The sequence below is a fragment of the Kogia breviceps genome, chromosome 3, assembly GCF_026419965.1.
Source record: "Kogia breviceps isolate mKogBre1 chromosome 3, mKogBre1 haplotype 1, whole genome shotgun sequence".
NCBI lineage: Eukaryota > Metazoa > Chordata > Mammalia > Artiodactyla > Physeteridae > Kogia > Kogia breviceps.
The window spans coordinates 43950916-44095094 of record NC_081312.1 but is presented as its reverse complement, the minus strand read 5'-3'; the positions used below and the strand labels follow the sequence as shown (position 1 = coordinate 44095094).

General features: G+C 37.0%; 2 protein-coding genes and 1 pseudogene across 7 annotated transcripts; 1 reads left to right on the top strand and 2 right to left on the bottom strand.

Annotated features, from left to right (window-relative positions):
* Positions 1–20650: 20650 nt before the first annotated feature.
* On the bottom strand, positions 20651–21682 carry LOC131753778 (FUN14 domain-containing protein 2 pseudogene; annotated as a pseudogene).
* Positions 21683–36619: 14937 nt separating this feature from the next.
* On the bottom strand, positions 36620–96513 carry EXOC5 (exocyst complex component 5). Of its 5 annotated transcripts, XR_010839542.1 has the most exons (20): positions 96145–96422; positions 79680–79774; positions 78917–79064; positions 77741–77935; positions 74048–74112; positions 71759–71787; positions 68279–68388; positions 67732–67776; positions 67482–67622; positions 66426–66508; positions 64803–65012; positions 63354–63501; positions 52798–52906; positions 49162–49282; positions 47898–47984; positions 45555–45663; positions 45142–45357; positions 42883–44493; positions 39491–39542; positions 37812–38695 (listed from the first exon to the last, which is right to left on the bottom strand). XR_010839542.1 is itself a non-coding variant. In XM_067028426.1 (19 exons), exons 1-19 carry the CDS (start codon positions 96169–96171, stop codon positions 38586–38588), a joined length of 2100 nt encoding a protein of 699 aa, XP_066884527.1. In that variant the 5' UTR covers positions 96172–96422; the 3' UTR covers positions 37806–38585. The 5 variants fall into 5 exon arrangements, 3 of the variants coding, with proteins under 3 accessions (XP_066884527.1, XP_058915476.1, XP_058915477.1); XR_010839543.1 differs by lacking the exon at positions 42883–44493 and having other exon boundaries at positions 36620–38695; positions 39382–39542; XM_067028426.1 differs by lacking the exon at positions 42883–44493 and having other exon boundaries at positions 37806–38695.
* AP5M1 (adaptor related protein complex 5 subunit mu 1) lies at positions 95791–123444 on the top strand. Of its 2 annotated transcripts, none has more exons than XM_059059499.2 (8): positions 95791–96925; positions 103610–104255; positions 108449–108676; positions 109250–109389; positions 110106–110191; positions 110283–110401; positions 113233–113329; positions 118192–123444. In XM_059059499.2, exons 1-8 carry the CDS (start codon positions 96852–96854, stop codon positions 118272–118274), a joined length of 1473 nt encoding a protein of 490 aa, XP_058915482.1. In that variant the 5' UTR covers positions 95791–96851; the 3' UTR covers positions 118275–123444. The 2 variants fall into 2 exon arrangements, with proteins under 2 accessions (XP_058915482.1, XP_066884529.1); XM_067028428.1 differs by having other exon boundaries at positions 113233–113359; positions 118192–119784.
* Positions 123445–144179: the final 20735 nt, after the last annotated feature.

Sequence of the window (144179 nt, the reverse complement as noted above, 5' to 3'; positions counted from 1 at the left end):
CAGTTGGGACTTTATATTCATATAATATTCATTATATGCAGCTTTTAAAGAATGAGACAGTCTGATGGGCTGACATGGAATGTCATCTGTGATATAGTGTTATGCAAATAAAGAAAATCATAAAAGAGAATATTTAAGATAATTACTACCTTCTTTGCTTTTACAAAAGGTGTATACAAAAATGTTTGTAAACATTTGTATACATGAAAAAGTCTGAAACAACAAACTAAATTATTATTATTATTTTTTGCGGTACGCGGGCCTCTCACTGTTGTGGCCTCTCCCGTTGCAGAGCACAGGCTCCGGCCGCGCAGACTCAGCGGCCATGGCTCACGGGCCCAGCCGCTCCGCAGCATGTGGGATCTTCCCGGACCGGGGCACGAATCCGTGTCCCCTACATCGGCAGGCAGACTCTCAACCACTGTGCCACCAGGGAAGCCCAAACTAAATTATTGATAGGGCTTTCTCCAGGGGAATGAGAGTGGAAGTAATGAAGAGAATGACATTTTCCTTAATATACTTCTAAATTTTTATTTAAAACATAAATATCTATTCTCGTAATTGAAAATATGATTATAGCCTTAAAAGAACAAAGAAGAATAAAATTACCCTACTTTTATACAACTAATACTTAGGAAGACAAAATATAATCCAGCTGGAAAAAATCCATAAGCCACCTAACAGAAGCTGATGTATATAAGCCAAAAGATGTTTGCTATTACCTTAGTCAAGGTTATATGGATAAAAAAAAGTGGGGATGCTTGTGAGCAAAGTTACTCAACAAAGAATGAGAACTACAAGTTTAGGGGGTATAAGAGAGCAAACGGTATTTATCAGTAAACAGAGGAAATTAATTTGATGAGGTGAGATAGTCTTAATATTTAGGATTTGATTCAGTAGGCATCAGGTAACTACTGTAAGTTCTAAGGCAAGAAATGACATGGTAGGTCACAGAATTTAACAAAAATTCATCTTACAGATGATGTAGATGACGTGGCAGGAGAAAAATTCATAGGTGGTTAGAGCTACTTCAATATCAAGATACAAGATAACTAGAACCAGGACTAAGAAATGGAGGGGAAGAGACACATCAGGACAGTTCCATCCTTAGACCCAGGCAAAACGGCTGGGATTCCAAGCTTTAGAGGGTTCTACGTATCACAAAACTCAAAAAAATAAACTTAGTGAAAAGCACATAGACATGTCTTTCTGGATCCAATGCTCTGCACCAGCATGGCACAACCCATAGCTCTAAATATTCACACTGCCAACTAACACCGCTTAGGCCCCAGGGAAATGCTTTTCCACCTTTCTTGCCCTATACCCTTAAAACAGAATGCAGTGGTGTTCAGGCACCTGTGTCCAGTACCATGAGGGTGGTCGGCTGTGCAGCTTAGGTCGCCCTGATAGAGACAGACACTGCTTTGGAGCCCAGGAGGGCTTCAGCAGCAGGACTGCTTAGATTCAAGAGAAGACAATAACTTACAAAGCCTTCCTCCCAGCATGAATGCCACAGATTCTTACATAGAGAAATATCTTTTCCTAGTAGAGTTGAGCATCCATTTTCTTGCCTCTCTTTGTGTCCCTGTTTGTGGTTTCAGAGTCCTCGTAAATTAGTATATATTGAAAACAATTGCACATGGAAGCTGACGAACATTTTTCTATATTCAACAATTCACTTACTCTTAAATTTGAGGATCTAAATACAACACATTCGTAAAAAAGATCTTTCACTGTTGCTAATAGTTTCATTTTGACAAGCACAGTTAATGAAATTGAATTCATTTTTTAAAATTAAATTTAAAAGGTTAGCTTTACCTAAATAATTTTGCTGTAAAATATGGAAATTCATTACTATTTGTATTTTATCTTTTAAACTTTAATACATAAATTTAAATATTTTACAAGAAAATAACTCTTTGGAAGACCTATTAAAACAATTTCAATTTTTCAAACTAACTTAAATGTTTCAATGCTTATTTTTAAGTTATATTTTTGCTGAAAACATATTCAAAATTTGTACCCTTGAATGCATTTTATTTTTCAGTCCTTTAGATCATCCCTGTTAATAGAAAACAAATTATGTGAAAATCTTCATTATAACAACATAATTGGTGATTTTGCTGAAAAGACAAAAATTTTAATAAATATATACATAATTTATGAAATATGTGTATCTTTATTACTCACCTAAACATTGCCAGCCCATCAACAATACACCCAGATATGTGTAATTATAATTAATGCACAAAAGCAATGTCAGTTTCTTTTGACATTTTGCCAAGTTTCAGTCACATATAAACCATAGCTTCACTCACACTTTTCTATTGTGTCATTAATTAATAAGGTATTATTTGTCCAGGCAAGAGAACATTTTGTTCAATAGTTTGTGAGCTCAATTTTTTATAACTTTCAAGTATTTAGACACAGGGTATATGGGCCACTATTATTTTACTCTTGCTCTGGGTCCCTCAAATGATAGATGCAGTCCTGGATTCCAGAGACGTTGAAAAGAAAGATATGGGGGAGCATATAGGATACAGGGTACAGGGAGCAAAAAGATTATGAGGAGGGTGGGGTGGAGGGTGGGATGAGTTGGGAGATTGGGATTCACATATATACACTACTATGTATAAAACAGATAACTAATAAGAACCTGCTGTATAGCACAGGGAACTCCACTTTGCTGTACAGTAGAAACTAATACAACATTGTAAAACAACTATACCCCAACTTAAAAAAAAAAATCAAAACTCATTCTTTCAGAAACTTCTTTAGAGAGAGTAGCATTTTGAATATATGCATAGTGCCTTTAAATAGTATTATATAGATTTCATGTAGTTTTCTCCATATCTGTAGGTTAAGAAAATGATTAGTGGGACTTCCCTGGTGGTGCAGTGGTTAAGAATCTGCCTGCCAATGCAGGGGACACCGGTTTGATCCCGGGTCTGGTAAGATCCCACATGCCACGGAGCAGCGAAGCCTGTGTGCCACAACTACTGAGCCTGCACTCTAGAGCCTGTGAGCCACAGCTACAGAGCCCACATGCCACAACAACTGAAGCCCGCGTGCCTAGAGCTCATGCTCCACAACGAGAAGCCACCAAAATGAGAAGTCCACACACCACAACAAAGAGCAGCCCCAGCTCACCACAATTAAAGAAAGCCCACGCACAGCAACAAAGACCCAACGCAGCCAAAAATAAAATAAATAATTTTTTTTAATGATTAGTATATTTGCCATGCCTTGCTACTGTTCAATAATATTAAAAAATAATCATGTTGACCTTAAAAAAAAAAAAAGAAAGATTATGAATCTGGTGGTCCCACTGACAAGAAGAGGGAAGTTGAAGAGAATCTTATCTGTCCTGTCATACAGCCTGGTGAGTTTGGGTAGTTGCAATCAGTCATCAACTTGAAGTCATAAACAGAGGAGCTACAAAATCAGAATCAGTACCATTATCAGGACTAGGAGAAGGATATCCTCGGGCATCGGCCCCATCAGGACACCACTAGTATAGCAGCCCAATGGTCAATGACTAGGACGAACAGATGTCTGTTGGGTGGAATTAGATTTAGGTATTTCTACTATGGATAATTCCAGAGTAGTTCTTTAATAGAAATTTCAGAAATGTGGGCATTGTCTCAGAATTTCTGAATCACACCAGGGGGTTTTTAGAAGCAAATTTTTACTACATAAAACATCTAGGACTTCCCTGGTGGCACAGTGGTTGAGAGTCCGCCTGCTGATACAGGGGACGCGGGTTCGTGTCCCGGCCCGGGAAGATCCCACATGACGCGGAGAGGCTGGGCCAGTGAGCCATGGCCGCTGAGCCTGCGCATCTGTAGCCTGTGCTCCACAACGGGAGAGGCCACAACAGTGAGAGGCCCGCATACCGCAAAAAAAAAAAAAAAAAATCTAGATCTTTCTTGCTACTGTACTCTGAAAATCACTTCTTTTTCTCTTAAGTAGCCTATGCATCTGTGCATTGTCTTACATTATGTGGGCTCTGTTGCCCTCATCTTCATGTTTCTACATTTTATATTGAAGATAAATTTTTCTCTAAGGTTGTCGAACCCTTTAGAAAAAGGAACTAAGCACCATTTACTTGGCTGCAGGTCTAGGACTTGACTGGTCACTTTTTGTTTCTCATCACATTGGCCCACCACCCAGGTGGTCACAGCCAGTGGCTGGGTGGCCGCACACTGACCATTTTACTTTCATGGCCTCAGTCCTGCTGGTCTAATTGATCTCAGTCTCCTCCAGCTTTGCCCTACATGAGGCAGCTCTGGATATGGTCCCTGTAGATTTCAGCAGAGGAAAAAAGAAGATCTCAGCAAAGAACCTTGAGGAAGACTACCCCCACCCAAGCATATAACTTAGCCTTTTCCTTCCTTTTCACTTCCATCTCTCCCCATTCCACCCCTAACCACCACCACCCAAGTCTTCAGGAATCTCCCAGGGTCAAAGCAGTGCTTTTGGCAACTCTGACCCACATCAGGCAGTCTTTCAATACTTTTAACCCTTTAATAGACTGTCCTACTCATTTTTTGAGGTTAAGATGTAGCATCCCTAACCCCTACCCACGTTCAATTTATGTTGTTTTTTTAAAAATTCAGCTCAATTAATCATTTCTGGGATAAGCCTTATTAACATGAGTATTCCCAGTCTCCACCCACACTCTCCCACCCATGTACACACACACACACACACACACACACACACACACACACACACAAACACACACACACACACACACATCACCCCTACCAGCTGAAAGAATGTAGTCTACTTCTCCCCACTCTCTCATTCTCTAAGCATATTCCGGCATTTGCCAAACCAGTCTGGGCTCTTTGAGAGAATTTGAGGAATGAGTAGACAGAAAAAGGACCCAAAAGAAAGAGGAAAATGGGGAAGAATCTTGCTAGTAGGGCCACCTCCATTGCTCTCCTTTGTTGTAAAAAATCTAGGGGATGGGAAAAGCAGAAAGGAATTTTTTTTAAAAAAGAAGCATGAACAGTTTAATTGGTCTACACAATAAAGAAGAGAGGAAAGGAGGAGGTACAGAAAGAGAAAATACCACAGTTTGTAGCATCTAGAAATTATTTCTGGGGTAGGGTTGGTAAGTGAGAGTCTTTATTTTTTTATTTTTAATATTTATTTATTTATTTATTTTTATGTGGTACGTGGGCCTCTCACTGCTATGGCCTCTCCTGTTGCGGAGCACAGGCTCCGGACGCGCAGGCTCAGCGGCCATGGCTCATGGGCCCAGCCGCTCCATGGCATGTGGGATCTTCCCGGACCCAGGCACGAACCCGTGTCTCCTGCATCAGCAGGCGGATTCTCAACCACTGTGCCACCAGGGAAGCCCAGTGAGAGTCTTTAGAACTGCTGTGGGGTATGGAAGAAGAGAGAAAGGGAGAAGAGATTTTTGTCACTGTGGGATATGAAATATATCCCCTAAAATGCTCTTTAAGTGATTTAGTTAAGAATTAGAATTCTTTTAATTTCTTGTGGTTGCTGGGCTTCCCAGAATATAACGCCTCACAGAGACTAGGTTAATTGGGCCTTAGTTAATATTTAAGTTACATAATTATAAGCCTCTGGTTAGAAAGGTATTATCAACACCTTTTTACAGTCCACAGGGTGAAGGCTCTCCACACAGAAGGAAGAACAGGAGTAAAGCCACATAAATATGTTCAGGCAACAAGGAAAGTTCTAGCTGGCACAGAGATGAACTCAGCATTTCCCACTGGCATTCTTTCCTTTCTTTCTCCCGTTAGGAATCTTTCAAAAACCAGGTTCAAATGTTTCTTACTTTTCCAGGAAGAAAGATAGAATTTCAAAATGATGACCTTTTTCTACCTGAGAAAATTTACTATAGGAAGGCTTGCCCCATTCTATTCCTTGGCCTGGTGGTGGATCATTGGGCTAAACATTATTTATTTTCTGGTGTGTGTGTGTGTGTGTGTGTGTGTGTGTGTGTGTGTGTGTGTGTGTGTGTGTGTGTGTGTGTGTGTGTGTGTGTGTGTGTGTGTGTGTGTGTGTATTTCACAACAAAAAGGCTAAAAATTATTAAAAGCATTTCTTACCACTGTGTTGGTCACTAATAATTGAAACAACTCAAAATGCTGGGGAAAATGAAAAGGCACTTTTATTCTCTTTGATAATCTGAGAGTTGGGGAAACCACTCTTAAATTTGGAAACACCTAGATTTTCACTTTCGCTGTTCCTCTCTCACCCAGTTGAGAACACCAGAAAAAGACTGACTCATTTTAAAACTACTCTTAACACATTTAAAATTGAAAAGGACTTCCCTGGCAGTCCGTGGTTAGTACTCTGCGTTTCCACTGCAGGGGGGACGCGTTTGAACCCTGGTCACCCTGGTCGGGAATTAAGATCCTGCATGCCGCATGACCAAAAAAAATTTTTAATTAAAATATAATAAAATTAAATTGAAGAAAATCCTGGAAATCCTTACCAAATACTACCCAGCCCCATTACTGTCACTTCACTATTGAAATGCATGCATTTTTTTACCTTAATAAGGTGATCTAGATATTTGCTTATAACTCTCCCATGTTTACTATTTCAAGAAGTGTGGATTTCCATCTGTCAGAGTTTGAAGTCAGATTCCAAAACAGGCCTAACTGAACAAGAACCCATGGAAATTGTTAAGACCCATTTTTCCATAAGGATATAATCCAGCTCTAGAAGCAGCCACAGTCTAAGTCTGCCAGATATGGGGATAAAATCCCTTTTGGTCTGTGAAGAGGGTTAAATTTTAATCAACTATTTTCTAGCTCATAGAATCCCATATGGTGTTGGGTCATTTTGACCTTGGGAATACTTTGACGCTGCATGTCACTTTTGTTTCTCCCCCTACAGGAAAGCCATAACACCCTCCTTTATGTGAGGAGCTGCACTGGGTGGAAGCTACTCCCAAGAGCCTGTTGTTATCTGCTGGCAAAGCTACCTGAGCAAGTCAGGCGTGAGTAGTTTCCTTGCTAATGGTTTGGCTTGTCATGGTTATGCACTGCTAAGTCTTTGTCAGGAACGGACCTGTTGACAGTGTTTGTTGTTCATGGCTGTTGTTATTAATTTTCTTTCTTCCCCTCCCCTACAGCAATCACACTCTGTTGTAAATGGAAAGAACAAGGAAGCTGAAGGTTGCTCTCCTTCCACTGGTTTGCAAGAGCAAAGGAAGATGAGATGCAGGAGAGAGGAGAGAGAGGAGTGTATCAAACAACCTCAAGAAAGGAAGTTTCACTGGTACGAATTCCTTACTCTAAAGCAGTTGTATTCTACCTTCGCTGCACATTGTAATCACTGGGGGAGATTTGAAAAGACTGATGCCTGGACCCCTTCCCCATGATTTCATGTGTCTGGGAATAGACCTAAGTATTAGAAGTTTTTTTTAAGTTCACGAGATGATGCTGATGTGAAGTCAAGATTATGAATCATTCTTCTAGACTCGGTGAGTCATCACAGTGATGATCACTCTTGAATCATTCCTATCTTCCACTCAGACTCATTAAATTGTACCCTCTCCATCATAATGGGAACATGTTACATTACAGCCATACAGAACCTGCAAGATCAGCTAGTCCTGCCCGCTTTTGAGGCAGCTGTGATGTGACAGAAAGAGCACTGGATCTAGGTCAAGGGATTAGACCCTTCTGTTCATAGTTAAATGAACTAGACAAATCTTGAACAAGACACTGCATCTCTCCGTGTTTCCTTTTTCTAAGAAACTGGACTTTGGGAAATTCAGTGACCATTATGAATATACCTAACTCAGTTTCAGGCAAATGGTAATGTACAGTTGCTCAGTAAATATTTTTGTCTTTGTTTCTGTTTTTATAGAGGAAGGCACTGCACCCCAGAGGGATAAATTGCCCAGAGCTCTTTCTATTATATCTAAGGCCATCAGCAGTTTTCTTGTTTGGATGTATTTTTTATTTAATTGGACCAGTTAAAAATGTATCATTTAACTCTTCCCATTGGTCACCCCTTCCCCCCTCCCCCTATCAACATACAAACATATATACTCACAAATGTGGTTCAAGAGGATCTACAGTCCAGGGGCAAACAGATAATTTAAAGCTGCCTCGGGATTTCTAGGGCTTGGACTGCTCACCAAATCCCAGCTCTGAAAACATTCCACTTTGAAGTCCCAGACAATCTATCTATATCTCCTCCATCTACAAAATGGAAAAATTCCACCAGAGATTAATTCTTGCCTGCATAGCACTTTAAAGATTAAAATGCACTTCATAAAAAAAGCAAAGCATTAACCATAGGGCAGAATAGGAAAATTACCAAGGGAAGAGGTAATGGCAAGTGAATCAACCAGAAGGTAAGCCTTTGCTAAGAATGAGCTACACAATTGATATAAACTTAAATTTCCTATCTTGATCCCTGGAGTATCTGTAGTTTGCCTGATTGAGACTTAACTAAAATCAAATTTCCAGGCAAGGCTGTTGTGTTTATATAAAGGGCATGCCCATTTTTTAAGTTAGAAAAATGCAGGGTAACTTAATTCTTAATTCTTAGGTGAACATTGAAGCACATTTTCTTTCTCTCCATCTCTCTCTCTCTCTCTCTCTCTCATGTGTTGATCTTTACATTCAAACATGTCACGGTTGATGGTGTTTTAAGTAATGCATTAGTATAGCTAAATATCTCTCTGCGAAAAAGGCCCTTTTCTCTAGTGCCAAAAGTGCTTAGGGGCGGGAATTCCCTGGCAGTCCAGTGGTTAGGACTCTGTGCTTCCACTGCAGCGGGCACGGGTTCAATCCTTGGTGGGGAACTAAGATCCCACAGGCTGTGCGTGTGGCCAAAAAAAGAAAAAAAAAAAAGTGCTTAGGGGCCATCAAATATTTTGAAAACAGCAAGCACCATCAGGTACCAATACAGACTCTTGTCCCTTACTATCACCCCAAAGACCCCAAAGTTCCCAAAATGTATCTTATTTGGTCAAATACATTCTAAATCCGGTACATGTTTTCCAGAAAACTGCAAAATCAGCTAGGTGAATATTCTTTACTTGATATTGTAAAGTTTGCCTTTCCCCACTAACTATATTTCACATTTCCACAAAAAGTGCAAGGCTAACTTCTTTCAAGAAACCTTTGCTGCTACAACATACATTGGAACAACTACTCTCCAAGTTTGTGAAATAAAAAAATAACAAAAAATTTTAAAGAACAGTAAAAGGTAAATTTGAATATGACAAAAGTAATGATTGGCTGCCGTTGCCTGCCCAGCCCTGTTCTCAAAGATGCTGGAGGGTAGGAAGACAGGCTGCTTGGAAGGAAAATAGGAACTATGCAGGTAACCCCATCAGGAAGCAGGGAAGCCAAGGTGGTCACCACGCCCCCAATTTCCCTGGATTGAGCTAATGAAACGGATGCCAACTTTCTGGGAGATTCCTGGAATTGCTGCCTCTTTTCTGGAAGTCCCATCAACCACAGGCCCCAGAATCATTCCAGATATATTTAAACTGAAGTGGACAACTGCCACCAGGTGGCACCAAACTGCGGCCAGGACCAGGGCAGACTTAGATGGCAAAGACCCCTGTAACTCCCAGATGGCTATTTGGGCAACCTTACTCTGGTCATTTCATTAATCTTGCAATATGACACCAGGTTTTAAGCAAATGAATTTGTTGGAACATGCTTCTCTCATCACGAAGAGAGTTTTACTCTACTTATTATTGTACTCAATTTTATTATCCAGTTATCTTTGAGTTTGTGTATTTGAACCCCCAGCCAAACTGCAAGCTCACTGAGAAAAGGAATCATGTTTTCTATCACTCTTATATACGCCACAGTTCTACTGTGGTACAGATGAGGGTTAGATATTGAACAACTGCCAGTTTTATTACATTGCTGAAGCTTTAATACAGTATAAACTATCTCAATATAGATTTCTTACTTGTCTACCATAGATACTCTTCCTGCAAATACATCCCTACATACATAGGAGGCCCTGGCACTTAACTCTATCATTGGCCAGACTTTCAGGATACAAGCAGCTCATTCCTTTATCAGAGAAGTAAACAAAGGAATGAAGTATCTTTATTCAAAATATGTTTGGATTCCGGTGTTCAGTTATAAACACAACTTTCTACTTTTTCTGGTTTTGCACATAGCTACTTATCAAATGGCTATTTAATTTTTCCTATTTTTGCTTAGTGATCAAGGAAAATAGAACACACACAACCACAGACACACATAGTGTCCTTCTCGGAAGGAGTCACCAGCACAAAAGTCTGGAATGTGCTTGGCTTTGCACCCATCACAGCAAGGCATTAGAAATATTGGATTTAGTGTTGTGTATCCACAGATATAAAATTAGGCCGACAGAAGTCTGGATCTGGGCCTCACTCCATACTGCTAACTTGTAGAGCACTGGTAGCCAAAAAGGTTTGGAACGGTTGTCTCTCTACAGATGCTGCCATTCACTTCTGTGGGAACAGGACCATTTACATCTAATTACAGTTTCTGCTTAAATTAACAGGACAGATATGACAGCAAAAACTTCTTCAGACTAACTAGTAGGGAGATCTTTAGCTGACACAGCTTATGAAGTAGTTGGCTTGCAGCAAAGTAATGTCAATTTTAAAAAGTAATTTAGAATTCATATGATTCCATTCAACAATTTGCAGCAGCCCGAGAAAAATATGGGGGAGGGGGCAGCTGAGGAAGCAGGCAGGAGCTCCCACCATTTCAGAAAGAAAAATAGATTATCTTACAGAGTCAACAATTTTAGACAGATTAGGTTATTTTACACAGCACCATTATCAGCTAATAAGTGGTGAAGCTGATGTTGAAACCTGACAGTTGAACTTCAGAGCCCTTGTTTTTAACCTTGACTGCCTCCAAGGATATCTAAAGCCCTAACTCATGTTGAAAATGCCACTAACAATGAAAGGGGATTCTGTGTCTAATACTGGTTTGATGACAGTTTTACTGGTCTTCTTTCTGACTAGTCAACTTTATGCTGTGGGATCCAAGATGAATTGACCCTTCAGAACTCTACAAATCCCTAGAAGGGGTCACTAAGTAGCCTACAGAGTTCATTCACTGTTAAAATTGGCCTCCAGCCAACAAAAGGTAGGCTGCCCTAGAGAAGGGACATCCCAGCAGATGCCCAGGGTTCATAGAATTTGCCTCCAAAGTGCCTTCTTGCCTGTTTTATACTTGAGAGCACTTTCAGTGCTCTAGACCTATCCTATCTACCTAACCTGCAAATTCCAACCTTTGTCTTTGCAACCTGGGCTCTGATTACCATCTCTCTTTACCTTGATCAAACAACCTGGCAAACAGTGACTTTGGCACAGGGCAGCCCGAGAGCCATACACTGCCCCATGGACAGCTTTCACCTGGAACAGACCAACCCTGCAATTACTAACAGACATATGGTGGATTGGGATGCTTGTTTCACTTGGAGTCTAGAGAATGACAAGGAGGGACCCAGTCTTGTTCTTTGTGAAAGTACCTACTAAAAATAAAGTTTGAAAAAGGTGTTGTAGGGTTTCACAGCATGCTAGATATAAGTATAGATATATAAGATACGTAGATGCAATATATGGATATATATGCAAACATGCATATATATTTCCATGAGGAATATACCTCATTTAAAAATTGTATTTTAAAATGAAGCAATTAAATTAAGTTCTTAATTGCTCAGCCTAATTCCTGATGTGAGGACAGGAAGTCCCTCATTTAAAGGTATAATTCTGGAGCCTAAATCATAAGAGTCAGAATCATAAAGCTTCTTGTCTACAACTAACTGACCTTTTTATTTTTTATCTGACATAATCTTCTACAGTTCAGAATAAAAAATTTATTCCAAGAAGCCTCTAGATCAGAGGTCAGCAAACCACAGCCCATGGGCCAAATTCTAGCCCATTGCCTGTTTTTGTAAATAAAGTTTTATTGGAACACAGCCACACTTATTTGTTTACATACTGTCTACAGCTACTTTCACTCTACAGTGGCTGAGTTAAGTACTTGTGACAGAAATTACACGACCAGCTAAGGGAAAAACTCTGTTTCCCTTTTCTACTCATAACACTTCTGACACCACTTCCCCACACCAACCAGTTCTCCAACTCTCCAAACACCAACTGGGTGTACCACAATTCAGTTCTATCACTAACTACCCAGAGTTAGTGCAGACCCCTGGGTTAAGGGCCCAGTCTCAGGAGACTTCCATCACTTCAGATGTCAATCACAAGTCTCAGGTTCTTGCCTATGCTTCTGACCAACAGGTTATAAATTGGGGGTTCCTGCAAACCCTTCCTCAAGTTTGACAACTTGCTATAATGGCTCATAGAACTCAGAGAAACACTTAGATCTATTAGTTTATTATATAATAAAGGATACAGATAACAGCTAGATAAAGAGGTATATAGGGTGAGGTCTGAAAGGTCTCAAGCGCAGGAGCTTCTGTCTTCATGAAGTTGAGGCGTAACACCCTCCCAGCTTGTGGGTGTGTTCACCAACACGGAAACTCTCCAAATCCTGTAGTTTAGAGATTTTTATGGAGTTTTCATCGTTTAGGTGTGATCGAGTATTAACTCCATTTCCAGCCCCAGAGGATGGAGGGTGGGGCTGAAAGTTCCAAGCTTCTAATCATGGCTTGGTCTTTCTGGTGATCAGCCCCTATCCTGAAGCTATCTAGAGGCACACAGCCACTGGCTAACTCATTAGCATACAAAAAGACACTCTTACCACTCCAGGGATTCCAAGGATCTTCGAAGCTCTTGTATCAGGAACTTGAGTCAAAGACCAAATATTAGAACAAAGGATGCTCCTAGCACCTCTATCATTCAGGAAATTACAAAGGTTGTAGGAGCTCTCTGCCAGGAAATGGTACAAAGACCAAATATATTTCTTATCATACCACACCCGCAAGACCTGAGATATATGCTTTATGACCCTTCTGACCCTTTACAGAAAGAGTTTGATGACCCCCTGGCCTAGATGAATAACAAAAGACAGCTTATATGAATAGTTCTGCAACAACAAAAACATAGCCTCTTGATAGGTCCACTCTAAGACTAACAATAACACCATTACTGATGTCTGAATTCAGGACAGAGTGTTCCAAAGAGCTAATTTTTTAATTCATACACTTCACATTCAAATCATTAAAAACCCAACCTTGAACTTAAATACCAAGACATTTTTGCCAGTTACTTTCTCCAGGGGGTACTCAAGTTATAAAATAAAATCATCATTCTTTATTCACACAATCTCAGACTAGAATGAGTACATATTTGCCTGGTTGACTTAAATAATGAAGAATAACTGAAAAAAGTGCAACTCACAGGATTAATATAAGATCTCCATTTCTTTGGATGTAAAGAAAAAAGAGTTGGGGAAACAGTGATAAAGTTTTATTTCTCGTTAGAGGGAAAAAAATACTGCTTCCAACTAATTTAAATAATTATTTAAATAGCATTTGACTGTGTAATAATGAGATAGGTCTGTAAGTTAGTGGTTTCTAACCTTCTAAAATCTCTTCTAAACACAAAAAATAATTGTAAAACATGCACAATGAACCAAATAAACACACTTTTACCTGTGAACTTAAGGAGGACGTAAAGGGAGCTTCCCAAGCTCACACTGTACCAGAGGTGAAGCAGCAGAGCAAGGGAAGTTAATAAAGTATGTGCTGGATTCATGACTATATATAAAAAACCATCTCCAAAACCTTGGGCACATGTATTAAAACTGTTCTCTTCTGATGAAAAAAACCCCAAAAACAGTTGTCCTTTTTGAGTCTGGTTCTCATTTTGTTCATTTTAGTCACTTTTCAAAAGGTGTTTGTTTTATTGATGCTAGACTATTGTTTGGATTACTCTTTTGGTTGAGGGGAAGGAGAACAAAGTTTGCAGCATCTCAGGTATATAACTGCCACACTAACACTCATTGTTTCAAGGGAGGTAGAAAAGGGTTTGGGCTGGACATCTCAAGAACTGACCTGAGTCTCATCCCCACTTCTGTCAAAGCTGTGTGATTTTAGACCTGCCTACTCTGAAAAATGTAGATCATGAAAAGAAGTCCCAACCTATCAGAATGCAAAACTGCAGGAATAAAATGAGGTAGAAGATAAAGAATAACTCTTAAAACATTAAAGATTTAATAAACATTAACTTTTTCTCCCAGGGGTATACTATCTGTATTTTCAATTCAAGTCATCAAACATAAATTGAACATCTTCTTACCTCAAGTGTACCAATCTTAATATAGAAAGCCCCAATTAGTTTGGATGTATCAAGATATGCAATTGACTCCTGTTTTCTCCCAGTCCTCATTCTCAAATAGGGCTGGTTAAAGTTCTAACCTTCTGTGGGGAGAGGCTGAGGCTTCAGGGGAAAACACTGGGAAGCTGGGAAGCAGAGAGTGGGACCTCATAACCGTATATCCTCCCAGCCCAATCTCCCACCATTGGGTCAATTCAAGGAAAGGTAATTATCTGGAAAATTTTTGGAATTGTTATCATAGTCTTGTTAGTCCCAGAGAGCTACAAGACCCAGAATTATCCCAATTGATATATAAGCCAGAGTGAAATATCGCCACAGGTGGTGCCAACCAAAGTTGGGAAAGGGATGGATTTGGATGGTTCATTTTTACCCAGAACCCAGCAGCTAGTTGAACAAGCTTGCCCTGGCCATTTCCTTGGAACACTGTGACTCACATCTCAGCCAGTTTATTTTTTCAGTCCTCATTTGTCACTTTATGATGAGTAATGATGACAAAAATTAGCTTAATAAAATGGGAGTGAAAGTCAAAGATCACTGGCTCTCCCCTGAAGTATTTGGTGGTGAGAAAAATGAAAGAATCTAGCATATTGGTTTTAATGGTAAAGCTTTGGTGAAGGGCTCATTGCTACACAGTAGAATCTTGAATTTGTGACCAAATGAAGAGGGGATCTTATTTAATATGGACCTATCTCAGTGAATCCTAGAGTTGAATAACAGAAACCACCATTAAATTTGTAGGTCTTGAATGAGGCTTTTCAATTAGAACCTTCTGAGAAACAAACTTTTAGGGCTCAAGACCAAAAACAAGATAAGTAAAATATTTTTCCCATGTCTCCCTAATGTTACTACTCAGATATTAAAAAACCATAGTGATCATAAGCAAAACAAGAAAATATATGATACTGGCTAGTGGTAAAAAATTTACTCAGACCTCCAGCACATTTTGAAAGCAGAAACTGACACAAAACCCTACTTAGAGAGTGAGTATGACCAACAGTCCCTCAGATAGCCACTCCAGTAGGTAAAGAAAAAAACGATAGAAATGGAAATTTTAGCCTTCAGCTCATTGGTACTATCCTCCTTCAGGCCACCAATATGTGTTATGATCAAAGGAAAGGCAATTTAAATTTGTTGGGCAGAATTTTTTTCCCCAGCCTATGGGCAAGGCTGTTTTATATGCTTGACCCTCTCTAGTCCCAAAACTATTTATGGTCAGATATCACCAAACGTGTGAAGAGCCACAGAACAAAATTACGTTTCTTTTAACCAAGGGTAGGGGAAATAAGTTAATTTCATGCTATTTCTTGAGGTCAGATAACAAAATGCACATTTACCCAGGAAGAGAAATCATACACTTTTCTTCCCAAAATTGTTCGGCCTGAAAGTAAAGGCAGCTGAATCCAGGAAGTTGATGAAGCAAAGCTCTGAGAGAGCAGTTATCCAGATGGAGAACCCAATGCCAGCCAGTCAGGCTGCTTTCAGAGCACAGGGCCATAGATAATGGCTCCTTCACTGGGTGACTACAATAAGCTACCTAAGAGAAGCACCTGAAGATCGTCATTTCTACTTCCAATGAAGTAGAACCCAGGAGAGAACACAGGTGGTCACAGCTTCCTAGGTAGCTGCCTTCTACATCAGTGGTTCTCAAACTTTAATGAATCAGAATCACCTGGAGGGCTTCTTCTAACACAGATTGCTGGGTCTCACCCCCAGAGTTTCTAATTCAGAAGATCTGGGGTGGAGCTGATGATTTATCTGCATTTTTAACAAGTTCCCCTGGTGATGCTGCTGCTGGTGGTCGGGGGATCACACAGTGAGAACCACTGTCCTAGATCAAGACAAGGACAGCCTAGAACAGGAAAGGATAAACAAGCCCCAATATTTCCTACTGAATTGTATTTGCATAGCAGATTCCATCATACGACACTGATGAACAACCACAAGTCCTATCAATAAAGTTCTTAGAGAGTGTCTTGGATTGATGTTATAGGAGATTCTCAAAACCCCAAGGAATTACAGACCACAAAGGGGCTCTTTAAAGGGCTTAGAGATTGGTGGACCCAAAGATAAAATGATAATCTTGAGAGGAAACTCTGGTCCTGTACCTTCAAAGCCACGTGGCTCACTCTGATTATCACAAACTGAAGAGCCCTACCCAAGGTCAAATCCACCAACCCAACAGTCCATACAAATCTCTCTGATGTCAGATTCTGGGGCAGAGCACCCAATGAGTGATGTGCCCAGAGGCTGGTGATGATGACTCTTGAGCCGTGGCTTCAGGAAGGCCAGAGGATGATCTCAGCACATTTTTTTCTGAAATGATCCATAGACCAAGAGCAGATGTCTTAAAAATATCCCCCAATAATCCATCCCCTTTCATCCTATCTTGAAGAGCTTTAACGGGCCCTCCCTGTGAGAGGGCCATGGAAGGGGAAAAAATCCTTTACACAGCATGTTATATAGTTTACAAAGCAATTTTCATATGTATTGTCACTCAATGCTCATAATTCTGCCAGTGTATTAGCATCGTTCCCATCTTACAGATGAGGAAAAGGAAATCAACAAGATTTGCCCAAGGTCAAAGACTTGAGATTCAAACCCAGGATGCACAACTTCAGTGCATGATACCACACTGCCTCTCAGAGGCTGTGGATTAGAGGTAATGTAGCAGCCCTGGAAAATGTTCTAAACAAAAGTCAGGAGGCTAACCAACAAAACTAATTAAAATTCTTCATGCCAAGTAAAGTGACAAGTGAACGGGTCAAGGGGCAAGCTGTTTGGCTAGCAAATGATGGAGAAGCAAACTAAAGCAAGATAAAATTGGATTGGTGTTTTAAAAAAGGACATTTACACAGTGATTTTACAATAACAAAATATGACTTATTTCTCTGAGGGCACACTTCAAGGTTCTTATATAAACTGTCTTGAGGGATCCTTAAGCAAACACCTCACTTACCACTACTCCCATAGATATTTTAATACTCAATTTTGTGCTAGTTTTTATTTTAGGATTTTCCAGGTAGAATCAGTACTACAGGAATTAAAAGTGCTTTGTTAGAGGTGGTCAATTTCCGAAACCCAGGGATGTTGAGAATGCTTGTTAAGATCGTTTTTAAATATGTATTCATGAACATGCACTTTTCTCATAAACTCACTCTCTTCCTCGCTTCTTATCTTTCTCATGTCCTGGGTCAGAGCCAGCCCTAGGCAAAATTGACAAATAGAAGTTTATTTTCAGCGCCACCTCCTCATTCCTAATCTCCATTCTCCCCATCTTCCTGTAAAAACCCCAGGTACTCTTCCTACCTCCCTTTGCCCAAGGATTCAGTTTTCTTTCCTTCCCAATCAAAATCTGCCCTCCAGAAAGGATATGATCAAATTTTTCACACTCTAGACCAGTGACTGCCAACTTTGGCTGCACATTTAAAATCACCTTTCATTTTTAAAAAACATATACTAATGCCTAGGCCTTACCCTAGACCAACTGAATCAGAATCTCTGACAATGAAGCCCTGGCTTCAGTATTTAAAAAACAAAACTAAAAAAACCTCCAAGTGATTCTAACAGACATTAATGGGGAGGCTTATTGCATTTTCTGGAGATAGTTGTATTTTATACCAAATAACAAAGCCTAAATTGTCAGATTTTCAGGCAGGCCACAAGACTGATGCAGAGTAGAGGGAGAACTGGAAAGAGAGAAGAGTCCTCTGTTGAAATTGCCCCCAGCCTCCTATGGTTCTCATCTCCGCTAGTGAGTTTCATGGAATTGGACATTGGAGGGTCCTTCGAACATGTGTATTTGGCTTAGCATTGTTCTGTCTCATGGTCTACTTCTCGGAGACATTGCCCTTTGACTGGTGTTCATGCCTGCACGTAGACCCTTCAGTTATCTCTACTTTGTCTCCAAGCTGTCAGATTATTTTTCTTCTTAGACTCAAGTCAAATACCTGCCCATGATTTCCGGCACTCGGCTAAGGGAGTAAGAGGCCCCAATGTATTCAACATGGTAAATGCTGTGGGACGGTTCCTGGGTCTTCCTGCCTGTAAAGAGACGGACTTAAAATGAAAGAGACGTCTCTTTCTGCACAAGTCTCATGGGGTGGCAATTTGGTAGGATCATCAAGGAAGCTGGGTCTGGTTCTCAGCTTGGTGGGCTCTGCACCACAGTTTTATCATTGCACCTGAGAGTGATCAGGCCTTCATGAGGTGGCTCATACACAAATCGTAATGCCAACATATTCATTTCTATTGAGATCTTTGATTGCCAGATGGACTACTCCTGTTGGCTAGCTTATACCTTAGCTTAGGAAAACTTTCTTACTGAGAATAAAGGTAGAGCAAAGGTACATAACAAAAAAGTGCCTCCACAATATGTTTCCTGAGACCCTACCTAGAAACTCTAGAAAACCAGAGACTCCTATGTTTTAGCCATACTCACTGCCTCTCCTTCTCCTTTCCTTTGAAACAGAGACCTGCTTTCTGTACATTAGATTTGGGGAGTGGCTGAACGATCAATCCAATAGAATACCCTTGTTGAGGAGATATTGCAAAGAGTCAATTACCTGACATCTGATGTAGTTTCCTCAACTAGACCAGTGGTTCTCAAACACTTCTGCACATTAGAATCACCTGCTAGCTTTAAAAAATCCTGAGACCTAGGTCAAACCTAGATCAGTGCCCCTAGGGGTGGGAGCCCATGGCATCAATATATTAGTTCTAAAAATACCACAGAAATGTGTTGCCAGTGAACTCAGGTTATTTTTTAAAACTGCCCCGGGGTGAGTGCAAAGAAAAGTCAACTTTGTGAACCACTGAACTGTATCTGTTAATCCAATTAGCACATCCACATCAGAGTCCCTTCCTCCTCAGACCTGGCTGGAAATAAATCCTTATTCCCTTTTTGTCTGCCATCCTGCTTAGGGGGGTTCAGGGTAAGGAAAGTTTATATTTATATGTCAAAGTCTTTACATACTTTGTTTCATCAGTTCTGGACATGGGCTGCACATCCCAATCCACAGTGCTGAGCCTCCTAAAAATACATATTTCAACTACAACTCTCCTTGGGTGTCCTTAATCAGAAACGCTGAGATTGGGTGCTAGGAATCCGAAGACTTTTTTTTTTTTTTTACTATTTTCTGTATTTTTATGTACGTTTGAATGTTTCCATAATAAAAAGTGAAAAAAAATTTGAGTTCTTCTACAAAAATATGGAACGACATGGCTAACACCATTATGATTTGTATATAATTCATACATGTTACAAGCAAAACAATGTTGCCTTAAAATACTACCATAAGGAGAAAAATGCAAATGGATGAATTCTAAAACATTCCACACATCCACTAGTAGCTACAATTTCCAAATTCAATACATCATTCCTAAGGTAAGTTAAAAGGCAAACACTTTAAAAGGAAGGCCTTAAAAACATACATTTTGCAAAGGATCACCTGCAAGTTTAAGAAGTTAATTCCAAGTTTTCTGAATTTTCAGAACTCATAAAGTCTCACAAATCCTGTGGCTCAGTGCCTTTTCCAGATATTTTCTATGAGCTCATTATTCATATATTCAACAGATACTGAGTTCTTATTAAGTGCTTGGCTCCATGGATATAATGGTGAAGACACAAGCCTTGCCTTCCTGCAGTGGGTCTCCTAGATGGTACAATAGAAGGCCATTACAGAAAAATGTGTTAAGTTTCTAAGCATGGGTATATCTATAAACTTTTATTTTAAAGAGAAATTCTAAGAGTTGGGGTCATCCTGAGACAGCACATTACCTTTGATGATAGAAATAATTTATTTCACATGTGCTGTTGCTACTGTTCTCAATTCTTAATGTGTGGAATGTCACCATTTGAAAACTCTGGTTCAAATGTTATATATTTCATACCAACTGGATAAATAGTAGAACTGGCACAGAGGCGCTATGGCTACCCCTGATGTTTTGACGAGGTAAAGAATATTTCACATTTCAAAGCTTAAAACCTTTCCTATTACACAAAAATCCCAGAGCTTCTTCCCTCTTCCACCTAAAGTCACTTATTTTACCATAAATAAATCCTTTAGAAACCATCATGAGATGCATTATCCTGTATGATGGAATACATCCCTAGATAATACCTGAATGCCTCTAAGTGATTCACTAAGTCTGTCCATCCTAAATGTATCTATTGGTTGGTTTCCCAAAGACCTTCCCACAATACCTTCAGCTCAGCATATGTATCTTTAGAACAAGTTCAATCCGTATGCAGATATTTCAACTGTAGCGCACATGCTGCCATTTTGTCAGGATAATTAGAGCCAGTATAAGTAGTTCTCGTTCTGTAACCTAAAATCTGCTACAAAAGTAGACACCAAGATACCAAAATCTTTCATGCTTAAAGGCAAATGTATTCAGTTCCTTTCCATGAAGAACATAGTAAGGTATCTTATACGCTTATTTCTTTTCCAAATCAAGTTTGGGACAACCTTTGAGGATCCACTCACGCTCCATGGTGAGCCACCTTGTACCATGTTCTGGTAAGTATCTTACATAGGGGGAGAAAGGAATATTCCTGCTGACCTACAGATTAGTCAAGGGGGAGTGTGCTGGGAGAAGGGTCAATGTCCACTGTCTCTTCCGTTGCCGTCAAGGTCATGGTGGGGCTGTTATCCACTTGTACCAGCAGATGCCTACAGAAGCCATTCAGATACGCCATGGCAGGAAGGAAGGCATGGGAGAAGAGGGAGAAGAGGACGAAGAGGAGAGACTTGCTATCCTATGATGGAGTGAAAGGCTGCTGGCTGGAAAAACCAGGAATAAGGAAGTGAAGTCATCCTCTTTAGGATGCCATACCAAGCAGAAAGCCTCCGAAAAATCCACCAGTCACTAGAACATTCTTCTTCACAAACGACACCACCTCCTCTGCTTTGCTTTTGACCTCCGTAGGTATCTGGTTGCTGTTGCGGATCTTCAGCTGCTCCTTGGCTTTCTTCACGTCCTTCTCTACCCGCTGCCAATCCACTTTGATGTAGCCGGTATGGTTGGCGAGCTGCAGCAGGAAAAATCCACCTCCCAGAGCTGTGGCCCCCAACCTTCCAACCTTCTGGAATATGAAACCAGTGCACCATCCAGTGACACCTCCAATTAACAGCTGGGTTGCCACGCTATACTTTTCAGCTGAAGGCCCAGATTCCTGCCCAAACAGCTTGCGCCACCACGGCTGCTTTTTAGCAAGTTCTGCAAGGTCCAGTGACTCAAAATTTCCCTCAAAGTTTCCTTGACTGGTTGCGGCCATTTCAGCGAGCTTGTCTCGCGATGACAGCCGTAGTTGCTCGGTTCGGTACGACGCGGAGTGGCGCGCCGCCGTCGGCACTAGCTGGCTTCCGGCACGGGGGGTAGATGTTTCCATTCCCACCCCGAAGACTTTTAAAACTCTTCAAATGTGTTGATTCAAAACTAACTAGGGTTGAGAATCTCTGAGCCATGGAGATCAACCTGGAACTTGTGACATCTTTTGGCACTTTTAATAGTAATATCCCTCTTTATACAGAGTCAGATTATGGAGTGGACCAACCAGACCAATGTCTGTGGTACCAATATATTAGAAGTGCTAAAAATACCATAAAATGTGTTGCCAGTGAGCTGGGGTCTCTATACATGCCTCCTAACATAAAGGGAAAAATGTAACATGGTCCCATTTTTAGAGGAAATTGAGGAATTTGAATAGAGGAATAGAGGAATTTGAAAGGGGGAAAAGGAAGCATTCTTGCCAGTGTTGACCCCTCCCCACTAAACAAATCTTGAACAAGTATATTCGACATCCACGGTGCTCACATATATCAATCCAGCCCTAATTTCAAGTCAGATTTTCACTGATGCTATTTGGGTTGTTTGCTTCCACATAGAACATATGACAAAATAAAGCCAATGGCACTGCCATTTCTTGAGCACTTACTACACACCTGATGCTAAGTCTTACTTCAACTTCTTACTTGCTTCTCACCAAAACTTCTCACATGTAAGGAGGGTACCCGTTCATTTACTCATTGATTCATTCGACAACTATTGACTGCCTGCTGCAGAAAAAGGTAGTATTTGATTTTGGTAAGTACACAGGCTTTGAAATGAGACGGCATGAATTTGAGTCCCCTCTCCGTGAGATATTGGCTGTATGCCTTTGGATAAGTGATTTATTCCTTCTAAGCCTCAGAGTTTCCTCCTCTGTAGAATAAGGATAATAATATCACCATAAAAGAGTAATTCATTAAAGGGCTGAACACAAAATCTGATAACTATTCAGTAAGAGTCATAGCATCAGAAACTATTATCACTACTATGCATGCTAACTGTGCTGCTAGGCTGGGTGCTAGACACCTTTATCTCATGAGTAAATTCACCCATCCATTTGTTTATTCATCTGTTTAGTAAGTCAATGCATCAACAAATCATTTTTTAATACTGTGCTAGGCTGTGGGAGATCACAGGTAAGGAGGAGACAGATAGTAAATAAATGGTGGAAACCGGAGGTGATGAGAGCTGTAGTGGAGGTTTGTGTGTGTGTGAAGGGCCCTGTCAGTGTGGAGGGAGGTGCCAGGAACCTTGCCAGGGGCAGGAGACAAAGGTTTCATGGCACAGGAGACATCGGAGCAGCATCTCCAAGGAAGAGTGCAGCCAGTAACGTGAGGGTGTGAGGGAGGGAGGGGAATAGCATGCCGGCGAGAGGGAAAACCATGTGACAGGATAGGTTGCTGGGATGATGGCCATCACTGACTGGAGAGGAAGGTCCTTGACTTTTCTCCAGATTTGGCATTCTGAGGGGTTGGGATTTAATTTTTGAGGCTGTAGACTTACGTCTACCTATTATACTTCTCAGAAAATCCTCATTAAGATTTGATGAGTTAACCTATGCAATTCTTATTAATAAATTGAGCAAAGCTGTAGGCAAGTAGTGTTTCCATTTTCACAATCACTCAATCATTTACTGGCAAGAAACTGAAGGTCCGAAGGCAAAAAGGAAATTTGGGTTTAATAACTGTTTGCAATGGATACTCCAATATGATTTTCATACTGTTTTTCTATTACTTGGATTTTATTAGCCTTTAAATATCAAACACATGATTCTGCAGCAAAAATGGGCATTTGAAATGTTAACAGAAAGAAGTATTATCAACATTCACTTATTAGGTTAGAATATATTCTAAACACAAAGGTTCCCATCACTGGGGTTTCTATAGGAAGAAAGCACTGCTAGCGCAGCTACAAAACACAGACCAAACCTGTAGCACTTTGTGTCACTTACCTCAGATCCAGAAGCTGCAAGCGACCCTTTCTGAACACTTCTGCATGCTCCCAGCAGCCATAATGTCTCCTGGGAGGTATATTTCATACTTAAATCTAGATTAAACCAAGATAAGGGGAAAAAACTGACTTTACAAGACAGTGATTGTCTCTGAAAATTGGAGTTGAGGGTAATATTTATTTTCTTTTTATACTTTTCTGTATTTTCCAATTTTCTGTAGTGAATGTGTTTTACTTCTTAAAAATTTCCCCCAAATTACATAATTAAAAACATCATAATGAGAACACAGGTCAAACACTAAATCACTTGGGCTTCACATATAGCTCTCTCTCTTCCCTTAAGCCCATTTTGCTTTGTTTAATTCAATTGTGACAGAGACATTAACATTAGTGATTAAGTGCCTCAATAAAAACCACAATTATTGTTACTGTTGTCAAATTCATCTGTTAAATTTCATTTCTGTTCATTTCCTTTTCTTAGCTGTATCATGTTTTGGAATTTATAACTTAATTATATTTTAGTAATGTGTGTTTTTAAATCAATTTATTATCACAAATGATAAAACAACAGGAATACAATGGCTGAACACTGATCTTTTTCTTACGAAAGTTTTCCTAGAAACCTTGTAATAGGCGCAGTAGACTTGGAGGTAATTCACTAAAATTTCTCCCAAGAACTTATAACAAACCACACAAAGCCAGTAATGACAACATTTTAATCATTTGGAAATAGCAATGGCTAATATTATACTTTAAGAATCAAATCAGGATTATAATATAATCTTATAAACTGCTTCTTTTCTCAAGAAATTAAATTATAGGGAAAAAACGTCATCTCCTGGTCATAGTCTTACATAACAAGAAACATTTTAATTGTAAATATGTCTTTTAGAGCCTTTAAATTTCAAAAAGATGATGAGGAGGATGGATCCTGTGTATTTACTAATCTGTAAATAGAGTACCAGGCCAGGAATCAATTCTGAAATGCAGCATCAATTGCATAGGCTTCCACTTAGTTTTAGTTGAATAAAAGCCCTACTAGATACGCAAATAACATCAAACTTGCCAGATTAAAGAGAGGCCCCTCATACTCTAAATCATGATTGTCAATCATCACCCAGGATTAAGGGATATATTTTAAAAACCTAAAAGCAAGCGCTTCCTTTTAACTTCTGCCTACTGCGCATTTTGGATTATCGCCCAGAAATAGTATTACTTGAAACAAGACTGCCTCCCTCCTACCATCTATGAGAAGTGCATTGTTACCATCTGCTGTTGTCTATTTGGAATAAAACTCAGCAAGGCATGCAGCTTAATGTTCAGAGCCCTTCAGCAGACTCTGCTTGTGTTTAGAACGCAGCTTCACATTTAAATGGAGCTGATTTTTGGTTTAGTCAGTGTTTTCTTCACACTGCTATCCTCCCCACGAGAAAGAAGCAAATTAGTCTAAGGACTAAGACGACCACAACGTATTCCCATTGTAAAGTGGAAACTTCCTTTAAACCCTGCAGTGACCAGTGAAGCCTTACTTGTAAACTCTCCAGGTTTATTCAGGTGAATAAGTTTTCCCATTTTGTATTTTCTCATTAGCATTATCCTCTCCAGACATATTACTTCCATTATTAGAAAATATTTTCTTTAAAAAGGCATGTGTTCTTAGAAAATAATACCCCAAAGATGTGATCATCAAAGGGCCTTGAATACAAATATAATAGGGAACTTTTAAAAAGAGTTATAATAGGTCTAACAAACAACAGATTTTGTGAATTTGTATGAAAGAGATGTGCAAATAATATCTCGAAAGTATACACAAGAAACTAGTAACAGGTTTCTTTAGTTAGGGGTAGCAGGGAGGCAGAGTCTGAAGTGGGAAAGACATTTACTTGTCTATACTATTTTGTGCTTTTTATTTTTAACACAGAAATGTATTAAATATTTTTATAAATAACCAATAATGCGGTTATTTAAAATTGTGAAAAAGAAAAAATATATACTGGTTCTTTAAATTTAAAACAAAATCACATTCCAGAACTAACCTTATCAAGAAACAACCTTTTAATAAGATTATTAAAACAAAGTGTTAATTTATGAAAAGTTCAACATTCTATTAAATTACTAACAAAACACTGAATTACAACCCAACAGTTTGCTTCATTGAATTCATTCATCTACTCCTGGCAAAGACATTCCAAATTTGAACTTAATTAATATTCCTTCTTCTGGTTTCCATAGTTTCTTTTTAAACATGAGTACCAGTAGAAACTGGCAGTAACTTCACCCATGTTCTCAGTAATAACCCCCTCTGGCTGTCAATATGTATGAAAAGGAAATTTTTTTCCATACAGAGAAGAGCCGGCATTTTCATGTCTATTGTTTAAAAATATGCTGGTAACATTTCTTTCTCCCTCTTTTTTATTTTGTGTATGCAGTTTGACATACTTAACTCTTTCCCTGCCTGTGGTTCTCACAATGCTCAGCTGAAAAATGAATGTTCAAGAGTAGTAGTGTTGCCATACTGGATCCTAATAATAGCCTCCCATTCTGCCTTCCAGGAACCTCAAAAGAGCAGTGGTCGATGAAACTGGGGTCTGACAATTAACTGTTCTGGTAGAAACCAATATCATGGCTTACTGGTTTCTAAATGTAGCTGGGTGCAAAAGACTCTTGTTTCTGTTCTGTCTTAACACCTAAATGAAGATCTCTCTTGGCCACTGTAAATGGCCTTTATCCTAAGGCCAGGTATTTTCCTATAGCCCAAAGCAAACAGAAGCTGTCTCAGACCTAGTCTGGTACCTCTTCTCTCTGCCTCATTTCATCTTGGGTCCATGCTTGTCCTTGCTGGGCTGATTGTCCTCCATGAGTCACAATGTCTCCAGCAGTATGCTGCTGGGTTCTGGCTGCATACCAAAACATCTGTGTCCACTTTAGTCTAGAATGTTCACCTCTTTCTGCCATGATGCTGTTGCTACTTTTAAGATTTTGCTCTTATTTTTCATCTAGCTGCTCCATCTCTGTGCATTTGCACATCCTACACTGCTGGTGAAAATATTTCTGATTAAACGGGTCTGCTGAGGTTTACAATAACATTTACGGCCTTCTTGATCTGGGATGAGCTTCATTTTCCTTGGTTTGCACAAATCAGGCCTGGCCACCATCACATCAGCCCCTGTGGTCCCTGCTTGTGCTGCTCTTTGCATTTAGTCCTCATTGGCCAGTGGTGTCAAAGGTACATATGTATACCCCACCCAAGAGGCCATAGGGTCACTGACCTCTCTGGCTACTTCTCTTTGGTCTTGCTGACAGCCATGGTTATCCCAACATGTAACCACACAGTGCAGTCTGTTCTCATGGCCAGTACAGGCTTTATCTTATCCACTACTACTCTAACTTTGAGACTCACTGATCCCTGTATTTTCCCCCCAAAAGGATCATTTATCCAATTTCAATGGGTCTGAAGGAGAAGAATAAACTTGCAAGCAAAGGATGGCCAGAAATACAACATGCCAAGAAACAAAAAGACTATTTCGTTCCTAGTTGTGTGTTTCTCCTGAACTTTCTCCCGTCTTCTATGATTTTAAGTCAAAAGACAAAATGCTGATTTTTAATATGAAAAAAAATGTGCCTTGCATCAAAACTGCCGTCCCCCCCAGAGAAGGCCTAGGAATAAATTAAAATAGAATTTAAATAAAAAAGAAATGTGCTGGCCCTAAATAGAAAATATCTATATATCACCAGAGGACATAAAAACAGATAGAAAAGCATATGATTTTCTTGAATGGAAAGAACTTAATAATCTAAAAATGCCAAATTAATATACCAATGTAATGCAGTTTTCAATTAGAATCTCAACAGACATGGCAGACATGCAAATTGTGCACACCTCTTCTGCTTACACACATACTCCATTGTCCCATCAGACTTCACTTAAAAACATAAGTTCAGGGGCTTTCTTGGTGACTCAGTGATTAGGAATCCGCCTGCCAATGCAGGGGACATGGGTTCGAGCCCTGGACAGTCAAGATCCCACATGCTGCGAAGAAACTAAGCCCATGCACCACAACTACTGAGCCTGAGCTCTAGAGCCTGTGAGCCATAACTACTGAGCCCACGTGCCACAACTACTGAAGCCCATGCGCCTAGAGCCCGTGCTCTGCAACAAAGAGAAGCCACCGCAACGAGAAGCCCGCATACTGCAACAAAGAGTAGCCCCCTCTCACCGCAACTAGAGAAAGCCCAAGAGCAGCAAGGAAGATCCAATGCAGCCAAAACCAAATAAATAAATTCATTTTAAAACACCCAACACTTAAGTTCAAAGACAAAATTATTAATAATTTCAAAATGATGTCAGCAGAGCATTAAACCAAGTGCAATCTCTTCTGAGTATGGGCCTTGTGTAACTGCACAGACTGCACACATATAAAGCTGATCCTACCATATTGAAAAGAGAAGCTCTTCCCTGCCAACTCTTTTTCTTTACACCCTGATCTGGTTTTTTTTTTTCCCCAAAGCACCTATCGCTTTCTAATGTACTGCAGAATTTACTTACTAATTGTATTGATTTGCTTCTGCTGCTAAAAGGTAAGCTCAACAACGTCTGGGACTTTGTTCACTGATGTATCCCATGTGCCTAGACCAATGCCTAGCACATAGGTGTTCAGTAAATATTGAATTGAGTGAATGATAAACCCTTGAGTGCTGATAGGGCCTTTATCCTAGGCTAGTAAGACTCTGTGAGGTAGAGTTGTGTGGTGATTCATTACTGGAAACATGCCACGTTGACTTCTGAACTTTGGGCACCCTTCCATGAAGAGCAAAGGAGACAGAGGCCTCTCCACTCACACACTCGTATTGCTGCTCTTTTGAAGGTTTGTAAATTGGGTCAGAGTAATCTTAAAATGAGTTCGTTTTTATTGCCCATCTTTGAACGTGCAGGCTTTGGGTCTGGCCTAGCCCAACACTTAGGCAACATTATTACTAACTGGCCTATGAATTCTCACCCACTGGCTCTAAATAACAAAGGAAAGCCTTACTCCCTAAACTCTTCATGTTGGTTCAGGTATTTTCATCCTCTGCTCGTGCTATGAAGGGTCACATCAATGTTCAACTTGCTGCATATTTAAATGTGAAAGGTATGGATTTCTTTAAGAACAAGTTTGAGAAGCTACCCAAATCAAAATTCATAACATGTCTACTAACAGAGTTGAGCACTGAGGATTCCTGGGATTTTCCACTTTTTAAATGTACTCGTTTGTTTTGTGAAATGATCTGGCTTTGGGGAGTTGCTGGATAGTTTGGGTTCCTGGTAGTAGATAAATCCATTATATTCTGAGATGTACCCTTAGTTTGGGGAAAATTAGTCAGGATAGTCTCCTGTTACATGAAAGTAATAGTTCATCAGTTAATCTTGGGGAAACATGTGAAGTCGTCAGAAGTCCAAAGCCTGATGTTATCATCTGAGCAGCTTATTTTCCAAGAAATGTAACATGGTGGTGGTTAGGAGTACAGGTACTAATTGCTGACTGCCCATGTTCAATCCTGGTTCTAACTTCCCCTACCTGGGTGAACTTGCTTTAGGTTTCTCCACGCCTCCACTCTTTTAACCATAAAATAATGACAATATTAGTATCTACCTCATAGAGTTTTTGTGTAGATTGAATATAAAGTCATTAAAATAACATCTGACATAAAGTAAATGTTCCATTGAGTGTTAGCTATCATCACAAGGAGTTCTGTTTAGCAACCAGATGTGGTGTTGGCTGTGCTGGGCTCTTGAAACAATGGAGAAATGCTTTCCTATATGTATATTTAGAAAGGACTCCCAGTGTTCCTCTGTGGTGTTATTAAAATGAACTAACTTGGGCTTTGAGAAATCCACTCTACTGTGACTTACCATCTAGTCCCTCTCTCAATCATTTTAAAGCAGAAAAATGAACGGGCCTTGGAATCAGGAGTGTGGGCATGGGGCAGACAGAGCCTCTTTGAGTCTGGATTTGGCACATGAAAGTTCTTGGAGTTTTGTTGATGGGCATTAAATTAGCCTCAACATCTGGGAGCCTGATAGGAAGTCCATGGGGTCCCTCATATTGAATTCAGGGCACATGAACCTGAGAAAAATCACTACCAATGGCAGAGTAAATCACTTTTGCTGCTGTTCTTTGGTTATCCCCCAAGCATACAGAAAAGCTTTATTAACCTCTACAACCTTAGGTTTGGGGAAATTCAAGGTGTTGGATTGGAACTCTTAGAATTTTAGTTTGTTTTTTTTGTTTGTGTGGTACGCGGGCCTCTCACTGTTGTGGCCTTTCCCGTTGTGGAGCACAGGCTCCGGACGCGCAGGCTCAGCGGCCATGGCTCACGGGCCCAGCTGCTCCGCGGCATGTGGGATCTTCCCGGACCGGGGCATGAACCGAACCCATGTCCCCTGCATCGGCAGGCGGACTCTCAACCACTGCGCCACCAGGGAAGCCCAGAATTTTAGTATTTTTTAAAAATTGACCTTTTGTAGACCAAGCCAATAATGCAGGCGTACACTACCTACATATTTCTGGTTATACTGCATTGTATATTTCTGTAATGTCTGGAGTATTTAGAGCATGTATATATTACTTTAGAATGAGAAAAGAGAAAAACTATATATACACACATGGGTTTTAACCCACCTACACAGGAATTACTCTAGTAGGTCTTATCCTCTGAGTTCATATAAATTATTCAACAAACAGCACAAGCCAGGAGGTGTATTATATCCAGAAAGTTCTAGAAAATGTGCCTTTAGATTTTACATTATTTTTAATAGCACCATTAATGGCTATGAATGCAAAACCAAAGTAGTTCTGTTTCAATTACTTGAAATAACCTCTTAATTCGAATATAACTTAAATTCAGAAAAGTGCACAAACTGTAAATGTACTTTTCTATGAATTATTACAAAGTGAACACACTCATGTAACTGTCCCCTGATCAAGAAATAAAACAATACCCCAGGACCTAAGCTCTTGAGCCACCTCCTCAGACACTACCTTTCCTTCCCTTCAAAGGAAAGAGTGGAATTGCTGTGTATGCATATGCAGTAGAAAATAGCAAATAGTTATCCAAATAGCAATATACCTGTTCCTACCAGAAATGTACACAAATCCCACTTGCCTCACATTTGCCAATACATGGAATTGTCAAGGCTTCTTAATTTTTGCCATTCTGTGGAATGTGTAATAGTATCTCATCATGGTTTTAATTTGCAATTCCCTGATAACCAATGAGGTTGAGAATCTTTATATCTATTGGGTGCTGAATATCCTCTTTTGTGTACTGTGATTCAAATCCTTTGCCAATTTTTCTATTGAAATGTCCTTTTCTTAATGATTTATAGAAGTTATTCATGTTTTGGTCACTAATCTTTTGTCAATTATGCATATTGCAAATATTTTCCCTACTCTCTTTGGTCTTTTCAACTTAACTCCCACCAACAAATTTCTTCAAGAATCTTCATGCTTTTAAATCCAGTTCCCCAATCTCTAGCCTCCAGAGATTCAGATGCTCTTTTTGTCCTGACCCTCTCACTCCTGATTGCAGTCTATTCATTTTCTGCCTTAGCATGACTGGGAGTTCCTAATTTATATGTAATTCAAGTTAGAGTTAATTCTTTCTGTCACTTGCAAAGATAGTTTTTCCTATTCTATTACAAATATATTTGCATGTTATTTTTCACAAGTTTTATTGTTTTATCTTTCACATTTGGGTGCATAAACCACCAAGAATTTATGTATGGTATTAAGCAGGGAGGAGGCATTGAGATTCATAAATATACTACTCCTCAGCACCAATTTTATCATAAATCAAGTATCCATGTATGTGTCAGTCTATTTCTGGACCCTTTATTCTGTTCTATTGGTCTATTTTTCTATCCTTTTGTCAATATCACAGTCTTAATTACTGTAACTTTTTAATAAGTGTTGGTATCTAGTGGTGAAAGTTCTCCAAATTTTTCTTCTCTAAGAATATCTTTGCTATTGTTGGACCTTTGCATTTCCATATGAATTTCAGAGTCTTGTCAAATTCCACAAAAAATGAGCTGGGATTTTGATTAGGATTTTATTAAATAGATCACTTTGTGGAGAACTGATTTATAATGTTGAGTTCTGATCAATAAACATGGCCTTTCACTCCCTTTAATTTCTCTCTATGTTTTAGAGTCTTATGCATACAGGTCTTACATGTCTTTCACTAGTTTCATTCTTAGGTATTTGATGTTTTTATAACAGATAACATTTCAAAATTATCTTCAAATTGTTTATTGGTATAAAGAATAATTTCTATAGTTAATCTGTAGTATACAGATTTTGTAACCTTGCTAAATTCACTTATGATAACTTATCTGTACTCTTTGACTTTCTATGTACGTAATCACAATATCGGCCAATAATGAGTTTTATTTCTTCCCTTCTGCCTTATACATATACATATATGTAATTATTTTTTTTGCATTACTGTATTGGCTAGGATCTCCATTATGATGTTAAACAGAAGTGGTGATAGCAAGCATCTACTGATCTCAGGAAGATAGCTTTCAAAACTATTTTACCATTACTAATCAAGGAAGTTATCTAAGCCTGCTTTCTTCACAGGAAAGTCTAATTAAAGAATAGCTATTTTTAATAGATATAGAATTGTTAATATTTTCTATTTTATCTTGTATCAGTGTTGTTTTTAAATTTTTTTGAAGGATAACCTTAATCTATTTTTTAAAGTTTATTAGTAGAGTTGGTATTATTCTTTTATTTTTTTTTTAGGTTTTTTTGGCTGCGTTGGGTCTTAGTTGCTGCACGCGGGATCTTTGTTTTGGTGTGTGGGCTTCTTTCTAGTTGTGGCGTGAGAGTTTTCTCTCTCTAGTTGTGGCATGTGGGCTCCAGGGCGTGTGGGCTCTCTAGTTGTGGCGCACAAGTTCAGTAGTTGTGCACGCGGGTTTAGTTGCCCCATGGCATGTGGGATCTTAGTTCCCCGACCAGGGATCGAACCCACATCCCCTGCATTGGAAGGTAGATTCTTTACCACAGGACCACAAGGGAAGTCCAGCTTCAGTTTTCTTTTTAATATCTGCAGAATATGTACAGAAGTTTCCCTCTTCTTTCCTGAGATAATATTCGTGCTCTTTTTTTACTTGATCAGTCTTGCAGAGGTTTGTGTTTCATTAGTCTTTACAATAAAGCCAATTTTTGTTTTTATTGATCCCGTTTTGTATTTTTTCTGTTATTTTCCTTCCTTCTTTCCTATGTGTTTAATTTGATGCTTTATTCTAACTTTTTGAAATAGATTTAAATAGTTGATTTCTTCTTTTAAATACATTCACATTTAAGGCTTTAAATGTTTCTCTATGCACTGCTTTGGCTGCATCTCACAAGTTTTGATAAGTTGTATTTTTACCAGTCAGTTCAAATATTTTCTAATTTCCAATGTAATTTTCTTTGACTCCTAAGTTTAGAAATTGTTTATTTTCTAAGTGTATGAAAATTTAGTAAACTTTTATTTCTAACTTTATTCCACTACAGTCACAAAACATACTTTAAATAATTTCAAATTTTTGAAAATTGTTAGGACATTGTAGACCTAGCACAGTCCATTTTATAAATTTCCATGTGCACTTGAAATGAATATGTATTCTGTGGTTGTGTATGACTATCATTTACTTTTTTATAATCTCCTTTACAAAAAAACAAAATATTAAAATCTATTTTAAAAACACATTTCTCTGTACTGATGAAAGTTAAATGTGCATTAAAATTAAAATATTTACTAAATATAATCACTAAATTTTAGTGAAATTTGCATCCACAATTTTCTTAGTTAACAAAAATATTCAGAGCTTCCCTGGTGGCGCAGTGGTTGAGGGTCCGCCTGCCGATACAGGGGACACAGGTTCATGCCCCGGTCTGGGAAGATCCCACATGCCGCGGAGCGGCTGGGCCCGTGAGCCATGGCCGCTGAGCCTGCACGTCCGGAGCCTGCGCTCCGCAACAGGAGAGGCCACAACAGTGAGAGGCCCGCATACCGAAAAAAAAAAAAATTCAATATTCTGTAAATGATCTCTTTTGATCAAAGCCATTAGTAATCACAATGAAAATAATTTTATTTCATTGTGTTAAAAATTGCTAAAGCAGGGCTTCCCTGGTGGCGCAGTGGTTGAGAGTCCGCCTGCCGATGCAGGGGACACGGGTTCATGCCCCGGTCTGGGAAGATTCCACATGCCGCGGAGCGGCTGGGCCCGTGAGACATGGCTGCTGAGCCTGCGCGTCCGGAGCCTGTGCTCCGCAATGGGAGAGGCCACAACAGTGAGAGGCTCGCGTAACGCAAAAAAAAAAAATTGCTAAAGCAGAGTAAAAGGCATCTGATAAAAAGGATGACAATGAGTGAGTTTTGGGTTTTTTTAAAATCAGATTCAGAAATAAATTACCTCTAAAGGATTTTGCTAATCCTTTGGTTAACTATTAGCCTGCTTAAGACAACTCAGTTATGTCAAACTTCCAAAAGTTCCAAAATATGCCTTCAAAACATGTCTGAAATCCATCAAATACAATTAATTTGTGGTATATCCATAATTTGTAATTATACTTTCCACATACTATTACCAAGGAGTCATTTGTTAACCTTAATGAGATAAACATGCTTTCTTTGGGATGACAGTTAAATATGATGGCTGAGAACTGTGTTATAGATCTGCAGTGTCTTCCCGTAAGAAGATACTTGACATCCTCAAGGTTAAAGGTTAAAATTCTGGTTCAGAATCGGGAAGCATTCCTAGCATACAAACAGTCCAACTATACTTCCCAGCTTAAATTTTCTAGAGGATTGGTGTCATTCCATTTGAGTCTACCCATTATATCCATACACTAATATGCTAGGAAGCTTTCTTTTTTGCTTTAAATAAAAAACAAAAACTCAACTATACATTATCAAAGTATTATTCAAATTTCAAAATCACTCCTCTGTTTCAAAGCCATAGAGAAAGGGATGTTTTTCTTCTCCCATTTCTAGTATTTCTGAAAAAATGATGATTAAAAAGTTTTAAAAATTTTACATGACCTTAACCAAGTTCTCTTGGTGAGAAAATAGATGTTCTTCTAGCACTCACTGACATTCCCCCTAAACCTACTTTTGCTAATGTATATAATGTAAGTAATGTTGGTATTCAAGATATGTAAGCTAAGAATCTTAGAATCATTTTTGATTCCCTCTCTTCCTTGCCCTCCACATCCAATAATCAACAATAGTTTAATCTTCCAAGTGTTTCCTGAGTCCATCACTTCCTCTTCATTCCTGTGCTACTTCCCCAGTTCAGGCCCTCAGCATCCAGATTAATGCAGTAGCCTAGCTTCTGCTCTCTTCTGCCCTCTCACCCACAGCACACATTCCTATCAGCCACCTTTTTAAAGAGTTGTTCATGTCATTCACCTACTTAATCATTAATGGTTGGTTCTCTATTATTTTTATGATAAAGCCTAAACAATTAGCATAGCATTTAAAACTCTTAATAAACTAACCCTGACCCAAATATTCCAGGCTTTACTTGCCTTTCATACAGACCACATACCCTAAGCTCTACTCACATTCAGTGAATACACCAGTGACTCATGCACCACACCTTTGCAAGTGTGAGTCATATCTACCTGGAATGCCCCTCTAACCTGTTCCATTTCCTGAAATGCTCCTTGACTTTTAAAAGTCTAGTGTGAAATCTTTTTGGAGGTAACAGAACAGAGTGTTTAAAGCACTGGCTCTGGAAGCCTGTGGTTATAGTTTGAATTCTGACTCTATTATTTCTTAGATATTTAACCTCTGTCAAGTTATCTAACTTCTCTGTGCCTCAGTTCCCTCATTTGTAAAATGGGGATAAAAACAGTACCTACCTTCCACTGTATTAAGCACAATAACAAATGTATTATTACCAAGGTGTCTGACACATAATAGGTGTTTAATAAAAGGTAACTTTAATAGTTTTAATTACCAACCCTCCCCACCAGCCCACAAATTTAGTAACAGCTCCCTGTGGACTCTCACAGTACTTGGTTCCATGCTACTGTTATCGCACTTATAGAATACTATCATTGGTTGCATACATTAACTTTCTCACTAGGCTACACTCTTGAGGGCAGGATCTTATTACTTAATCTTAATATCCCTAGCTTCTAATACGGTACTGGACAAAGGACAACATTTCAATAAATGTTGGTCAGATGAAAAATGAGCCAATGAGGTGATCCCACATAGGACTGGAAACACCTTCAAAAAGCTGATAGAAATGGTAAGGATGAAAACCACAAATGTCTTTTCTCCCCACTTTACAACACTCGCACAAGGTCACATAATTAGCAAGTGACAAAGCCAAGATGCACATCTGCCATTTGTCTGATTCAAGAGCCTTAGCTCTTAATCAAAGTGGTATACGGTCACTGCAAGCTGGCAGCACTGGAGGAGGATCTAGCTCTCAGATACTCTCAGTTGGGCTCAGACATGACTTCTTAAGCTAATCTATTTCTGACATCACTATACACTCTCAACAGAATGCCTGCATTTGGAATTACAGAATTTTAGCCTTAGCAGTGATCATAGAGCACTAACAAGGAAACTGAGGATTAAGTACTTTGCCCATATATAGACTCCTATTTCAAACGAAGTTTAAGATGTAATAAATCCAGTCTAGGTAGACTCCTTTCTCATATAAAGTTGATCTTACTTAAATATATTTTTATTTGCTGGCCTATAAAACAATTTTATGATCAATTTTTCCTTTGAATTTTATTAGTAATAAAATAACAATAACCTACTGGTATTTAGTCCTTAATGGTCATATTTCCTTTCTCAGAATCTGTTTCTCTGATGTACTTTATCATTAACTACTCATAGTAGCAAGGACACGTATTATAGAAAAACATATGATATGATTTCAAATTTAATTCCTTAAAATATAAGCCTCGTATTTTTGGCATAAACACTTTACCCTTCTCAATTCAGCTTTGTTACTTTGATCACTACAATAAAAGAAAATACACAAAAAAATAGTTGTTTCTGAATGATGAAATTATGAGTAATTTTTATTTAGAATTTTTAAATCTTTACATGTTTTCTGTAATGACTGTTTTCATTCCCCCAACCTGTCCTAAAGCCAAAGCCTCAGAAGCTGAGTGGAGTGAGGAAGTCCCCCTCCTGCATGGGGGAAGAGAGAAATACAATATGGGGTACTGGAGCTCAAATGAGGTGAAAAGGGTGTCACACAGTAAAGTGTATGTGTATGTAAATTTAAAACATATACACGTATATACACACATAAAGCCCTAGAGCACTGTCCACTGAGAAGGAGTGTGGCACCGATATCTCAATTATAAACACATCTCATGCACAAATTGTAGTTTCTAAATACCAATTTCCACTAAAAGGCAGAGAAACAGCTGATTCCAAAGACAGGGCAGGCAAGTACAAGGTAAGTTTGGAGAAACCTGTGTGCCCAAATGTAAGAAAGTACTTAAAAAATGATGGCAACTTGTCAAAGGACACAGGAGCCAACTTGAAAGGGCTCCCATTGACCAAATGTGGGATGATTTGAGATTCAAAATAAATAACAGAATATAATCCATTGACTAGAAAACCGTGAATTCATACTGATATTAATAACCTGAAATTTTGATTAGGAGCAGGATATATACATAGCTTCAAACTACCTCCTCACAAAATACTTACAAAGGGAGGAAGTAACTTTACAGTGAAGAAGCCTGATAGGTGGTACCTTAAGCAAGTGATCAAAATGAATATCATCAGAAACAGTGCACTGAAATTGTGCACTACCTAATAGGATGCAATAAGAACACAGAATTGCTTTTGTAATACCCCTGCCAAAAAAGCACAACTGGAATCTATCCACGAGGAAACAGATAAACCAAATTTAGGGATATTTTACATAATAACTGGCTTATAATCTACAAAAGTGCCAAGGGTAGTAAAAGTCAATGAAAGACTGAGGAACCATTCCAGAGTGAAAGAAACTAGAGACACTATGACCTAAGACAACACATGATTTTGAAGTGCATCCTTATAAAACATTATTGGGACAACTGGTGAAACCTGAATGGGGTCTTAAGATTAGATGGGAGTAATATATCAATGTTAATTTCCTGATTTTGATGGTTATATAGGAGAATTTCTTCTCTTTGGAAATATAGAAGTATTGCAGGGTGATGGGGCATCATGACAGCAACTTACTCTCAAAGTGGAAAATTTTTATTTGTACCATATTTACAACCTTTCTGTAAGTTAGAGATTGTTTTGAAAATTTTTCTTTAAAAAGCAGAAAGCAAAAAAATGAACCAATAGATTCTTATTATTCTTAAAGAGCTGATAAAGGAATTCAATGATTAAAAAAACAATTTTAATGACGAAATCTGTCCAGTTCCTGGGTCCACTGTGCACATATATGTTCTTCAAAACTGTTTGTTTTGTGTCATTAATTCACCCAGAAATTCTTCTCACACGACTTTCAGAATCTTAAACACACACACATACTCACACACTCTTCCAGTTAGTTAGGATAGCGACATGTTCATAGGTGCTGTTCAGTAGAGACACACTATGTGAGTACTATTTTTATAAAACAAAAATGTTTGTAAGTATTACTATAAAAATAACTTCTCCCCCTTGTGGCAAAAAATGAAAATACATTCTACTGAAGAATCCTAATATAGAGGCACTTAGTATTATTCCTTATAAAGTATTTCCACATAGCACACAGCATTTGCAAACAATATACTTAAGAGGTAGTTTCACAGTTTTCTTTAGTTCAGCATTGTCCAGATTCTATTTGGATAATATTCTCTATAGCAAAAAGCTGCAGGTTTGATAGACTGCCACAACAAAATGCCAGAGTTCAAAGAAACCAAATTTACCCACAGTATAAAGATTAGAATGACAGGCAGGTAAAAAGGGAGGGCCCCATTCCAAGGCACCTGCCTATTTAAAATTACAGGGGCATCAAGAAGGCTTCCTACCTCTCAAAGTTTAATCTAAAAAATCTGAAAGTCCACCACTGGAGATTAATTCCTTGGAGTTGGTTCCATCCAATCTTCAAACTTAGTTTATTAATATGAAGATACTCTGGAAGAAAGACATTTTCCTTCATTTAAGATTGCCAATGGTGAAAACAAAAGGAAGTCACTCATCTGAGTATAAATGAAACTTAATTTAATTCATTCCAGATTCGTATCCCTGTTCTTAACCCTCCATACTTCTTCCTATTAAGTGACCAGTCACTGATAATTCTATGTTTTATTGACCTTCCAGTGATTATAAAGTAATTTAAGTGGTTTTTGAAAGTAAACTTAATTCCAGTTTCAGACTTTTAAATTAAAAGTGGCTCAGTTGGATACTGTCTCTTCAACACAGTAATATAAATATTAGTATCCCGGCTAAAATGAATTATTGACCATTTTAATACATGTTGCACAGTACATATTAATATAGGAAAATACATGTTAGCAGCAGCATAATGTTGACCATGTTCTAATCCATTCCACCTGCTCAAATATTAGTGAAAATAATTATATATTTGTAATGCATCACTGCTGTCTAGCACAAATCTATGCCTTCTGAATAAATGACTTTCCTCTGAGCTTGTTTGCTGTTTGGAGTATGACTGTTATATATTCATATTTAAATTAGCTTTGCATGGTGAGGCAGACTGCAACCTTCTAAACCACTTAGAAAATGAGCAAATATGGTTAATTACTTGTCTCTCCCCCACAAAAGTGTTATTAATCACAAGAATTGAAGTTTAGTGTTACCTCCCAGATAACGATGTTAAAGTATACAGGGCCTAGTTTAAAAATATCAATCTTGTTAAGCCCAGGGTTATCAACCCAGCTGCTTCAAGTCACCAATTAAAATTCTTACTCTCTAATGTGTCAGGTTTCTCTCCTATATACACTTGAGGGTTGTTTCTCCCCTAAATTTGGAAAGAGAAAGATTGATCAGTGGTAAGAATAAAAGTTAAGAGTTAAGGCAATTTTAAAAAGATTAAATATGCAATATTTGATTACATAAAAATGACTGCCTATTGCTAATACATTGAGTACGTTTTTGTCCATGTTTTCACTCCAGCATTAGCCATTTAAAAACTACCAATGCACTAAATAAACAACAGAATTGGCAAACTTGTGACATTAAAATAGTCTGTTTTTGAAGGCAGAAATACTGATTTCTTAATATCTCTCAAGGTAGAGTTGTCATTCACTCCCATGTTACAAAATATGGTACAAAATACCTGAAGTTTTTCTGTTACAAAAATTATTACTCAAACAGTAGTATGATTATGCAAAATAACTCACTAAAGAACTTTTTTTTTTTTTTTGCGGTACGTGGGCCTCTCACTGCTGTGGCCTCTCCCGTTGCGGGGCACAGGCTGCGGACGCGCAGGCTCAGCGGCCATGGCTCACAGGCCCAGCCGCTCCGCCGCATGTGGGATCTTCCTGGACCGGGGCACGAATCCGCGTCCCCTGCATCAGCAGGCAGACTCTCAACCACTGCACCACCAGGGAAGCCCTAAAGAACTTTTTGATGGAAGGTTTCTAGTAGGTACACACTTAATATTCAATTAAAATTTCATGACCACTTATAAAATTTTAAAAACCAAATTTTATAAAAGTATGACCACACACCGGACACATTACGAAAAAGTCTAACAGTAAATTAGACATTAGCCCTGTATCTCAACTTCATAATCTAAACACTACAACGAGAACCAAACATTGGATGAAAAGAAAATTAGACTAAGCAAAACTAATGAGCCTATCAAACAATATTTTATGATGCATAAGGAGAATAGTGTATAGAAGATAAAGTGTGAGAATCATTCAGGTTTCTATCTGAGTCTTTTACTTAGCTGTAGACCTTGAGCAGATCTACTTAAAACTTCTGTGCACAGGGTCTGTCAAATGGAGATAACAGTACCCTACTCCTAGGGCTCCTTTGAAACCAAATGAGATAATGTATGTAAAGGGCTTAGCACAGTGCATGGGACTAAAGTCAATAAATATAGCTATACTTTATTATGCATCAAAAATTTTTAAATGCTATTTTTACTTTATATAGAATTATATACAGTAACAGTATGGACTGGTCTTTTCCTCCAAAGTATACAATGTATTTCAGGACAGACTTCTTCAAGCAGAGAGAAGTACTACAGGGACTGAATATAGTTAAACTAATTGGATGAAAGCTCAGAATGCTTCATATGTCAAATTCTCCACTAGAAATCACTATGCTTCTAGAAAATATGTCATACTTCTGAGTCAATGGGCAATAAACGGTAATACATAGAATATTTTTGTATTAAAAAAAAAGTTAAACTCCCAGATCTGAGCTTTTAAAGTCACTAACAAATTATGCACCCAGGGAACCTTACTTACTCTCATGTGCAGTTCAAGCATGCCTTAAGCACTACTTCATAAACATGACCACCTAATGGGCTTTGTGGCATTTCAAGAACAAAAATCTCTTTATCTAGCTAGAGGTAAATATTTCACCATAATAGATGAGAAAAAGGCATTTTAAGGAAGCAGTAAATTGTGCACTTTGAGTCAATTTACTGGCTAATTAAATAATTTTATGGTGAGTGGGAAGGCTGATATTCAGAGTGATATATTTAAAGTGAGAGGAAAGGAATGGTCTAAAATATACCATAAATTAACTTACTTAGAAGCTCTTTTTAAAACAAGAAAGGTGCTAGGGACTTGCAACCATGGGATACTCTAAATGAGGCTACTAATAACTGTCTTGAAATAGTCAGATAACCAACTGTCTAAAGATGCATCCAGCCATTATTTAACAATTCCTCGTAAGAAGTATTCAGCTACTTTGGTTAGCTGTCATTTTCAATATCATAACTTATAGAAGCTAGACTTCCTTCTTAAACCTGTGTTCTGTATTTCACTTTGTGTTATGAAAATGTAATACACTCAAGCTTTTTATCGAGTGTTTCTGCATTTTCTAAAAACGTAGTGTTTAAGAGTCTATTTTCGGGCTTCCCTGGTGGCGCAGTGGTTAGGAGTCCGCCTGCCGATGCAGGGGACGCGGATTCGTGCCCCGGTCCGGGAAGATCCCACATGCCGCGGAGCGGCTGGGCCCGTGAGCCATGGCCGCTGAGCCTGCGCGTCCGGAGCCTGTGCTCCGCAACTGGAGAGGCCCGCATACCGCAAAAAAAAAAAAAAAAAGTCTATTTTCAATTTCAAAACATTATCTAAACATTGCATGTTAGCTCATGTGAAACTATGGAAAATTATAAAGATTCTCCTTATTCAAATGTTGACTAAAGTTACTGATATACAAAGTTCCGTTATCGCTACCTAAAATTTTACCATGTGCATATGAAAAACACTTTACTTACATCTCTTTTGAGCCATATATTTTGAGCAGAATTTTGTAGTGTCCATTAATATGAAAAATACTTTCAAAATGAAATACAATGAATGCATACTGCTTTATAAAACAAATTTTTTTTCTTAGAGAAAGACAATCTGTTTCTAATTTTGATTATATAGTCAAGTATTTTTCTGATTAAAAAGGAAGACCTATGCAATGAAAAATAAGAAACATCTTAATTTAAATAAAAAATAATTTATAAAATTCAGTATGGATGTCCTCAAAATGTAAAAATGGAGTGAAATAAAAAAAAAAACAATTGCAGGGAATTTGTTTATTGAGCATTAATGTTAACACTTCTAAATTAAGTAGTCACGAGTTTTCTGTTACTGTCCTGTCAATGGACATAATGGAAAATATTGCACAGAACTCAAACATGGAAATAATAATTAACAAAATATCTAAGCAACAAATATATGTTTTACATTAAAAAAATTAATCCAAACAAAATAATTTGAAGCACTTTTCTGATTTGGAAGTCTTAAAGTGTTCTCTCAGGTTTTATTTGATATTTTTTTCCCTTTTTAATTTTTTTTACAAATTGACACTGTGTACAAAGAGTTCAAGTGGCCAGTAAAACTACTGCTTTAAAATTGTTGGCTTTAAGTAACAGAGGTATAATTTGAATTCACATCAGAGCTTTCTAAAATGGCAATAGTACAAGCATATGACTTTCTCTACTATCCAAAACCTGTTCTGGCTTTCCTTTGGCTAAGGAATAGAAAACCAGACAGCCTTCTAAAGCTGCCATAATTTCCTAAAATGCTTTGATAAAAGTTGGCATACTTCATTTCTCTCGCTTACCCTGATAACACTGGGCTAAACAGAAAATGATTCAGTCAATAGTAACTTTAAACAGTAGCTACCTTGCTCTGGACCTGGAAGTTTTGGTAAAGTTGATGAACATTCAGAAACATATTCTTAAAATTAGTTTTCCAAAATTAGGCCAAAAAGCCTACATTAAAGGAAAAAGAAAAGTCAAGAATGAGTTGAACATTAAAGTTTATCTGTTCCTGAAGACTATGAAAAACACAATCAAAGCTGAAACACTACATATAGCTAAGAATGCATTCTCACAGAGCAAGTTTATAGTTTTTAGGGTAAAGATCTTTCTAAATTTCTGCTTGATGTTTAAAATTTTATAAGTGATTTATTATGCCACCATATTAAGCCAATTCAATTAACTACATTCAGTAGGAATCGCTTCAGAAATGCCCTGAAAAAGGTAATGACAGAAACTAAAGATTTAAAAAGCAACTAGTCCTTGCAAAGTTTATCTCGAGACTTAGAATATAATGCTAACTATCAATTCCCAATTCCTCTTAAAATAGAAGACTACCTGCATGTTTAGCCATTCCATCTTATTCCAGTTTTGCATAAAGGTAGAAATCTTAAAGGACTGCATTGTTGCTGAACACTGTCAATACTTCTCATATGCACCATTTAGACTATACCTCATTTTTTTACTTCCCTTATAATATTAAAATAATGAATAAATATGGTCCTTTAGTTAAGATCCTCCACCTTATCTTAAGCAAAATATAAAATAAGGTAATTTTATTAATTTCTTGCTAGCATTGGCTTAAAAATCTGTTTACCAAATAAGAAATTGTAAACATTTAAGTTTTTTTTTTTTACCCAGAAAGCAGATGTATTCTGATCCACTGCTAATACCTACATAAAACATTTCATAATTTTAGTTTTGTTTATAACATTTTTCTTGGAATAGTATTATTGTTGTACCTCAGAAAAATCCAATCAACCAACTACAAAAATTATGCCCAATTGTTAATTAACCTTCTGAAAGAAGCAAAAAGTTCTCTAGGAAAACCTAAAATAACCTGATTTACAATTACCAGTGCTGAAAAGGTCACTGAAAATTGATAAATAATAAATGTAGTTTTGCTGGATTTTACCCATCTTTAGTGCAAAACAGGATGGTGAAATTTCCCAATGGACTATGTTAAAGAACATGAACCAGAACACTGGTAACATCTCATTTGCCTTCTGACACCAACATTTTCCAGGATGAAAACAATGACATATAGCTTTACAGAGTCTGAAATTTATAAGTTCAAAAACGGAATTAAAATTCAACGTAAGGGAAAAGAGCAAAATATGCTTAGTAGTGTCCAAATATCAAATAAAATCTCAAGGGTAAGTATGGCTGCTGTTTTTCTAAACAGTCATTATTCAATAAAATGTTGGCTGTGTCATAAGAAACCGCCTGTGCTTTCTATCAACCAAGGCCTGCTGAAGTACAACACACTGCCCTTGTAAATTCAACCTCAGCTGAAATGTCGAGCAAGGCGGGCAGATCTATAGTCAGCACGAAGTTGTACGAAGGAGTGAAGAATGTTCTTGTCCAGATTAGCAAGTTGTTCTCCTGAGCAGACTTGCTTTAAATTATCTGGGTTTACTACCAGAAGATTGCAAAGTGCATGCAGAGTATCAAAAAGCTGTAATACCAGAGGAATCTGAATTGAGATAAGAAAACGAAAAAATAACATTGAAACAAAATGTTTAGTTTTACAATCAGTTTGTAAATTCTTCTCACTTATGTACTGTTATTCAGGACTTATCTAATGTTGGAGAGTTCAATGTTAGAATTTTTTAAAGTTCCTGAAGTGTTAAAACTCAAATATTTCAGACCTTATAAAACTCACTATAATCTTTTTGAAAAGATTCATATTATGCCAATTTTCTTAAATAGTAATAATCATTTATACTTTTGTAAACTGGAATTAGTTATTACTGATTTAGCAGGTTTCTTAAATAATTTAAACATTAAGGGAAACTGATTTCAGAGAGATGTACATGAAGAAAGAACATATTTTCCTGATATCTGATATATGCAGCATTAGTCATGGGCGTTATTTAATAAAGTCATTCGGACTATGGAACTGAAATATGGCCTTGTCTAAAATAAAGCTCAAAGCAAAAATGTGTTAATATTGAAAATATGACTGCAACAATACTTTTTCAGTTAGGAAATGTTCTGTCTCACTACAATGTCAACAAAAGTTATAAACTTTTCACTAATGATTATAAGTCAGTACACATTTTTTATGATCTGACTTATGTTCTTGAACCTATTTACAAGTCTGATATTTGTGAACACATACCTTGAAGTCTTTGGCACACTTCCTATATTCAGCAACATCACAAATTGCTAACATGCCACCCATACAACTATAGGAATATTGTTGAAGATGCTCATAAATAAGTCGATGAAAACGTACTCCAAGTTCCATCAAAACTGTATCCACATTCTTCCCATCCATGGAATTTTTAATCTTCTCCACTTGTTTTCTTACATAAGCACAGACTTTAACACAGGCCTGTAAAAAAATTTTTCTATACTTATTACATAGAAATGTGTATCAGCTTAGCTAAGGAGAAAATACATATAGTTTCTCATTAATCTCTAAGTATAAAATTTAAAAACTTAGAGCATAATAAGATACATCAATGAAATGTTAACAAAAGTACAAACAAAGCAGATATTCTTAGTAGCATACTGAATCATTTTACTCACATTAGTATACTGAATCAAAACATTGTTTTCATCTTCTGGCTTAAAATCTGTTTTCTTTTGTTCTGCAGCCAAGATATGCTTCATTTGTCCAATCATACAATTTAATGTCCTAGAGAATTGAGAACACCATGTATTTGATCCATTTAATTTACTTTATATTTACTTTTATTTATATTATTTATAATAAATTAAATTTAAATTATTTAATTTTATGTTACCATGAGACTATTTTACTATGGGTATACTTTAGATTTTAAAAAAGTAAATTCTAGGTCTTGACTTCAAAGACCTCTTAGTTTTATTAGCTTCCTGCTCAAAACACAGGGCAAAGATTCATTTGCCCATTACTCTAAGGAAATCTTAAAGATCTTAGAAGACTGTCACTAATTGGTTTCCTTAACAACTATATTTGGAGAATGCTTAGGAAGGCAGTAAGATAGGGGGGCTTATGAGGAATGGCCAAAGTTTAGAAGAACAGGTGAGAAGAACCCGAGTTTCACAGTCTAAGGACAAGCAGGAGGCTGAACAAGTGGTACTGAAGACCCAGTTGAGAAATGAGAGTATGTGTTTGTAATGGCACGAATAATGTTTGAGTTATGTGGTGTTCTCCAATAACAATCAGCCATCCGGTTATGGGAATAAAAGAGTCTGCATTAATCCAGATTTCAGGATCTGTAAGATAATTATGGTTAAAGGAAATAAATTTTAGGGTAATTACGAGGGAGTAATTAAAGACCAAGCAATCTAAGCACAACAATGAATAAAATGAAGCTGGCAAAGGATAATAGATTGGCAAAAGACAAAGATATTAAGGGCTAGAGTTCCTGTAACTAACTTATATTCAAATATGTTTTCTTGAATAGAAGAGAAAGGAGTAGAATTACAGTAAATAAAAATATGCCCAAACCTAGTAGCATGGGCTTTAGAATTTGAGTCCCAAATATCCAGCATTATGATCTTGAGCAAACTACCTCATTTCTTTTTTTTTTTTTTTTTTTAAATTTATTTAGGGCTGTGTTAGGTCTGTTTCTGTGCGAGGGCTTTCTCTTGTTGTGATAAGCGGGGGCCACTCTTCATCGCAGTGCGCGGGCCTCTCATTATTGTGGCCTCTCCCGTTGTGGAGCGCAGGCTCCAGACGCGCAGGCTCAGTAGTTCTGGCTCACGGGCCCAGCCGCTCTGTGGCATGTGGGATCTTCCCAGACCAGGGCTTGAACCCATGTCTCCTGCATTGGCAGGCGGATTCTCAACCGCTGCGCCACCAGGGAAGCCCTACCTCATTTCTTTAAGCTTTCATTTCCTCACCTGTAAAATGGGAATACTATTTCCTACTTAATAAATGAAATTATACAGGTAAAGATCCTTGTTCTGTGCCCAGCACATAGCAAATTCTTGATAAATACTGAGTTGGCCAAAAAGTTCATTCAATAAACATTACAAAAATTTTTTGAATGTAGAATCTGCATTCACTTAATGCAAGTTACTTTTAGAAAATCAGTATATTTATTTAAAGCATTTCAGACATTAGCCCAACAGTTCTAACTGAAAATAAAATCCTTGGCCTTCCCTGGTGGCGCAGTGGTTGAGAGTCCGCCTGCCGATGCAGGGGACGCGGGTTCGTGCCCCGGTCCGGGAGGATCCCACATGCCGCGGAGGGGCTAGGCCCGTGAGCCATGGCCGCTGGGCCTGCGCATCTGGAGCCTGGGCTCCGCAACGGGAGAGGCCACAGCAGTTAGAGGCCCGCGTACTACATAAAATAAATAAATAAAAAAAATAAAATCCTCTAGAGGGTGTGTGTGTGTGTGTGTGTGTGTGTGTGCGCGCGCGTGTGTGTGTGTAGGAGGGGGCATTTACAAAAAAAGATTTTAAATAGAATCTGCTTTAAAAGTAAGTCTAAACATACTGACTTCCATAAATAATAAACCTGGAAGCCAATAAAAACAATATTCTAATAATAAAGATGAAAGCAATATGTAAAAATAAAATCAAACGTTATAGCAGGATGGTGGAATTAAAATAGACTTTTTTTTCCTCTGAAAATCATTTTCCTGTTGTTACAATGGTGTTTTTACAATTAAAAAAAAATGCAAGAGATAGCACAGGGAGATCAGCTCGGTGCTTTGTGACCACCTAGAGGCGTGGGATAGAGAGGGTGGGAGGGAGACACAAGAGGGAGGGGACATGGGGATATATGTATACATATAACTGATTTACTTTGTTATACAGTAGAAACTAACACAACATTGTAAAGCAATTATACTCCAATAAAGATGTTAAAAAAATTTTTAAATAAAAAAATAAACACAACAAAAAAATGCAAGAGAAATAGTAAAACTAACAACTTGCCTATCAATGCCAGTATCTAATTTCATCTCCATCTGTTCAATTATTTCTTTTTTCTTCTGAAGGCATTCAGATAACTTAGGAGAAGAGCTATTGAATGTTTAAAGGGGGGGAAAGATCACATTAGTAGCCTTAAAATTCTAACAGTTTTTCATAGGCATATATATGTGTATTGCTATATACCTACACACACACACACACATTATTTTAACTTGCTCCCCAATCCAAGAAGAATATAAATAGTAAAGAAATCATTTAGTATTCACTATGCCCAATTCATTACAATAGTCACACTAGGAAAAATTAACCAGTTAAAAGAGAAGGAAGAGGAGGATTTAGATTTATTACTTTCATCTGTGAGGAGACAACCCTTTAGAATATAAACATGTGATTTTGAAATTCTGAAATTATTTGGTTTCTTTTTTCATTAAATTTCTGGTATATCAGTAAGAAAAATCACAAAGTCTTGAGAATATAGCAAATTATACTAATTAAAATTTAGAGACTAACACCCAATTCAATTGTATTTAGCTTTCCTATATTAAAAAAAACAAAAAACAAAACCAACTTGGTAGCCATATTTACCTTCTGAATATTACCTAAATGTCAAAAAACACAAAATATTAAAGAATATGCAACCCTAATAATTACATGAATTCTTTGCTATGTGACATTAGAGCTCTTTAAAAAGTAAATCTTTCAAAACGTGATTCAGGGATCACAAGTAATCTTTATCTTTGAGATCATTTCTAGACTAATTATTTCTTGGCATATCAACATTTATACAAAATGTCTAGAATTTTACCTTCTATATGAATATTCTTCCTCTTTAATTATAGTACTACACATACAATTTTAAAAAGCATGTTCACATATCTACTACCTTATTTAATCCTCACATGCTTTAAAAGTTCACATAAATTGATAGGAAGATATAAACTAAACCTTATTTAATGCCTCATCAAAAACCTGTCCTATTGATCTCATAAAATTGTTATTGTACATCGTTTTATTATAATAAGTGGGAACAAGCTAGAAGTTGTCTTTCATATCAGATTTAGGTTTATGACACATTCAGTAAACCAAAATTAATACCACAGAAGGAAAACAGGAAGGCAAGGAAGAGGAAAAGGGCTTTTACTTATTACACACCCTCCTGTTCCTGTATGATGTTTTAACGAACATCTATTACTTTTAAATTTTAACAAGAAGTAGAACATTATAATATTCATTGAAACACCAATGAAAATCAGACAATCTGACTAACCTTATTAGTGGCATAAGGTGATCATTAAACTGCTTGTCAAAAAGATGAAAAATAGTATTGGCCTGGTGCACAACATCCAAAAAATAGAGATTTGCATTCCTAGAATCTGAAGAAGGAATTCCTAAAGTTGGAAGGCATGTATATGTTAGAATCTTATTAAAGAAATTCATGTAAGCAACAGAAAAAAAAATGTGGTTTTATATATACAACATGCATAAAAGTAACTGATGTTTCATTAAATCAGCAATAATTTTTGTGGACAGAAGAGTAAAATTAAGCTTGTTAATAATTTAATAAAATTCATCCAAAGTTTTTACGTCCAAATTTTCACTATCTACTCAAGTCTTCATTATTTGTGGAGATAAATCAAAAATAAATAAATCAATAAATGAATCACCTTGGACTATACCTTCTCCTTCCCTTTCCTGCCCTCCTATGCCCAATGATTCATGAGCCATGAATACACTTCTACCATTTTTCTTATAACCAGGCCTCATTACCTCTGATAACACTTAAAATAATTTTCTTATTAGTATCCTGGTTCAAATCCCCTTATCTTTTATGCTATATATTGTTGCCATAATAATGTATTTAACATATTTCACTCACCATGTTCTCTACTATTTCCTCAAAAATAATTCAAAGTCTCCTCACTGTCAACATAATAAATTCCAGATTTTCAGCACTGTATTCAAGCCACTTCACATTCTGACCCCAAAACAGACAAGTGATCTCTCCAGATTTCAGTTTCCTCTTTTGTAAGAGAGTAACAGTTAAACTCTAAGGTCCCTACTAACCAGACATTTATGTTTCTAGCTAAAGTTCAAAGACATAAGGGGCTAGGAAAAATACAGAAAATGAGAAAACAAAAGTTTAATACCTGGAGTTCTTTACAGGAGGAGGATTTTTTTTCAAAGTTTTAAAAATGGAAAATAAAGGTGTTTTATTTTCCCATAAATGACAAAATCACCAATTGATAAGAAAATTAAAGGCTCCAAGACAAATTTACAAGAGAAAAAAAGTCAATACACATGTAGAAAATACTAATCCTTGCTATTAATGAAAGACATGAAAAGGCAATAGTGATGTACGTTTTTAACCACTAAATTATTAAAGTTTTTAAAGAATATTCAGTGGTGTGCTGAAAAGCTAGTATAATCATACATGTCAGCAGCAGTATAGATTAGTGGGAAAAAGACCCTTAGGAAAATAGTATATACATATAAAAATTTTTTAAATTTGCAATACACTTTGATCTGGTAATTTCACTTCCAGAATTTTATCCAAAGAAAATAATTCAAAATAAGGAAAACACTTTAAGCTCTACAATGTTCACTGTAGCATTATTTGTACTACTAAATTGCTGAAAAGATCCAAGATGTCTAATAATAGGGGGTGGTTAACTTTATAATATATATGCATGACAGAATTTTATAAAATCATTAGAAATAATAGTAGTATGTACTAACTAAATAGCTGCATGGAAAATGTTTATGAGTATAAGGGACATTCTCATCCTACCAGGAAATCTTCTAAGCCCTTCCAAATTATGAATACTGCTATTAAAATGAAGAAGCTAGGCTTCCATAATAGCTAAAGAACAACTCCTTCATACCATACAGAATCAAATTCATGTTACTTTTTAATTATCTTCTTTAATCTTCACATCTTTGAGGTGGATATTATTATCCCAATACAAATTACCATATTAGCTTATTTGTAAATGGCAAATGTTAAATACTTGATGTCAAGTTTCTGCTGTATGGGGTGGAGGAGGGGGGAAGCAGGCTATAAATGCTTATCTACATGTTGCAGGTTAAAAAAAAAGGGTAAGAATAAACCACAAGGTTACTGAATTATGGGTAATTTTGCTTCAACCTTAGAAACTTTATGGAATGATGTTATATACAGTCAAACATTTTTGAGCATGTGCTATGTGCTTTCTAGGTGCTAGCCTATAATGGCAATTAAGACAGATAAGATTCCTAAGATAGGTAAGATTCCCATGAAGTTCACTATTCAAGAGAACTTACATGCTGTTCTCTCTACTTAAAATACTCTTTCTCCAAATATTCAATTTACTCCTTCACTTCATTCAGCTCTCTGGTTCATGTCTCCTCAGAGGCCTTTTCTGACCAGCCTTTCTAAAAAAGCCCTCTGCCCCTGAATTCCCCATCCTACCTCCCATTACTATTCTCTATTCCTTACTCAATTTTATTTTTATTCATTGCACTTACTAGTCATTTGTCTATCTTTTCCACAAGAATGTAAGCTGCATGAGTACAAGGGTAAGGACTTAAGCATGTGTTCAATGAATGAATTCTGGTGAGTGAGGCAGATATTAACAAATGAAAATTTCACTGTAACAAGTGCTTTGAAAAAAGTTAATTCAATAATGAAATAATGCGTAACTAGGCTGGGAAAGGGGTGTCACTTTAGCTAGGTTGATCAGCAAAGGCTTCTCTAAGAAGGTAGCACCTTAGCTAAGATCTGAAGGGTGAAAAGCCAGACATGAGAAGAACTGAAGGAAAAGAACTGGGGGTAGGGAGACACCAAGTGCAAAGAACCTGAGTGAGGAAAATGAATGAAGGCCAAAGGGGCTGGGGTAGTGAGGGGAAATGCAATATGAGATGAAGATGAATATATAAGATGAATATATAAGAGGAGGCCAGATCAAAAGCTATACTTTCATAAAGAGTTTCTTGTTATTTTTCCCCTAAGAGTAACAGGAAACCACTAAAGGGTCTTAAGCAAGAAATTTTAAGACCCTTGAATTTATAACAAAACTGTTACATGGAGTCAGTTATTTGGAAAGGTAAGAATGTACACAAAGAGACCAGTTAGGAATGGATAGAGATGATGATCTTTAAATCAGGGTGGCATCAGTGGAAATGGAGAAAAGCAGACGAATTTGAGTTATGTTTGGCAGTATACAGACAGGATTTGCTGGTAGACTGGCTATCAGGTTTGATGAAAAGAAGAATTATGATAACTCCGGGGTTTGGGCCTTGAGCAAAGAGTAAATAGTAATGCCTTTTAAAGACATGGAAAAGAAGGGGAAAGAAAGAAGTTTAGGTGGAAGATAAAGAGTTTCATTTGAGATATATTAAATTTGAGATGCACACAGAACAGGTGAGAGAGGTCAAGGAGGCAACTGAATTAATGGGACTGGAATTTAGGGAAGAAGTCATTATTATCCTATTAATACCAGTAAACCCAGAAGACTAAAAATAAACGAAAAAAGTTTATATGAATCTATTCCTCTCCAGGCTTATTTTGAAAAGGCTTACTTTCCTTTCTAAATCTTACTTTACTCAACTGTCTCAACCAGAACTGCTGTCACTTCCATTTCTGCTCCTTTGGCATTTCATAGCTTACAGCATTGTATTACATTCTTCCATACACGGTAGTGATTCATGTAGCCCTGGTCAATGTAAGCAATATGAGAACTGTGTCTTTCTATAGCTTCTAGCATCTGACAAATCCTTGTTACAGAAGCTCAAAAAGCATTTCATTGCACTGAACTGCTTTTGACAGATAGAGTTGAATATATATAAAACAACATTATGCATACAGTTTAACCGTATAAGATCAAAGGAATTTAACACGAAGTATAATACAAATAAATATACTTACCAGCAAGTCCTGTTTCCAAGGCATAATCAATATGTTCAATACATAAAAATTCCACAAGAATGGTAAAAATTCTAAAGGCATTCCTTGGTAAATCAGAAGGATCAGAGAGCTTTAAAAACAAAAACCAAATACATCATTCCTCAAGTTTACCTTTAAAAAAAGGTAATACTTTTTTTTTTCTTAGCAATCAACTTTGTATAAGACATAGTCAGTATTCAGATATCAAAATGATAACTTAAAACTCTTCCTGGGCTTCCCTGGTGGCGCACTGGTTGTGAGTCTGCCTGCCGATGCAGGGGACGTGGGTTCGTGCCCCGGTCTGGGAGGATCCCACATGCCGTGGAGCAGATAAGCCCGTGAGCCGTGGCCGCTGGGCCTGTGCGTCCGGAGCCTGTGCACCGCAACGGGAGAGGCCACAATGGTGAGAGGCCCGCGTATCTCACACACACACAAAAAAAACCCCTCTTCCTGCCCACCCAAAATGCCTTTCTCATATACATCGTTACAACGCTCCGTGTTTGTCTACAACTCTCCTGGCTTAGATGAGATCAATGTTTTTCTGACCTGGATTGTAACCCATTAGTGGACTGTGACAAGAAAGAAAGAGAGAAAAGAAGAGAGGACCAATAGAAAATAATGTCTAAAGTACACATTAAAACCAAATATGTTTTAATGAAATAAACATATACAAACATCACACACAAATACATATAATAAATGTACCCTCAACTGCCATGTAAAGTGCCTTTCTTATTGTGAGTCACAGTAAAAGAATTTTGAGAGCCACCAAATGAACAAATGCTATTCTAGTAAAACTCAGAATAAAAAGGATTCTCTGTTTTATTGGAGGATGGGGATGGGAAATCAATAACAGACACACTATAAAATATGACAGGCTCAAATCCCACCTTCTTCACTTCCTGGTTGAGTGAACCCTTGAGATGTTATTTAACCCCACCAAGCCTCAATTTCTTCATCTGTAAGGTAGGAATAATATTAATAGTACTTATATCCTAGCCTTGAGGTGAAAATAAAGTATGAAAATGCATGTAAGGTATTTTTAGCTCAGTGTTTGGCATATAATAGGTTCACAATAATACATTTTCATTTTGATGTTGATGTTGCTGCTGCTGATTAACTTCTTAGTAAAGGAATTATTAGTAATTATGCTGAGAAAATTAAATCCCTCTTTAAAAGTTAGAAAATTACCTCTCAACTTCTTATAACTGCTTCCTATATTATTTATCAATTGATTGTTGCCTATTTGTAGTGTCCATTTGTGATCCACTCTCAGAGTAATGGGCACTGAAGAGCATAACCCACTTTAAATTCCCTAAATCTCTACTGATTATAAATACTAATTTGGTATTACTCAATTCCCTTCCTGGTCTTCTTAATACAACCCTAATCTTCACCCTTCATCAGTCTCTCTACCACAACCCTCACCTCCCTTCTTTGCTCACTGATGCTTAACAAATGCCCTTAGCAAGCCACAAAGAATAACTTTAATTTTTCACATTCCTCCTCTCTACATCCGTACATTCATGCATAACTCATTGAAGAGGTAGACTGAATATGTGTAAGGACACAGAAGACATAAACAACATTGTTAATCAACTGGACCTAACTGACATTCATAGAATATGCTATCCAACAACATCAGGATATACATTTTCTTTAAGTATTCATAAAACACTTACCAAACAAGTCTTGATAAATTTAAAATGGATTCATATCACACAAAGTATGTCCTCTAACCACAACGGAATCAAATTTAAATCAATAACAGAAAGACATCTAAAAAAATCCCCTAGTATCTGGAAATGAAATAACACACTTCTAAGCCACTCTTGGGCCAAAAGAAATCAAAAAGGAAATTTAAAAGTATTTGGAACTGAATGAAAATAAATACAACAAATTAAAACTTGTGGTATGCAGCTAAAGCAGTACTTTAAAGGGAAATTTATAAGACTAAATGCCTATAAAAGAAAATAAGAAAGGTCTCTAATCAATGTCTCACCTCCACCTTAAAAAACTAGAAAAAGAAGGGGAAATGAAACCCAAGTAAGCAGAGGGAAAAGAAGTAATAAAGAGTGGAAATCAATGAAATACAAAACAGAAAACAGAAAAATCAATGATACCAAAAGCTGATTCTCTGGGGAAACCAAAAAAACTGATAAACCTCCAGACAGAATGATCACACACAAAAAAATACCAATCATTGGGCTTCCCTGGTGGCGCAGTGGTTGAGAGTCCGCCTGCCGATGCAGGCGACACGGATTTGTTCCCCAGTCCGGGAAGATCTCACATGCTGTGGAGCGGCTGGGCCCGTGAGCCATGGCCGCTGGGCCTGTGCATCCAAAGCCTGTGCTCCGCAATGGGAGAGGCCACAACAGTGAGAGGCCCGCATACCACACACACAAAAAAAATTAACAAGGTCCTACTGTAAAGCAGAGGGAACTATATTCAATATCTTGTAATAACCTATATTGAAAAAGAATATATATATTATATATATTATGTATATATAACTGAATCACTTTGCTATACACCAGAAACTAACACAACACTGTAAACAAATTATACTTCAATTAAAAATCACACACACGGACACACACACAAAATCAACTGACCATAAAAAAAGGATAATAAGGCAATACCATGAACATCTTAATCCCAATAAATTCAACAATTTGTGTGAAATATACAAATCTTAAAAGACAGGGCTTCCCTAGTGGCGCAGTGGTTAAGGGTCCGCCTGCCGATGCAGGGGACACAGGTTCTTGCCCCAGTCTGGGAGGATCCCACATGCCGCGGAGCGGCTGGGCCCGTGAACCATGGCCGCTGGGCCTGCGCGTCCGGAGCCTGTGCTCCGCAATGGGAGAGGCCACAACAGTGAGAGGCCCGTGTACCGAAAAAAAAAAAAAAAAAACTGCAGGCCCAAATGACTTCACTGGTGAGTTCTACCAAATATTTAAGGAAAATATAACACCAATTTTACATAAACTCTTCCAGAATATTGAAGAGGAAGGAACACTTTCCAACTTATTCTATGAGGCAAACATTACCCTGATACCAAAACTACACAAAGACATTACAAGAAAAAACTATGTATACATCAATATCCCTCTTGAAGGCAAACACAAAAATTCTTAACAAAAGTTTAGCAAATCTAATCCAACCATACATAAATAGGATAATACATGATGACCAATGGGGTTTATCAAAGGAATGCAAAGGTTAACATTTGGAAATCAACGTAATCCAACCACATTAACAGAACAACAAAAAAAGCATTTGACAAAGTCTAACATCTAATCCTTAAAAAAATACCCAGAAAACTAGGAATAAAAGAATTTCATCAATCTGATAAACAGCATCTATGAAAACCAAATAGGACCTAATTAAACTTAAAAGATTTTGCTCAGTAAAGGAAACCATAAACAAAACTTAAAGACAACCTACAGAATGGGAGAAAACATTTACAAATGATGCGACTGACAAGGGATTAATTTCCAAAATATACAAACAGCTCATAGGCTCCCAGAAGAAGAAGAGAAATAGAAAGGGACCGAGAAAATATTTGAAGAGATTATAGTTGAAAACTTCCCTAATATGGGAAAGGAAATAATTAATCAAGTCCAGGAAGCACAGAGTCCCATACAGGATAAATCCAAGGAGAAACACGCCAAGACACATATTAATCAAACTATCAAAAATTAAATACAAAGAAAACAGCTCATAAAGCTCAATAACAAAAAAACAAACAACCTAATCAAAACATGTGCAGATGACCTAAATAGACATTTCTCCAAAGAAGACATACAGATGGCCAAGAGGCACATGAAAAGATGCTCGACATCGTTAATTATTAGAGAAAGGCAAATCAAAACTACAAGGAGGTATCATCTCACACCAGTCAGAATGGCCATCATCAAAAATCTATACATAATAAATGCTGGAGAGGGTGTGGAGAAAAGAAAACCCTCCTACACTGTTGGTGAGAATGTAAATTGGTAAATGTAAATTGCAGCCACTATGGAGAACAGTATGGAGGTTCCTTAAAAAACTAAAAATAGAATTACCATATGATCCAGCAATCCCACTATTGGGCATATATCCAGATAAAACTATAATTCAAAAAGTTACATGCACCCCTATGTACACAGCAGCACTATTTACAATAGCAAGATATGGAAACAACCTAAATGTCCATTGACAGATAAATGGATAAAGATGTGGTATGTGTGTGTATAAATTTATATATATATATACATATATATATATATATATATATATATATATATATATATATACACACAATGGAATATTACTTAGACATAGAAAAGGAAATAATGCCATTTAAAACATGTATGGACCTAGAGACTATCATAGTAAGTGAAGTAAGCCAGACAGAGAAAGACAAACCTCATATGATATACCTTATATGTGGAATCTAAAAGAAAAAGAAACGACACAAATGAACTTATTTCCAAAACAGAGAGAGACTCACAGACACAGAAAACAAACTTATGATTACCAAAGGGGAAAGGAGGATGCAAGAGGGATAAATTAGGAGGCTAGGATTAACATATACACACTACTATGTATAAAACAGATAACCAACAAGGACCTACTGTATAGCACAGGGAACTACACTCAATATTATGTAATAACCTATAAGGTTACATATTTATATGTATACATATATATGTATACATATCGCTGTGCTGTACTCCTGAAAGTTACATGATATTGTAAATCAACTATATGTCAAGAGGGGCTTCCGTGGTGGTGCAGTGGTCAAGAATCTGCCTGCCAGTGCAAGGGACAGGGTTCAAGCCCTGGTCTGGAAAGACCCCACATGCCACAGAGCAACTAAGCCCATGCACCACAACTATTGAGCCTGAGCTCTAAGAGCCCTCGAACCACAGCTACTGAAGCCCGCAGCCCTAGAGCCCATGCTCCGCAACAAGAGAAGCCACCACAATGAGAAGCCTGTGCACCTCAACGAAGAGTAGCCCCTGCTCACCACAACTAGAGAAAGCCTGTGCGCAGCAACAAAGACCCAACACAGCCAAAGATAAATAAATAAATAAAACCTATACGTCAATTAAAAAAATTTTAAAAAAGAAAAACCTACAGTTAGCATCATATTAATGATAAAGACAAGAATAATGCAGGGTATAGGGAGGGTGGGAGGGAGAAGAGGGAGGGGATATGCGGATATATGTATACGTATAGCTGATTCACTTTGTTATATGGCAGAAACTAACACACCAGTGTAAAGCAATTATACTCCAATAAAGATGTTTTAAAAAAGATTAAAAAACAAACAAACAAAAAGAACAATGCAAGGTGTATGCTCTCGCCACTTATAAGTCAACATTGTATTGGAGGTTCTCACCAGGGCAATAGGGCAAGAGACAAAACAACAGGCATCTATATTGAAAGGAATAAGTAAAACTGACGTTATTGGCAGAAAACATGATATTTTATATGGAAAATCCTGTGGAATCTACAAAAAATGCTATTAGAATAAGTGAGTTTAGTCAGGTTGCAGATACAAATTCAACATATAAAAATCAATTGTACTTGAGATCTCGATATTGCTAAGACATCAGTTCTCCACAAACAGAACTATAGATTCAAAGCAATTACAGTCAAAATCCCAAACTTTTTCCCCCCAGAAACTAACAAATTGATTATTAGACTTATATGAAAACGCTTTCTATGGTAATGTTAGAGGACTCACACTACCTGATTCAAGATTTATAGTTACAGTGATCAAAACAGTGTAGTATTAAACTTCCAGAAGAAAACATAGGCAGTACATAGGTCTTAGCGATATTTTTTTGGATCCGTCTCCTCAGGAAAGGGAAACAAAAGCAAAAATAAACAGGACACAATCAAACTTAAAAGCTTTTGCACAAGGAAGGAAACCATCAACAAAACAAAAAGGCAACATACTGAATAGGAAAAGATATTTGCAAATGATACGCAAGATAAGGGGTTAATATCCAAAATATATAAAAAATTCATATAACTCAATATCAAAAAATTTAAAAACCTGATTAAAAAATGGACAGAGGGCTTCCCTGGTGGCGCAGTAGTTGAGAATCCGCCTGCCGATGCAGGGGACACGGGTTTGTGCCCTGGTCCGGGAAGATCCCACATGCCGCGGAGCGGCTGGGCCTGTGAGCCACGGCCGCTGAGCCTGCGTGACTGGAGCCTGTGCTCCGCAACGGGAGAGACCACAACAGTGAGAGGCCCGCGTACCACAAAAAAAAAAAAAGTGGGCAGAGAATCTGAACAGACATTTTTCCAAAGGAGACAAACAGATGGCCAACAGGCAGATGAAAAGATGCTCAACATCACTGATAGTCAGAGAAAGGCAAATCAAAACTACAATGAGATACCATGTCACACCTCACACAGAATGGCCATCAAGTTTACAAACAACAAATGTTGGCAAGGATGTGGAGAAATAGAACCCTGTACAATGTTAGTAGGAATGTAAACATTACTACTGGCACAGCCACTATGAAAAACAGTATGGAGGTTCCTAAAAAAACTGAAAATAGAACTACCACATGACCCAGCAATTCCATACCCGGGTATATATCCGAAAAAAACAAAAACACTAATTCCAAAAGATACATGCACCCCAATATTCAGAGCAGCATTATTTACAATTGCCAAGATATAGAAGCAACCTAGGTGTCCATCAGCAGATGAATGGATAAAGAAGATGTGGTATATATATACAAGGGAATACTACTCAGCCATAAAAAGTGAAATTTTGCCATTTGCAGCAACATGGATGGACTTGGAGGGCATTATGCTAAGTGAAATAAGTCATACAGAAAAAGACAAATACTGTATGATAGCACTTATATGTGGAATCTAAAAAAATGCAACAAACTAGTGAATACAACAAAAAAGAAGCAGACTCACAGATGCAGAGAACAAACTAGTGGTTACAGAGCAGGGGGAGAGGGGGCAATGTAAGGATTGGGGAGTGGCAAGTAGAAACCACCGGGTGTAAGATAGGCTCAAGGTATTGTACAATGTGGGAAATATAGCCAATATTTTGTAATAACTGTAAATGGAAAGTAACCTTTCAAAATTTTTGAAAAAAATTTTTTTAAAAAAGAAAGAAAGCTTAAAGGAAACAAAAGAAAGAAAATATAAGAGGAAATCTTTGTGACCTTAGGTTAGGCAAAGATTCCTTAAATATGATACCAAAAATACCTCCCATAACAGAAAAGTGCTAAATTGGATATCATCAAAATTAATAACTTCTATTCTTTGAAATACTCTTTAGATATTAAAAAAACAAGCCACAGACTGAAAGAAAACATTTGTAAATCATATATCGAATAAATGAATTTTAACCAGATATACAACTGTCAAAAAATAAGAAAACAGACAACCCACTTTTAAAAAACGCACACAAAATACACCAAATAATATACATGAATGGCAAATAAATGCAAGAAAAGATGCTCATCTTTAGTCATTAGGAAAATGCAAACTAAAACCATAATAAGGTATCATTACATACCTTATCAGACTCTAAAATAAAGACTGATCATACCAAATGTTGGAAATCATGTGGAACAAATCCAACTCTCTCATATACTGCTGGTAAGAATGTCAAACGAAACAACTTTGAAAAAGTTTGGCAGTTTCGTAAAAAGAATTACCAGGGCTTCCCTGGTGGCACAGTGGTTGAGAATCTGCCTGCCGATGCAGGGGACACAGGTTTGTGCCCCGGTCTGGGAAGATCCCACATGCCACGGAGCGGCTGGGCCCGTGAGCCATGGCAGCTGCGCCAGCGCGTCCGGAGCCTGTGCTCCGCAACAGGAGAGGCCACAACAGTGAGAGACTCAAACACTGGAGCCAATCTAAACTGCCATCAACAGGTAAATGGATAAACAAATTGTGGCATATTCATTAAATAAAATACCACTCAGCAATAGAAGAACATACTAATACATACACACAACAACATGAATGAATTTCAAAACATTTATGCTGAGTTAAAGAATCCAGAAACACATGTATACACTATAATATACTATAATCCCATTTATTAAAAATTCTAGAAAATTAATCAACTTCTTGAAAAATCCTATTTAGCTTTCAAGACTCAGTACTGAAGCACCCCCTTCTTTTTGAAAACTAATCTACAGTGAAGCAGATCAGCAGTTGCCCAAGGACAGAAATGGAGGCGAAAGGGAGATTTTAAAAGGGCAGAAGGAAACTTCTGGAGGTGAGGGATCTGTTCATTATCTTGACTGTGTTAGTTTCACAAATGTACACATAATTTACCAAAGTTATCAAATTGTACAGTTTAAATACATGCAGTTTATTGAATGTCAATTATATCTCAAAGTTACTAAGTTTTTTAAAAGGAAAGGAAAAAAACACCGATCTGCTCATTACACTGCCCTTTTTAATATCCTTTAAAGTTTCCATCATCACCTAACAAGGTCAAGTCCAAATTTCTAAGTATGGTATAACAAAGAGTTTTTGTCTACATTTTCAACCTCCTGACTTATTACTCTCCCCATATCCTTTTTTAGTTCAAGTATTTCATACTGCGTGATTGATATCTGTATATGTCTTTGTGCACGTAATTTTCTCTATTCCTGAAACAGCCTGCCAGAATCATCCTCTTGAAGATATCCTATTTAGCTTTGAAGATCCAGACCTCAAATGTCTCCTGCTTTTTGAAATCTTTCCTGATACTCTTTCTCAATTCCTTAACCAGGAAGAGCTGGTTGTTTCCTCTTTGGTCCCAGCAGTGTTTACCTACCTTGCACTAATTCTTTATATGTCTACCTCTTTTCTCCACACTATTCAAAAGTTATGTAAATGTCTTGTATTTATAACCTCAATGCCTAACATGGCAGATGGTACAAAGTAAACACAAAATAATGTTAGTTGGATCAGACTGCAATGAATTAAACTGATTTTCAATCTCATGACTTTCCAGACAGAAGGTCATGATTTAGACCTAGTTGCTGTGATTCAAATGAATATGTTGACAACTTCATGTTTGATGATCCGATGCTTTAGGAACATTTTAATATATTTCCAGTATTCAGAAAAGTACAGATATTACTGTACCAAATATACCCATCACCTACCCAGATGTGTCATATCTTAACATTTCTCCAAATGTACTTCAGATTTTCTTCCTTCTGGGGGGCAGGAGTTGTCCAACATTATACATATAGATAAAGTCCCTTGGGTATTCCTCCCAAGGCAAGCACTACTCTGAATTTGTTTATCACACCCATGCTTGTGTATGCTCCTGAATAATATAAAGTATTGTTTTACTTTTAAAAATTTTATGTTGTGGTATACTGAATATATCTTTTCCCCATTTTGCTCTTTTCACTAAACATTGCATTTTTGAGATTTACTCATGCTGATGATACATGTAACTCTAGTTTAGTCATTTAAATTGGTATATAGTTTTCTAGTATATGAACAATGTCAGTTCATCAATTCTCTTTACAGCACACTTTGTTTGCTTCTAATTTTTCACCATGACAAACAACATAGCTTATGATGTTAGACATGTCATGTGCACCTACAAATATCTCTAAGGAATTAACAAATTACTCTCCAAAGTATACCAATTTGTACTTCCATTAGCAGTGTATGAGAACTTCTATTGCTCCACACCCTTACCAATACTTAGTATCAACAGACTTCTTAATTTTTGCCAACCTATCGAGAATAACATAGTATTTTCTGTTTTAAGTTTCATTTCCCCACTAGTGAGACTGAATATCTTATTGATAATTTATATTTTCTGTATTTATGTGTAGCCTTTGACTTGTTTTCTGTTGATTTATATTTATATGTATAATTTATATTGATTTACTATCTATCAATATAAGTATATAAACAATATACATCAATACAAATAAAAACTTAAGACTGCCTCAACTCTCAACTTCATATTTAAGAAGTATGTACCTCAGTTTCTTCCTCTGTAAAACAGGAATAATAACCTCACAGAAATGTTACAATGATTAAATGAGTGAGTAACATACCTAAAGTGCTTGCAATAGTGCCTGGAACATAGTATGTGGTATACAATTATTAACCACTACTATTTGTTTTATAAATCTTCTGCTAGTAATATTGGTTACAAATACCTTCTCAGAGGCTGTGACTTATCTGTTACTTTGTTAAAGTATGTTTGTGGAAGAAATTCTAAATTTTAATGGAGTCAACTTTTCCTTTCCTTTGCTATCTGTGTTCTTAAACATCCTTCTCTCCCTAATGTTCTATTTCTTTATAAGATAGGTCTAACTTTCCCTTTCATATCTTGATTTAATATCTTACTAAAGAAAATTTGATACGCTCAACTTTAAAATTATGTTAAAATATACTTCTAGATAATTTAAAAATAATTCTGTTCCCCAAGCAAAAATCCTATATTTTTATTACAATAAACAATTGTTCCTAACCAGAGAAAAATTAAAATATAAAACTATATACAAATAAGATAAATTTATAATTACTCTTACCCTATGACATCTTTCAAAGGCTTGCTTGGTTTCTTGTAAAAGATTAACCACCACTTCTTGGGATAGGAAAGTCTCTCCGTGAGTATCGATACTTGGCCCCAGTGGTAGGTTGGTACGCTGTCTAATTCTCTCTTTCAAATCTTGAATACTAGTGCATAATACCAACAAATGAAAAAAGAACACTACTATACATAGATTTCAATTTCAAATACTCTCAAACTTAGTATACATGAACTAAGAAAAAGAAAGAAGAAAGAAAAATAGACCAACAGCCAGGAGACCTAAAACTTCTAATTTCAGTAAGTAGTTCTATAAAGTGAAGCAAGCATTAATCTCTAAACAGAAGACATTCGTCTGAAAAATGAGTAGATTTGGAGTTATTATCTCTAAAGTCTCTTTCAACTCTACAATTCTGACTCAGTAGCACAAAACTCGTTGTCTGGTTTCCTTAGGAAGTGGGCTTTTCCAAAAGAGTTAACATTCCAGAATAACTAAATGGTCCTGCTTAAAACAAACTTTAAAATTTTAAAGATTTTAAAACATATTAACCATTTAAACATATTGTACATTTCTTCATTAGTATTAAACATAATTTAGCTTTTCTCAATGACTGAGGGTCATTAAGAACATTTATTACATGATAGTATCTTTAGAAAATTACTTTTTTTTGGTCCTAGAATATATAGCTCCAGACTGTGAACTAATTTTTCAAAAAATTCTTATGATTGTTTTTTAGGTTTTCTCTTTTACTTGCTACTGCCTTGCAGATGTCACTTCTTATTCCTAATTATAATTTCTCCATGATCATTATTTAATATATGACAAACTGGGAAATAGGAAAATGACTTGGGTGTGCATTATGTGAACTGTTAACTCTGATTATATGGCTCCACAGAGGTCATTCTGATTCATCCTAAAATCAACTCAATTCCAGATAGTTGAGATCTAGATAACTGAGTTGCCACCAATTCTTACAGCAAATCATTTAATTTTACTCTAGTAGGTAAGTACATTCACGTTTTAATGTATTACTTAAATAATTTTATGCCAATCATGAAAAAGCTCAGGGTACAAAGTTGTGAACTATCTGCATTTTTTTTAAACCACACCTGCAATAGCAGCAATGAAACAATGTGCTTCCTAGTTAATAACCTGGAATAATTTACTTAGTCTAAAAAAAGGAAGGAAGGAAGGCAGGCAGGAAGGGAGCGAGGGAGGGAGGGAGGAACTCTTTACGGTACTAGTATTCTGCTTTACATTTTAATAATGTTATGTAGGAACATTTCAACATGTGGCTCGAGAGACAGGATTTGATGAATGGTGTAAACAAACTGAATTAAAATTTTTCACAGAAAATTCTAATGACTATCAATATTTCACAAGCTTGTCCAAATATAATAGCTTTTAATATCTTTAGTTTTAACTATAACATTTAACAAAAACACTTACCCTCCTGTGCCAATGGATCTCTTTTGATGGTTTTTTGAATCATAATAGCGCTGTAGGATCATAGCACTTCTGCTTTTCAAATATCCAGTCTCCACTTCAATATAGTTCTCCAAATAGGAAATGAAAATGGACTTGATAAGCTTAGACAAGAAAGTCTGTTTATCAGTACCTAAGTTAAACTCCATCAACTTGCTGGAAAGATTTGTGGTTCTTTTCATGCAAAAGGGAGAAAAAAGATTAATGTATATTTTTTAATAACTTGTTACACCACCATTTCTTTTCTTTTCTTTTTTTCTTTTTTTTTTTTTTGTGGTACGCGGGCCTCTCACTGTTGTGGCCTCTCCCGTTGAGGAGCACAGGCTCCGGATGCACAGGCTCAGAGGCCACGGCTCACGGGGCCAGCCGCTCCGCGGCATGTGGGATCTTCCCTGACCCGGGCACGAACCCGTGGTCCCCTGCATCGGCAGGAAGACTCTCAACCACTGCGCCACCAAGGAAGCCCTACACCACCATTTCTTAAACCTTGGGAAGTTACTTAGGATGCAGACAGCAACTGTATAGGATTATATATATTAAGTAGAATGAATATTACAATGGCAACAGTAGCAGAATGGCTTCAAGTATGCCATTCATGACATGGTACCAAGTCAAAATACTGAGAAGTTTATGTGCTGTTCATTCTCTTTAGTCTTTGTCCCTGGACTTTCCTCTAATTTTCTGTTTCTCACTGTTGAAGATAGGCTCACAATAGTGCTATTGTTGAGATGGACTTCCTGATTATAGTTACTTTTGAAAAGCCTCTTCTCAAAGTGATGACAATAAAGAAAAGCAATAGAGTTGGGAAAAAACTCCACATGAAGCTTCTACAAAGTATAACACTGCCATTTACAAAAGCACAAGACAAATTTTTACATTAGACCTAAGTCTGAAATTGTCATGTAAGAGTTTGTCACTCTGGGGGCTACCCTGGTGGCGCAGTAGTTAAGAATCCGCCTGCCAATGCAGGGAACACGTGTTTGAGCCCTGGTCTGGAAAGATCCCACATGCCGCAAAGCAACTAAGCCCATGCACCACAACTACTGAGCCTGAGCTCTAGAGCTCAACAAGAGAAGCCACTGCAACAAGAAACCCGGGCACCGCAACAAAGAATAGACCCCGTTCACCGCAACTAGAGAAAGCCCGCATGCAGCAACAAAGACACAACATAGCCAAAAACAAATAAAAATAAAATAAAGAAATTTAAAAAGAGTTTGTCACTCCCTTTCTCAACTTTTAAAGTTTTAACTGCAAATAAATGTAATTATACTAGTTCTTAAAGAAAAAAATTAAAGAATAATGAACTAGCTTACAATTAAAATCAGAAACAAAATTCTCAAGTCTTAAACAAGGTTTTTATATTTCATTAAAGTACATTAATATAAAGCATAATATCCAATTCCTTAAGTTAACATGCTAAGAATGCTGCTCTTGTACAATACTAGTCTATACAGCCAAGTATTTAATGCTAAAAGGTATACTGCTATCTGACAAACTGTTATTCAAAAATACCTGAATACTTCCCCATTTTCTATTTGAAAAAAGAAAATGTGAGATATTACTATTTTCTAATAATTAAAAATATACCTTGTATATAAATCGTAGAGACTTTTGAGATACTGCTCTGCATCAGACTTCCTACATTCTTCTAACTGGTCTTTCACAAAGCTCTAAAAACAAAGTCAACATTCTGTCAATTAAGTAAATATTAAATTATATAGTCAATTTTTTTTCTCTAGAATTACTTCACATTCTTGAATTGTTCTGACTTAAAATCCAGTGGAAAAGGCAGTATATAGAAAAGAGACCAATATAAAAAAATAGGTTTTTAATTTTTACTGCTTCTCATATTTACTCATACATCTTATCAGTGTTAGGAATAAGCATTAAGAATCTCAAATACCTTGTCTTTTGAAATCTGCCTATCCTGCCTCATGAAGTACATTGGGGGAAAAAAAAAATCCCAAAAAACAAAACCTGAAGCTATATCAATATGGTCAATTCCTTAAAGCAGCTTTTCCCAAACTGTAGTCTAAGTAACACTAGCGTCCTTTGAGACATTACTATAAAACTGGGAAATGCTGTACATTACATCTCCACTTCTAGAGAATCACAACACATATTAGTATCTTTAAAGGCTATTAAAAGTCCTGAATTGTGTTTTAAAGACAACTCTTATTTAATGTTGCTCAATCCATTGGTAAACATAGTCTAGGAAATGTTGCCTTAAAGTATAGAGCTATGGAAGTCAAGGTTATAAATGAAATTCCTGTGTTTTCTTTTAATCTTAGTAACATATTATAAAAAAAATCTACAGATTGAGCTTGTAATTCTTGATCAATTTCAAAAATGCCATCTATTGGTCAAGGTAAGAAACCAATAAAAATTAAAACTGAGGCTAACCTACCACAACCTGATACATATGTAATTTCAAACACATGCTCTGATGACACTGAGTGATTAGCGCCTTTTAAAACATTTTTTTTTTAAAAGCATGACACTGTCATTCCTTTCTCCTACATTAATAAGTGGATTACTATGCCTAAGGATATTATACAAATAAACTAAATTTTAAGAACTTTTAAAACATAGAGGAAAAAAATCACATATTGCCTTAAGTACTTAGTCATTGTTCAAAATTACCTGTAGTTTGATTTCAAATACATTTTGAATAAGTTTAGCCAGTACTGTTTCTGGATTACTAAAGATATCTCCAACTTGTTTGTTCACCCGTTGACAGAGTATTGCTGCATCTTCAAATATATCATTTCTCAAGTAAGCACCCTGAACAGCAGAGGAATTTTACATTGAATATATAATTTTAAAATGCTTTTTAAAAACACAAATTAGCATAAAATAAAATAAAATCCAATAAAGTGTAGTGTTATGTTACCTCCTGGCACTGCTTTATATAAACATCAACACAATGGGAATAACCCTAAGAAGAAGAAAGAAATACATATCACTGTTTTGGTTCAATTATAACAATAATAACAACGTCAATAAGAGAGGTATTATATGTAATAAATCTATGTCTACACCTCAATAAATGGCCAAGGGTAATAGCTACTCTCTGGTTACTATATTCCAAGCTTAAGGTCAAGCTTTCTTCCTTTTGATTTCATAAAATGTTTGACTGAAAAAAAAATACATTAAACACCCAGAAGGCAGACAATATGATTTTCTATGGCAAACTATATAAAAATTCAGTAATAAAATATTAATATTATTGAATACAAGATCCTTATTTAAATATTAACTACCTAAAATTTAATATCATTTCTGGAAAAAGATACAAATGTACATTCAAATTAGTCCAAATAATGAAAATTATCACTGACTCATACAACCAGGGAAAAACAAAGACTATGATATATAGAATTCATGTAACCTCTGTACTCTTTTAAGACTAATCTGCATTTTAAATTTTTATTATTTACCTTAAAATGGAGTAAAACAGCTGCTACTTCTCTCATTCTGGAGATTTCACCTCTTCTTTGAGCACCAGTAAACTCCTGTATCAGTTGGCATTCTAAATCATGGTATTTACCTAAAAATAGAAAGTCATTCAGCTACAATGAGACAAAGTATCCAAGTTACTTATGAGTATATGGTTTCTTTATAAATATAATGACTAGGATTCTAGCTTTCTTTTAAAAGAATTGCAAAAACTATATGAGATTATAAGTAGTGGATCAAAACCCTATAATATATACTGTGGTATATAAATCTATATTTTCAAGACCAAAAAATCTTCCCAACTGGTGAAACAGGTGAGCTCCTATAGTGTGACTGCCATTTATCACTGCTATGTAAAAAAGCAGCTGGCTGGCAATATCGTTCTCAATGGTGAAAAATTGAAACCATTTCCTCTAAGATCAGGAACAAGACAAGGCTGTCCACACTCACCACTATTATTCAACATAGTTTTGGAAGTCCTAGCCTCAGCAATCAGAGAATAAAAAGAAATAAAAGGAATCCAAATCAGAAAAGAAGAAGTAAAGCTGTCACTGTTTGCAGATGACATGATACTATACATAGAGAATCCTAAAGATGTTACCAGAAAACTACTAGAGCTAATCAATGAATCTGGTAAAGTAGCAGGATACAAAATTAATGCACAGAAATCTCTTGCATTCCTATACACTAATGATGAAAATCTGAAAGAGAAATTAAGGAAACACTCCCATTTACCATTGCAACAAAAAGAATAAAATACCTAGGAATAAACCTACCTAGGGAGACAAAGGACCTGTATGCAGACAACTATAAGACACTGATGAAAGAAATTAAAGATGATACAAACAGCTGGAGAGATATATCATGTTCTTGGATTGGAAGAATCAACAATGTGAAAATGACTATACTACCCAAAGCAATCTACAGATTCAATGCAATCCCTATCAAACTACCAATGGCCTTTTTCACAGAACTACAACAAAAAATTTCACAATTTGTATGGAAACACAAAATACCCTAAATAGCAAAAGCAATCTTGAGAAAGAAAAACACAGCTGGAGGAATCAGGGTCCCAGGCTTCAGACTATGCTACAAGTCTACAGTAATCAAGACAGTATGGTAATGGCACAAAAACAGAAATATAGATCAATGGAACAGGATAGAAAGCCCACAGATAAACCCATGCACATATGGTCACCTTATTTTTGATAAAGGAGACAGAATATACAGTGGAGAAAAGACAGCCTCTTCAATAAGTGGTGCTGGGAAAACTGGACAGCTACATGTAAAAGAATGAAATTAGAACACTCCCTAACACCATATACAAAAATAAACTCAAAATGGATTAAACACCTAAATGTAAGGCCAGACACTATAAAACTCTTAGAGGAAAACATAGGCAGAACACTATGACATAAATCACAGCAAGATCCTTTTTGACCCACCTCCTAGAGAAATGAAAGTAAAACCAAAAATAAACAAATGGGACCTAATGAAACTTAAAAGCTTTTGCACAGCAAAGGAAACCATAAACAAGACGAAAAGGCAACCCTCAGAATGGGAGAAAATATTTGCAAATGAAGCAACTGACAAAGGATTAATCTCCAAAATTTCCAAGCAGCTCATGCAGCTCAATATCAAAAAAACAAACAACCCAATCCAAAAATGGGCAGAAGACCTAAATAGACATTTCTCCAAAGATATACAGATTGCCCACAAATACATGAAAGGATACTCAACATCACTAATCATCAGAGAAATGCAAATCAAAACTACAATGAGGTATCACCTCACACCAGTCAGAATGGCCATCATCAAAAACTCTAGAAACAATAAATGCTGGAGAGGGTGTGGAGAAAAGGGAACCCTCCTGCACTGTTAGTGGGAATGTAAATTGGTACAGCCACTATGGAGAACAGTATGGAGGTTCCTTAAAAAACTACAAATAGAACATACAACCCAGCAATCCCACTACTGGGCATATACCCTGGGAAAACCGTAATTCAAAAGGAGTCATGTACCACAATGTTCATTGCAGCTCTATTTACAATAGCCAGGACATGGAAGCAACCTAATTGTCCATGGACAGATGAGTGGATAAAGATGTGGCACATATATACAATGGAATATTACTCAGCCATAAAAAGAAAGGAAATTGAGTTATTTGTAGTGAGGTGGATGGACCTAGAGCCTGTCATACAGAGTGAAGTAAGTCTGAAAGAGAAAAACAAATACTGTAGGCTAACACATATCTATGGAATCTAAAAAACAAAGTGGTCTGGTGAACCTAGGGGCAGGACAGGAATAAAGACATAGGCATAGAGAATGGACTTGAGGACATGGGGAGGGGCAAGGGTAAGCTGGGATGAAGTGAGAGTAACACTGACATATATACAGTACCAAATGTAAAACAGATAGCTAGTGGGAAGCTGCTGCATAGCACAGGGAGATCAGCTCAGTCCTCTGTGACCACCTAGAGGGGTCGGATAGGGAGGGTGGGAAGGAGACGCAAGAGGGAGGAGATATGGGGATATGTGTATATGTATAGCTGATTCACTTTGTTATAAAGCAGAAACTTAACACACCATTGTAAAGCAATTATACTCCAATAAATATGTTTAAAAGAAAAGCAGCTGCCTGGGAAAACCTTCTGGATGTCATTTGTGATAGCAAGAGACAGGAAAAATCTTAAACCTGAATTTATGGAAAGGGTGAGCAGAATTATAAAACACTTTAGTTACAAGAGTTCAGATGCCTTTACTACAAACAACGGCAGATTCAATACCAAGGTACACCTTAGGACAACATGTGGTATTTGATTCACTACATTCTTGACGCTATTATGGTACACTTTTGGGAAAACAGGTGGTCTCTGAACTTCAATGACTTCCCAAAACAGTGACTTAGACTACCAAAGGAGCCTGCAAATAGAGCAGCTTTTCAAGAAATCCAGAATGATCTGCTTAAAACACAATCCAAAGATCAAGAATCAAGCTATCATGTAAGGAGTTAAATAGGTACTGAAATGGTCATTATGAGCTAGCTTTAAAAAAGAGAACCTACATTAGAACTGTATGTATGAATACAAAAACAATCCCCAAGATACATTGTTAAATTAAAAACACAAGGTATGGAAGCTATTTGTACAGTATGCCAAGAACACAAGGTATGGAAACTAGTTGTATAGCATGCCACCAATTATTTTAAAGTAAATACGGACAGCAGAACTAAATTCTATACATTATATACATGATTTATGTCTTATGCTTGTATATCCATAGAATATTCTGGAAGAATACTCAAGAAATTGATAACAGTTGTTTCAAGGAAGAGGAATCAAACACAGGGATGGGGTGGGAGGATGACATTGTTCCCACTCTCTTCTTTTACTATTTTCTTTCTTTTATACAAGTAGTATGATTACCTATCCAAAACAGTTAAATAAATAGGACCCCACTTACTTGCAATTTTGGATTTAACTTCTGAAAATCTGAAAGATAAAAACCAATGATGAGGTTCATTATCTGTGACAAATGTACCATAGTAATGTAAGATGTTAATAAAAGGAGAAACTGGTTTTGGGGGTACATAGGAACCCTCTATACTAAATGTCGTCAGAAAAAAAGGAAGGAAGGGGGGTGGGAGGGATGGGAGGGAAAGACAAAGCCAGAGGGGAGAGAGTACTGATAGTAGGAAGCATGCCATGTAACGAAACTGAATTTGGGCGATCCAGATGGGGTCTCTGGTTCTCACTTAGGATATTCACATTGAATAACCAATTCCCCTACCCCCTTTAAAAAAATTTTTTTTTTGATGTGGACCATTTATTTTTAAAGTCTTTACTGAACTTGCTATAATATTGCTTCTGTTTTATGTTTTGGTTTTTTGGCCCAGAGCCATGTGGGATCTTTAGCTCCCCGACCAGGGATCAAACCTGCACCCCCTGCATTAGAAGGCCAATTCTTAACCACTGGACTACCAGGGAAGTCTCACCAATTCCCTTTTAAAGGGAGGAATTCTGTATGAGGCATTAACAACCCAGAAAGCCCCAACAACTGGGTTATTGTCCCCTATTCATATTCACCGGCATCTTAAATTCACTTGATGTTTGTCTATTTTCCCCTCAGTTGGGATTTCCTCATATGACTTCCACTATTGTTACTTAAAGAAAAACAACTATAAAATAAGCATATACAAATGAGTTATTTTAAAACTAGAAAATAAAATAGAAGCCATAAAAAGGACCCAGCAATGTGCCTAGCATTCAACCTCTGCAAATTCAAAAACTAAAATATCACACACTACCACACTAGAACTTTTTTCAAATCATAAGTATCCAGGGGGAATGCACAACATGGAAAATTAATGTTGAGAGATCTTATGTAATTAGTTTGAAAAGACAGGAGAGTGGCTGGCAAAAGAGATGCCAAAGACAGATGAAGAAGCTAATAATTTAAAGATCTATACAAAATGGATATCAAGGTCACAGTGGATCACAGAGTATGTTAGGCCATACTGATCTTTGTGAAAAAATTAAACTTGATTAGGCTATATATTCAATTCTAAGCCTTCATAGGCTAAAACAAAACTGTAAGAGAAGCATGTAATTGAGAAGCAGGAGAAGATGAGTATATGCCTCTGTGTTTGTAGGGGTGGGAGACAGATGAAGCCAACAATTATGATGCACTTATTGTGAGCCACACATTTTACCCATTTAAGTAAATGGTTTAACTCTGAAATAAAGTTAAAGAGAGGTTTTTTGTGGGTGACATTAAAAATCATTGCTCATAATGCTGGACAAGTATGAAATTATTAATAATAGCTAAATGATAGATGATTATTACTGCTAATCCTTTATGATGATACAAAGTTCATAGTAAAATAAGATATATTTGGGGGCAGGGAATTCACTTTCACTCTATGTTTGGGACATAATGGACAAGCTTTAAGTATAGCAATACATTTACATTCTACCTGTACCTCAGGATTTTCAAGTATTACCAAAAGAATAAAATACGTATATTATCTGTTAAAAGGGAAGACATTTTTTCCAGATATTTAAATGGGAGAACCACTGTTAACAAGATTTTATTATAAAGTCTGACATTCCATGAACTAAAGGAAATCATGAAAGAATTTCCTTCTCAGTGAAGTTTCTTTTAGGATGAAACCATTAATACCTAACTTAGCAATGGCCCTAGGGCCTTGCATCTAAAACAGGACTTCTTAACCTGAAGTCCCTAAGAAGGAGCCTACAGATAGGCTAAAGGGTCTAAAACTCCATGAAATTGTACACAACAGCCTGTGTATCTGAATTTTTAAAGGAAATTTCATAGCTTTCACCAGCTTTTCAAAGGTGTCCAAGACCCCTAAAAGCTTAAGAATTCTCATGTAGACAGAAGAAAAAGGAGCTCAAGAGCCCCATGTTTAAACTTTCTCTGTCCCCTTCTAGTCTGTTTATCAGTTCAAAAAAAAAAAGAAAATTCAAAATCTTACTCCAATTTCAAAATTCTCCATCAATTTTTTTCAAAAGAAAAACATAAGATTGAAATTATTTCAAGATATATCATTAAATTTAGTTGTTAAGATACCACATTTTTTTCAATCAGCTATTACATACTGTACCTGTACAAAGGCAGTCCTCAATAAGTTCTTGTGGAATTAATGAGCAAAATCATACAGGAAAAAGTACAATTTTATTCTATACACTACACCATATACCCAAATTAGCTCTTGAGAAATAAACTTGCCTATCAAAAGGTAACTCTTGGGCAATTAGGTGCAACTTCTGAATGATGTCTGCTGCCTCCTTTATCTATTAAAAAACAAAAGCAATAATTTTAAAAAACCTTTATACATATCAAAAAAGTTTTATATTTAAAAATAGTAATATTCTTCTATGTATGCCCACAGACCCTCACCCAAACAATTTTCTTTAAAAAACACAACAAATAAAATCTTATGAGCAACAGGAATACATCTGGGGTATCACCAATAATGAGTCAATAAAACATAAACATTTGTCATTATTGTACTAAAATCTTGTGATTTTATAATGCCACAATCCATTCCCAATGAAACCTGCAGTTCAAGTTTACTGCGAATAAATTCAAATCATTGACTGCTGAAAGCAAGTTTAAGTATCTTCTGAGTTTTTGAAACAATAAACAAGATTTATGAAAATAATTCAGATCCTACTGCTATATAAATCCCATTTTAAGTGAAGAAAATAACAACAAAATGCCTGTCATTTAATGAACATATCAAGTTATAAAACTTCTTATAAAGCAAAGATTAAGTGTAATATGAAGTTTCTAGAATGGAATATGGTACAGAAATGTTTGTACTTATTCAAGTTGTGGAACTAAAGGATTTAGGCAAGGGGTCCAAAATTCTTAAAATGCAGACATTTGTGCTTATTCACACTAATGTATAGGGGAGTTACATAATGTTTACTTTTTAAAACAAATTTCAAATAAGTATTGAGTTTTATTATGGCACACCTTTAAGTAAATGATTTTATGATCATTCACTTTCTTTTACACTAAAAAAAAAAAAGAGAGAGAGAGAGAGACTCATACAAACATGAAGAGCTGAGAGTACTCATGTGAAGTCTGGCAAGCAACTGTGGAAAACAAAAGCAGGACCAAACGATATTGCTGTTTCACCCAACAATAGTGAATATACATAGCATTACTGCTTCAGTTACCTCTTCTCTCCTAGTCAGCATGTCACTGTCATTTTCAGTTACCAGATGCTCACGCTAGTCTACTGAACATGGGCACAGATACCACTGCATTATCTCTTTTCACCATGCCATTTAGTTGTACTAGCAATGTCCACCCTTTTCTCCTCACCAATACTCCCTTCAGAAAGGACCTACATACATGTTTTATGTTCCTATCAGGAGTTTGTTCTTGTTGTTTTCAGAGATGAAGTCCCCATTATGGAGTGTTTGCAAACTTCACTTAATATAGTAAGAAGTATAGCAGAGTAAATAACACTTGATTTTATGGAATTCCCACAGGTAATTATTTTATAAAAAATGTTTCAAGCACAAGTAGCTCTTAAGGTCATCCATCAGTTGAAATATACTATAAAAGTACAGAAGCTTTCAAAACCACAATCTAATAACTTGCTTACATCTGCTACTGATGTTAGGGTAAGGTGAGAGACCACCCATGCTAACAGGTTAAAGATAATCAGGGCCATCAGGCATTATCTACATGAAGAACATTAAGTTGTGATGCTAAGAAGAGGAAACAACTAACATGCTTTGTAATGACAGTGGTAAGAGGGAATATTTACTATGGCCATAAAACAGGATTTTTTCCCCAGAGAAGAAAATTAGAAGATTCTGAGAAGCAAAGATTTTAAAAAAGCAAAAATGACTATGGAGCAGGAAGAAAAAGGAAAAAGATGCGTTATCTTTTCGCATTCTAATCCCTTCCACAATCACACACCTCCCTAACTACATGGGTGATTTCCTTTTCTTTCCATTGGGAAGGTGGCTGGCACACAGTGCAGAAATTGAGATAGTTATAAGTTTATCTAATAATTAGCAATCTAATACCACATATGACGTTCCTAAGTGTAGTTAACTGTGATAGTACCAGGCCAAAAGTAATGATTCAACAGTAACCCAAAACTTATGGGAGATATGAGAGAAAAACAAGACAATTGGGAAAAGAGGACAAGAGTATAAAAGGAACAAGATGAAAGAAAATGGGATATGGTAGAGAGTGAAGCAAAGGAGAGAAAATAAGAGGAAGTAGCTTAAGCACTGTTAGCTCTACTTGCTCTTCAAAAATTACAGACAGCTAGTGACCAAGTGAATGAAGTAGCAAGAATATGAAGGTTTTTTTCTTCTTCCTTCAATCAAAATCTTAAAAATTAAGAGACAATAGTAATACCACAAACTACACAATTACTTGAGGATAATTAAAATGTTTAAAGAAAAGTGTAAAAAACATAACTTCATTATGCAAAACATTACAAGCAATACAAATCAGGATAAAAATATGTGTAATCAGTCAATTTTAAAATATTTATTTTTCTCTAGATTCTAAATGGCTGCCTTGAGCTGCATCAAATAAACAGACCAACTCACATTGGGTAAAATATCTGCATTTTGTTTATAACAAAACATAAATATACTCTACAATCCAACAGGTATAATCCAAGGTAACCCAAGGTATAAGACTTGAATTATATACAATTTTATATATATATAAAAAATTTTATATGTATAAATATGTACTCCTATAATACATTAGAAATATGTAGGTTTATATTTAGGAAACATAAAATAAAAGCATTCCATAAACTATCCTGAAAAACAGTTCAGTGTTCAAGCCGTGTGTGTGTGTGTGTGTGTGTGTGTGTGTGTGTGTGTGTGTGTGTGTACACACTATTATATATAAAAATCACGTGAACATATAAAAGCTAGATATTGCCAGGATTTTACAAGTGTTTAAGTATGATAATGTTCTTGATGTTAATCTTATCAGTCCTACTTTATATTACAAATATATTCCTAAAATTCATTATTTAAAATACTGCCTTTTCTTTAGAGGAGTTATCTCTACATATGTAACCATTCCTTTCAAAGATCTCTAAAAATTATAAATTCTATACCCCCATATAGTTCCTACTCACAAAAAAAATGTGTTGCTTAATTCAAAGTGAACTTCAGTACTACTGAGTTTTTAAAATTCCACTATCTGAGATATCCCATGGAGTACACTCAGAAAAATTCTGGAAGACTGTATTCAACATATTAGTGGACAATGTCACTATGTGCATATACCATCCATAAGAATGTCTATTTTTTTCATGCATCTTGATTTTTTTCCCCCAAGGGGAAGAAAGTGAGCTAAATAACCTCTTCCAAGATTGTAGAGCAGCCAACACCATGCAACCTTAGACTAGGATTAAGTGACTAGTGCTATGAAAAAGATTAACATAAACAATTAATTCAGATTTTTCTATTCTCTTTGATCCAAACTATGCTTTAATTCTTTGTAAAAGATCTTTATTCAAGTAACAAAAATTAGAAGCCCTGAATTCCTTGCACAGAAAGATACTTCAGCTTGTCAATGAATTAGGTCAGACCACCCCCTCACCCAATGGAATGTGACTATCAAATTCTGTTAATATTAAAAGTCAGTTATGAAAAAGAAATATTTATAAGAATAGTTACCTCAACATTTCTAAACCATACAAATTTCATAAACAAAAATTCTAGGCAATCCAACTAAAAATTTGAATATATATACTCAATCATCAATCTGTACACAAGTGTACATTTCAGAATAAAGACTTTTAATAAGACAGCTACTCAGTGATTTGAAGTCTGACTCTGGAAAGTAATAACTGCAGTTCATAATTAGAGCATTGTTATTAATGCTATAATCTGCTTTTATCCTTCTGACAGTGCTCACCTTTTCAGAATCTGTAAAAACATCAGATTTCAATTCTCCATCTAGAAACTCATTAAAGTATTTCATCAATTTCTGAGCCTCTACTGCCCGTTGTCTGGGTGTGTTTACCCCCTCCAACTGGTCTCCAAGGTGACAGACCTTGGTTGCTACATAGCTGATGTGCTCATCTAGTTCTTGGAAATGTTGGAAGGCAACCTAGGAAAAATGTGAACAAGCATAAAATACAATCAGTGAACCCAGATTAACTACTAATACTATCATTATTACCAAGGGGAATCTGCATTAGAAGTATTTGGAATCTTTCACCTTAAATACTTAAAAACACATTCTCTATCTTATATTGTAAATTACTGACTTTATTATTTTCTAACAGTTATACATGCTTAAGTGAAGGAATCTAAACATATGAAATCTGAGCAGAAATCAGCTTTCTAACCCCTAACACTAAAGAACAAACAGCCCCTGGGAGGCAGCAATGTTAAACATGCTCTTCTAACTACATTTACAAAGGGCAATCAAGTTCCACATCAGGTCCAGGCTGTGAAAGAGGTTCAGAGGTTCCAGATTAAGTTTAGGACCTAAGAATGGCTAAGAAGCTTGGCCTACTTATCCCAGAGTCAGTCTAGAGATCTAGTTTTACTCCCAAATGGACTGAGGAAGAGTTCTGCACATGCTTTTCCCAGTTACACCAGCATTCTCATTAGGGTATATACCTCATGACTTTTGTGAAGCTTCCCAGACCAGGTTTCCTCTAGGGAAAAACTTCATCCAGGCAATAGTTGGTCTGGTATTATTATTTTGCTTTATGATTAAATGAGAATGCAAATAAATACCTAAATATCCAAGCTGATCATGACCCCCTAAAAATACAGGTCTACTGAATTATCATTCTTAAAAGTTTGCACTGTTAAAGAGGAAGCAAGGACCACACTGTAATGGATACCACCCCATCCTAAGGGAGCACTGTGATCCCAAACCAACACTCAGTAGGCAAGCAAGTGCACCAAGAGTGCCTGATAACAATTCATTAACATTTTATCCCATGAGATAGGAGCAGTATAAAGAAAGCTCAACAATTACTGTTGCATTAGATTTTTTTTTTTAAAACGGAAAACTGAAAGGAAATAAAGATATTAAAGCTTGTATAAACTATTCACTATTTAACTAACTGTTTACCTGATTGCTTTTCTGGAGCTCTTGCACCTTCCTGGCAAATTCCTTAGCTTCTTTCTGACACTGTTGCTCTAGTTTCTCTACTTTCCTTTGAATCCTTTCATCCATTATCTGGAGTTCTTGAATATGATTTACAAATTCTTCTAATAATCTAACAAAGGAAAATTAGAATATGCATCAATCCATCTATAATGGATCACTAGGAAGTGACCAGTTCACTTATAATTGTAAATAAAGTATTAGTGAGCATTCCTTGAGGTAAGGATGAACATGTTAATTTTCTCTTCAGCATCCTGTTAGGGATTATCTCTGACATAAATGAAAACCTCATAGGGAGTCTCCATTAACCCCCAGAATTGAAACCAATTTTATAGAAATAGTTAAAAAGGTAAATCGTACTATATAAAAATAATACTGTGCATTCCAGGGTGTGGTGAATTTTTGTTCCCCCAATTTACAACGATACTTAAAACAACATATTTAACGTGTTTTATTTTAGAGGTATAGCCAGCCATTTCTAATTTATTACTAATTGGAGAAAATATTAAATTCTCATAATACAATAAAATCCCTTCCCCCATATCACTTAAAGTCCTTCTCTAAAATAAAAGAAAAAAAAAATCTCAAACTTCTAATGCTTCTTCCTTTTATTGGCCAGTTGTTAACTCCCTTTACATGAATGTTGAAAGGAATTCCAACAGTCACCTCTATTCCAGACAAAAATTTGTACTAGACTGCACCTATGAAAAAACGATTTTTACTTCACCTTTTAGGATCAAAAGCTTCAGGTCCCCCTCTAGAGCCTCCTCCTGGGGTTCTCCATACAAGACGTTCAATATACTCATCTGCCACAAAAGGCTCCTAGTTTACAAAATAAATGTTCCTTTAAAAAGTTTCACAGGCCATGACTTAATACTACTTACAAAAATGAAACAGTTTATACCATGTGAGAACTTAAAATTAAATGACTAATTAAATACATCTGTATTATTAAAATGTACAGGCTTTTTCAATTAAAAAAAATCTTCAATAAACAAATTACTTAATGAAAATTAGTATATTAAAATATTAAAGAGTATTATGAGCAGGAACATACCAAAGGAAAAATGAGGAAGGGATACAAACAATTTACAGAAGAAATACAAATGGCCAAGAAACATGAAATATATACAGCTTCACTAGTAATCAAATAAGGTCAAGTTATCACTTATTTTTTTCTTCTTTTTGCCTCACAAACTGACAAAGTTTTTCTTTTTCCTTAATTATAATATGCATACAGGAGAGGGTAAGCTGAAATTCACTCTTATTATTGTTAGAAATGTTAAAAGGTACTTTTAAGGTATTTTTGGAGGACAGTAGGTAACATTTTGGTAACATCAAAGTACTACAAATGCTCATACCCTTTAACCCAGTAATTCTACTTTTAAAATTCTAAGGGAAAAAGCAGATATGAACACAAAATTTTTGTATTATATATAACACTGAAAAATTATTACACAAATATTCAACAAAATCATTATTGAAAAATTATAGTAAACTTATAGGATGAAACAATTATGTTCCTATTAAAATCATGTTGTAAAAAAATTTAATGAAATGAGGAAAAAATGCTCATGTATAATATCTGATATTAAATAAGCAGGATAGGACCTCCTTGGCAGCGCCATGGTTAAGAATCCGCCTGCCAATGCAGGGGACACAGGTTTGAGCCCTGGTTGGGGAAGATCCCATATGCCGCAGAACAACTAAGCCCGTGTGCCACAACTACTGAGCCTGCACTCTAGAGCCCGCGAGCCACAACTACTGAAGCCCGCACGCCTAGAGCCCATGCTCCACAACAAGAGAAGCCACCGCAATGAGAAGCTTGTGCACCACAACAAAGAGTAGCCCCCGCCCGCCACAACTAGAGAAAGCCCACACGCAGCAACAAAGACCCAACGCAGCCAAAAATAAAAAATATTTTAAAAATTTTAAAAATGAAAAAGGATAAAATTTTCTAAACTTTCCCAGAAAAAAAAGAATTATAAAAAAATAATAGGGCTTCCCTGGTGGCGCAGTGGTTGAGAGTCTGCCTACCAATGCAGGGGACGCGGGTTCAAGCCCTGGTCTGGGAGGATCCCACATGCTGCGGAGCGACTGGGCCCATGAGCCACAACTACTGAGCCTCCATGTCTGGAGCCTGTGCTCCGCAACAAGAGAGGCCGCGATAGTGAAAGGCCCACGCATCACGATGAAGAGTGGCCCCCACTCGCTGCAACTGGAGACAGCCCTTGCACAGAAACGAAGACCCAACACAGCCAAAAATAAATAAATAAATAAATTTTAAAATAATAATAATACCAGAGTAGAAGGCCCAATCAAGAAAATAAACATTCAAATGTTCACCATCGGCTGACAATGCATTTTTTAGACTAATACACACTAATTTACGTATTTTCCATATTACCCTCTTTCATACAAATAGATATCATATATTGCCTCCCACTTAGCATGTAACTTAAACTGATAGCATTCACTGGCGATTCCAGTTTGAATTCTTCTTATCCTCACCATCTAAACCTTATGCACAAGGAGCTATTTGTAGTTTCCCAAAGTTACTATTAAGTTTTATACAGCAGTGAAAACAGAGTGATTTAAATCTCAGCTCTGCTCAACACTGCTAATCATCAGGGAAATGCAAATCAAAACCACAATGAGCTACCATCTCACACCTGTCAGAATGGCTAGCATCAAAAAGAACACAAATAACAAACGTTGGCCAGGATGAGGAGAAAAGAGAACCCTCCTACACTGTTGGTGGGAATGTAAATTGGTGCAGCCACTGTGGAAAACAGTATGGAGGTCTCTCAAAAAACTAAAAACAGAACTGCCATATGTGGAGCAATTCCACACCTAGGTATATATCTGAAAAAAAACAAAAGCACTAATTTGTAAAGATACATGCACCCCAGACTTCCCTGGTGGTGCAGTGGTTAAGAATCCACCTGCCGATGCAGGGACACGGGTTCAAGCCCTGGTTCAGGAAGATCCCACATGCCACGGAGCAACTACGCCCATGTGCCACAACTACTGAAACCTGCGCACCTAGAGCCCATGCTCCGCAACAAGAGAAGGCACCACAATGAGAAGCCCGCACACCGCAACGAAGAGTAGCCCCTACTTGCCGCAACTAGAGAAAACCCGCACGTAGCAATGAAGAACCAACGCAGCCATAAATAGATAGATAGATAGACAAATACGTAAAGTTAAAAAAAGATACATGTACCCCAATGTTCACAGAAGCATTATTTATAATTGCCAAGATATGGAAGCAACCTAAGTGTCCATCAACCAATGAATGGATAAAGAAGCTGTAGTATATTATGATGGAACACTACTCAGCCATAAAAAAGAATGAAATTTTGCCATTTGCAGCAACGTGGATGGACTTGGAGGGCATTATGCTAAGTGAAATAAGTCAGACAGAGAAAGACAAATACTGTATGAAATCACTTATACGTGAAATCTAAAAAATACAAGCTAATGACTATTACAAAAAAGAAGCACACTCAGAGATATAGAGAACAAACTAGTCGTTACCAATGGGGTGGAAGGGGGGCAATATAAGGGGGGAGAGTGGGAGTCAGAAACTACTGGGTGTAAGACAGGCTACAAGGATGTATTGTACAATGCAGAAAATATATCCAATATTTTGTAATAACTGTAAAAAAAATTAAAAATTCAGATTTATCCAGGTGCTGACACATTTAAAGATTAAATCCTAAGGATGAGTTAGATATCCTGCAAAGTAAAAATTTTGGCCCTCCAATATACAATTAACTCATTTAGCAAACATATTTATATAATCATACCTGTAGTCTACCTCACTTCTCTTGAGACAAAGGGTTGACATGTCTAACAATTCTTAATTTACATACATAAATTGAGAAACAATGACTCAAAGAAATTTGTTTAGAGCTACTTAGAACTTTAGAAAGTCTGATAAGCACATGAAATACTTCTAAATTATGATAAGATGGTGATGACAGCTGATTTTTTTAAGTGTTTATCATGTGCCTAGCATTTTACAAACTTAATCTCATTTAATACGTACTTAACAAGTCCATGAGGTAGGTTCTATTAATGTTGATTCATTTTATACCTGAGAAATTATGTGATACAAAAGGTTATTTAATCCAAGATCACATATGCTTATCTGATTTCAAAAGTTCAAGCCTTCACTTCTGGTAAAATAAACAGTTTTTTCTTTAAAAGAGGTTAAATTTATTTAGGAAGTAGTAGCTCTTCAAAAGTCCACAGTACTAAGGGTAAGCTGGGACAAAGTGAGAGAGTGGCATGGACATATATACACTACCAAATGTAAAATAGATAGCTAGGGGGAAGCAGCCGACTAGCATAGGGAGATTAGCTCTGTGCTTTGTGACCACCTAGAGGGGTGGGATAGGGAGGGTGGGAGGGAGGGAGATGCAAGAGGGAAGAGATATGGGGACATATGTATATGTATAACTGATTCACTTTGTTATAAAGCAGAAACTAACACACCATTGTAAAGCAATTATACTCCAATAAAGATGTTTAAAAAGTCCACAGTACTTTCATTAAATTATATAGTAATCGTGCTCCTTTTCCCTGTCATTTTTTACACATAGATACTTGTATAAATACAGTACTTAATAATCTTAGTTCTCATGTGTGATTTTTTGTTTGTTTTTTTGTTTTTTTGGTCACACCATGCGGCATGCAGGATCTTAGTTTCCCGACCAGGGATCGAACCCATGCCCCCTGCGGTGAAGCACAGAGTCTTAACTACTGGACCGCCAGGGAAGTCCCAGTTCTCATGTGTTATTAATTTCATTTATTAGTTACTGAGAGTAGTTTCAGTTTTCAATTCAACATGTTACACTGTTCATTAATCTCAACAAACCAGTTTTATTAAATTATATGTCAAAAAACTTAAAAATCAACAGTATTATTGACAGTGGAAAAAAAACAAGCATTTTTTCATATGAAATATTTTCAATTTTCTCAAAATACAGTATTCCTTCATTCAACAAATATTACTTTAGAGCCTACTACATGCTACTCACTATTCTATATATTCTGAAGGGCAGAAGAAAAATCTCTGCTCCACTGGATTCCAGGGAGGAGAGTAACAGACAAATGAGCAGATATATGAAAATGTAATAAGAACTATGAAGAAAGCTAAACAGGATACAGACGGATGGATAAGAGTGGAATTATTTTTGGTAGAAGTGATCAGGCAATGCCTCTCTAAGAGAGTAAATTTTGGGCTTCCCTGGTGGCATAGTGGTTAAGAATCCGCCTGCCAGTGCAAAGGACATGGGTTCGAGCCCTGGTCTGGGAAGATCTCACATGCCGCGGAGCAACTAAGCCTGTGTGCCACAACTACTGAGCCTGCATCTAGAGCCCAAGAGCCACAACTACTGAAGCCTGTGTGCCACAACTACTGAAGCGCACACGCCTAGAGTCTGTGCTCCACAAGAGAAGCCACTGCAATGAGAAGCCCACGCACCACGACAAAGAGTAGCCCCCGCTCACCGCAACTAGAGAAAGCTCGCATGTAGCAACGAAGACCCAAAACAGCCACAAATAAATAAATAAATAATTTTTTAAAAAAAAGTAAATTCTGAACAAAGAACTAAATGCAGCTAAAGAATAAGACATCTGGGAAAGGAATGCTCCAAGTACAGGGAACAAACTTAGTATGTAAGTAATGACAAGAGGCCAGTGTGACTAGAGCACAGTGAGTGAAGTGGAAAATAGTCGTAGATGAGATCAAGAGAGGTGGTGAGAATCCACAGCTTGTACTAAGGTCTTGAAGGATGTACTATAACATATTCCCCATTATCGACTGAAGAAAAGGCCAGGTTCCCAGGAGGAAGGACTCTGCAATATGCTGGCAAATATATGCAGTAATGATTCTACTATTCCTTCCCCCAAAAGCAGTTACAACAATTTAGTTGAGTAACTATATACTAGGGAAAGAGGAATACTCAAACTTTTTGAAGTCTGTTGTATACAGGGTCCTAGCTGACATTCTTGATTGACTCAAAGCACCATGGACTCAAGAGACATATGGGAGGAGGACATACGGGAGCCAAGTAATAAACATATCCCTAGCCAAAGTCAAGCTAACCATCAGTCCAATGGGCCATTAGCCCAACTAGTGGCCATTTCCCCAGTTTGCAAACCTTTAATAGGAACAGACACACTTGATAGCCAATGCAACTTCCACATTGAGTCCTTGGTTTACAGAGTAGGAACTATTATGGTGGGGAAGTCCAAAAGTCTCTGAAATTGCCCCTCCCTACTCAATGTAGTAACCAAGTGGAATGGCAAAAATTAGTGCCACTCTTAAAGCTCTAAAGCAAGGATCAGGAAATTTTTTCATAAAGGACTAGATAGTATTTTAGGCTTGAGAGCCACAGAGTCTTTGTTACAACCATTCAACTCTGCCTACATAATACAAATGTAACCACAGGCAACACATAAACAAATGGTCTAGCTATGTATCAATAAAACTTTAAGAACAGGCAGGTATCCCATGGGCTGTAAATTTGCCAATCCCCATCTAAAGGATACAGGGGTAATGTTACCTATCATTTTCTCATTTAATTCATCAGTCTGGGTTTTGCAGAAACCAGACAAATCCTGAAGGATGACTACCTCAATAATCAACCAAAAAGTAGCTCCAGTTACATCTGCCATGCCACATGCAGTACCTCCCAGCCCCATGCCATATGGCCAATGATTTAGCTGATACATTCTTTTCTATCCCTACCAGCAAAGAGGATCAGACAACAGTGTACACTTACAGTTTTGCTTCAAGGCTGCGTGAACTCTCTTACCCTCTATTATAACATGATCTGTACTGTATCGACATTCTGCAGAACATCTTACTGATTCCTCATATGAAGTGACATCATGCTAATTTGGCCAAATGAGCAAGAACTGGTTAGCACACTGGGGAAGCTTGGTAAGACACACATGCTCTGGAGACTGAGATGTATACTCTATAAAGATTCACGGGCACAGCGTATCAATAAAACTTTTAAGGTAGACAGGGGAGGCTGGGACATCGCATCCAAAGTAAAGGACAAACTATGGTACCTTGTACCTCCACCACAAGGAAGGACACATAACACCTGGTAGGCCTTTTCAGCTTCTGGAGCCAACATATTCCACACCCACTCTGGCACATATATCAGGTAACACAAAAACAGAAAAGGGATCTGTGGAAGAGGGGGCCATACAACCAAGCAGACCCAACAGTATTAAAGAAATCAGCATTTACTAAAGTATTAAAGAAAATCAGTGCCAAGAAACAATGTCATGTGGAGTTATAGCAAGCTCCAGTGGGATAATCACAACACAGATCCCTAGATTGTGAAGGAAGAGCATGCCATTTGCAGTAGAATTACATATCTTTTGAGGAACAACTCCTAGTACGCTTCTGGACCCTGGAAGAGAAGGCACCCCTGACCACAGGACACGAAGTGACCATGCATCCAGAATTATAACATGACGTGTGTTCTAACAGACTCCCCAAGTGGACCTAGGAACTATCCATCATAATATCGAAGTAGTAAACCCAGGATCAAACATGAACAGAACCACAAAGCAAACTGCATAAGCAGGTAGCCCAAACTCCCATGTCTTCCACTACTATCACACTAGCATCCTTCCCTCAGTTCACATGTATGGCCTTATGGGAATCTCTTACAACCAGATGATAGAGAAGGAAACAGCATGAGCTTCGTTATGAAGAGTTGCTTAAGCATGTGGGTGCCAAATGAAAATGGACAGCAGCTGCAATTACAACCTCCCTCAACAGTGGCCTTGAAACTCAGTGGCAAGAAAAAAAAAAAAAAATCCTCCCAAAAGGCAAAGCTTTGGGAAATACACCTGGTCATCCTCTTGGATGGACAGAAAACTGACCTTCAGTTAGAATATATATGGACTCACAGACAATGGCAAAGGGCCTGGCTATCAGAGGAAAAAGACTGGAAGAAAGAGAACAGGAAAGTCTGGGGTACAGGCATGTGAATGGATACATGAGATTGGGCATGAAGTATGAAGATCTTAGTACCACATGTTAACATTCACAAGAAGACACCAACCAAGTAAACAAGATGACTCTGCCAGCTGACACCAGCCAGCCTCTGCCCAGCATTAGCATATTGCACACATGAACAGAGAGAACACAGGTCAGAGATACGGCCCCAACAGTATGAGGTCCTACTTAGCAAGGCTGATCCATCTACTGTCAAAGCCAAAGATCTAGCTTAAGAGTGACAGAGACCAACTCTGAGCCGCTAAAACAGCCCTATCCTTCAAGTAGGTTAATCAACCATGTGGTAGCAAGTTGACTACACTGGGCTCTTTCCACGCTGGAAGAGTAATTCATTCTAACAGGAATAGAAACATTCCAAATTGAGTTTGCCTATCCCAGAGGAAGTGTTTGTTCTCCTGGCACAGGATCTCACATATCAGACCATGGGACCCATTTAACAGCAAAGGGGGTGACCATGGAATCAACTGGTCATATCATAAATCATACCACCCAGAAGCTGTCAGTCTGATAGAGCACTGAAAGAGCCTGCTGAAGGTATAACTGAACTACCACTACCAGTTCAGAGACAATACTCTATAAAGATGGAGCACTATCCACCAAAATGCAGTATACATTCTGAATTTAAAACCTTTATATGATGCTGTGTCCCCAAAAGGAAAAACACATGAGCCTGGGAACAAGGAATAAAATCAGAAGTGGCCCTGCTCATCATGACTCCCAATTTGTTCTTGCTATTCCTGCAATTCTAAGGTCTACAGGGTTAGAGGTCTTAATCTCCAAAGGAGGAATACTTTTATATGGGAACATAATTAAGAGTCCCAATAAACTATAACTGCAAGTGTTGCCTGGGCATTTGGCTGCTTTTATCCAGGGAATAAAAAAGAAGAGGAGTGACCATCTTTGGCAGGGCAACTGACATCATCAGAGGGAGGCAGGGTGGCTACTATACAGAGGGGGAAGGGAACAATATGTTTGACACACAGATCTCCTTGTAAGGATCTTGTGATACTCCCTCGACCAACTCTGAGAGTACACGGACATGTGCGCAACCCCGGCCTAAGAAGAGTACGGTAACCAGTTAAGCCACCAAAAGCAGCAGACATACTAGCTGAAGGTGAGGGGGAGTTGGAACGGAGAGTAAAAAATGGAAAGTGATATCAGTTGCAACCTGAGACCACATGCAACAGTAGGGGCCATAGTTATCCCACTAACCACCTTCTAATTTTCCTCCAGGATAAGAACCCCAACTGGAGTTGAGGAGCTACCCCCCAAATGTATGTGAAGACATGGAGTCTAGTGGCACAGGGGTGGTCTGTGGTGGACACGTATCATCCAGATCTCCCTTCAAGAAGGGTCTTGCTCTAGCTGCTAGCAGTGCTGTCAGCACAGAACCTTCACCTGGCAGTATTTTCAGGGATCCACTCAGCTGCAGAGAGCCACTTCACTCAATGTCATACTTTTCTCAATGTGGTCTATATCCAATGACTACATAAGATGGGGATATAAAGGCCTGACCACTTTGGTAAAAAGCAGGACAACTCTGATAGGTAATTTTAGTTCCAGATCTTCCCATAGGGATCATCACCATTGTCACTGGGCCAGCACTGTACTGCTACTTCTCCTAAAGCCCAATCTTGCTTCTTTACCCTGTCCTTTCACATGTATTTATCCCAAGGTTACTTTCTAATAAATATTCTGCACACTAAACTCTGTCTCAAAGTCTACTTCTCTGAGAAAACCTGCAACACTGTACTAGTCTAGTCAAGAGATGCTAATGACTCAGATGAAAGTGGCAGTAGAGGGGGTACTGTGATGTGGCCCGGCTCATGACATTTTAAAGACCGTACCCATACAAAGTGCTGATGAATTGGATGTGGGGAGAAATTTTAAAAGGGAATCATATTACTCATAGAGGTCTGGAGCCTGAGCAACTGTATGAATGGTAAGTGGTGCCATTTAGTGAGACTGGGGAAAGAGATGGAAAAGGGAGTAGGGATTTAAGAGTTCTATTCTGAATATGATATGTTGAAGATGCCAATTAGATATACAAATGAATATGCAGAGCACAGTCAGAAAAATAAGTTTGTATTACAGGGAAGAAACTGGCATTAGATATAATCTTAGAGTTATTTAAAACCTCAGAACAGGATGAGATCATCTAGGAAGAAGGGCATGCCAACATGTAGACATAGAAGGAGGAAAGGGATCCAACAAAAGACAAAGTAAAGGGGAGGAGGAAAACTTAGGAGACAACAGCATCCTGGAAGCAAAGTTCAGGTTTCATCTTCAGAAAGCAATCAAATTATCAACAAGAGTTTAAGATAAATCAGCTACTGATTCCAATGGAATGGAAGTTCCAAAAAAGCAAAAGCAAAACAAAACCTCTGCTACTTATAAAACCAAATAAATCCCAATAATTTACTTTCTAATACTTAGCATTGCTGCAAAGGCATTTACAATGAGAAAAAGATAGTCAAATTAACAAATTCTCCAAGACCTCCAAATGACGAAGTCTTCCTAAGAGGATTCTCAAAGATACCTGTAAACAATTACCCCAAAAATCTTTTAGAATTTCATGAACCTGACAAAGGTATATCTCAATCTGTTTTTCTGTAGTAATTAAAAGCAAACCGCCAAAACAAAAACAAAAATCTAAGTATGTACTACAAAGATACTATCATATTAAATTCAACTTTACATAATTGATTACTGTGTTGATCTATTAAACTGATTTCCTATTCTTCACAAATGCTACCAATTGTAATAAAAACCTGGGGTTTGCGGTCACTTCTATTAAAAATTAAGACATCAAGCCCTTGTACAGGAACATAAATTCCTAATTTAACATTGTTTCCTTGAGAAAATCCAACCAAACGTTTATATTTTCTTATAGTAGCCTTCCCAAAAATAGATCCAATAAAATGTTACAACCACCCACAAACTCAAAGAACCTATAATATTTTCGCTTGCTTGGATTAAAAAATAAGGCTCAGAGGATTTCAGAGAGAAGTATTTCTGTGTCCTATTAAACCAACTAACAGGTGGGTTCAAGTACTTCCTATATAAGGTGCTTTTCTTAAATTCATTGTGCAGACCACTGCCAAACTAATCTTTAAAATACTATTCCCTTTTAGTCAGAAACTTTCCTATGCAATTCCTAAACTATGAAGTTTACACTCTTAAGTCTGCCCTTTTAAGTTCTTATATTACACTACCTAACCAAATTGCTTTGCACCCCAAAATGAACAGGTACACTACCAGCAGCCTCCTCTAGTCTTCTTTTCAAACCCATGCTACTTCTGCTTCCTTACCTGTGACCAGGTAACTCAACCCACAAGGATACTTATGGGGAAAGGGTTCTTTCCCTAGATGATCTCCACTGATTTCTTCACTCTTAACCCCTTATGAGGCTTAAAAATTCAAATGCCAACACAGAACAATATATTACTGCCATTTTGTCATTTATTGTTTTATAGTAACATTTGTAAGTTTTTCTTTTCTCCACACTTAAACTGAAAGCAAAGGCAGGATTTGTCATACACTTCTCTTGCTTTTCAGCTGTGGTCAATAGAACAATGTTGAGCACACCATAGATGCACAATAAATCAAACCACTTGTTATTGGGGACATGGCCAAATCCCCTGCACAGGATCTTGAAAATCAAGACTTGCTTCATAGATCCAAAACCAAAAAGGCAGGACCACCACCCTCCACTCAAGAAATTAAAAATAGGCATTCTATGGTAGAATCCAAGATTCTACCAGAAACCAAATATGAACTTTATGCAATTCGGGCACTGGAACTAAATGAATTTTATCACATTTGGCTCTACTTTTTAACCACATTTGATTTGATTTTCATGAGACTATGTGTTTCATGGTGGATTTAAATGAATTACATTTACTGAATATTGATTCTTTTGAAAAGCACTACAAACGTTTTGTTTCGTTTCAGACTAGCAAAATGGGATTCATCCTACCCATGGAAAGGTAGAAAGAAAGCACACACAAGACAACTAAGAGACTAAGTGATAAGCATACTAGGAGCATCTTCTGTTCCAGTGGTCTTCAACACTGGCTCCTGACACAGACATCCTAAAACTCTTGTAATTTCCTGAGTGACAAAGGTGATAGGAGTGGTTTACACAGAACTCCTAAATCCCTTGGAATCTCCTGGGTAACAGGAGCATCTTTTGTCCTACTGAAGCAACTCTTGGTGAGCTCCTGTATGGGAACTGGTCACCAGAAAGATAAGCATGATTAGAAGCCTGCAACTTTCAGCCTCACCCCTTATACTCCGGGAAGGGGAGAAGAGCTAGAGATTGAGTTAATGATTATGCCTACATGATGAGACCTCCATAAAAATCCCTAAAGTGTGGGGTTCAGAGAGCTTCCAGGTTGCTGAACACATCAAGGTGCTGGAAGGGTGGCAGCACCCAAGAGAATGGAAGTGCTGCACTCCTTCCCTATATCTTGTCTTATGTACCTCTTCCATCTGGTTGTTCCTGAGTTTTATCTTTTTATAATAAACCAGTAATCTAGTTAGTAAACTGTTTTCTTGAGTTCTGTGAGCCGTTCTAGCAAATTACTGAATCTCTAAGAGGGAGTCATGAGACCCTCCAATTTATAGCTGTCAGTCAGAAACACAGGTGACAACCTGAACTGCAATTGGTATCTGAAGTGGGGGCATTTTTGTGGGACTGAGCCCTTAACTTGTGGGTCTGATGCTAACTCCAGGTAGACAGTATCAGAATTAGAGTGAATTGTAGGACACCAGTCAGTGTCTATTGGAAAACTGAACTGAATTGTTGTGGAAGAAAATCCCCACACATCTGGTATCAGAAGTGAAGTAATATTGAGAATAGTGGTAGCATGTTGAGAGAAGAAAGAGTTCTTTTTTTTTCCTTTGACTCCAACTAGATTTTTAACTCAAACCATCTTTTAACTCCAGTACCTGGAAGGATTTCTGGCCTAGGGTAGCTAAGGTAAGGTAAGCTAAATGTTTACTGAATGAATACATTTTCTCATATACATGATACTGTAATTGGTGGCTAGGTTCCACAGACACTTGTTTAATAGCTAATATATCTAAAACAAGTAGCATTTCAGCACCCTGAAGGTAAAGGAGTGTTCCTTACTTGTATATCTCATGTTCATTAAACATATTTAACTAGTTAATTGAACAAGAGAATAAGTCTTTTTCAGTAAGTCTGCTTAAATAGCTTTTGTTACTTAGTTTGTAAATCTAAGAGACATAAATATGTTTTCACGCAAACGTGTTCTTAGCTATTCAAATTCTAATCTGGAAGTCAAATAGCCATTGTCACCACAGTCAAATTACATGACCTCAAACACTATTACCAAGACATCTACGTTTACAAGAAAGAAAAAAAAAATCAAATTCCTAATCCTGGCATTTAGGACCTCTACAATTAAACCCCAATTACCTTACATAGCACTCTTCTTCGTTCATGCTATATTTCAGCTAAAATGAACTCTTCCCTTGTCTCTGGGGTCTACAGTTACCTCGTTTTATATCTTGACTTTTATGGTCTTGTCTGCTTTATACATATATATATATATAATTATATATCTATCTTCTCTCCCCTTATTTAACAGTACAGGCGAGTTCTATATATAATTCAACATTTTCCAAAGTATGTTCCATAGAATTCACGAAATTAACAGTAGAAAGTAAAACAGTCTAATGGTCAAAAAAGTTTGGGAAATGAACTTCTTAGAATATTTAACATACTAAAGTATACTGTAAATCTCTAATGAAACAAAGCATGCCCATACCCAAAATTTCCTTGGGTTCTGAACCATTTGGGTTTTTTGCAGCACATCTCATAGGATTAATATGTATACAGTACACCCTTTGAGACATGCAGCCTCATTAACTTAGTAGGTACTCAACAAATATTTGGTGAATGAATGGGTAACAAGACCCTACTTAACAAGAACTTTCCCATAAAGGCAGCTTGCCCAAGCAGAAGAATAGCCATTGTCTCCAGAAGAATTACAGGAGAGAAAAATAGCAAGTGAGAAGGGAGTACAATGTTCTCAGTAGTGCAGTGAAAAGAGAGGAATACTTATGACAACAGAGAAAAAATTTACTATCCCCGCCACTTTTTATATATAGAGGACATAATCCAAACCACATAGGAATTCCTGTTTAGAATGTCCAATCTGAGGTGATCATTTAGAAACACTGCAGACAGAACTTTTAAACCATTTCTGTCAACTGAGGAAATACCCTGTAGTTTGATTTTGTTGTATGAAGGTGTTTATGTTAAAAAGGAAGTCTCACAGGACCAATAAGAAGATTTTAAAAGAAACAGGATTAACACTTATGAAATTTCATGGATTTAAAACATAATTTTGTATTGATTTAACTTGTTTTTCAATGTGAAAAAATTAAAACACAATTCAGTTTATTGGTGCATTAAAGCCAGGATGCAAAAACTAAATATCCTTAACTACATCCTGACCTCTGTTTTCCACAGTTCTCCAGCTGTGACTAAGAAAGGGAAGCAAGAGAAAAAGCACCCCCTGACTTATCCTACAACCTAGGTCCTAAGGCAAAAGCAACAGGAAATGGCGGTGACAAACGAAGTTTGGTTTTTGTTTTCTTTTTTTCCTTCTCCCTCTAAAGCAAAGAGACCAACTTTTCACTTAGGGATGAAAACTTATTCAAGAGTAGAATCCACTGTAGGGATGAAAAGATAAATACACTTCTTAATCATGACTATTAACCTTTAATTGTAACTATTAAGGTAATATGCTTTTATCGTTGCTGCGCGCGGGCTTTCTCTAGCTGTGGAGAGCGGGGGCTACTCTTCATTGCAGTGCAAGGGCTTCTCACTGCAGTGGCTTCTCTTATTGCGGAGCACAGGCTCTAGACACGCAGGCTTCAGTAGTTGCGGTGCACAGGCTCAGTGTTTGTGGCTCGCGGGCCCCAGGGCGCAGGCTCAGTAGTTGTGGAGCTTAGCTGCTCCACAGCATGTGGGATCTTCCTGGAACAGGGCTCGAACCCATGTGCCCTGTACTGGCAGGCAGATTCTCAACCACTGTACCACCAGGGAAGTCCCTAAGATAATATGCTTTTAATTTTGATGAAACAACAAACTACATATGGTCAGGAAAGAGAAAGTCACATGAGTTAAGATCCATAAGCATGTTCAAGGTCGTTCTATGAACACTGTGGACACAGGACTAATCTGTCTCTATCATCACTGGTAAGTGAATATTACCTGCTATCATAACTGGAGTCCCTGAGTTAACTTAAACCCTAATTTAGTTTAACTACTTTACTAAATGGCAAGACCCTAGAAAGCTAAATATACTACAGATATTTCTCTACCCCCTCTCCTTCCCCCATGGTGGGGGCAGGGGGAACAGAAATCAAATATATTTTCAAGGAAGTATACGTGGACTCATGAGATCAAACACTGAAAGAAAAAAAAGACAACTGGGAATGTCAAGCAGGATCCATAAGCCCAAAGGTTAATGCCTTCTGAACTGTATGACAAAATAACATTTTCTATTAATAGCCGGCTGGTCCCATATCTCATTATATTAAAGGCTTCAAGTTCATAAATTGTTTTCTACCTTTACAAAAATGTGAAAATAAAACAAGGAACTACAGAACTACTTAGTATCTTGCTCAGGAACACAAAGTAAAAAGCTTGTAGCAAAAAGAATGTCTCCCTGCTCCTGTGTCAATCAATAAACAGATGGCACAATTTTGGAGTTAGAGAAATTAATGTAATAATATATCCCTACACTTAAATCTGAGGAAATGTAATTAATATTTCCCAATTCTTTCTTACAATTATATTCCTTCACTCATAAATTACTATTTTATTACAACTTATTATAAAAATGGCATATACTATTCCTCAATAAATGCATTATCTATCCAAAAGTTGACAGTAACCCAAAATAGTTAGCTAACAAATGAAAAGTTCCCAGTTGTTATAGAAACTGTGGCATTCAAATTTTAAGCCAAGAAAACAAACAAAAAACCAAAACCTGCTGAATCTCACGCAGAAAAAAGGATCCAACTTTCACTTATGGAGAAATTATCTATTGTCAACTGCAGTCTTCTTAGTTATTTCTTACACTTTTATTATTCAATATGAAACACAAGCACACATCAGAAAGGTTCTTCCTTCCCCTTCCTTCACATCTTAGTTTTCATTTCTGTCACAAAAGAAGATCCCCTACACGCTGTTAGGTGGTCTAATTAGAATTTTCCTATTCTATTATCTCAAGCACCACAGCTTCTCACGCTGGATTTCCCTAAACTGAATTTTAAGTTTTAGAGACTGAAAACGGTCCAAGAAACACATTAGAATCTCATCATCTCACGCGTTAAGGATTCTTTTTTTAAAAAAACATCTTTATTGGAGTATAATTGCTTTACAACGGTGTGTTAGTTGCTACTGTATAACAAAGTGAATCAGCTATATGTATACATATCCACTCCCTCTAGCGTCTCCCTCCCACCCTCCCTATCCCACCCCTCACAAAGCACCGAGCTGAGGGGGATTATAATACACTTCAATTCCTCAAGACCCGAACACAAATGTTAATTTTAGTTTTGACTTCCTTCAGTCGGAAGGGCTTAGTAGGCCTTCATCGTCGTAAAAAATACTACAGCCTTTTCAAATGGAAGGGTAAACCGGTAGGCACGTGAGCGCCGCTTCCAACACTGGCTAACGGAGTCATTACTCAACCACGAGAAGCGCCTAGTCGTCCCAATCTCAAGGGGGGGCCCTAGAATATCACGCACGGATCCAGGCGACAAGACGGGGCTCGCCAGACATCCCGAGTTCATCTTCCAACGCCCAAACCCCGAGGCTCCCTTCCAGCCGTGCGGACAAAACCAACGCTCCTCCGCTGGGACTCCGGGCTTGCTGCCCTGCCCACCTCCCCACCCCGGTCCCCAAGCCACCCCTCCCCCCTTTCACGCTCCGCCCGCGCCGACACAGGAGCCACCACCCCACCCCTTCCCCTTCGCCTTCTCCTTCCCCAGGCCTGCTCCCGCAGCCGCGAACGCCCTCTCCTCTGCCCGCCCACCTCGCTTCTCACACCTCGGGCCTGCCACTCCCTGAAGAGCTGCGGGGACCCACCTCGAAGAGCTCGGCCGTCGTGGCCATCCCGGCCGGCTGAGAGGCTCGCCTCGCACTGGATGCCGTCTCTTCTTCACATGCTGCGCCTCAGCGGCGCCGCGCACAGGTCTCCGCTCGGCTCACCAGCTCCGGCTCCCGGCCGCTGCGGGCCGTCCCGCTACCCACAGAGCCCAGGCGGGGCGGGAAAGCGGCCATGAAGCGAAGCCGCAGACGCCTGTCAGCTGCCTCCCGGCGCCGCCCGCGCCGCTCCCATTGTCACCGCCTCGTACGCCGGAAGTGGAGCTGCGCGCGCCCGGATGGCTGTTGGGAGGGGCCGGCGAGAGGGAGAGCAGCAGGCGAACCGCGAAGAGGCTCCCCGCGCGGGCGAGTGAGGAATCGTGATCCTTGCGGGCTACCGTCCCGGAAGTAGATTCGAGAGGAAGAAAGTAGCAGGGTTGGTGGAGATAAGTAGATTTCCGGAGGTTTTAAGTGTGGATTCACAGAACTTTTTGTGGCGTGTGTTGTCCAGCGCGGACTCAGAGGTTTTAGTGACTTCACCTGAAGGAGTTGTCTTCTCTGCTGAGCCCGACCTGTCTGTGGTGGGGCAGAAGGTGGCTCTAGATGCGTGAGCCTCGAGGCTTCTGGTAAAAGAAAGCGCCTGAGAAAGCCGGTCTGCGCTCTTCTTCGGTAGCCACCTTAGAGAAGAACTCATGCCTTAGTGGCTTATCATGGCCCAGCGGGCAGTGTGGCTCATAAGCCACGAACCGGGAACTCCACTTTGTGGCACCGTCAGATTCTCCAGGTAAACGCAAATCTAAATCCTCAGGCGTGGTGGATCGGACAGATGGATGGTGTAGCGTAGTTTTGTGATGCTCTGTATCCCTGGTCCGACACCTGGGCAAGTTACTTAACATTTGTTTCATCTGTTAAGTGGAGATTGTAATAATACTACCTCATAGTGTTGTGAGGATTAAATGAGTTGATGCCTGGCACATTTTAAGTATTATGTATTTTCTCATCTTAATGTTACTGTATCGTAACTCCACCTACGTAAGATTGATGTGGAGATGACGAAAGGAAAGGAAACTTCCTGAGCAATAAACATGTTTCACATTTTTCTACTTTAATAAAAATCATTTAAGGACATTCTAACTCATTTTTATGGAGAGTCCTTGCTGAGCAGTATCAGGCTGTTACTTTCATCTTATAATTATTTTTCATTACCAGAAATTCTCAGATAGTTTACTTTAAAGTTCCTAATTGTTGAAGAAAATTGAAAAAATACAAAAAATTAAATTGAATTCACTTTTTAAAAATGGTGTGAGCTGATCTGGTTCCACTCTTAGAATTTGCCACGTTTTATCAAACTAGCTCTGTGAAGAGAATATACAGTAACTCACTGTAAAATATGGGTGGCAATTGAGTGATCTGTTTTACCTTTTGTTCTCAGTGGTGGACAGTTCTTTCTTGCAAACATTCATTCTTCCCTGAGAAAAGCTCTGTAGTGAAGTAGCTAGCTCTGAATCCAGACTGAGGCTGACAAAGATGAGTGTAATTTTAAGTGAAAAGTGGTAGGCAACGTGGATATGAAAAATTCCCTCTTTCCTACCTTAACAATTTTTGTTACTGAAGGCATCGAGCCTTGGAGTTTACCATTTTCTCTGGGATACCTGGCTTACATTTGTTGTTCTTGTTGTTGTACCTCAGGAGGTTAATAATAATCTTAAATATGGTTCATCAGCCTTTTTGGTCCATCCATCCTAGGTACTCCTCCTTTACTTATATATTCCCTTTGGTATCTTTGTGTTTGTGTATGTATTTTTCAAATTATACAATTAAGTGTGCTATAGATGTCATTCCCTTTCCTTACATTTGTCAGATTTCTCAGCACTGTTTTTAAGAAACATCCAGGTTACTTTGTGTTCATCTAGGGCAGCACTGTCCAGTAGAATTTTCTTCAATGATGGAAATGGGAGATGTTCTAAATCTGTGCTGTCTAATATTGCAGCTACTGGCCACATGTAGTTGTTGAGTTTTTGAAATGTGGTTATTGTAACTGAGGAACTCAGTTTTTAATTTTGTTTCATTTTAATTTTAAATAGCCATGTATGGCTAGCAGCTACTATACTGGATAGTGCAGATCTAGGCCATTGCATCTACTTGCTCTGTACTACTCCATGGTTTACATCTGCCACATTTTACATCTCCCCTTCCCCTGGTGATGATCTCCCAGATTGCCCCCAACTCAGCTATCAAAACGGTGCTACAGTAGATAACCTCAGACAGTTACACGGGGGCATATCTGTACTGATTTTGACTAAATATTACCAAGTAATTAGCTTCTCAGAATACTTTGACCAGTCTACACTCTCATCAGCAGTATCTCTATTCTTTCCTAACACTTACTCCACTTTTTGCTGGTATTGGTGTAAAGAATATCTTACTTTCATTTGCATTTCTCTGTGTAGCAACGGCCTTTGGGTTTCCTCTTTTGTGAATTGCCTGTGTATATCCTTTGTTTTTTTCTTCAAGAGTTGCTGGGTTTTTCCTGTTAACTTGTGGGAATTCATTGCATAATCTTGATATTAGTCCTATGTCATTTTTAGCTATTATAGATATTTTAACTTACTGTCATTGTCAATTAACTTTTCATTACCCTTGGTTAAACAGAAATCCCTAGTTTTGTTGCAGTCAAAAAGTAGTTAGCCCTTTGGGGGAATTCATTGAAGTCTTTTCCTACCCTTATTTCCCAAAGATATCTTACTACATTATTTCCTCTTGACTTTATCATTTTCTCTATTATATTTAGGCCTTTAATCTGTCTGTAGTCCATCTTTTGGATGTGGTGTTAAGTAGTATTCTCATTTTGTTTTTCTCTATGCTGTGGGCCAGTTTTCCTAACATCATCTTCCAAACAGTATGTATTTTCTTCATTGATTTCTGGGGCTGTTGATAGCAGTTTATTATGTCTCCCATATAAACATTGGTCTGTCTCAGTTCTATTACTTTGTTCTTTGCCAATACCGTAGTGTATTTATATCTGTGGCTTTGTAGCTTATTTTAATATCTCGTAGAGGTAAGATTTTTGTACTGGGTACAATAGTAAGTTTCTTGAAGAAGTTGTGCTTGTTTTCAGAGTTCTTTCCCACTGTGCTCAGAATATTTCAAAAAGAAAAATTCTTTTTGTTTGGATGGACTTTTCAACATCTCTATGAAGGCAGTAAGTTGGGTTCAGATAATTCATCTGCCACTTATTTATCCTGTATCATTGAATGAATTAGGTTTTATTTTGTTTTCTGACCTCCTGGGGCCAGAGTTAGAGCTAAACAGATATGCACTGGCCTGTTATCCACATATTTGCCAAAGGATAATGGCCATCACTTAAGATTTAAGAATGCAAATGATCTTTATCTAGCTACTTTTTCCCCACAACAGAACTTGATTTAGATTCTGGTTTAGAGATTTGCTGTCTGGATAGATAGTAACAGTACCAGCTTAAGTCTAGCTTAGGTTGGTATTGTTCCCTATAGTTGCAGGGCCATTTAAAGTTCAAGTCCTGTTTTAGAAAAGGCCTAGAATAACTCTGAAATGACAGGTTGAGTCATCCAACAAAGTATTTATTGAACATATATTGAGACATTCTATAAGGTCCCAGATAAACTTAGTTTTACAATTTCAATCATGAAATTCGTACACTTAAGAGAACTTTAATTATCTTCTGGAAGATAATAGTCTAGACTAGAGTTCAGTCCAGAGTTTTTAACTATCCTTATCCAAAGACTAAGAGAAAGAAGTGGCATTCACCTGCTAGACCATTACTGGAGGGCTGGCTAATTCTTCCCTTTCCTCAATCAAGAAAATGCATCAGAATGTAAATGAGTGAGGTTCACTAATACATGGATAACTTTGAATACATTCTTATTTTTCTTTTTTAAAATTATTAGTAAACACCAATATTTTATTAGTAGTATTAGTGAATTAGTAGAAAAACATTATTTGGCTAGGTCTGTTCTTGATTCTTGATGAGAATTGCTTATATGTTCTTTAGCCACTCCCTTATTTTACAAATAAGACAGACTTAGGGAAGTTAGGCAATTTACACAGAAGTTAATAGCAAATAAATGACTTTGTTGTGGACTTTGGAGTGGAGAGATAAGGAATCGGGAAAGTACTTTTTTTTTTAAATTAAGAAGATGTGATCTAACATTTTTGTAAATTTCTGTTTCCCCCCCAAAAAGGATGAATTAGTAACTTACTGTTCAGGATAGAGCATGCAAACCACAAAAGATTATTCATTTTATTCTTTTTGTTACCTCATAGTTTCTTCCAGGGCCATAGAGATAAACCACTATTACTAAAATGCTCTTACATGTTTTTGTAGGGGTTGGCAAGAAGACTCAGGGTACCAAGTGTACTCAGGATACTAGTGAATCCACAATGTGGAGGATTAAATTGAACCACTTTTTTCCATCCTACTCTACTAAGATGGAATCAGAAAAAAAGTTCTGTGGTGGGGTGGGAGAAATTTATGAAGAGGGTCAAAAGGTACACTCTTTCAGTTATAAAATAAATAAGTCATAGGATGTAATGTACAGCATGGTGACTATAGTTGAATTATACTGTATTGTATATTTGGAAGTTGCTAAGACAGGAAGTCTTTTTAAAAAAATTAATTTAATTTATTTGTTTTTGGCTGTGTTGGGTCTTTGTTGCTGCGCACACTTCATTGTAGCTACTCTTCATTGCGGTGCGCGGGCTTCTCGTTCTGGTGGTTTCTCTGTGGTGGAGCACAGGCTCTAGACGTGCAGGCTTCAGAAGTTGTGGCGCGTGGGCTCAGTAGTTCTGGCTCGTGGGCTCTAGAGCGCAGGCTCAGTAGTTGTGGCACGTGGGCTTAGTTGCTCCGTGGCATGTGGGATCTTCCCAGTCCAGGGCTCAAATCTGTGTCCCCTGTATTGGCAGGCAGGTTCTTAACCACTGCACCACCAAGGAAGCCCCAACAGGAAGTCTTAAAAGTTTTCATCACACACACACAAAAATTTTGTAACTATGTAAGGTGATAGATGTTAACTAGACTTACTGTGGTGATCAGTTTGCAATGTATACAAATATCAAATCATTCTGTTACATACCTGAAACTATTGGGTTGGCCAAAAAGTTCCTTAGGTTTTTAAGTAAAAATAAAAGACACATTTTTCATTTTCACCAAGAACTTTATTGAACAAGGTATTCACTGTTTTGTTCCACTACCTTCTGCCATTTTTCAAGCAGCTTCATAATTCCATCTTCCCAAAACTTTTTATCTTTTTAAGCAAAGAACTGTTCCAGGTGCCTTTTACAGTCTTCCAGGGAATTTAGATTTTTTCCATTGAGAGAATTTTGTAAAGACGGAAATGAAATCCTGGAAATGTCTGTTGAATACGGCGGATGAATCGGAACTTCCCAGCCAAGCTGTATCAGTTTTTGCCTAGTCATCAAAGAAACACGCGGTCTTGCGTTATCCTGATGGAAGATTATTAGTTTTCTGTTGACTAATTCTGGACGCTTTTTGTCGAGTGCTGCTTTCAGTTGGTCTAATTGGGAGCAGTACTTGTTGGAATTAATTGTTTGGTTTTCCGGAAGGAGTTCATAATAAAGGACTCCCTTCCAATCCCACTATATACAACATCACCTTCTTTGTATGAAGACCAGCCTTTGGTGTGGTTGGTGGTAGTTCATTTCAGTTGCCCCACGATCTCTTCCGTTCCACATTATTGTACAGCATCCACTTTCCATCACCCATCACAATGTGTTTCAAATGCAGAATGTTTTCGATATGTTTCAGTAGAGAATCGCATGCGGAAATACAGTCAAGAAGGTTTTTTTCGCTTAACTTACCTGGAACCCAAACACCAAAGCGATTAACATTATCAAGCTGGTACAAATGATTTTCAACACTTGATTTGGATATTTTGAGTATGTCGGCTGTCTCCAGTGTGCTATAACGTTGATTGTTCTCAGTTAATGTCTCGATTTGATTGCTATCCACTTCAACTGGTCTACCCAATGGTGGAGCATCGTCCAGCAGGAAATCTCTAGCATGAAACTTCGCAAACCACTTTTGACACGTTCTGTCAGTCACAGCACCTTCTCCATACACTGCACAAATCTTGTTGTTTTTTGCGTTTTAATTGTGTTTTTACCTTTCTTGAAATACTAAAGCATAATATGCTGAAAATGTTGCTTTTTCTTTCTTTTTCAATATTAAAATGGCCACACAGAAATTCACCAATTTTTTTTTTTTTTTTAATGAACACTGATATGACAGCTTGTCACAATACAGTCTAACAAAATTGTTTCGAATGAAGTTAAAGACAACTAAGCGGGCTTCCCTGGTGGCGCAGTGGTTGAGAATCCGCCTGCCGATGCAGGGGACACGGGTTCATGCCCTGGTCCGGGAAGATCCCACATGCCGCGGAGCAACTAAGCCCGTGAGCCATGGCCGCTAGGCCTGCGCGTCCGGAGCCTGTGCTCTGCAACGGGAGAGGCCACAACAGTGAGAGGCCCGCATACCGGGGGAAAAAAAAAAAAAAAAAAAAAAAGACAACTAAGCACTACTAGAGCCACCTTATGGAAAAAAACGAATGAACTTTTTGACCAACCTAATGATATAATGTTATATCTAAATTATACCTAAATTAGAAAGTGGGGCGGAGAGAGGGAGGAAGGGTAAAGGAAAGACAAGACAAGAAAATCTTCTTTGCATACTTATCTGAAACAACAAAAGAAGTGATGTTTCTACCAATGGGGGTCCAGATAGATTGCAGGTCCTTAACCCAATGGAATACTGTGCAGCTGTAGCTTTATGTGACCTAACTTGGCAAGTGAAAAAATTAAGTTTCACTGCAAAATGTATCATTCTGTTTTTTAAAAATCATGGTGTGTTTATGTTTATGCTTTAAAAGCGTTGAAAACCCTCCAGAAGGATGAAACAGTAAACCTTTGGCAGTGGTTACTCCTGGAGGTAGGATTGAGTGGGGAGAAAGATGTTCCCTGTGATTAAAAAACAAAGGAAAGGAGGAAATAAAAAGTAAAATTTTTTTAAAAGATAAGAAAGATAAAAAAGTCCTTATAGATGCCTAAAATGTATACAGGTATCCACACCTTGCTTAAGTGTGAATCTGAGTGGCCAAAGACTAGGATTTTGAATTAGAACCAGGTACTCTACCCATTTAAAAAATCAACTAAATTGAATTTTTTTAAATAATAGATAATGGTACTTTATCATTTGAGATATATCAAGTACACAACAGGTAGTTGTTTTAGTAAGAATTTAACATGTAATATATTTTTTTGGTTGTGGTTTTTGTTTGTTGGTGTGTGTATTTGTTATTGTGTGTTTTGTTGTTATTAGTGTTTGCCTTATGTTTTGTGTTTGTTTTTAGGTTTTGAACTTACAGTTTTATTTTACTTGCAGGAATTAATTATGTTTTTGTTTCCATTAATACAGACGGTATCCAACTGTTGAAAAAAGAGCCAGAGTCTTCAATGGAGCAAGTTATGTGCCTGTTCCTGAAGATGGTCCCTTCCTTAAAGCACTGCTTTTCGAACTGAGATTATCAGATGATGATAAGGACTTTTCGGAGAGTCGTGATAGCTGTTCACACATCAATAAAACATCCATTTATGCACTCCCGATAGGAGGTGAAGAACTCTGGCCACTTATTGCTTTCATGAAGAATGGCATGATATACGCTTGTGTTCCACTGGTTGAACAAACTTTATTCCCTCGTCCACCATTAATTAGCATTAGTGGAATTTCACAAGGCTTTGAACTTCTTTTTGGGGTACAGGGTTTTCTTTACTCGGGTCAAAAAAATGACAGTGAGCTAAATACAAAATTGAGCCAGTTGCCCGACTTACTTCTACAGACTTGTCCCTTTGGCACTTTGTTAGATGCCAACTTACAGAATTCATTGGATAGTATTAATTTTGCTTCTGTTACTCATCCACAAAAACAGCCGACCTGGAAAGCTGGAACATACAAAGGAAAACCACAGGTTTCTATTTCTATCACTGAAAAGGTAAAATCCATGCAATATGATAAACAGGATATAGCAGATACATGGCAAGTCATTGGAGTTGTCACTTGCAAGGTGAGATTTTCTCTGGTACTTGTTTTATCATACCACTTAACGTTTATTGAGAAAAGTAAAATTTGCCAACTTTATTTTACATCATAATGTGACATTCTTGATTCTTATAAATAGCAGTCATTAAATGTTTCGTTCACGTGAAATTTTATAATGTTATCTTTTTGCATTTCTTACTAATTATACTGGCTATATGCATTTGACCCTTGAACAATATGGATTTGAACTGTGTGTGTCTACTTATACGTGACTTTTTTTCACTAAATACATACTGCATTCAGTACTATAGTATCTGCAGTTGGCTGAATCTACAGTTGGTTAAATCCACAGATGCAGAACCTTGGACACGGAGCGCTGAATGTAAAGTTATACATGGATTTTGACTGAACAGAGGGTCAGTGCCCCTAAACCTCGCATTGTTCAAGGGTCAACTGCATTGCTGTGTAATGAATTGACCTGTTACCACAACCAATAAACATTTATTATACTCGTAGTTTCTGTAGGTCAGGACTTCAAGAGCAACTTAGCTGGGAACTTCTAGTGTGGAAGTCTGTCACAGTCAAGAGTTCAGCTGGGGCTATAGTCACCTGAAGGTATGACTGGAGCTGGAAGTTCTACTTGCAAGGTGACTCAGTCACATGGCTGGCAAGTTGGTGCTGATTATTGGTAGGAGACCTCAGTTCCTTTCCATGTGGACTTCTCAACAGGCTGCTTAAGAATGTTCTCACAACTTGGTGACTGCCTTCCCTTTGATCAAATGATCATACAGGCAGACAGCCACATGAGGCACAAGTGAAAGCTATTCTTTTTATTACGTAGGCTGAAAGGTCACATAGTATCACTTCTACCACTTTCTGTTCATCAGAAGCAGGTCATTTTGTCTGGTCCATGTTCAAGGGGAGTGGGATTAGGCTCCCATCTTTTGAAAAGAGTTGTGTCAAAGAATTTGTGAAAATATTTTAAAGTCACCGTACCTATTTTCCATTTTTCCTAGAGGCGTGAAATTGACAAATCTCTGACTTAATATCTGAAGCCATTTTCAAGGGCTCACGTTTTATTTAAACACGTCACTAGGTTAATATAGGGTTCTGTGGTTTAAGGTTAGGTAATAGGAAAAGGCAATGAAAATAACAATACAGTTAGCAGTGATCAGTGCCACATTCAATAATGATCAAAAATAGAGCCCCTCCAAGAGAATGTCTATGAGTACATATTAATATTGTCAGGTGTCTTTGTTTTTCTGTTATCTTCCTTTATTCTCTGCACTTTTTAATATAAACTTTTTATATATCATATTAATGTTGAGTAGTTAAGTGCAAATCCAATAGATAAAAGTAGATTTCAAGAACAGAGAATTAGAAAAGTCCTGGCAGACAAATTGAGTCTTTTTTTTCCTTTTTAACCTTAAAGTGACCTAAAAATTTATGTGCCTGTTTTAAACTCACTTCTATTATGATCAAAAATACATTCCAGTTATTAATTTTTTAGTAGAAATAATTATCATAAATGTCTCCAAAAGGTGTTCACAGATTATGTCATTCATATCTCTTAAAGCTGTTGAATCTACGTTTCTTGTAAGTTCTATAAAATATAAGTAGGAAAATTCACCGTCTCTGTTTTTCATTCTGTAGTAATGAACAGGAAATGTGTTATATATAATTTAATACTAATTAATATTATGCTATTTAAATATCTCAGCTCATTGATAGGCTGACCCTAGTTTATTGCTTCTGGGAATTTTATATTGGCTCCTATTCTTGGTCTAATACAAATGATCATTATGGGAAACTTTCATCTTTAAAAAACTTTTTTCTAAAAATAAAAATAGTGAGAGTGTTCTGAAACTCATGAACTAAATGTTTCCTTAGGGTTGTATGTAAATAGTATAACTGTTAGCCAAACCATTTTTTAAGTATTTAAAGGAGTTTTATTATGAAGCCTATTGTAAATTGAAATAATTATCTTCATTTTATCTCAATCCTAGTAGGAAACCTGGTGAACCAAAAGCCAGTGGACTGAAGTTCTAGTCCTCATTCCACCACTAATTTCTGTGTCTCTTTGGAAGAGTTACACAATTTTTTCAATCTTTTCTCATTTTTAAGATTAGATAAGTACCAAGGTCCCTTCTGTTTTTATAATTCCTAATTAAAAGTCCAGATCTACATATGCCAGATTGGTTTAAAGGGTAGTATACAGATTTCTTTTAGAATGGATGTCCTCATCCCGTAGTGAATGGCTAGTGCTCTGGTATTTCAGATGCCTAGATAGCAGATAATTTGTTGGTTATTTCCATAATGGTTGCTGTTTCTCTGATTCCTTTAATTATGTTAGAGTGTTAAGGATAATTTAATAAGTATAAACAGAATATTTTAAAATTTTGATACTATTTGCTACTAATATTTGTTCATATATTATCTCCATAAATATCTACCAAAAAATAAAACATTTTTCTTTGATTCTTACTATCCACATATAGAGAGTGAAGTAGCAGATGATTTAAAGTTGAAAATACTAAAATGTTCTTAAGTTTCATAGTAGTTATTTGGCATTTTTATTATCAAATGGAATTGACGTTATTCTAACTATCACTGAAAGACCTTTATAAGTCACTAATTATACATGGTACTGTTCGTAATACCTGCCTGCTCTCTAAATGCTTGCATTATACAGCAGATATATTCATGAATTCACACATACGTCAAGTGGTAGATAAAAAAATAAAACATTTCCTATTAAAATTGCGAACCAAAGTCCGGTTCATAATCATAAAAAGATATCCATTCAGCAAACATTATTGGAGTATCTCTGGCTGCATTGGGTCTTTGTTGCTGCACATGGGCTTTCTCTTGTTGCAGAGGGCGGGGCCTACTCTTCGTTGTGGTGAGTGGGCTTCTCATCGCGGTGGCTTCTCGTGGTGGAGCACGGGCTCTAGGCGTGCGGGCTTCAGTAGTTGTGGCATGCGGGCTTCCATAGTCGTGGCTTGTGGGCTTCAGTAGTTGTGTCTCACAAGCTCTAGAGCGCAGGTTCAGTAGTTGTGCCACACGGGCTTAGTTGCTCCGTGGCATGTGGGACCTTCCCAGACCAGGGCTCGAACTCGTGTCCCCTGCATTGGCAGGCGGATTCTTAACCACTGCGCCACCAGGGAAGTCCCTGGAGTATCTCTTATACTTAGCAATGTACTGGGCACTAGAGATACAAAGAAAAATATAATAATTCTTGTTTTCAAAAACTTAAATCTTAAAGAAGGAAACAAACAGGAGCACAGACGTTTGCTCTCACCTCTAGAGAGTGGGCAGTTAATGCATAATGCAGACTATGTATATGATAGTGGAACTACCTGCTTGCATTTGGAGCTAAGCATTATACCTACTGAGTTCCACCAACTCTTAAAGTATTGTACAAGTCTAGCCAAACAAAACTTATCAGTAAGCCTTATATGCCTCAATTGGACAGTTATAATTGGGTGCTTTAATAGAGGTAAATGTCAAGTTTGAGTTATAAAGGAAGAGCCTGACTGCCCACTGCCCCCCGCAGCACACACACAAGTAAGGTGTATCAGTCTGGATGGGTCAGAAAAAGAGCCACTACAGATTTATGCGAGTAAAGGTGTTTAGTATAGGAATGAGGGCTTACTCATGGATAAGAGGAGCTGGGAGAAAAAGTCTCTGATCCTCTGACAGTCCCCAATATGTCTCCAGCATTACTTGCAGGGTAGAAAATGATTAAAGAGGTAGATGGGAACCAAACAGCAAAAGGCTTTAAAAGTAATACAAAACTGAGGGAGAACTATTGAGAGGTTTTGACATGGATACAATATAATTAGAATTATGTTTTATTAAGATAGCTCTAGCATTGATGAAGGATGGATTGATTAAAGGAAAGCGAGTCTAGATACACTTAGAGGGCTGTGACAGAAATTGTAAGGGCCTGTACCAGTGTAACAGGAATGAAGAAAAGTTGCTTTTTAAGGGTTTTAAATGTAAGCAGAGGGCTCTAGGAAGGCTCTCCTGGCCTCTGGCTTGGGTGTCTGAGGGCATGATAGAATCATTAACCAGAACACAGAAAGCGATGAGAATAATACCTTGAGAGGAAAGTGAATTAAGTTGTGGAAAGTGACTCAGATAAATTAAGAAAGGCCTCATTCAGAAGATGTATGCTTCAAAGATCTTGGTAATATCTGTTTATTTGTGTTGCAGTGTGATTTAGAAGGAAGTATGCCAAATGTTACCATCAGCTTGAGTCTCCCCACCAATGGATCTCCACTTCAGGATATTCTGGTTCATCCTTGTGTGACATCTCTTGACTCTGCCATTCTGACTTCTAGTAGCATTGATGCAGCAGATGATTCTGCATTTAGTGGGCCTTACAAATTTCCACTCACTCCACCTTTAGAGTCATTCAACTTATGCTACTACACTTCTCAGGTAAACAACCTTGGAGAAGTTGGGACTTTGCTAATCTTCATATTTATGAATTGTGTTGTAAGCAAATCATCCATACTTTTGGTCCAAACAAGAACTTTTCATGAGTTATTTACCAGAAGATTCAGATTGTTTCCCTTCAATCAGTTATTGATGACCCATTAAGCTACTGCTGATCTGGGAGGGTTGGGGAGTCAAGATACAAGCAGGGCAGCAGAAACTGTGGGTGGGTGTCAGTGATCAGTATGTCTAGTGCATGTTCTATGTTGCAGGTCATAGAGAACCTGGAGGAAGGGAATCTGAACAAGCAGGAGTAGGAAAAAGAATGTATCACACACCTCTGTAAGGCACCTCTCTCACCTTTGGAAATAGAAAGAGATGCAAGAATCCCTGACCTTAGAAGGAATGTAGCTTCATCATCTAATATCAAAATAACTTGGAGTAACCCATTAGTCATTAAAGTCATATTTGTATATAATGGCTACATTACTGCAAGGCTTTTTTCTCCATCACCACTGATATTTTAAACCCATTAACCTGAGAATTATATTAAAATGTGTTTATGTTTGTTTCCAGGTCCCTGTGCCACCAATTTTGGGTTTTTATCAAGTAAAAGAGGAAGAAGTACAACTAAAAATAACAGTTAATTTAAAACTTCATGAAAGTGTGAAAAATAGTTTTGAATTCTGTGAAGCTCGTATACCTTTTTACAACAGGTAGGAACAAAATCACATAACGCCATGATCTCTGCCTTCTTTAGTACATTCCTACTTCCCTGTAATTAATTGTCTTGGTTTTTACCTTATTTTTAAGATCTAAAAATTTTATGTTATTCAAATGTATGCTGATTCTGAACCAAAACATTGTCATAAAAATAATCTCTTTATTTTTAAATATCATCATTTTTCTGGTTAAACTACTTGCTAATAAATTATAAACTTCAGCCAGTGTAGCTTCTTCAGGGTTTATTTTACTACTGGCTTTATTTCTAGCAATTTCTCTGTACTCAACATACAGATCAAGCCCAACTAGAAAACTTGGTGAATTAATATAAGATTACTTCCTTATCAGTTCTACTTTTAAGTTTGTCCTACAGAATAGTTCTTTTCAAAGGATACATAAATATATAGTAAAATCACAGTTTTGTTACATCAATCTATGTGCCTGTATTAATACATTCTGCATGACTTTGTAGTTATCTTTAGAATTAATAATGAAATGTATAGCATCACCAAAAAGATGTTTATTGTGTTTCTGTGTTTTCTGAGATACAATATTATTTATTCTACTCTATTCTGCAAACGTGAATACAGATCTGCTTTTATGTTGTCCTTGTATTAAGTAACAGTAGCAAGATTTGACTTACATCTCTTAAAACTGTTGTATCTATGATTATTTTTTTCTTTCCATTTTGTCCATTTCTTTTTTAAAGAGGTCCAGTCACACATGTGGAATACAAAGTTAGTTTTGGCCAGCTTGAAGTATTCCGAGAGAAAAGCTTATTGATCTGGATTATTGGTAAACTAGGTTTTGTTTATTTATTTTTTCATTCATTTGCTGTAGAATCTATTTAATTTATAATAGTTGATTGATGTATTTCTGTTTTTAGGACAGAAGTTCCCAAAATCATTGGAAATTAGTCTTTCTGGAACTGTAACTTTTGGAGCCAAGAACCATGAAAAGCAGCCATTTGACCAGATTTGCATTGGAGGTACAGCATATCTAAAGGTAAATATATTTATATAACTCACTACATTAGAAACCTTTCCTTTTGTTCCAAATTGCATGTATCTAATTGATTTTTAATGTTTCCTAACTTTTTTTTTTGAAGTTCTGTTCTTTTTGTCTAAGTCCTCTATTAGATTTTAGTAAGATTCTTTTTGTTTAGTAATCACTTTCTATTTCACTTAATACTTTAAAATTTTTAAGGTGAAAGAATTATGTAAAACCTAAATACCTCAACTTAACCTAGTTCTACACAGATCTTAGATATCACATTTGAGATTTGTATACAAAGAATGTAAGATGTAGTCTTTGCCCTCTAGGGATTTTTCAATGATGCATGTCAGTAACTGATTAGGAGTAACTGCTTTTGGTCTTTCAAAAAAAAAGACTAAGCACTTCCAACCAAAGTGGTCAAGGAAAGCTTTGTAGTAGAGATGGAGTTTAGGCAAAACTCTGAGGCTCAGGTAAGCATCGATATGAAGCCTTTAAGATTGACTCTCGTTTGTATAGGTGAAGAAATGACTTAATCACAGGAATGAAGGATAACAAGGCATGTTTAGGAACCAGTGCTAGAAACAGTAATCACACAGAAGTCTGAATAAGTGATTTAGGTCTGGATTGTAGAGGATTTGAATCCGGCTTTCATTGCTTTGTTAGAAAATGTTATGCTTTTTTTGAGTACGGGAGTGGTCCTTCAGAAAGCGATAACTTTATGAGGATCAGTCTGAAATGGATGTGAGGAAAGTGAGTGAAGAAAAAAACTACAGACAAGGAAACTATTTTTTAGCTGTATTAGTATTCCAAATGAAAGGTAATAAGTTAACAATGCTGAACTAGTTTAGTATCACAGAAAGAGAAAGGAAGGGAGAAAAAGGAATAGAGCTGTGATAAAGGTGTAACCTTTAATCTCACTAATTAAGTAGAAAGTTAAGAAATAGTTTTAAGTCAAAGATGATATCATTAAAAAATTGTGACTTAAACCAGACTTGAAGCTCCAGGAGGGCAAAGACTGTGTGAATCTTATTCATTCATTGTCTTATTCCCAATATCTAGTTCAGTACCTAGCACATAAATATTTGATTAATGGATGTACATACTTAGAAGAAAGTTCTGTATCTTAGAAGAAATGTGGAGAAAGTTGGGAGGGAGTGGGCTTCATATGACGTATGTTGCTGTTAATAGCAACTTACCCCAGTATAGGTGTCCAGTAGGTAGCTAAAAACGTAAAGCTTGATTCTCAAGAGAAAGCTCAACTGTTCTTAGGACCTAGGAGTTATCCATGGAGAAGAAATAGTTGAGGCAGAAGAAATGAATAAAGTCAGAAAAAGATAAGAGAAAATAGGAGGAAGGTTCAAAAGAATCAATGAGGGAAAGTGAAAAGGTGATCAGAAAGGTAGCAGGAAAACCTAAATAGAGTAGTATCAAAGAAATCAAAGAGAGATTGAAATCTATATGTAAAAGCAACTAGGGGAAATGGTAGTGAAGTCAGAAGTACACTAGTGATATTCATTTCTTCTGTATTGGCTTCAACTATGTCCATGAGCTTTGTTTCAATGATTATTATAGAAATTCCCTCTTCCAGATGTTTTTCAGAAAAAAATGTGAGATGTTACTGTACTATATGTTTTTCAAAGGAAGGGATTATGACCCTTCTATTCATTTTCATCACCTAACCAGTTATAGTCGCATCAAAAGCGTGTAGTACGTATTTGTGTTCAATGAATAGATTTATTTTTATAATATCTAGTTGTGTGGAAATCAATCTTGACATAACTTCCAGCATCCAGAATTATACCAAACAAGCAAGCAAAAGCCCTTTACTATTAGATAATTTGAGTTGCAATAGGGAAGAAGTTGCTGAGATCTGAAAATTACATCTATGCCTATGATCAGTTAGTTTGGCAATCAAAAGGAGAAAGATAGGAAAAGAGAGAAATTTGCAGGAAAGGGAGAAGGAAGAAAAAAGTATAGAAAAGCTATCAGGATATTGCCAAATCAAAAGCTTTTAGCGCAAAGATGAGAATCACAGCAAAAGGAAACAGGAGTTCTGTAAGAATAGACCTTTCATGGTTCATGTGAATATCATTGTGGCTCAGAGACAGCCCAGCACTATGCCTTCAGAGAAGGTACTAATGGCCCTCTCTATTATAGCCCAATATATTAATTGGCATTTATACTGATATCACCACATTATCAATTAAATCCAGGAACTTACATTCATTCATTACATTTTAGAAAGGTTAGTTATGTTAAAGTTAAAGTTTAGTTTTCTGAAAAATTAAACACCAGATAAACTGGTGTTTCTGTTTTAGTAATTACTTTATTGTGTTCTGCTAAAAGGTGTATAAAAGAATTATGATCTGAAATCTATCACAACCACATAGCCTTAGAGATAGGAGAGAACATGCAGAACACCAAACACCATAGGGGAAGGAGCACCAGCTTTTGTAGTCAGTCAGGTCTGAGTTCAAATGCCAGCTCTACTACTTACCTACTGGGATGCTAAGTGTTTCCATATCTGAACCTCAGTTCCCTCATTTGTAAAATAGGGATACCTTGCAGTGCAGATTATAGTTTATATTAGTGAAGGGCCTGGTATGTGTCAAGCACATCATAATGGCAGCCTTACAAAGAAACGACCCTAATGCAAAAGGGAAAGGTGAGTATATGTGTGAATTGTGCACTCACACGTACACACACACAGTATTGTTTGTGATTTTTATTTTGTGAACTCTGTGAAATAAATTCCTAAACTTGTGTCAAGGGAAAAAAATGTGACCATCATTTTTACCAAATAATCACCTTAATTTGGTACATTTCTCTTCTTCTTCTAGCTTCATTTTAGGATCTTAGATTACACACTCACTGGGTGTTATGCAGATCAGCATTCAGTTCAAGTTTTTGCATCAGGAAAACCAAAAATAAGTACATGTAAGTTGTACAGATTCAAACTAACTTAAGGTAATTAAAGTGGTGTTATGTTATTATTAACTAAGATAAAATTAAAATGTGACAGAAAAAGATCAGAGAATAATATCGATTTATAAAAATTCTGGCCTAATCCAGTGTAACAGGATGCTTTCTCCTATTTGTAAAGTGGTCTGGATGAGCAAGGATTGACATAGAGGTGGGCTCTAGTCTAAAGTTGGATTTGCTTTGCTCTGCTTATAATTTACTCTTGGGCAAGTTAGTGAACTTCTTATTTAGTTTCCTCATATATAAAACGGAATTAGTAGTATTATTTACCTCAGGATTGTTAGGAGGTTTAAATAAAATCATATCAACCATGCACTTAGCATAATGCTTAGCATGTGGGATGGATTCAATAAATGTTAAATATGATTATTACTTAAAATTTTAAATATTTTTAGCAAATGTAGTCAATGAGTATTATTTAGTACCCTGTTTTACCAAAAGGAGGGCAAGAGAAATATGTGTGTGTGTGTGTGTGTGTGTGTGTGTGTGTGTGTGTGTGTATACACATACATACATAGTACAAATGGAAAAATAGGGAGGGGAAACAGAGCAATTTGTAGATGAATTCAAAATTATTTAATTCAGATCAAATATAGATATGTGGCATAGAACAAAAAAGTAGCTAGAATGAGGTAGAGTTAGCTAAACATAAGCAGCAATATTTTTGCCTCATATATTAGGGGAATAAAACTATTTAGGTAAGTATTTCTTTTTTTTTTTTTTTTAATTTTTCAAAGGTTTTATTCTTCATTTAAAATCTTCTTTTTTATAAATTTATTTTATTAATTTACTTATTTTTGGCTGTGTTGGGTCTTCTTTGCTGTCCGTAGGCTTTCTCTAGTTGCGGCAAGCGGGGGCTACTCTTCGTTGCAGTGCACAGCCTTCTCATTGCAGTGGCTTCTCTTGTTGTAGAGCATGGGCTCTAGGTGGGCGGGCTTCAGTAGTTGTAGCACGCGGGCTCAGTAGTTGTGGCTCGTGGGCTCTAGAGCACAGGCTCAGTAGTTGTGGTGCACAGGCTTAGTTGGTCCGCGGCATGTGGGATCCTCCCGGACCAGGGCTCGAACCTGTTTCCCCTGCATTGGCAGGCGGATTCTTTTTTTTTTTTTTTTTTTTTTCCGTACGCGGGCCTCTCACTGTTGTGGCCTCTCCCATTGCGGAGCACAGGCTCCGGACGCACAGGCTCAGCAGCCATGGCTCATGGGCCTGGCTGCTCCGCGGCGTGTGGGATCTTCCCGGACCGGGGCACGAACCCGTGTCCCCTGCATCGGCAGGCAGACTCTCAACCACTGCGCCACCAGGGAAGCCCCCTGGCAGGCGGATTCTTAACCACTGCTCCATCAGGGAAGTCTTTTCACTTAAAATTTTTTACACAGTGTATTAGTTTGCTAGGGCTGCCATAGCAAATACCACAGACTGGGTGGCCTAAACAACAAATTTATTTTTCACAGTTCTGGAGGCTAGAAATCTGAGATCAAAGTGTCAGCAGATTTGGTTCCTTTAGAGGCCTCTCTTCTTGGTTTGTAGATGGCCTTCTCCTCCCTGTGTCTTCATATTATCTTCCCTCTGTGCGTGTGTCCTAATCTCCTCTTCTTTTTTTTTTTTTTTTAACATCTTTATTTGAGTATAACTGTTTTACAATAGTGTGTTAGTTTCTCTTTTACAACAAAGTGAATCAGTTATACATATACATATGTTCCCATAACTCTTCCCTCTTTTGTCACCCTCCCTCCCACCCTCCCTATCCCACCCCTCTAGGTGGTCACTAAGTACAGAGGTGAACTCCCTGTGCTATGCTGTAGCTTCCCACTAGCTATCTAATTTACATTTGGTAGTGTGTATATGTCCCTGCCACTCTCTCACATCGTCACAGCTTACCCTTCCCCCTCCCCATATCCTCAAGTCCATGCTCTAGTAGGTCTGTGTTTTATTCCCTCCTACCACTAATCTCTTCATGACATTTTTTTTTTTTTTTTTTTTTTTAGATTCCATATATATGTGTTAGCATACGGTATTTGTTTTTGTCCTTCTGACTTACTTCACTCTGTATGACAGATTCCAGGTCTATCCACCTCATTACAAATAACTCAGTTTCATTTCTTTTTATGGCTGAGTAATATTCCATTGTATATATGTGCCACATCTTCCTTATCCATTCATCTGTTGATGGACACTTAGGTTGCTTCCATGTCCTGGCTATCGTAAATAGAGCTGCAATAAACATTTTGGTACATGACTCTTTTTGAATTATGGTTTTCTCAGGGTATATGCCCAGTAGTGGGATTGCTGGGTCATATGGTAGTTCTATTTGTAGTTTTTTAAGGAACCTCCATACTGTTCTCCATAGTGGCTGTATCATTTTACATTCCCACCAGCAGTGCAAGAGTGTTCCCTTTTCTCCACACCCTCTCCAGCATTTATTGTTTCTAGAGTTTTTGATGATGGCCAATCTGGCCGGTGTGAGATGATATCTCATTGTAGTTTTGATTTGCATTTCTCTAATGATTAATGATGTTGAGCATTCTTTCATGTGTTTGTTGGCTATCTGTATATCTTCTTTGGAGAAATGTCTATTTAGTTCTTCTGCCCATTTTTGGATTGGGCTGTTTGTTTTTTTGTTATTGAGCTGCATGAGTTGCTTATAAATTTTGGATATTAATCCTTTGTCAGTTGCTTCATTTGCAAATATTTTCTCCCATTCTGAGGGTTGTCTTTTGGTCTTGTTTATGGTATCCTTTGCTGTGCAAAAGCTTTTAAGTTTCATTAGGTCCCATTTGTTTATTTGTGTTTTTATTTCCATTTCTCTAGGAGATGGGTCAAAAAGGATCTTGCTGTGATTGATGTCATAGAGTGTTCTGCCTATGTTTTCCTCTAAGAGTTTGATAGTGTCTGGCCTTACATTTAGGTCTTTAACCCATTTTGAGTTTACTTTTGTGTATGGTGTTAGGGAGTATTCTAATTTCATACTTCTACAGGTAGCTGTCCAGTTTTCCTAGCACCACTTATTGAAGAGGCTGTCTTTTCTCCAATGTATATTCTTGCCTCCTTTATCAAAGATAAGGTGACCATATGTGTGTGGGTTTATCTCTGGGCTTTCTATCCTGTTCCATTGATCTATATTTCTGTTTTTGTGCCAGTACCATACTGTCTTGATTACTGTGGCCTTGTAGTATAGTGGTATTTCTTAAACTAAGGGTTAGGGTCCCTAGGAAGGATAAGACAAGACTTTGTACTTGAAAGTTTCTAAATAATTACAGAACTCAGAACTACTGAATTCTAAGCAATTACCTGTGAATGACAATAATAAATTCTATGTAATATAACCAGAATAAGCCATATTCTTTACCTCCATACATCCCTGTGCTTTCTCCTACATCATTTTTTGGTTGCTTTTTAGAGAAATTCATGTATTTGGAAGAGTCTTCATAATGCCTTTTTTTTTTTTTTTTTTTTAAATGAAGGCACAATACAGTTGTTAGTTTGGACAAACCAGCAGTTTTGTCTAAGTGCAAGCAGACCAGTATTTTAGGTTGTCTATGGGAAATATGTCATCTCTTTAGATAATGTTTAAAATATTGTATCTTATTAATATTAACTAAACATATTGTAGTAATTTTCAGAAATTATAATACAGAATGGGATGTTTCAGTAATTCACCTGCTTCTTAATATATGAATGAAAGAGGTCACTTTAAATGCATAATTATAACATCTTTTATTTCCTTCTTCTATTAGTTTCAGAGCATAACTATCACTTCGTGCAACTATTTGAAAACCTTTATTTTGCCATCATCTTGACAATAAAATCTATATTCATAATAGACAACGTAGTTCTGAAAATAGTTTAATAATGCTAATAATGTTAATTTAAATAATAATAGCTGATGTTTATTGCTTACTATGTGCCAGGCACAGTTCTGAGTACGTAATGTGTGCTAACTCATTAATCCTTACAGCACCCTACGTAAGTGTTGTTATCTCCATTTTACAGATGAGGATGCTGACGGAACAGAGAGAATAGGGTCAGATAGCTAGTAAATGGCAGAACTGGACTCAAATCCAAGCAGACTGTCTCTAGACCCTGACCACTTAACCAATACGCTATGTTGCCTCTCAGTGTTATTAGATTTTCAAACTGAACAAACAACAAAAAAAAGGCAATGAGGTAATACATCCTACCTCTGTCCTTTTCATTATGAAGAGGTGGAAAAGGCAGAATTGGATAGAGATGTAGGGAATAAGAACTTACACATGTCTAGCTCCAAATGAGCATTATCATCTCAGTTTTACGTATCAGAAAACTTTAAAGAGGTTTTCATTTGTCCAAAGCTCTTAAAACAGAAACCTTAAATTTGATCAGAACTGTAAGAAACCACTGAAGCAACATTTTAAAAACGTTACTAGAAAATTAGGTGTGTATTTCCATCTCTGAAACTTTCAATGCATAAAGAATAGCAAGATCAGAATCAGAACTGTGGTGAAGAGGTTACAGAAGGGAAACAATGAAACTATTTTTAATGTTTTTGTAGCTGAAGGTCTGTAAGGAAAAGAATTTAGGGAAGATGTGAGAAAAAAATTAGCAGATTTGGCATGAGGGATTTTGACATATATAAGCTAAAAGATGTATTATTCATGTATTTAATGAAGCCATATTTTTTAAGTGGTGAAAGTTATAATAATGCCTTAATAAAAATTGAATTGAAATGGATATCTCAAAGTATTGCTTTCCTTGAAATAATTGTGTTCCACAATTTTAAATATTATGACTTTGCTTTCTCATTGAATTTTTAAGATAATATAATCTTACGTTTTTTTTTTTAGACCGGAAACTAATTTCTTCTGACTATTACATCTGGAATTCTAAAGCTCCTGCTCCAGTAACATATGGATCATTATTACTGTAGTTGTCTCATGTTTAAATGGGATTTATACAATAGTAACATAAATTAAATCACAGTCTTTTATTTTTAATGTATATGCATATAACCTATGAGTGAAAATCATTGATTTAATTACAAAATGCTCTTGTTCAATGTTTTTAGTCTGATCTAGTTTGAAAGAACATTTTAAAGACTAATGTATCCAATTTCGTTACCCTTTGATTTTACTCAAGTATGATTTCAGAGCATAAAACGTAGTGATTCACTTTCAGCTTATTGTAGACTAGTCTTGGGTTACCCTGCCATACATGTTTCTTCCTGCCCCTGTGGCAGACATGGCTAATCAGTCAGCCCTCTTTCTCCACTGAGCCTTCCTGGATATGGGCTTAGACTCCTCAGTGCAGAGCTGCAGGCAGCTACTCCCAATGGACTGTAGATGACGTGCAAGATAAAAAACTATTTGCTCTTCCAAACCTAAGTGCTAAGTGCTAGTACAGTGTGTTGTTACAGAATACCAGAGACCACATTAGAAACAACTTTGTAAATCTCTTGAGAAAACAGCTGATGAAAATGAAAGAAAATTGTTTAAATAGTAACCTGTTTTTAATCAGTACTATCCTACTGGCTAATAAAGAATCTGCATAACTCTATTTTGTTTATCTCTGTTCTGGAGTTACTTTTCAGGCAAGCTTATTAATCTGCCACAATAACATTCTGTTTAGTAAGCATATTAAGAGGGATGGGATACCTTCAGAAGATGAGCACAGTGTTTTGTGATTACTGAATATCTGCAGCCAAATTTTTAAATATAAATTTAGATATGATATCGGTCTTTTCCTGTTTTATTATAATTCATTAATGAATGAATTCAGGTAAAAATTCAAAAGCTATTTTATGGGTAGAGAGTATCACTTAAATCTTATTTCAGTTTCATGTAGCACATTTTCTTTAAATTTGTCACCCTTGCTTCCTTATTGGCATGCTCTGGGTTTCTTCAGGAGCCATCCAGTCATCCTCTTTATTTTCTACCTGTCTTTACAATCATTTGTCATGTTCTGTTTTCAAAGTAGTTCATTGTCAAGTTGGACTTTAAATGACCATTCAAGAAAAGATGAAATCTCAAGAACCTCAAAACTTATTCCATGTCATGTTTCTTTTTACAGAACAGAATTAGAAGAGTTATAAAAAAAATACGCATTACAGATTAATATTCATTTAAATTATACCTTGGTTTCTTCTTTTAATGAGTCTCTTAAGGAAAAGCTTAGAAAAAGCTGCTAACTTCTTGAAAGAGAGCTATGATAGTTTGAAAAGAGATTGCATAGAAATTAAGGATTTGAAATGTAATTTTTTTAAAATTAAGGTCAGTCCTACTCATTATAAACTCATTTTCTGCAAGGCATTATCATGGCATAATGTTCTATGTTCAAAATTATCCCAAGTAAGGAAGAAAATAGAGTAACTTCCAGACCAGGACTTTAGCTTGTTATTCTAGGTTAATCATAGATAATCAGTAGTAAAAACTTTCCTTTTGAAAAAAGAAAAAAATCATTCCCTTTAAGTTTTTTGATCTCTCTTAAACTCAGGGGGGAAAGCTTAACATTTCCCTTATATTAATGGAGCCATTTGTACATCTTGATTGTATAAGTGTTTAGCAAAGTAGATTAAAATAGGGAAGAGGCATTTATCTAGTGAGTAGGCTGGGATTCAGTATAATAGTCCCCTAGGCAAAACTTTATAAGCAGTCATAAAAACCAATGAATCTTTGATCTGACATTTCTAGAAACCTGAGGAAAATCTAAGGAGTACTGGAAAAGTGTAGGGACAATGGGAACCTGATGCCATCTGTTGCCGTTCCATTCTAACATAACGCTACAGAACTAAAACTAACTCATGTTTTCATCCTGTTGAGATCAGCTGGGCACACTATGATGCTTTGATTTTGTCTAGAAACCTGTCACTTCAGGATAATTTCTGAAGACAAAGTCTGTTTCCCGTTTGGTAGGTGACCTGTTTAATGTTTTCTCTGTGTCTGGGAACTCCTTAGTGTAATTAGCGACCTTTGAACTCCACAACTAATCCTGAGCTATTTTGTATTCCTTACTCATCTTTAAGGCTGGACCTTTCTTTTCTTTAGAGTCCGCTGCCACAATTAAAGAAGAAACAGCTGCATTTCAAAGGGATTCCGATTCCAGAAGCTTAATCGTGATTGACATGTTCTTATTCTAAGCTATAAGACACTCTAAGAGTCCTTTCTTGGGTTAAAACTTCAATCATTTTCTAAAATATTATCTCGCTATGGATTTTATTCATTTTCTTTGATAACTATTCTTTGCATTTTTTAACTTGAAAGATGCTGTGTGTTTGCACTGAATATGAGCACCTACTTCCACTTAAAGGTTTGGATGGTGTCATACTGCTAGATGCAAAATTGCTAAATTCCCTTTAGTGCCAAAATATGATTATGAAATCTGATGTCTATCATATGGGTAATTATTCTTCAGTAGATCCAAAATGTACAAAAAGTGTTACATTTCTGAAAATGTACTCAAACTTTTTAAAGTCAGCAGTACCCTTACAGTGTAAGACAATCCCCTTACAGTGGTAGGCATTTTTTACCTTTTACTTTTTAAATAATTGATTCAGATGTCAGGTTTGAAGTAAATAGCCTTATCAGGAATTCTTAAATTATTTTTAAAAAGTTTTAATTAAGCATTAGTCTTACAAAATTAATTTTTTCACACCAACTCAATATTTTCAGTGAGTTAAAATTATGGTTTTATATATACATTGTATGGTTTAAGATATTTCAAAGTACAATTTAATACATAGAACAACTACTAGTATTTTTCTTCTAGTTTTTATTATAGTATTTCAGAATCCTTTATAGATATTCATGGACTCCTGCACCACCCCTGGGAGGAAGGTAGGTCGAGTTATCATCCAGAGTCTCTGCAGGGACCGCTGCCACAGCAGAATGGTTGTTTCTAAGACAAAGGTCAGAAAAGGGATGTTAATAAACAGTTCTCAGGTTTAAGGGACTTTTTTAGGATTACATCTTAAATTCCAACAAATCAGATTTAGGAGTTACTGAAAGTGAAATTGATCCATCCCTCATCCAAACTTTGCAATACTTTCCTGTTCTGACATCATTTAGATAGTTAGCTGTATTATCAGATTAGAAACCATTGTACCAGGCTGCTGAAAGGAAAAGGAGGCAAAAAGCTAAACATGGGATGAATTCTGAACCTTTTAACCTGGCTGAAGTACGTTGGTCCCTGTTATGCAAATACCTTCAATCCTCTGCTAAGTTCAGTGGAAATAATTTTCTTGAATGACAGGTTTATTCAGCAAGGATTCAGTTGGTGATTAATCCCCCTTTGATCTAGGGTATTTCACTTAACTACCAGTTACCTCGTTCTGACAAAGTGCAACTGAGATTAGGGAGATCACTAGAACACTACCAGGGTGTGCGTTTATTCTCTATAACCTTTTAAAGCAAGGGCCAAGAATGCAATTTATTTTCAGTATTTGAAGATGTAAAAGTCCTGTCTGCTAAGTTAGAAAGTCAATTGAATACCAAATGAAGTTTAGTTCTTATGTAATAGAACAAACATTTCTTTTTACTTTGCCTAACAATGATTTTAGAAAACATAGGCTTTGAAGAAACAAAGACTACAGTTTAAGTATATCTTCTAGTTTTGTTTCATATACTAGAGTGTATATTTATTGGCCCTCAGATAACCCAAAAATCAAAGCTACAACTTACGCTGAGAAAATGCTTTTATTTTATTAAACTGCACAGTTTCTCCCCATCCGCCTCCATTAAAAAATGTAATGGTATGTGGCAAAGAAATCCAATTTGGGAAAACATGTCGCAATACACAATTATTCATCTTAAGACTTCTGATTTCAAAGCTTTATTTAACTTTGTCCTTTCTTGAGGAAGAAGAGCTTGTTTTGTTTCCATGATGAATCAAGATTTGTTCCATAAAAGTACCATTACAAAAATACTTCAAACTAATTATTTTAAGTTATCAAAATAACCATTTTCGACAGTACCGTTTACTATTTTTTTCTGCCTTTTTCTCATTTAACTGGGTACCCTTCCTCCATAACTTTAAACTTTGAAACATTCTATGAAATTTTGCACAATATTTGAAGAATAAAATTGTAAGATGTGTTTCTTGACTAGTTTTATTATAGACAGCATTTTTTAATGCTTTGTAATTGTTCATTATTCTAGTATCAGTTTGCAAGTTATGTATTTGGATAATTTTCTTATACCTTTTTTTTGGCTCAAACTTTTTGTGATCCAATTTCTAAATTGAATCAGTGACTCAAATAAATGCATATCTAACTTATGTTTGTGCCAAATGAACATCTCTAGTTTGAATTTAGTAACCAAAATGTTTCTAAATATCTTTTGATAGCAAGTTACTTAACCATGGTAAAATTGAGGATCAGAAAAAATATAAGATGGAAGGGAGGATCCCCTGGCCATGTTGCTAAGAAACTAGCATTTTTAATAATTAACTTATTCTATGCAGTAATTTTTAGTTAATAAAATATTGCAATATATTTTGAAATATGCTATCAGAGAAAGAATGTATTTATGTAAAACATAGATGTATGTGTGTGCGTATTTATATAATGTTGTATGTTAGCATGTACAACTTGGTGGGTTTCTCTATGAAATATTTCATTATCATGTCAGAGGAAGAAGAATATTTAAAGTTAAATATTCAAATGTCTTCCCTGCAAACACAATGTTGGTCAGTAGTAATGAAGAGGTGCATAAAATGAATATTGCCAAAGAAGTCTTGAGATTACTCTTATAAAATGGTTAAAACTCTTATGAGTTGAAAGCTTTTCAACTAGCTTCTAGTTTTTTTTTCAACAACTGTTTTACGGATATGATAACATTATTGTCTGTATATAGCCTGGAGCAATGCAATGCCTTATCTGTATTACTAATTTACTGCCTTGTAAGCAGGTTACTTTGAGGTCCAGGTTGACTTTCCTCAGGCCTTGGCCAATCTGTGTAATTGATGGTAGTGTGGTGTTAATATATGATGCACAGCATTTACATATTGACAGATGCCCTGTGGTGGAAACCACCTGCTGAATTGTTTTTCCAGTAGGATGTGAAAATTTGTGTATCTTAATACTCCATTAAACATTTAAAATCAAACTATGTTTCCTTTAAATGTCTTCTCTTTAAATGATAGTTTCTGTGGAAAAAAAGGTTATTTAGTTAACACACTACTAATAAATAAAAATGAAAAATTATTGTTATCTTAAGTTTTTTACTTTTTCTTTCAAGGAACTTGAGTGCCCTCTGCAGGTTATATAAAGAGATAACTAATGACTATATTTTAAAACCCTGTGATTTTTCCCTTTTAGAAGCAAAGCCTGGTAAGTGTGATCCATTTTATTTATATTGTTAACTTTGTTAATTTGCCAGTGATTGAAGTAAGAGTTTCTTTTCTTTACCAGTTTTATAGTTTTGTTTAGTGTGAAGAATGTAGTACCATTGAATTTTCCAAATCACTTAGCTGGCACACTTTAAATGTTAGAACTATAGTAATACACATTTCCTCACAGAAAGCAGATTGGGAAAACATTCAGCTATTTTGAAATTTATTGAAAATGTGGAGAATAACTTGACTATTTCCCGTTATATTTTTAGAATATTATACATTGAAATAAAATAAGCCTTTTCCAGTATGCATCATGTAAATTTTTAAAATTACATGAGTTTTATTTCTTAATCTTGTTGATGAGTGATGATTGTGTTCAAGCTTAAAACACGAGGCTACTTAGAATTTCTTTAAACAAAGTTAAGATTGAACAGATAATGCTTTGGTATTATTGTTGCATAGGTCCACTAACCAGAAAGAGTATTTCTATTTGAAGAACAAAAGGCAAAGTTTTCGTATCCGAGTCACTCATTTCAAAGAACCCATACTTTCTCAATGAGTATAACATTTGTTTCTAAAGGATATAGGAATTCATTTTGTATATGAAACTATAGAACTGGAACACCAATGGCACTTCTGATTCACTTAAAGCTGCCAGGGAAACTAAATATGATGAGAACAAGAGGAACGACTGGATCAAGTTAATAGAAATAGTTCTTCTGCAAGCCACATAATGATCCTGATCATCAACCTTGAAAAGTAAATTAGAACAAGCAAATTGCTGTTGAAAAATTCTTTCAGCGCTCTGCTGTTGCTAGTCAGCTAGTCATGACTCAACCAGAGACAAGAAAAAAATGCACTCAGTTTCGCATTAACAAAGGAAACATTATTAAAGTGAATGTTTACATTCTGTTTATTGAAGTGTTCAAAGACTATTTGTTGCATCTTCAAGCAACCTGCTGTTCTCCCAACTATTACAGTGCATGAGTGATAATAAAAATGAGTCATTTGTACATTTTAGAAAAGTAAATAAATAGCATTTAACTTGTGTTTCTGAGCTATCTTACTTCAAAATATTGAAGTATTAATACTTCCTCTTTTAAAGATTTTTGTCACTAGGGAAAGTATCCTATTAAAAAAAAAACCTCATTCACTTGAATACACCTTTGAATTATTTTCAAATGCTTTATGTAAGTTTCCTCCCAGAATCTACAATGCATAAGAAATAATCAACTGAAAATAATTTTTTAAATGAAAACAATTGTGAAATTACTTGAGTGTGTAATTGAATATATAATATGTGCATTGGAAAAATAGCTTGATAATTATGAGAGCTTTTTTGAGCTACATTTATCTTGAGCTACTTCATAAGAAAAAGTTGAGAATTAAACAAGACTGCAGTTGAGGGCTTCCCTGGTGGCGCAGTGGTTAAGAATCCGCCTGCCAATGCAGGGCACATGGGTTCGAGCCCTGGTCCGGGAAGATCCCACATGCCACGGAGCAACTAAGCCCGTGCGCCACAACTACTGAGCCACGTGCCACAACTACTGAAGCCCATGTGCCTAGAGCCTGTGCTCTGCAACAAGAGAAGCCACCGCAATGAGAAGCCCAGGCACTGCAATGAAGAGTAGCCCCTGCTCGCTGCAACTAGAGAAAGCCCGTGCACAGCAACGAAGACCCAATGCAGCCAAAAATAAATAAATTTATTTTTTAAAAAAAGACAGCAATTGAAAGTAGGCATACCAATATGACATTTAGAAATTTAATAAGTATTATATGTACTGCTAAAACTGGGGGAAGGCAATAATTAAAAATTCAGAATTTTAGCTTTCATCTTTGGAAAATGAACAATCTAAATCACATATTTTAGAAGTGTAGTGTTTAATAGGGATTTAAATACCATATTTTACTTGGTCCCTTGCAGGTGTTATTGAATACAATTCAGTATTCTGTAATCTCTTATGGATTGAGTAATTTTTGAAGAATTGTTTTCTTAGATTCACCAAGATGACCAGTTGTCAGTCTTCTGTAATTCAGCCTAAAAATCTTTCTGTCACACTTAGCAAAGATTATTAGCCTATGCTATAGGCTCTTGAGAACCTCTTTGCCAGATATTTTATAATTTACCATTTCTATAGTATTTACAGAGCATCATATAAAGTATAGAAATATTTGATAAAAAATATTTAATTTGAGTTAACCTGGGTATTTTATATTTAAAGTGAATATCTTATTTAACATTTTTCTAAGGAACTTCAGTCTTTGTTCATAATCTTAAAAAAGTTTTTTTGAATCTAAAATAAAGCAAATGCCAATCTTCTAACTCCGCTTTTGCTAAGGAAATCACCGGGAGAAGTGGTTAATAATGCTTACAGCTTGTTATCTGGTAGCAGCAAGAGGACTTTTTAACTAATGTGAATATAAGTGGCTTCAGGCCCATAATTAAAGTATTTCCCTCATACTAAAATAGTAAGTCATTTAATATAATGTTAAAGGCCTAAACAAAGTTGAACATAACATGTGATTTGGATTTAAAAACTGCTGAGTAATCCAGTTGAAATTGAGAACTTAGTTTAGTCAGTAAAAACTCATAATTAATATTAAACTTTTACTGTGCTCCTATTATATACCATTCCAGAACTAGACAAAAAATAGTACCTGATTTTTTTTTTTTTTTTTTTTTTTGCGGTATGCGGGCCTCTCACTGTTGTGGCCTCTCCCGTTGCAGAGCACAGGCTCCGGACGCGCAGGCCCAGCGGCCATGGCCCACGGGCTTAGTTGCTCCGCGGCATGTGGGATCTTCCCGGACCAGGGCACGAACCCGTGTCTCCTGCATCGGCAGGCGGATTCTCAACCACTGCGCCACCAGAGAAGCCCGAGTACCTGATTTTGAATGGTACATTATAACTCCTGCAATGTGTTAGCACTGTAATATGGAAGACTACTACTATACATTGTTTGTACGGAAATTGTCCAAAGAGGTGTGATGGTTCAAGTTCACCAGGCAGATAAAGGAAAGAAGGGCATCCCAGGGACAATGTCATATCCCTGGAGGTCTATCTGTCCACAAAGAGAATCCCAGAAACCCAGAAACATCTAATATAGTAAGTATATACATTGCAAGGGAATATTTTTTGCTTCCAGATGTTTGATATTTGGATATTTAGATAAATATAAACTTCTAAAGAAAGGAATTACTATATTTAATTTCCACCTTAATATACAGACATACTAACGCATTCCTAAAGACTCAAATATATACTCACACACTGTATCCCCTCTCTGCCTCCCTTCCTTGCTAATTTTGAATGCATGTTCACATGTGCTCTTATGAGACTTACCTCTGCATTATCAATGAAGGAAATGTAATGATGTATAAATAGGATTATACAGAAAATACATAAGTGAAGAGCTGTTATATAATTTGTTGATAGCTAATATACGTTATACTCAGTCAGTTGATAAACTAATTTTTTTAGTACACCCAGATATTTATTTATAATATAACTTCTGTATTTTTGTCATTACCCACTGCAAGTGGGTAATGCAAGAAGTCATGAAGCCGAGTTAATGCCACTCTCAAATGCCATGGTCTAAAAAGTAATTTAGCATTTTTATTTTTTTAATAGATCTTTATTCGAGTATACTTGCTTCACAATACTGTGTTAGTTTCTGTTGTACAACAAAGTGAATCCACCATATGCATACAATTATCCCCATATCCCCTCTCTTGAGCCTCCTTTCCACCCTCCCTATTCCACCCCTCTATGTCCCCGGCAAAGCACCGAGCTGATCTCCCTGTGCTATGCTGCTGCTTCCCACTAGCTATCTGTTTTACATTTGGTAGTATATATATGTTGATGCTACTCTCACTTCGCCCCAGCTTCCCCCTCCCGCCGTCTCAAGTCCATCTATGTCTACGTCTTTATTCCTGCCCTGCCACTAGGTTCATCAGTACTGTTGTTGTTTTTAGATTCCATGTATATGTGTTAGCATACGGAATTTGTTTTTCTCTTTCTGACTTACTTCGCCCTGTATGACAGACTCTAGGTCCATCCACCTCACTACAAATAACTCAATTTTATTTCTTTTTTATGGCTGAGTAATATTCTATTGTATATATGTGCCACATCTTCTTTATCCATTCATCCGTCAATGGACAGATAAATTAAAAAACTAAATTTTTTAGTTCACATACAGTAGAACTGTGGAACACATTCTTAGCCTTGTTTCATTTGAGTATATATATATATATATATATATATATATATATATACATACATATATACACGACTGTGCATATGTGTGTAAGTAAAAGAAAAATGCAAGCTCTAAGCACTGCTCTTACATATTAGTTTGCAAACTTTACCCCACCTTCCTCACCAATATTTTGAACTTCTTGAGGACAATGACATTCATCTTTGCATCTTTGTATTCCCAGTGCCACTAGCAACAGAAGCTTAGTCTTGATTCACTAACACAGTGAAATGTTAAATATGAAATAAAGCAGATTGTCCTCCCACCTGAGACAAATCAATGATGTCGAGTGATTATGGTTTTGCATGTGTGTATAAAAAGTCCATTGGGCAAACAGTAGTTCCATCCACATTCAGCACAGGTGGTTTCTGCCCTGTGAGTGCCATCTCTAACACTATTTGGAGGGTTTATCACCGTCTGTGACACTGCTCTTCAGACACAGTGTGCAACGTTTTGGCTCAACCTGTTAGACTAGCAACAGCGGAGGCCTGCACAGGACAGGACATTGCTGCCCATCACAGGACACATTCTTTGCAGTTATGCTTCTGTAAACCCTAGAGCATTTGGCACTCTCATCTTAGAAATTCCCTTCAGGAACTCACTCTACAATGGCTTTGTGAGCTCCCCACTATTCACCACAGTCAATCCTGGTTTTGTTCAATATAATATGACTCGGTATGCTATGACTCCCCTCACCTCATAAAGTCACAGCTTTCGGTGAGTCCCATATACTGATGAAGTAGAGTTGCCAGTATCCAAGAATTCCAAGTGATTATTTTGAAAATTTCCATTTATCATAAAGGCAGAATGATGTAGAGGAAATATATAATCTTTGAAGTCATACAGGCCTGATTTCAAATCCCAGCTCTGCCATTTACAAGCTGGGTGGTCTTGGATAAATTACTTAATGTCTGTGGTCTTCACTTTCCTCCAAGCTTCATAGGGTATTGTGAGCATTGAATGATACAAAGTTCTAAGTACATAGGTATTTGATTAGTGTTCATTCCCTTCTACATCAAAGATTAAAAATGGCTTTTTCATGCAACTAGTTATTACACAGTTATGCCTTCAGACTATCAAAATTATATGAATTGTCCATTTGTCCTTGGTTTTGAATGTTCAGCTGTATATTGTATTGCAGGAATGCCTACTCCATTGCTTGAATGGGTCTTTGGGAGTTAATAAAATGGCCATAGAACTGAGTGGGTTTAAGTGTTTATATAAAGTTTGCTAAAGTTTAACAATTCATCATTATTCATGGAAAGACATTTACGTAAAACTCACATATTATAAGGTGACCTAATAGTCATATTCTGCCAAAAGTGGGATTGAACGAAAATAAAATTCATCCACAGGAACATTGAACAAATGCAGTAATAACCCACAAACTATTAACAGAGCACAATTAACTTCTGGAAGGCTTTTCTTTATAATGTCCAAGATATAGTCTGTACCATTCATAACATTGCTACGTGTGGGAGTCATTTCTTCATAAGATGAACAACTGATTAAACCTGGTAAGGAAATAAATACATTCAGAATATTCTGACACACATTATTTATTATGTAATATATGGTACTAGACTCTAGGGAAAAAAATGTAAAGATTAAATGTAAAGATTAAACGAAGTGCTTGCTTTCCCAGAATTTACAATCTGAAAGAAATGCTGTAAGTACCAACTCTTATCTCTTGAATTTTCTTGAAATATTTTTCCTAAAAATAATAGAAAAAATGATTTAATTGACAACATAAATTTTTTAAATGTCAGATTATTTGATTTATTGATTTAATGAAACATTTGAATCGTCAAATTTAGCTTCCTAGAAATCTGAAGTTTTGGATCAGGGCACTTAAATCTCAGTAATTCTAAAAAGAGTTGAAAATAATTTGTTCTCTTTTAACAGAATAGGAACATTTTGTTTTCTTTTATTCTACCAGCCCTTTTGCCCAAATTAGCTCTTGAATAAAGTACTCTGAGCTGCAGCTACAGATTTCTAATAGCAGTGGACATATTCCTTCATCTTCTCTAGGCCTGAGTCCCTACCACAATGCGAAGACTGTCTGATATCTGAAAGTGGAAAAGTGAATGGCATGATAAAACCATCGAGGCCTGTATGTGACCCTCAGGAAACTCGTGTTGAGGACCACTCCCCACACCTAGGGAGGGAGGAGCTTCTTAACTTCCCAGTCCTGCACCGGAGGCTTTGCTTGGCATGCCCAGTTGATGGTGCCTGAGAGCTTCCTAGAGGCCACATAAACTCACATCTATTAATAGTTATTTCTCTTTATGTTTCTATTTCTAGCGAAAATGCTGGTTGTACATTTTAATAGTAATATGATAAATCTTAAATCTATTGATAAATTTTAAATGAATACATATAAAGCAAAATATAGAGCAAAAAATCAGGTAGTATTTGGCAACAGAAAAACTGAAGCTCAAATGGGTACACAAAAGTTACCTTGAGCCTTTTTGAAAATGAAAGATTGCTGCTCAGAGAATCTGAAATCAGGATGAGTCTTCATTGTGCTACTTAACATAGTTTTCCAGTAAAGCCCTTGGAGTGGTTAGTAAGCAGTGTGGTCAATGGAGAATATAGTGTGACTTTCAGGTTAGGCAGACACAGTTCAAATGCCATCTCTGTTTAAGGAAAAAGAGATAAAATAGAAATCTTACTTCATAAGATTGGTGTACGAATGAAATGACACAGCACACATAAAGTGAATGGTACACAGGTGATGGCACACATTCCCCTTGACTCGCCCTCAAATAATGATAGCAGCTGTTTCTATTTTCTAACGACTTATGAACTGGAAGTAGGTCACTATTATTTACATCTCAAGTATTTTCTTTTTTGTAATGTGCTAGCAAAATAGGGAAAAGCAAAATACTAAATCCCCACATTTACTGCAGGACAAATTTAAAGTTTGTGTTCATGGCAAAGTTAGATTTAGATTTCCGTCTAGTTAAGCTAATCAGCCCCACTATTTCTCCTTAAACACACCACACGGGGGGGACAAGGTGGGGAGAGAGAAGAGAAAGAGAATGAACTCATTCACATACATATTCTTTTTTTTTTTTTTTTTTTTTTTGGTGGTACACAGGCCTCTCACTGTTGTGGCCTCTCCCTTTGCGGAGCGCAGGCTCGGGACACACAGGCTCAGCGGCCATGGCTCACGGGCCCAGCCGCTCTGCGGCATGAGGGATCTTCCCGGACCGGGGCACGAACCCGTGTCCCCTGCATCGGCAGGCGGACTCTCAACCACTGCGCCACCAGGGAAGCCCCCATATTCTTATTCTTGTAACATCATTTTCCTCTCTGGTCACGAGGAAGCTGAGAGCTGAAATTTTGACCTTTATTAAAGATATGCAGAGTTTTTCATTTATATTTTTTGTCATCTTTGTATTGAATCATTTTACTATTCTAACTTTCCTTTGTCTCAATTTCTCTATCTTTTTATCCTACTGTATCCTGTTGTACTACCCTATCCTGTTATATTGAACTTTATTAATATTATACTATTATATCCTTTATTTTTAATATCCTCAAATCAGTTTTGGAATGAGGTTGAGAATAATTACATATGCAAAACGGTGTCATTGATCCACCACTGATAATGTTCTAGGCAAAATTTAAGAGAAAAAGATCGGAGAAAATTTAATATGATTCTGAAAGTGATTATGTCAGTTTCCTGGTGACTTCTAACTTGAAGTATTTCACTCTTGTTCAAACACAGCTAACTTAGTTATGCCACCATCATTGCTTTACATCAAAAACCATTAGAATCCATTTGCCTCTCTTTTAAAAATGGGACTAACATCATCAACAACTCCACCAGTTTCAGGTATTCAAATCATGTTGTCTTTCAGATTAATCTCCTCTAGAGGTGATTCTAGTGAAGCTATCATAGCGAGAAAGATATTTCGGGGACTTCCCTTTGCAAAAGCCTTCAAAGCTAATTTAGAAGCTGCAGAAGGAAAATGAATCTTATGATTGCCTCGTATTAAATTAAAAACCATTTGGGCTTCCCTGGTGGCGCAGTGATTGAGAGTCCGCCTACCGATGCTGGGGACACGAGTTCGTGCCCCGGTCCGGGAGGATCCCACGTGCCGCGGAGCGGCTGGGCCCGTGAGCCACGGCCGCGGGGCCTGTGCGTCCGGAGCCTGTGCTCCGCAACGCGAGAGGCCATAGCAGTGAGAGGCCTGCATACCACGAAAGAAAAAAAAAATATTAAAAACCATTTTATCTAGCTTAATCAACCATCTTATAGTCATGGGGCTTAAATTTAAGAAATCAAATATTTGGAAGAATATGCCACATGGTTTAAAGGCTACTCACAAAGAAAAAGGAATTCCCAGAAAGATTTGGCACAAAGACAGAATCATGGAATAAGTGTGTAGTTAACCAAAGACTACTTTGAAGCTCAGTTGCAAATTCTGGTGTGTTTGTTTCTAAATGAATCTCAATAATAAGCACACCCCATATAGCATAATCCTACATGTTTCTAGCAAGCCAAAATATTTTCAGTATCTGGATTTATTTGGGTTCTGTTTGTATAAAGCATAAAGATAAATTTTTTAAATAATAATTTGGGGGTCTTTTATAGCAAGGATCTACTTTGACAGGAAAATTATAGCAATTGTACCTGTAGTATATAGGACTGTGACTGCTTAAAATGAAGGGGAAATAAAAGAGTACTTGTGCACGTGTTTTCATATTCTAATGTGGGTACTGTCTCAAGAGAAACTAAAAATTGTGTTTTATAGGTCATTCTCATTTTTATGACAATCTTGTGATTCCTTATATTTAATGTTAAATATTTCCTGGCATTTTTACTTCAATTATTTTTAGCTATTCACCCACAAATGCAGTAAGGCTGATATAATTACCCCCTTTAATTCATAAAAGACGTGTATTTACCTATTTGTTATAGGGCTTTCCAAGCTAGCATGCTGTTACTGTGACAAGACTACTTTGAATAAACAGTAGGTAAAATCATATCGTATGTTGCACAGCAACCCCAAGAGCTGAATGTTAATTTAACCAGTAAAGACAAAGTAATTACAATAATAAGAATCCTTATCTTTTGATGGAGTTAAAAATGGAACTCAAATTGTTATGTAACCCATTGGCTTAGTAATCACTAGAAAAAACAACCAACATGAAAAGTATTATTTGCAAAGTTACAGCTAGCTGCTAGAGATGCTGGTAGAAGATCTCAGTGTAGTGTCAGTGTGGATACTGGTGGCATACCTGGAGTATCTGACATATGGAGTGGATTATTTTTTAACACCTATCACCTCCATATGACAAAATTATTTTCAGCATATGAAAGGAACAAGAATGATGGCCAGAAAAGGGGTGCAAATATTAAAAGTTTTCTTTTATTGAATATATATGTACATATGTGTGTATCTCATATATGTATATACATGCCATATATATAATATCATGCCAGTAAAAAATACAAAATAAAATATCACAGAACAAATTAAAATGTACTTACTTTTAAATTACATTGATGTATTTTTAAAGGGGGATGAATTTATATCTACATATTTTGTGTTACAGTAACACAAAATAACATTGCAGTAACTGACTGATAAGTGAGTTTTAATAAAACCAAAACATATGCAAAATGTACAATTTAGACAACTAAAACATACCACTGATGTAACATTCTATTTTCTTGTTATTTTTTAGTTTAAAACAAATGATTAACGATGAAAGTATTATTCTAATTGAGTAAAAGATTAGATGTTTGAAACAAAATTTACACTTCCCAAACAGAAACATTATACCTCAGAATTAGTATGCTGTTTCACTATTATAATAAAAACTGCCCAGAAAGACCAAATTGAAGCAACCCAAGTTCTATTTCTTCATCTTTCCAATCACTGTGCTAAATTGTTAATTTAAAAAAAAAAAAAAAAGCTGTTTAAACACAGGACTATGTAGTGCCCCAAAGTTTAGAGAGAGAAACTGCTTTCAAAGCAAGCTTTAACAATCTTCAACTGTTATTACTCTGGAAAGGAATGGGTGTAGCCAGGTCCACATGTGGGGCAAACAGTATAATTGGGAATTCTCCAAATCAATCTACATGCATGATCCAGTGTTTATTAAAGGATAAGTTATCAAAATGTGCTCATTTTATATATTTCAACTCAACAATAACCACAGCAATCGTTTAGCGTTTGGACTAAAAGAGAGTTTGGGGGAGGATTATTTCATCGCTAACATTATTTATAATTGTTGGCACATGGCAATAAAAAGCAGAGCAACTTTGGTCAGTTTTGTTATTGTGTTTAGCTTCTCTACAGACAATGCATCCCCTTCTTGCATACATGCGAAGAGGACCACCCTGCCCTCAACACATCACTGCCTACTCTCCTCTCTACCTGCAAAACATGCTTTGTTTTGTGCCACATACACCAACTGCAGAAAACATCCAGAGATGTATGGTACCCACTGAAGTATCAAGAACCTGTGTGTTCCACCATTCAGAAGATTTGCTTTTCAAATAGGACTGCAGAGTGAGTAAAGCTTGGCACAAAGGCCAATGATGCAATTTCTGACCTTGGGGGTGTTCTGTATTTGGAGTTATAGGGCCTTCATCCTACCTATCAAATTACACCACATCAACTATTCCCTACTCATCCTATTCACGCGGTCCACCCTGATAAATCATTACCTCCAGATTCCAAAGAGGGGGAATTAGGGCTTGCGAGTTTAAGGGAGGGATCTTCTATTCTGATGAGGACAGGTTTTCAAATCCCTTTGTAAAGTCACATGACTTTTCTATCCTAAAACTAAAACAAAAGCCCCCAGATCCAGGCAGTGCTGGTAGCTATGCAATCATGACTACATCATTTACTGTCTGTTTCCTCATCTGAAAAATGTGGGAGCAAGGCAAGATGACGGGGTGATCTCTAAGTCTCTGTCACCTGCTATGCTTCTATTATGCATATAAGACAAATTTTATGTAAACCAAATATTATCGTTTGTAGCCATGTAATTTTGGGAAAATAATTTGGATGACACAAATTATTAGCGATAGGAAAGAGTGATGGTGATGAAAATGATGGTAGGGCTCATAGTTAGGAAGGCAAGTTGTGGAGTTATAAAAATCTTTCCCTTACAGAATTTTCTTAGTTGGGTTGCAAACACACACACATATACAAAGACTTTGGTAAATTCTACCTACAGTTTTTTCTTTAATTCAACAACTATTTATTGAGCATCTACTATGTTCAGGCATATTAGGCACTGGGAATTCAGCAATGAATAAAACAAACCCCTGCCCTCATGGAGCTTATACTATATTAAGGAGAGATAGGAAATAAAGACATAAATAAGTGTTGAGAGTTTAGACTACCCTATAACACATATTCCTGCCTTGGCATTCATTTTATGTGGCCACACTGCCTGCAGGGGCCTTGAACTGACACCATACCCGCAGAGTCACAAGATCCTGATATGACTCCCCCAATTTTGTTAAGCACTCTCCCCCACCTCCCAGGGCCTCTCCTTGTGCACCCCTTAGATTACACCAAAACTGTACTCATTTTGGTTTGAATTGACCAATTCAGGCTTCACTTGGGAATCCCAAAGCATTCCACCCGAGGACCCTATTAAGGCATGTGCCCTGGGTCCCGCCACACTCTCTCTACCTGCACCCTGACTCGACCTCTCCTCATGGCCCCTCTCGGTGTGCCATGTGTCATGTCATGTCCTCCTCCAGGACCTATGAGTAATAAGTTTCTCTATTTCACTTTCCCTGGCGGTTTTCGTTGAACACCTCGTGTCTCACCATCCAACACCCCAGGGCTCTACTTAACAAGTGTTAACAAAGTCACAACAATAAATAAAATATGGAGTATGTCAGTAGTGACAAATTCTCTGGAGTTAAAAAAGGAGGGGGGTGAGGAAGAAGGATGAAGAGGTCCAGAGGGTGGTGTAATTTCTACAACATAATGCACAATGGCCACAGAACCTGAGGGTGGAGGTGGCAGGGGTCAAGGGTGAGCCTTCTGGTAACCAGGGAAAGAGGAGCAAGTGTTGTGAAAAGTAGCTACCACACGATTCAGGAAAGGGAGGTGACCACACTTGTCACAAGGACTGGTGAGGGTGTAATTGGGACGTACTCTACTTCTCCAACTCAGTATCTTGTTACGAATTAATGATTTTAAAACAACTGGTTATTTCACCAGCCTAATTGTAGTCGCAAACTATCTCCTGAAACACGGGCAAAACCCACAGACATTAAGGATAATCACACTTGAAAGACTGTCTCCTAGGCAATACTGTTTCTCAATAAGACATAGACTGCTATTCAACTTAACATTTTTCTTTTTAGCTTTCTCTCAGTCAATATTATTGGAAGTCAGAGGTTGGAAATTTGTAATCCAGGAAACCCCTCTGAGGGTGTTTCAAGGGTTGAAACTGAGAAGTTGCCCAATTCCTGGAGGTGTCAAATCCAGGGAAGGGTGGGGAGAGAGGGCTCTGGGTTGAACCAGTCCTGACGCAGAGTTACTGAGGCTGACCAGGACACGGGATATAAAACAGAAAAAGGCATACCCTTGTCAAAGCTAGCTCCTAGGAAGAGGAGTTAGCCTTCATCTAAGATCTGTTTTGTCCTGCTGAGAGGCCTCCTTGCAACATGGATGGGGGCTGTTGGACATTCTTCAGCAGCGACCCTGTGGGGCAATAAGAAGCAATAGCAGTAGTGGACTAGTGTGATCGAGGTCAGTATTCTGCTTTGTTGAGTGGAGCAGTTTTATTCCCCTCTTGTGGTCTTCTTAGCAGAGGTAACAAGGAAGCTACATTACTCACATTGAACAAATCCATATTTTCTCTAATTAGGTTGGTGTAAACATTTCTTGGCTTTAAGCTCTCTTAACCTTGCTCTTTACAAACCACATCATTCAGCTGATATTTGTTCTCCAGCAAGCCTGCCAACAATACTTTGTAGTCATCTCTGAAATAAACTTTCATCCTGACTCCCTCTGTTTCCACAAGCAAATGACTCACTCAAATTTCATAGGTAAGAGGTGAGAAAAATGTAAATGTGATTCTTTAAATGTCTCCTTTGGGTTCAGGGAACGCACTTTGTAGGGGCTAATTGTCAGAAAGTTTAATTGTTACCCTGCATCTCCAGCTTCCCTCGTGTAGCGCCATAGGAGCTAATAGTGAGAAAATTTGTGCCTCTGCTGTGCTCTCTTCATTAAGCTAATGGAACATTTTCCTCTCATTTTCTCCCTAGGGTGGCTGTAGGAGTACAACCTTATAATTGTTGCTCTTACTGTAATTGGAAGTAGTAGGAGTATATATAATCATACTGTCTTTCCCATGTGGTGGTTGTTTATTTATGACCTATTGATAATAGGTCCCAGCCAGAAGCAGAAGACTGTGATTAGCATTAGCATTTCCTCATAGGAGAATGACTACTAAACAAAGACTATTATTAACCAGAAAGAACACATACTAGGGATGGCCCATCATACCAAATACTGCAAATACTTGCATACCAAATACCTGCATCGTTACTGCAAAGATTGGCCCCTCTGGGTATCATGGGTGTTTTTTCACTAAAATTAGTAGAGACTTCATCTTACCTTTCTTTAGATATGTGAACTAAGCTTCATGAGTCTTTTGGGGAGGCTCTCGAAGGCCATTGCATACTTTCTTCAAAGTTATGGAGAGTCTTGTTTGGGCACTGAAGTCTTTGGAGTATAATGGGCCTAGAGAAAAACTCACAATTTAGCATCCACCACCCTGATTCAGGGCCACTGGGCTGCACTGAGTACAGTTGGGGGCCAGCAGGACCCTCCCCAAAAAAGGGAGGCTGAGATGCCCTGGGAAACTGTTAACCCAAATACAAATGAGGGGATCTGCTGAGGCGCCAATATCTGTATTGTTACATCTTGACCTCTTACAGCATACTTTGATGAAATAAACCTTTTAGTATCTTTTACAAGATGTAACATTCTTCAGGACATTGAGTATTCTCTGAAAATTCTCCACAATTTGTGTGCTGCATTTGGTCTTTGTTAAAGAGTAACTGAAGAGAACTTGCATGTTTACCATTTACTGTTTAAGATAGTTCCATTCAAGGACTGCCCTTTACTTTTGGACAGAAAGTATCTTCTAAGGTCAGTACACAGAGCTCATGAATGTATAAAATTAGGTTGGCATCCATGAGAACATAGCAGTGTGTATTCTGCCCCCACAAAGACACTGAACATCTAAGAATTTCATGCTGGACAGGATGCACAGTCAGATATCTGAATTGCTAAAATTTACAAACTGCAAAGAGGTATTGGTCAAATATTTCCTATGTGGCAAGCACAATGCTAAGAATAGTCACAGATATTGTTTCATTTTATACTCCTGTAGCAGGCAGAATAATGACCTCCAAAGATGTCTGTGTTCTAATCCCTGAATCCTGTAAGTATGTTATGCTATACGGCAAAAAGGACCTTACAGATGTGACTGAGCTAAGGATCATGATATGGGACGATAACCCTGGATTATCTAGGTGGGCCAGTGTAATCACAAGGATCATTGTAAGAGGGAGGCAGGAGGCTCAGCATTGGAAAAGAAGATATGACCACAGAAGCAGAGGTTGGAGTGATGTGGCCATGAGCTAAGGAATGTGGGTAGCCTCTAGAACCTAGAAAAGGCAAAAAAAAAAGGATTATCACTCTAGAGACTCCAGAAAGAATACAACCCTGCTGTCCCATTTTGGACTCTGACTGCCAGAACGATAGATAATAAGTTTGTGTTTTTTTAAGCCACTAAGTTTGTAGTAATTTGTTATAGCAGCAATAGGGCACAAATACAACTCCCAACAGTTTTGCAAAACAAATTTATCTCCATTTTGCAGATGAGGAAACTGACCTTTAAAGGGATTCGAGAGGCTTAGTTCACCCTGCTTCCTCTCACAATGCATAGTGTGTAGATATTTTTGAGTGTAGCAGTTTTCTCTCTTGAAGCAGGTGGGGGTTCTCCCAAGGTTCTGAAAAAGCTGCAAGATGCATGAGCTGGGTAACTCACTAACTGAATATCCACCCTTTTGTCTTCAACCGTCATGTTAGATGATTTCTTAATGAGCTTAGCTGAGTTTCTTACTTTCTAAAAATTTGGCAGCGTTATGAAGATTAATTCAGCATTTCTGAAACCAGAGCTTCTTGCATTACTCTTTCTTTTGGCAAACATCTTCCTTTGTCTCATCATTTAAGTTTAGACTCTAAAACTATTTATACCAGGAGTGAATAAACAGTGTGTGAGGGGAAGGGGCTTGATGTGTTTTCCAGTTTGTTACAACAACTTTAATCAGGTAGGGTCTTAGAGAAGGATGTCAACTTCACGCCCACATAAATGGAGAGCAAACTTTTATATGGTTAATGGTCATTTTCCAGGTCCCTAGCATCTTGTGGATCCCTGATTTCTGCAGTAAGTCTAGATATAAATGCCTGAGCCACAGGGATTTGGATTTGTTCTGGTTTTAAGTACATTTGGCTCTATAGTAGATATGTGTTCACTGCCCATCCTGACAGCCTTGGGGGAATATTCCTCCCTTTTCTATGTGGTTCAAGTGAAGGCATCCTTACCATTCCCATATGACCTAGGCCTGGCCAATCAGAGTATTCTACCTCCTGACCACAGTGATTGGTTCAGGGGTCAAGAAGGATATGTGACCCAAGATGGTCTAGACTTAACTGTCAGAGAAGGAAAGATGTTTTCTCTTCCTCTTTGGCAAGGTCTCAGGATAATATAAGCCTATGACTCATGCATCTTGTGGCCATTTTTCCTGAACTTTGAGGGTCAGCCATCTGCTGCAAGAGAGAATACAGCCAACACCCAGGAGCTGAGAGTTGAGAGAGAACAAAAACAAGAAAGTTCTGATTTATCCAGCCATCCCTTACTCTGACCCCGGACTCTTCCAGTACATAAACCAACAAAACACATTTTTCAAACTTAAGTTAGTTGAATATGGATTTGTGATTAAAATAGAATATATTTTTAAATTTAAATTTTCAGCAAGGTGATAGCATAACTAAAGAAAAGGTATATAACAAAAGCCTCCTCTTCAGATTGTCCCATCTGCCCAGTTCCCACCCCACAGGTTCACAGTGGTTCTGAAATTTTTACATAACCTATGGATTTATTTCATGTTTATACAAGCAACTATAAAAATATATCTCTATTTTCCTCTACTTTACCACAAAAAGTGTTGTATTAGACATATTGTTCTCCACCTTGGCTTTTCACCTAACGATGTATCTTATCAATCTTTTCCTATCAATGGTGAGGGAGCTTCTCCACTCCTTTATGAGGCTAGATAATATTACAGGATCCATTTTGATCAGAAGGACCTTGGAAAAGCAGGTTGGTTTTGAGGAGTTGGGTCAACTCTATATGAGAAAACTGTGTAGCTCCTTGGCAAGGATTTCTAGGCCCATTTTTTCACATTTCCTTTTTCATATCCTAACAAGCTTACTATTCCCCAAAGATTAACATCAAACTTTAGGGTTATATTTGCCGTGAAAATTATGAATGACCCTATATAATCTTGAAAAATGAACCCAGGGCAAATAGAAGACTGTGGCTTAGGTTGTAAATTGGAGACCTGCAACTCAATTTGGTTCACAAATGTTTTCTTTGAACAGTATTTTTAAAAGATTTTTAACTACTTGCTAATGTTTAAAACTTTTTAATTGGGCTATTTCATACTTTAGTATTTCATTTTTTGTTCAATTATGGATTCATGGCTATTTATTTTATACTATGGGTCATACATCCAATACTACCTTATTTATTTTGTTGCCCACATTGTTCCAGGTTTGTCTGTTAGTAGTTTTCAGGTTGCTTTTTTTTTTTTTTTTTTTTTTTTGGTACGCGGGCCTCTCACTGTTGTGGCCTCTCCCGTTGCGGGGCACAGGCTCCGGACGCGCAGGCTCAGTGGCCATGGCTCACGGACCCAGCCGCTCCGCGGCACGTGGGATCTTCCCAGACCGGGGCACGAACCCGCGTCCTTTGCATCGGCAGGCGGACTCTCAACCACTGCGCCACCAGGGAAGCCCCAGGTTGCTTTTTATTTCCCTTTAACATGCCTCATTTTTTGTTGTTGTTTCTTTTTGTTTTTTGAGCACTTCCTCACTCTCTGGCACTACAGGATGCTCCAGATTCATGCTGAATATTCTCTGCCTCAGTCCTATAATGGAGCCTGGTTCCTTTTATTAGAGAATGTCGCATACCCCTAGTTTACTGCTGTGATTCTTTTTTTTTTTTATGACTCCACCCCTCTGTCAACTTAAGAGCTATTTGAAATATCAGGGAAAGAGAAAGATACTGTGAATTTTCCTCAGGATTAATGTAAACTTTATTTTAACATCTGACTTCAGCTTCCTACAAGACAAAGACTGTATTAGTTGTCTCTTATCTTGGAAAAACAGTACCAGAAATTGGAATTTTCAGTCTTCACCTTGTACCCTTAGAAATATTATTTAACTAACATTTTACAATCCATCTGAAGAATGCTAAACAGGTATTCCAAGAATTAGATTAAGTGATATTAAGTATTTTAAGAGCAGGAGCCTCACAAATATATAAGATCGTTAGCATTCTTAGTCTTTGCATTTTTATTAGGAATAGCTAACAGATTTTATAAATCCCATACCCTGAGTTATTCAGTATGTGAATAGCTAGTGTCATTTTTTTCAACTTATCTTAAGGTGGAAAAAAAATGTTTTTACTCTACACATAAAGTGAATAACCAACACTACAACTAAAAAATTACTTCAGAAAGGGGCAGTTAACTTAATCTGAAATCTATGCTATATAAATGTGAATGCAAAGTTAATTGTATTTTTTTCCAAAAAACTACATTTGTATGTACAGATACAAGGCTCAACTCAACTGTCTGTGTCAAATGACATAATCTGGTTATTAGACTTATGATGGGATTTAAACATTTTAATGAAAGGGAAAAAATAAAATATTCTTTTGTGTAAGTTAAGTTTTGCAATTCAAAGGATTTGTTCATTTGGGTCTCCAAGTCCCTCTTTTCAACATTTGAGAGTCTTGAAGGTAGTATCTTGGCTTCAAAGCCTTTTGCTTTGAATCTAACTTTTACTTTGAAACTAACCAAAAAAGAAACTAAGTATATCAGAACCGTACCTAATCCCGTAGGAGTCAGCATTGCATCAAGTTTATTAAAATTAAAGACTTCTTTTTTTTTTTTTTCTCCTCCCCAAATAGGCATCTGGTAATAAAAGGCAAATCAGCTGGGTTAGGATAAAACAGGCAATGTTTTTCCTTCACTAGTTCATTTGGAAAAGTCGGTTTGCTAACTGAGAAAAATTAATGAATTTTACTTGTATTAAAATAAAGGTGATTGCTTCATGGCAACAGTGTGCTCATTTGAGAAAGTCATTACATTTACGTATTGTGTTTTCATGTAAATACTTTTGCCAAAATGTATTAGCAAGGAATATAATATTATGGTTCATGGTTCATGTAGTATCTGAAAAGAATAATTGTATAACTAATCAGTGAAAACAAAGTAAATGTTCCTCTTGGGTTTGTATAATAAAAATGGAATTAAAATTATTCAGGCTCAAAAATGCAAATATAATGCATCTCTACCAGCAGGAAAATAAAATTTTAAAGGCAAAACTTGTATGTTAAGACCAGTGTTTCAATTCTTCTGAAAGTCTTAGTTTGATTCCAGAACCGATCTCATCAAAATTCACTTCATGCATTTTATAAAGTAATCAAATATGTCACTGTTTTAAAAACAATAAAATTATCATTCCTTCTCCTGAACAAGTTCACTGATATTCAGAACACATTCTGGGGAAAATTAATGCTAATCAGTGTAGTGGTAGCAATGAAAACAGCACTTTAATGTATTAAACAGTAATATAAGATTAAATTCACAGTAAACTCAAGAGCAAATAACCAATATCAATTTAAACAGATTAAATCCTGGGAAAGGGCAAAGGTTAGCAATGATTTGAAGCGATAACCAAATTCTATTGAGAACAATAGGCCTTGTATTAGACAACAGCAACCCCTACCGGAAGCTTGAGGCTGCTGGGCAGGCATTCTTGGAGGTTGCAAGGAAGGATGGGTAGGGAGAATGGATTTGTGAAGATGCTCAGACCTCCATCTGGCAGGTGGAGCCGCCATGGAATTCATGTGCATCAATCCCAAAATCATTTCTTCTCTAGTACTGCGTAATTTACAGTCCTCATGTTCATCACCTAGAATTTTTAAAGAGGAAGAAATTGATTTAGAATGTTTTATTAGTAAATATTTAGAGTGCCCTTTTTTAAAAGAAAGCTAAAATTCTGTGATAAATACCTGACATGAAAAAGCATTACCTGCTCCGGCAAGGATTTTAATTAGGCTTCCTTGGAATTTCCCCCACAGTGCTCAAAATTGTTCCTGTCCTTAGTAGAGAATGTTTTGGAGGGTGCTTTGGTCTGACACCCCAACAAGTATGCATGGTAGCTAAATTTATACATCTGTATACATAAACACACACACACACACACACACACACACACACACACACACACCCATATATACAAACAGCGTGTTATCTAAGGTTCAAAGTGAAACCTAGAGAAGCCTGGGTAAGATGGAAGGTCTTCACCATCCGCTCAGCCCTTCCTGTTCAGGTTTATGGCTTTTTTTTTTTTTTCCCCATTATTCTTTGGCTGAGTAACCATCCTTAACAAACACAAGAAAAAATATTAAAACTTTTAAGAAACGGTAAAAGGCAATAATTTGACAAACAGACTAGTCATCTATAAAGCATCCTCTTTTTGAAATTAATGTGAAATGCCCAACAGTATTTTGAATTCAGCAATTCAAATATTTAAACTGGCTTATGTTACATAATTAAAGGAAACCTCTGTTAAGCTGACTTGCTAAAACATGTTTAAATGTCACAAGCAATAAGTATAGTGATCAGAGAAATAAGCTGAAGAAAAATCAGGAGTGATCATTTTAACAGATGGGGTCAGAGTCATAGAATGGAAGAAAGAAGGAAACAGAAGCAAGGACTCAAACTAGGCTTGGCTTGTATAGAAGCCTAAATTACTGTGGGAAACGATCATAGAAACAACTCTCAGCTTTGCTTTACTTTCCGAGCACCCATCCCACCACCTCTAACACCAAATACTTTAGTTTCGTGACTAACTTGTAAATGGTTTTTAAAAAACCTACCAGGGGGCGC

Coding starts and splice junctions, on each gene's coding strand:
- EXOC5 (XM_059059493.2), bottom strand. CDS start 96,171: ATGGCCACGACGGCCGAGCTCTTCGAG. Junction 67,777..68,278: donor CTGTTTTACTCCATTTTAAG/GTAAATAATAAA, acceptor TCTTCTTCTTAG/GGTTATTCCCATTGTGTTGA. Junction 52,907..63,353: donor CCTTTGAAAGATGTCATAGG/GTAAGAGTAATT, acceptor TTGTTTTTAAAG/CTCTCTGATCCTTCTGATTT.
- AP5M1 (XM_059059499.2), top strand. CDS start 96,852: ATGGCCCAGCGGGCAGTGTGGCTCATAAGCCACGAACCGGGAACTCCA. Junction 96,926..103,609: donor GGCACCGTCAGATTCTCCAG/GTAAACGCAAAT, acceptor CCATTAATACAG/ACGGTATCCAACTGTTGAAA. Junction 104,256..108,448: donor TTGGAGTTGTCACTTGCAAG/GTGAGATTTTCT, acceptor TTTGTGTTGCAG/TGTGATTTAGAAGGAAGTAT.